The sequence below is a fragment of the Xiphophorus hellerii genome, chromosome 6 (genome assembly GCF_003331165.1).
Source record: "Xiphophorus hellerii strain 12219 chromosome 6, Xiphophorus_hellerii-4.1, whole genome shotgun sequence".
Lineage (NCBI taxonomy): Eukaryota > Metazoa > Chordata > Actinopteri > Cyprinodontiformes > Poeciliidae > Xiphophorus > Xiphophorus hellerii.
This window is the reverse complement of record NC_045677.1, coordinates 11,729,460-11,873,638: the sequence shown is the minus strand read 5'-3', so window position 1 is coordinate 11,873,638 and position 144,179 is coordinate 11,729,460. Positions and strand designations below refer to the sequence as shown.

At 38.8% G+C, this 144,179-nt stretch overlaps 2 protein-coding genes and 2 long non-coding RNA genes across 7 annotated transcripts; 1 reads left to right on the top strand and 3 right to left on the bottom strand.

Moving 5' to 3' along the window:
• Window positions 1–1,019: 1,019 nt before the first annotated feature.
• On the bottom strand, window positions 1,020–2,924 carry LOC116720914 (uncharacterized). Its single transcript, XR_004339487.1, has 3 exons — window positions 2,493–2,924; window positions 2,284–2,401; window positions 1,020–1,725 (listed from the first exon to the last, which is right to left on the bottom strand). It is a non-coding gene; the product is annotated as an uncharacterized LOC116720914 (long non-coding RNA).
• Window positions 2,925–5,246: 2,322 nt separating this feature from the next.
• Window positions 5,247–8,752, bottom strand: LOC116720908 (putative protein TPRXL). Of its 2 annotated transcripts, XM_032564351.1 has the most exons (4): window positions 7,010–8,752; window positions 6,821–6,923; window positions 6,260–6,510; window positions 5,247–6,202 (listed from the first exon to the last, which is right to left on the bottom strand). In XM_032564351.1, the coding sequence occupies exons 1-4, from the start codon at window positions 7,074–7,076 to the stop codon at window positions 5,670–5,672; spliced, it is 954 nt and encodes a 317-aa protein (XP_032420242.1). In that variant the 5' UTR covers window positions 7,077–8,752; the 3' UTR covers window positions 5,247–5,669. The 2 variants fall into 2 exon arrangements, with proteins under 2 accessions (XP_032420242.1, XP_032420241.1); XM_032564350.1 differs by having other exon boundaries at window positions 5,247–6,510; window positions 7,010–8,743.
• A 432-nt stretch (window positions 8,753–9,184) lies between these two features.
• LOC116720909 (uncharacterized) lies at window positions 9,185–12,335 on the bottom strand. Its single transcript, XR_004339486.1, has 3 exons — window positions 10,253–12,335; window positions 10,033–10,150; window positions 9,185–9,750 (listed from the first exon to the last, which is right to left on the bottom strand). It is a non-coding gene; the product is annotated as an uncharacterized LOC116720909 (long non-coding RNA).
• Window positions 12,336–30,046: 17,711 nt separating this feature from the next.
• LOC116721665 (ephrin type-A receptor 3-like) lies at window positions 30,047–134,715 on the top strand. 3 transcript variants are annotated; one of them, XM_032565530.1, is made up of 20 exons: window positions 30,047–30,252; window positions 39,739–39,813; window positions 50,000–50,064; window positions 58,517–58,717; window positions 59,772–59,879; window positions 61,581–61,932; window positions 84,407–84,562; window positions 87,557–87,892; window positions 89,495–89,607; window positions 91,647–91,809; window positions 93,804–93,912; window positions 112,288–112,355; window positions 113,004–113,129; window positions 113,731–113,916; window positions 123,005–123,066; window positions 125,718–125,924; window positions 128,667–128,816; window positions 128,932–129,125; window positions 130,084–130,224; window positions 130,519–134,715. In XM_032565530.1, the coding sequence occupies exons 1-20, from the start codon at window positions 30,135–30,137 to the stop codon at window positions 130,616–130,618; spliced, it is 3,030 nt and encodes a 1,009-aa protein (XP_032421421.1). In that variant the 5' UTR covers window positions 30,047–30,134; the 3' UTR covers window positions 130,619–134,715. The 3 variants fall into 3 exon arrangements, with proteins under 3 accessions (XP_032421421.1, XP_032421420.1, XP_032421422.1); XM_032565529.1 differs by having other exon boundaries at window positions 125,715–125,924; XM_032565531.1 differs by lacking the exon at window positions 39,739–39,813 and having other exon boundaries at window positions 30,048–30,252; window positions 125,715–125,924.
• Window positions 134,716–144,179: the final 9,464 nt, after the last annotated feature.

Below are 144,179 nucleotides of genomic sequence, written 5' to 3'. Positions count from 1 at the left end.
GACAATGCATTTGAGTTCTTACTCTAAGTGCAGAAGGCCACTATATGCCAAATTAGACATAAAACAGCCATAGTTTGTGTGTCCATAAAATATATAGATGGCTGTCCTATTCGTGACATGAATGTTTGTTGATGTGTTGTATGCAGAGTTTTTGTGCAATACTGAATTTCTCAAGAAAGATCTTGGGTTTGTGGGTTAAGCAAGTTTCCTGAGTACATCACGCAAGCTGACAATACCTGTTGTTTTCTGACTGATCCCAGCTGCTGATAGTAGCTGGTGACCCTGAAAAGTCTGCTCTGACTTAAATGTTGTGTCTTGAGCCAAGTCATGATGATGAATTGTCTATTGCCGTTTGCATAGCAAAAGGCTTGCAGGACAGAATAAATTTTACTTTCTAAGACTAACGTTTGACCAAATCTAAAATAACAAGCTACCGTTGGATCCCTGGTGGAACTAGAGGCACGGGATCTCATAATATTGAATTTTCAGGATTTTATTATTTTTCTAGGCAGCATGATAATCACTGTCATTCTTGTCTTAAAGTAGGAACCATTTCATAGTACATGAGCGACACAGTGAGCTGAGCAGGACGTGATCCATTCACGTCCTGATTTTCACAACACGAGTCGCAAGATTAATGGGGGTCTGTCGGCCGATGTTGGAACACCAAGATCCAATTAGGCATGTATGAGTCCTGTTCATGTCATCTAAGGTTTAGTTTCTGCTGTGTGTTAAATCTTGGGAAATCCTCTGTATTTTCCTAAGCTTTGGCCTCATAGCTCACTACGTATGAACATCACTGTCTATCTAATAGGATGACTTGTTTGGATTAAAATTTGGTTGTACAGTGGTTTGTTGACTACTTTTTAATTGTGTTGGTTTTTAAAACGATGTTGTGTTTTTAATATAACAAACTGTTCTAATCCCGAAAGGCTCTGTGTTGTTACCTTTTTTCCGTTATTATATCCAGATGGATTTCACTTTGCAGTGATGTCTTGTACTGACAGAATAAACACACATTTGTTCAATAAATTATTTATTTGCACACCAGATTAATAGCTAACAGTAATACATTATCAGCACTACCAAGCTTTATTAGGATATATTGCAGATTTACCATATATGGTTTTGATTATTGTGCTTCTTTCATCATTGAAGGAATGACTTGCAACCCAATCACTTGGACGCCAAGTGGGAATTGAATAAGAGGTTTTATAACATATCAAATACTGAAGAGACAAATGTTTTGTGCTCAACATTATTTGTTTATTTTCTAATTTATTTGAAGTGGCATTGTTTTCAGTGTTTTCTGATTATCAAATAATTACTATATGCATCTGTGAGTAGCAAGAGCCTGGACCAATCATCCAATTATTCAGTTAGGCTCATGATTTGAACAGGCTGAAAAGCACTGCATTAAAATATTAAATATCCAAATAAATAGAATAGAATAGACTGATAAAAGACACTTTGATTACATCATGTTTTTACTCCTTGATTACTCTTCTAGCCTTGCTTTATTTGCTATCGTTTTCAGGTTTGTGTGCTGTTGTGATGGTTCTCCACAACTTCATGGATGCCGATGGTGTAGTCCCACTGGTTTGGACATTTTGTTATTGGCTGAAGTGTTGAATTGTTGTCTTTGCCTCCAACTTCCGGATAATATACTTTGCCCACTTGCTGTTGGGGTCGGCACAAATTATCCTTCCACCCACTGTCCGAAATCTGCAAATGTTTGTAAGCATAAATGACACTGGAATTCAGTTTAACCTTATTTGATCATATATACATATCGAAATCTTCTAACTCAGAGAAATCTTGTTTCACATTGCAGGACACAATCACACAACAGGCTGGAAACAATCAGCAATGAAATGGGCTGGAAAGAGCCTCATTGTTCTTCACCAACCAATATGTTTAACTGTGCGACAATGTAAAGGGATGACAGTGATTATTTGCAACCCCGAACCTCTTCCACGGGTGTAAATTGGGTTTTCTTCTCTCTTTCTAATGACATGTCAAGGTTTTTTTGTTGTTTTTTCTATAGTTTTGTTAATATTTTTAATTTTGTTAGACCATTGCTAGGTATTTTTTGGATGACCGGGAGATCACATAAAACATTCTGTATTCACTAAAATGTGTAAAAGGTTAAAAACGAACCATTTCACAAACACTATAAATACATATCTGAACAATGATTAATTTGGACAAATGAAGAGAGATGTTACTATGACATCAGATGTACCTGATATGTTCGAGAGTGAAAAAGCATAGATTACTTACACAACTAGATTAAAGGGACAGACAGGTTCCTTCTGAATGGTGTATTCCTTAATCTTAGTACGAGGGATATTTATACTGGACACCGAAACACATGGGCAGTCATTTACAGATTCACTGTCTACAAAGATAACACACAGAGGCAAATTATTTAAGTATTAATACACTCAGAGCACTCAATCAATGACATTTTGATATTTCCTTGTACTTACTTGCTTGGACCAAGTTCATCCATGCAACGAAAAAAAAAAGAGCACTTAAAATCAATCTGAATTGCATCTTCAGAGTCAAACCTCGCCTTCAGTTGGCAAGTATCAAGCGTATCGATCACTCTGAGATCGAAGGATCACATTAATTTCATTTTTGAGCCCTTCTTCTGTGTTATTATAAGCCCCTCTCTCTTCCCTCAACCTTATCCGGTCCCCATAGAAGTCTGTCACCGTGGTTACAGAGCGGGGAGAGGAAATAGTGAGGTTTTTTTTTTACCTCTCAAAAGTCAAAGATGACAATCAGTCCATTAACCACACAACCAGTGAGAGTGAAACAAACACAAGACTAAACATTCCTACTCCTGAATACAGAGAGAGTCATCATTTTCCACCACACTTACCGAGAAGACCCCCGTCCACTTTAATAAATCATATGCAAACCATGCAATCATCTTCTTCAATCAAGACAAAAATGTAAAACCCAATAAATAAATACATACATTTGGCCATTTCCTCCTGTCAAGACTATGGAAAGTTTCTGGGGTGTTGAGTAATTTTACCCAGAAATTCTAAAAAGTTTTCTACCCATTATCACAACTGATCTATTTACAAAGCTATGGTAGATTTGTTAATTTCAAAATTGATTGGTTATGTAGGATGCAGTTCCATATTGATAACACGTAATCATCACTTTAGACAGTCATCTTCTTGTTTTTTTACACTCATCAGGAAAGTAACCTTATGAATCAGCATTTTATTCCACATTGATGTGCTACTGATTAACTTTTTTAATCTCGGAAAAATTTAGCCACTATGCACCACTTTAAAGAATCTGTTTTTCATTTTCAAATAGTTGGCATTTATCTGGCAGTTGTGGGTGGCTTAGTTGATTACACGTTAGGTGCTTTTGAAAAACCATTTGGGATCAGTTATCTGAGGAATTACACAAAGTCCTTATCTCCATTTAATAAAGTTTGCGTAGGCAGAAAGTTTTAAATCGTCATTACCTGCAGTGCTAATTTCTGCAATTAAAGTGCTTGTGAAAGTACTTTATGGTGCAATGCAAGAAAATCCCAGAAAGAGACTAAAGACGTCTTAAGGAACTCCTTGTGGAAACAGAAACCACCTCATCTCTGACATGAGGATTAGAGTAAAATGCGTTTACATAGTTTTTTTGTTTGTTTGTTTGTTTGTAAATGAGTGCTGATAAGTTTTTTATTCCTCAGATTTGTCATTATAAAACCTGATCTCTTTAAAAAAGAATAATTTATCTCTGTTTTAATCAAAGGCACAGCTGCTAAGATATAAAAACCTCCAGAAAGAAATGGAAATATGTTGAATTACTTACAATTACTAATTATTTACAATGCAAAAGTGAAAACAGGATGACAATGTGTGGAAAATAGCAACATTTTGTAAAGTTATTGAAGATAAATCATAGTAACATCAGAGTTAAAAAGCTTAGGGACAGGGATCACTGCAGATTGTCTCAGAGGCTTGATTTAGCACATATGGGCTTTCCAGGCCCTATTGTCAATAGTAGAATTTAACATTAATACTTTACTTTTGTAAAGTAATAAAAGTACTACTTTACTTTTGCTTAGCTGTTTTGTAATTACTCTATATTTGCAAGAAATTTGTTGAATTTTTATGTTTGTCTGAATGGCTGGCTGACCCATTGAGGAAATTTTGTCATGTGTAGCAACCTCACCGTCCAGGTCTACCATACATTTATTCCTTTTCATTTCCTCTCACCATCACTTCCTCTTTTTCATCAGCCCTTTCTATACAACTGATCCGTTTTGTTTCTTTTCACATTACATTTTAGTTTCATTCATCCCTTCTTATTCTCCTGTATAACCCACATTGCATTAAACTTTTTAAACATGCCTCTTTATGAGGTAAATGCATAATCAGTTGATCTTGGTTTGTCTACCACTTAAACTATGGTCCTAATCCATGCACTAGCTCATGCTCTCTCCTCTAATCAAACCAGTGAACTCACATTGTTGTCATGGTCTCTGTGAACATGACAATATAAAACAACTAACTAGAAGAAGGCAGTTACCAAAAAAAAATAATGATTGTGAGGATTAACTGTTTTAGCTTCATTATGTTTTAGTATATAATAGATCTTTTTTTTTTATGACCAGTGCTGTTTGAAGTTTTTTTCCGTCTTATTTCTTAACTGTTCATGCAATCTGCATTTCCGACGTTGGCATTTAACTACACCGGTACTGCTGTCTGTCTTATCAGCTGTATGTCTGAGCTGGTTTCCTGCCTGCTTATGCAAGGCCACTGACACAGAATCTGATGCACAAAAATCAGCAATTAAACTCATTGTGTTCCAACACATTCTTGTTTTCTCGAGTTGGGACGTTTTCTGACCATGCGTCATGTTGACAACTTGGGCAGGGTCCTTCAGCGTCACATGTTGACGATTTGGGAATGTCACATGTTTTACATGGATTTTTGACGCGAAGGGTTCTCGTAACTGCTGCCGAACCTTAAAAACCCAACGATTTGGTTAGGTTTAGGGCAAAAATTACGGTAAGGCATAGTGTAAAACACCTCGCGTCACATATTGACGCGAAAGGGTACCCTGCGCGTCAACATGTGACGAGGACGGACCGTCCCATGCGTCAATATATGACGAGTTGGGAGTGAGAATGGGTTGTGTGTTCATAAGCAATTCTAAGTAATAATGAGGAACTGAGGTCCTATTAAGATTTTAAATTTATTCACAGCAAAAACACATTTGTTGAATTATGATTTTAATTTTAAGTAAGAATACTTATAGTTTATTTGCATTACATACAAATTATAAATAGTCATTCATCTTTACATGCACACAGTAGAGAAATCAAGCATAACGTTAAAATTATTTAATTGTACTATTAAAGCTTTGATCCACAGGAGGAGTTACAAGACAATCTTTTTTGCGTTGAATAAATGAGGAATAAAAATTACAAACAAGAAACAAAGAAATAGAAATATCAAACACACATATATTGCAACCCTTCATTCTGAATTTATTTTATGTGTTCATGAGGTGCAATGCATTGAAAGCCACTGTATTTAAATATTGCATGCCACACGTCTTTGAAGTAACTTTGCTGACAGCGGCCACTTAGATTTCTATGTACATCTTCTCTGCCAGTTCTTCATTTCCTTGTTTTGTCATTTCCTTAGTGTTAAATGTCTTTGTGTTGATGCTCTTCTTGTTGTCGAGGACGTTGCTAGAATATGGTGGAGTGCTGACCTGGAACCAGAAGTGGTGTTTGGTGCTGATGTTGGATTTGGAGTGGATTTTGCAGATATCGGGTATAAAGTTGTTGATGATGGTGCTTTTGAAGAGGTTGATGTTTTGGTTGATGATGCTGATGTTAGTTCTGATGTTGGTTCTGATCCTGATAATGTTGCTGGGCCTGATGGTGTTGATGGTGGTTCTGATCCTAGTTCTGTTGATGGTGCTGATGGCACTGTTGCTGGTTCTGATGCTGGTGAAGTTGCTGGTGTTGATGGTGGTTCTGATTCTGGTGAAGCTGATGGTGTTGATTCTGATTCCAGTGCTGATGCTGGTGCTGATGTTGGATTTGATGCTGGTGACATTGATGACATTGATGGTACTAATGCTGATCTTGGTGCTGTTGCTGGTTCTGATCCTGGTGAAGTTGCTGGTGTTGATGGTGGTTCTGATTCTGGTGCTATTGATGGTGTTGATGGTGGCTCTGATTCCAGTACTAATGCTGGTGCTGATGCTGGTGCTGTTTGTTCTGATCTTGGTGACGTTGATGGTACTAATGCTGGTGCAGATGGTAGCTCTGATCCTGGTGCTAATGCTGGTGTTTCTGTTTGTTCTGATCCTTGTGCTGATGATGGGGCTGATGGTGATTCTGATCCTGATGAGGAGTCTTTTGATATTTTTTGATTCTGTCTTTTCTTCAGCTGCAGAATAACACGGTTTGCCCAGTCATCTTTGGGGTTGGAGCAAATGGTCTTTCTGCTCACTGTCTGAAACCTGAAAATGATTTTTAGTTAAAATCATTATTATTCAGTTTTATCATTGTTTCTCATTATTAATGCAAGGTTACTCTGATAATAATAGCTCTTTTAGCCTGTTTTGCAAAATTTTTGTTACTGCAATGAATGTGAGATTAAATAAAAAGTACTGTAGTGCATCAAGAACCAAAGAAAGGTAAAAATAAATCTCCTACACACCAGAAATAAAAATTTGAGAAAGGAGTGATTTGCACAAATGAACAGAGCTGTTGCAATGAGATCAGATGTAACTGACAGTGAAGAACAGTGAAAAAATATAGACTACTCACACAATTGCACTAAAGGGACAGTTGCCGTCCTCCTGAATGGTGTATTCCTTAATTTTAGAAAGATGGACTCTCATGTTGGAGACTGTGGTACAAGGACAGTCGACTAAAAAGGTAAACCACAGAGACGTATTGTAAGTATCAATATTCAAACCACTTAATCAATGACTTTTAGATATCTTTTGTACTCACTTGCTCGGACCATGCTCATCCGTGTTGTGAAACATAAAAGAGAGGTTAAAATCAAGCTGAACTGCATCCTCAGGATAAATCTTTGCCCTTAAATGTGTAGCTGTCGAGTCTTTCGACTCAGTTTATCAGTAAACAATCTCCCCGCCGAAATGTATACAAGGGCAGAGGATCCAATAAGTCTTGTTCAAACGACAGACACGTGGTGTTCGTCTTTCAAGCAGCAGCGTGCTTTCACTCTTCTGAAACTTTGAGTTTTGATGTCGGCTCTTCTTATACGACAAGCCCCTCTCCCTCCTACGTAAATGTTTCCCCCACGATCAGAAAGAATTGTTACAGCAGCCGCACGGCGGGGGAGAGGAAACAGCGAGTTCACCTTGATGTGAATCATTCCATTTACCACCGTCCTGCCCACACTGCACTAAATTTGAGCCTAAACATTTCTATATATATACACACACTATATACACAAATTATCATAATTTTCCACCACACTCACTCTGAAATTTTGATTTGCTTCATATTTTTAATTCACACACTTTTTGAATCATTCTGTTTCCCTTATGCACAAAACCATCTAGCCTTTATTTACTCCATGTCACATTTTTTTAGGTCTTTTTCTTTTACATTCTTTTACTAAAAATGTACATTCTACCTTCTCACCAGGCAAAGAGAGCTCACCTGAACTCATACAGTAGACTTTCTCAGTTAACAAAGTACATGTGTTCATATAATTTAAGTCTGTCAGTCAAAATACAATTGACCCAGATATGGGCTGTTCGATCAGTTCTTTGTCAGGGTTTTTGCGAACTATACTACATCAAAATAGAAGGTTTTCTTAGACTGTGTTTTATGATGTAAGCAGTTTACAAAATTATATCCAAATGTTATGAAATATTATTCCAACAAAAAGTTTTTTATGTTTGTTTTCCCTTTATAAAAAGTGAGAATCTCTGGAGTTTTTTTGTTTTTCTGTTGTCACCCATCATGCTTAACCATCATTTTGGCCCCTTCCACTCATCCTCCTTGACCCTTCTGTGTAGTCATTTAGCTAAATTGTTTGACTTGAACAAATTTTGGTATACTTATTGTCAACTAGAGTACACTCTACATAAAACCATGACCTACAAAACTCCCTTTCTGAAGCTAAGTCAACATGGAGATGAAAGCGCAAAATTTGCAAAACGATAAGACAAATTGTGTGTCCTGAAACACAGGATGCAGCATCGCATTTGTCGTCTCATATGTAAACACTGAAACATAAAGCTGCCGTTTTAACATTTTTCCGGGGCCCATTAAAATTTTTTTAACATCTTTGTCACAGTCTGTTCATTTGCATGTACCTTACAAAAAATATGGTTCTAATTGATGCATTAGGTCATCTTCTCTTTTTTATGATTAAACAAGTGAGCTCACATTGTTGTTGTCATGGTCCTTTTGTGAACAAGACAGGAGAGATGACATATGGATGAGCGTGGGCATTCACTTATTTAAACTGCTGTTATAATTTAGTATACTACAGACATTTTTCTAACCAAAGTTATTCAAGGTTGTGCTCCGTCTTTCTTCTTTAGTCTTCACAAAATCTGCATTCCTTACATTGGCATTTATTTACAACCTTACTGCTGTCTTTCTTATCAGCTGTATATATCTGACCTGGTTTTGTTTCTGCACATGCAAACACACCAAGACACAATCTGGAAAATCAAAACTACTATTTAAACTGATTGTGTTCATAAGAAAATAATAAAGAAATCTTATTAAATTAATTATTATTAGGATCATGTATTCACAACAACAATGTGCTTGTTCAATTATCTATTTATAAATTAGAACAATTAAAATATATATTTTATTTTTGCTTTACATATAAAATTACATTAAAAAAAAATCATCTTTACCTGCATGTAGTACAGATATAATTGTACTATATAATCACAATTATTTTGTTGTGCTACGTTAACGATTTGATATTCAAGCTGGTCAGGACACTGGAGGAGTTGAAAGACAATCTTTAGATGTTAGATAGTTGTGAAGGAAAAAAATGCTAACAAAATATGCACATAGGAAATATTAAATATGCAAATATAGCCACTGTTCATCCTCAGTTTGTTGTACACGTTCATGAGTTGCAAAGCACTGAAAGCCACAGTATTTAAGTATTGCATGTTATATTTCTTAAAAGAAACTTTGCTGACAGCAGTCACTTTGATTTCCTTGTATATTTTCTCTGCCATTTCTTCATATTTCTCCGTTTTGGTTGTTTCTTGGTTCTTTGATGTCTTCGTCTGGATGCTTTTCTTGTTTTCACGGATGTTGATGGTATACGATCGTTTGCTGAGGTGGTACCAGAGGTACCAGCAACGGTGTTTGATAATGATGTTGATGCTGATCTTGGATTTGGAGTTGACTGGGTAGATACTGAAGTTAAAGTTGTTGATGATGGTATTGAGGTTGGTGCTGTTGAGGAGGTTGATGTTTTGGTTGATGGTGCTAATGTTAGGTCTGATGTTGGTTCGGATCCTAATAATGATGCGGGGCTTGATGTTGACGTTGGTCCTGACAATGGTGGGGATGTTGAGGTTGATCCCCACCTCCCCACAGTCGACATCCTTGTCGACTGTGGTGGTGTTCCTCGTCTTGATATTTTTTCATTCCATCTTTTCTCCAGCTGCCGGATGACACTTTTTGCCCATTCATCATTGGGATTGGAGCAAATTGTCTTTCCTTTCACCGTACGAAACCTGAAATGTATTGTCAGTTGTTTAAGTTATTATTATTCTGCTTTATCATTGTTTTTCTTTTTCAGTGCAGGGCTACATATGACTATTTTCTAATATTTTTGTTACAATTGTTACTGCTAGGTTTTTTTAATAATTGGGAGATCTAATGAAATGCTGTAGTGCATTAAAACAAATTGCAAAGATAAAAAACTAAATTCTCTGAAAAACCTTATATAATAATAATAAATTGCAATGATATCAGATGTAATTGATCAAGATGCAGTAAGAATATAGACTACTTACGCAACTGCACTATAGAGACAGATGCCTGCCATCTGATTGGTGTAATTCTCAATATTAGAATGATGGATTCTTATTTTGGAGACCGCAGTACATGGACAATCATTAGGAGATCCATTGACTAAAAACATAAAAAAAGAAAGAAAGAGAGAGACAGATAATTTAACGATTACTATATTCAGACCACTTAATCAATATCTGTTTTGATATTTTTTGTACTTACTTGCTTGAACCAAGTTTATCCATGTTGTGAAACAGAAAAAAGAGGTTAAGATCAAGCTGGACTGCATCTTCAGGATAACTCTTTGCCCTTAAATGAGTCGATCTCAAGCCTTTCAGTGAGCACCGTTTCTAATAAACAATCTCCCCATATACCGAAATGTATACAAGAGCGAAGAATCCGGCAAGTCTTGGTCAGGCAGCAGACACGTGGTGTTCGGCTTTCAAGCAGCAGCGTGCTTTCACTCTTCTGAAACTTTGAGTTTTGATCTCAGCCCTTTATGTACTATACTACAAGCCCCTCTCCCTCCCACCTAAACTGTTCCCCCGCTACTAGAGAGGATTGTCACAGCAGCCACATGGTGGGGAGAGGAAACAACGCGTTGACCTTTCACACGTCAAAGATGTGAATCAGTCCATTTACCACCGTACTGCCCACACTGCACAACCCACACTTTGAAATATTTTGTTGCTCTTTTGCCTAATAAATAATCTAGTCTTTATTTGCGTAACTTCAATATTAGCCTGTTATTTTTAAAATACCTTACTATCAGTAAGATCCTGTTTTATCTTTTCACTAGACAAAGAGATGGCCTCATCTGAACTCACACAGTGGACTTCCTCATCTAGACAAAATAGATGTGTACATATTTTATTTTGTCAGAAAAGTAAAATTGGCCCAGCTATGTTTAGTTCTAGTAGTCATTTTAGCTCATCTTCTTTCTTTTTTTTTTACAGTTCTGCATATTGTACTGAAGAGCAAAGTTTTCTGAGACTGATGATTTCAGTTGTTGACAGAATTATATCGAAATATTCTGAAGTTTTATTTCAACATAAAAAGTTTTCAGTTCCTTTCAGCTCAATTCAATTTATTTACGTCATCTCAAGGGACTTTACAAAAAAGAAAGAAGTTAATTCACTCCAAGCACAAGTACATTCACACCTATCCTAGTTATCATCCAACGCAATCAAATTCAGTTTACTTGCGAAATTGCTTCAAAAAGTTTGAAAAGTCCAAGAAAACCAAATAGATTGTTTCAAGTGCCTGACTTGCAGAATTCACTCCTCCCAATATGCACTGACGGTGGACAATCACTTGCATTGTGACGTTTTATGGTTCACTTTCATAAAGAGTGAAATCATCGGATTTGTGCATGGCCTTTCAGAAATTGAAGATGTATTTTTAGGAGAGCACAAGGACAGGACAGAAAGTTGTTAAAAAGCATTTGCAGGCACAGTAGAGAGAATATTTATGTAGTATTGAAAGTGAATGTGAATGCAAGCCGGAAACGACAGACTGCAGATGTTTAGATAAAAATAAGCCAAAACACTTTAACCAAATGGGTCATTGGGTATTTGTAAAAACTGAAGTTGGACAGTATTATTTTACCCATCACAAATGGGAACAATTCTCAAAAAGGAAATTATGGGGGGTCATGGAGGAGGGTCTTTAAAGACCTTCAGCTGCTCTGTTAAAACCCACCGCAAACCTACTTTCTGTGAATCAGAAAGGAAAACTTGAGTCAACCTGAAACTATGGTTGGTCATGAATTACCTCAAAGTTCCCCCATAATAAATACTATTCACAACGAAACCGGTTTGTATAGTGAGGTTTATCATTACAAGTTCGCTTTGCAATGTTTTTTTTCTAAGATTGCACATTTATGCAGTTAATGTGTTAATTTAGGCTCCGGAGAAAGACTATTGACATTAATCATTTGGCAAACTTACTTATAACTGATACAAACTAAATTTAACTATTTTATTTTAGGACACGTCTTGAGCAATACTCTATATGCAATACTACATTTGACATCTCATTAAGTTAAGTTTGTAAATTGGACCAATAGGTTTTTTCCTGTTTTTCTTTAGATTATATTGTTCATTATATTGTTATATTGTTCTGCTTCATGTTTCAGGCTGATGACGTGCAGGTGTGTATTGTTTAAAACCAGTAAGATTTTGGACATCTTGTCATCTCACCCATTAACTTCATCAATCTTTTTGAACCCTGTTTATCCATCTTTGCTGATTTTTACAACCACTTTCATCCCACTCATCCGCCTCATTTTTCCTTGTGGCCTGCACTTTAATCCATCCTCTCCATCCTCATTGCACCTACTCATCAGATAACCCACCTCATCCCTCGTTATAATCTATGCCCCTTGATGCTCTCCATCTGTAAGAATTCTTTAATTCCCATATATCCACACCATCCCTCTTAAATCCACTTTCCAAAGACAACAAACTCCCAGTTGATGCAACCTTGACTACTTTTGGTAGGGCAAGCAAACCGTCTGTAAAACCAGAAGCACACTATAAAGTCAATGTTCTAAGTATATCCTCAATTAAAACCAAAAAAGTTCAACTATATCTTAGGTTGTCCTTTTCCTCATACGTTGTGAGTTCAGAGCACTGACCAGGGAATGTTTGGCAGAGCACATAATTCTTTGTAACAACTGTATATCTTGGGACCCCACTTGGGAATGGAGCATAATTTCTAGTTGGCATCTATCATACACTGAGGGATGCTAAATATGGGAAAATATGTATATGCTGTCTGGACGTACTCTGAAAAGAGGTTGTGTTCAAAGATCAGGAGGGATTCTTCTACATTTGACTTGGGATTGCACCAGATCAGTGCACAGGTCTGCACTTTTTGATTTTGGCCAAGTTAAGTCCATGTCAACATTGTCTTTTCCTGGCAATTTCTCACCCAAAATGCACACATAAAGATACATCCAAAGATTCAAGTCAAAAGATATTTGAACAGGTATCTACATTAAAACATGAAGAGCATCTAAAGCATGCACAGGAACTGCAATCCACCAAATGTCAGCATCCCTCCGGCAACCTATTTGTTACAGGAGGAATGCCAGGTCGAGTATTCCTTCTTCTTTTATTCATTAGCTGTTGTCAAGGATTGAAGCCAAGGCCGCTGGTTGGCTGACAGCGTAGGAGATAGGAATTAGTCTCCTTAAAAACCAAGAGAGTGGAACGCAGCATTGCAGGAAATTACAATCAATACACACTCTCATACCCTCATGCTACATCAACCACAAATGGAAATGAGACGCACATTGTCAAGCCCAGCAGACACGCAAGGGCAGACTCGACAGCATGATTCGCACACTGACTTTCACAGAAAACCATTATGTGTTAGTTTTGACACAGAACACCTCTTTATCACCTTTCATAGAGTCTCACTTTTTGCTTCAAACCACAACACCATGACGCTTTACACATTTCTACTTGAACATGAGTCACTAAGCCAAATTTAGGCTTGGTCTTCAGTGTGGCTATGTGGTTGAGCCAGTTCATTAGAATAGGAACATAGTTTCTAACCGTAGCAGAGAGGTGGCACCATATTGTAAAACGGTTTCTACCGTACTGAACAAATAACACAAACCATACAGTGGAGATGAATTGTGAGAGGCATGTTATAAAAGTCAGAAGTAATTAAAGTACTGCTGATCAGTTGAACATATTTGGCTGACTATTTCTGCACACTCTGCTCATTAAAGAATTATGTCCACCCAAATCAATGTTTAATTTTATCCTGTGTCCAACATTCTGAAAAATGATTGATTCATCCTTACTTGAAATTATTTGGATCAGACATCTGTCTTCACAAAATCTTTCCAAGAGGCCAGACAAGGTATATGTCAGGGTTTAGGTTCGGATGACGATGGCGTCTCAGCGTGACAAGGAGAATGTCTGGTTTTGCAAAGAACAGAACAAAGCGGTTCAGTGTCAGAGCTGGAGAAGTGTTGGGGGGGTGCAGTGCAGCCATGCACACCGATCAATACACCGACCTTTCCCAGAGTTATTGCATGATGTTCTGCTCTGCTCTCAGCACCAACACAAGACACTGTTGTTGTTCTCCAGTACAAATGTGTGTATGACCATGTCTCATTCTGACTTTTACAATGCCGTGAAAAGTTCTCGCACCCATAAAACATTTTCACCACAGATTTTGATGTTTTACCGAGATTTCAAGTGAAAGTTGACACAATGTACGTGGTATGTTGAAGGAAAATAATAAATAACATAGCCTTTTGTTTACCAAAGTGTGGTATGACATGTGTTAAGCCCCTTTAATTCTAATGTTACCAAACAAAACTCATTGCCACCGACTGACTTCAGAACTCATGCAGAGTTGTTTTGCAAAGGCTTGAGTGAAGACCACAGCAGACAGATCAGGGATCAAGATAGGAAGAATGTGAAACCAGGATTAGGTTCTGACAGTTTCCAACCTTTACACATATCAGAGCAATTTTCATCTGTCATCTGAAATGGAAAGATTGTTGAACAAATGTAAATCAGCCACCTAAACCGGCATATCTAGCAAGAGACAAATAATCTGGGTTGCAGCTTCGAGGTCCAAACTGACTTTGGAGGACCTGCAAAGATGCTCAACTGGGAGTTGACAGGACATGTATCAATCATATACTCCAGAAATCTGGTCTTTAAGGAAGAGTGGCAAGAAGAGTCATGAGAAATTTAATTTGCTTTCTGCCACAAGCTGTGTGGGTGGGGTAAAAATGTCCTGGTCATATGTTAGAATGGCATATTCAAAGTAAAAACGCAAATCCAATTCAAAATTAGAGGCAAGATATGAAATTTTATGCTGACAGATGCACTCCATCTAATTTGAAAAGAAGAAATTGCAGCCCCTTCATATTACAGTTAGAGTTTGTTGTTGAACAAACATGGACTGTTACACACTACTTTGTGTTGGTCTGGCACAAAAAAATCCCTGTGAAAACATTTAAGTCTGTCTGTGTAAAGCGTAAAGATACTGTCAGGTTCAAAGCAGTGTATCTTTGTGTGGAATTTACCATAAATACTGTTCTTTTAGACTATACGTCACACACATACACACCAGCTGTTAAAATGTTGAGTGGATGGTTCTCAACAGATAAAGGCCTTTGACCTTTTCTCCCAGGCCCCTGATGTGTGGCTTTTGTCTGTTGTTGTGCAATATCAATGGATAAACTCAAATCCCACATGGAGTTGAGAATTATCATTTACTTTCCAATTAATATTTCAATTAGGTAAGTAATGCCCAATTCATTACCTGAAACTGGTGGAGTTCAAATGAAGCTGACCTCATGCCCCAGTATCAATCTCATATTGACACTTTTCTATGAAGCCTGAATTGTGGATCAACCGTCCATTTAGGGAAGGCGTCAATAATCGACTTAAACCGGGGGCGGGGGGGAAACATTACCATACGCATTAGCATAGACATTGCTCTCTCGGCTCTGAGGTGATTTGAATGTCTGTGAGAGTGACCGACTCACGGTTCAGGGGACGCAGGAGCGCACAAAGTTTAATCAATAAGCACTTTAATTATAGCGGCCCACGGCATGCGGCTCTTCACGGTTGGGAGACGCACGGTAGCACAGCTGATCCAGCATGATCATTTCAGATGGAGTGACTTTTTCATCGCTTCAGTAACCTGTCTCTGGCCAACACCATTATAGACGGCAAATTGTCCACTCCTCTCTATGGATTTGGTAAAATGGGCCCATTAGTAGTAAGGTGGCAGTTGTTTTTGTGTGTGAATGTGTGTGTGTGTGGGTGTTGCTGTTGTTGCCTGCGAAATGAAATTCATACTTTCTTCTTATGGCCTCTCCTTATCATAAGAATCAGATTGGAGTTGTCAAAACTGTGACAAAATATCTGCTGAGTCACAGTTTTTGTCCTAATGGTGAATTGTTAGTACTCACTGTAGCACAATATGGGTTTCATAGATTGTTTTTATTGTTCCAGCTTATAGTTTGTTGTTCTCCAGTAACAACTGTTATCAGAGCATCTCACATGTCTAATGTGTTAGGAGTTTTGTCAGTACACTGAATTTAATATTATGCATAGGCAAATAATCAAACACTACTGTGCATGCACACTATCAATAGATAAGTCTTCATTATTTATTTGAAATTTTGAGAATGTTTAAATTTTTGTAGCTTACTGAGAAAGAATAGGTTTTTCCAACTTGGCAACAAGTCCATTCTCTTCCTGAAAATGAAGTTAAATATTACGATCTGACATGTATTGCAAAATTTTGCCTTAAAACTAATACAGATATGAAAAAATATCATCTGCTGCCACACATTTTTCAGTGCAGTTCTTTATGCGTTATGCAGTTCTTCTAAAGTTATACTGTAGCTCATATTTCCAGATATTTCCATGTTTTTCTTTTCTGTTTTGGGAAATCTGATTATCATGTGATCATGAGGCATCTGCAATTTTTTTCTTTGAAAAGACCTCCTTTTGGTACAGATTGAACTAAAGCATGTCCTCATCATGCTTTAATTCTTTCATTGTGAGGTACACAGCGAGTGGCACCTCATTCCTTCATGGAGTTTAATGTAGGAGCACTAGATGGCGCACTTCTCCTACAGTGAGTAAAGGAGGGCTGGCACTGTGACAGAGAGAAAGTCAACCAGATTTAACCCAACAGCTAAAAGGAGATAAAATGCAACGACTGGAACCCTGAGGTTACAGCTGACATTATTCTGTGCTTCATAGCAATAAAATATCAATTGGTCTTCCATTTTAGAAAGACTCTCCTAAATTGTTGACTTCTAGTTTGCAGCTGTGCTTCAAAATTTGTTGAAACGTTGATGACTTGACTGATTTGTCTGCTTGTCGGCCATTTGTCTCCTTTTGGCAGAGATGCATCAAATGAGGCTGTGTTTTAAAAACCTTATTAAAGGGAGATCAAACAGCCTCCTTAGACCACAAAAGCCCATTCATATCTTAATGCAGGTCCTCCTGTTGCTTCATGGCGTTCCTTTTTGTCTGGCTTAAATATTGCGTCCACTCAGTTCATATTTTACATAGTTGTTCTTATCTTTTTAACAAAAAGAGCTATGCAGTACATGTGGTAAGTCTATGTAGCCTCGATGTTGATCTAGATCTACATATTTCATCTAATTTTAAATGCATGTTGCATTTGAGCAAAACTGCCTGGTCTAAAAGTGGTCTCGATAAATTAGATCTGTATATCATGCTAACAGAAAAGTGAATAACTTTCACCTTTTTTCCATCGTTTAAAATGGATAATAGCATAATAAAATAATGCATATGTCTTCACTTATCAGCTAAAAATGAGGATAGTTGCAAATATGAAAAGATATTTACACACAGACCCATTTAATAAATCAGAATATTACTAAATAGTTCATTCCTGTAACTCAGTTCACAAAGTGAAACAGTTATATAGATTAAATACACATAAAGGAATGTTTTTAGGCTTTCTTACTGTTGACTATGTTGATTTTCAACCTAGTTAATGAAAACATGACATTTAAGATTAGAATACTACATCAGACCAATAAAAACAATGTAAAAGAGGAACATAGGCCTAATGAAAAGTGTATTTAACACCTGGTTAAAGGTTATTTTCAAAAGGTACTCCTGCTCCAACAAATGAGTCTCATGGAAATTCTAACTTTACTAACGTTTACTGAATGGCTGTTTGTAAGGATGTGGAGGACAGAAACAACATGCATTATAAGTTTTGTTGAATCTTCTAAGCTGTACAGGTTGTGTTTTTTCCTAAGAAAATTTGTATATATCAAAAATTATTATTCTCACTCAAAATTAATAATTGATACATTTCTTTCTCCCTCAGTGTGTGTCAGTCAACCAACCATTCACACATTGGTTTAAATGTATTTTCTACTAAAAACTGATCACCAGACTGTTTTTCATCCTCGTCCCTCCAACCACCGCCACTTTGTTGTCTTTTTGCCCACAATGACCCCGTTAGCCCTTAAAAAAAAAAAATTCTTTCAACCTTCGCTTCCCTCTGTGAGATTTTGCCATTGGCTCCTGGGTTAAGCAGGTCATATAATCCCTAAATGTGTGTCCGTGTGTGTTTGTGTGCATGAGAAAGAGTTGTCCCTCCTGCTTTGGCGAGATTATTCCAAGTTCCTGACCTCCGGGAAGTAAGAGGGGCCCATGTTTGGAAACACAGTCGACTGTCTTTGTCTTGTGAATCCGAATGGGGGGGACCTCGGCCATTGGGCCTCCGTCTCTCTGAGAGCCCACAGACACACTCGACCTGGCCCAGAGCTGCCGTGTGTCGACTAATTCTTGCCACCTCCATTCTAATGTGAATATGCCTTGATTAAGCAACCAGCTGGAGAAGCAGCCCGAACACTCCCTCGACACACACTTTAGCACACAAGAAAACAACAGGATGAGTTTGGCTTGCAAGCAAAAACATTGATCCACAGTCCCCTCACTGTGAGTCAATCTGGCCCCAATAGCCATTCAAGTGTATCTGCTTGATCTGATGTTTCCCGATAAGAGAAATTCCTCCTGGGGTCTGTGTGTGAATAAGAGATATTGATTGCCGAGTGTCATGGCGGTATAGATCTCGAGCAGCTGTAAAGGGGTTTAAATGAGGCCCGTGGCATATAATTAAAATGGTGTGATAATGTCAAAGTAGATGCAAGAGAAGAATTAGGGCTTTTTCTAGGTTTGACTACAAAAATACTAATACGCTGTTCAGGGCTGCACTCGTCCTCTCCTTGCTTTCATAGTGTGAATATCTCAGATCAAGTAAAACAGCCCCGCTGATTGCTGTCAGAATACTCTGCCAATATATTATGTCACTTCATGCTCTTAAAGATTTTCATGCACACTCACAAAGAAAAAAGCTTCATTCTGCATCTCTGAACTTATGAATTTATGTTGATTCATAGTATCTTGTCTAGGTTGATCAACATATGTTTCCTAATTTTTTCCAGGACAGAAAGGACTGAAGGCTTTTTTTATTGCCCGAATAGTCTGTCAGCAGGATTACACCATAAGTCCAATTTGAATTTCATGTACCTTGGTAGTGAGATGGAACTTGGCCAAAAGAAAAATCTATTATCGTACATATCGCTGCAGATACAGATCACTGTATCTTCAAAAGAGGGAGATAAAGCAGTGGCCTTGGCAAAGGATGCACGCTGAGTGCAATTCTTTTGTGTTTTTGTCTGTCACCAAGATTACATGAAAAAAACTACTACTCATCAACGTCAGATGTGGACAATTCTTTTATGAAGAGAGCACTGGCCTTGGTTTAAAAAAAAAAAAACTTTAAAAGAGCTTCTAGATCATCTTGTGTCTTTATTTATTAACCATTTTTTTAACACTTCTCCAACAGGTAAAAACACCATTCTACTCATTGCAGTGGCTGCTGTTCAAAGTAAACGGGTGATGTTTTTAACAGGAATATATAATATAAATATATATATAAAACATTCATCAGTGCAGCCCCAAATTCTTAAAATTTCATAAAAATATATCCTTTGTCATCTGCTTTGCAATATATATTCAGAGTTCTCACTGTCATATGAGAAGTTGTGTTGAGCTGTATTATGTAGTGCTTTGTAAATATGCAAATATATTAAGTCACACACTTTTCTATGCTTTGCTATGCTTTTATACTAATGTCAAAACACAAACTAATACATATTTATGGAATCTTTAGCAGTTTTGCATTGCCTTACTGGATGTTCAACCTCTTTGACAGCCTCTAACAAGTTTCCTTCCCTTATTATCCTGATTTTATCTCCAACCATTCTCAGCTCGTACCAAAATCCACATCCAATCCCAATAAAACCACCTCTACACCATGATGCTACCAGACCAGACATGTGGAGTGAACAACTGCTAGTTGTCAGTTTCTTCAACCTTTAAGAATCTGTGGATCCTCCAGAGTTGTCATGGGACTTCTGACTGTTTTCTTCAATCACATGATGCTGTTTTTTTCATTAATGTTCTCCAGCAAATCTATGATTCCCCTGCAGAACAGCTGGAGTTTCAGATCAATACATCATTGATGATCTTATTTTATGGATCATATATTGAATCTGTGCTGACCTTTTCGCTCCTCTGCTGGTTTTGCAGCCTCAACATCAGGTTAAAAAAAAATGCACTACGCAGAGTAATACATGTAAGTAATAGGATTCTGGGAGTTGAACAATGCACACTTGCAGAACTGTTCAATAGAAAGGTAATCAGTAAAACTAGTGCCATTCTTGCTGACAGTTCTCATCCATTACACACAGAGTTCCAGTTTCTGCCTGCCGGCCTCCAACTCAGGCTTCTCTGTATGAAAAGTAAGACATACAATCACTCTTTCATCCCTACAGCAATTTCCCTTTTTAATACAGGACAAGACAAGAGGAGTTAAATTTGATTGGTTGATTGATTAGCTGATATCTATTTTTATTTGCTTCACATATGTTACCGATGTTGGTCGTAATTATTGGCTGATGACAATATACACTGTTGGTACTCTCCCTGTCATATGGACTGCTATTGATGTTGTTTTTGTACACTGTATTTCCCCTCGGTTTTAGAACTTTGATAGTATGTCTTGTTTGGTATTGCTTGAATAAGCCTGGCCCTGAGCCCTATATTGAATATCTAATGAAAGCTATTGGTTGCGTGGGATTTCATTTAGAAGTATTGGAGTTAAGGGTCTGAACATAAGTGCACACACTGCTCCAATTTTTGTTTGTCCAAATTTTGTATGACCTGCATGGTTATTTTTTTTCCTCTTTTCCACACTAACAACAAGACAACCAAAATTATGCAGCAAAATACATTAAAATTGATGGGTGTGATTTGACAAAATGCAGAAAAAGTTCAGAAGGTATGAACACTTTTGAAATACGCTGTACATCATAACAGGAGAATTTTCAGCATTCATAACAATTCATATTGTTTCTTAACTTTATTGGACAACTGTGGACATGTTGGTCTGAATCAGTATTCTAGTCTTGTGGATGAGCCCAAATGAAAATAAATGACAAAAGTCACACTAGAAAATGTTAATGTCTTGATTCCACTGGTTGGCATTTTCTCACACACATAAATTATTTTTATGCCAAGAAAGAAAATCCCTATTTATCTGTGTTAATATTAGCCTCTGATGGCAAAATTTAAAACCAATCAAGACTAAATGGGAACAGTTTGCACTGCGGGGTTTAATTGCTATGTGGTCTGAGCTACATCTCTGCAGTTATCCAGCATGTTGTCAACAAAAAGCATCAACCTTCGCCTTCACACAACTCCATGTGACTGTAGTAATCCCTTAGAAAGCATTCAAGGCCACTACAGCGTGTATCCACGCACTTTAACCATTCAGAACACATTTTTATTTACAACCTTGCGTGTCTGAATAGAGGAGCTTACGCAAACTCACTTTCCAGATGGCAGAGGTGTAAGTCGTGTTAGCACAGGTAATGCGATCAGAATAATGTGTTTACATCATCAAGGGTGAAAGAGGATGAGCAGAAGGATGGGGCAAGCAGCAGAGTAGAAGTATTTAAAGCAGTGAATGTGCAGAGGTGAGAGGTTGTGAAGGAAGGGCTTGGGAGGAAGAAGGGATAATAAGAAAAGGATGCAATGGATGATAAACGATGAGAAAAAGGGGAAAAGACAGAGACGAGGAGGGAGTCTCCTTGTCAATCAGATTATGAACCAATCATTTGACAGAGAATTGCTTTGACCTGAAACCGTGCAGATCGCATTCGCTCCCACACGTACGTACACATCAACAGATGCACTCACAGTCATTTCCACACAGCTGTATGGAGATAAATGTGTCTCACTCGCATCCAGTCTGGTGTTAAGTGCACGTATTAGGCCGTATCAGCATTCATGTATGGTCTTCGTTTGGGTGTGTGTGAGTCTGGCTGTAAGTAAGTGAATCAGTAATGAGTGAGTGATGGATGGACGATAATGCACATTTGGCCCCTCTCACAAGCGCCGGGAGAGCTTGAATGTCTGGCCAGGCTCACACATTACTCTCGAAGAATTGTGTCAGATAAGACGGCTTTCTAACTTCTTCACCGAAAAACTGTAAGGAACACGTCTCTCTTCCCTGCTCCTCTGTCTTTCCACATTTACCTTTCACTACATTTATCTGCTTCTCTAGCTCTTCTCAAAGTCCCCCTTCTGTTTCTGACTCCATCTCACTCTAGCTGTCTGCTTCTTAGTAATGGAGCTAATTTGTTTAGCTGGCAAAGAGTGTCTGTCCATTAGGACAGAGGCTGTTCGTGCCAAGGGAAATGGTGACAAATCAAGCCAACGTGAGTATCTGATCTGTGCACATTATTGTGAATCTTTTTGTATAAAGTAAGAGAAAATAGGCTTTGAAAGGAAAAGTGTCTGCTATTAGAAAATCATTTATTTCTAACTCTCAATCAGCATACCTGTAGCTTACATCTACCTAGAGATCAACTTTAATGTTTCAAAGAGTTGAAGTGATTTTTGCAGGTTGGAACTCTCTTGTCTGTTACTCCACTTTATTGAGTTAAGTTAAAACAGCAGGAAAATTGATGGCTTGGATAATAATATTATGTAGCCCTGTACTTTTGGAGAAGGGTTACTGAAAGGAGCTCAGAAGCTGAAAGACGCCATGCAGTTCACCCTTCACTGTTAAAATTTATTTCCAAAGAGCCAATGTCAATACATTTTAAAACCAGAAACCTTAAAAGCGAGAAACATGCTTCACTCACAATGAGCCTTTTTTTCTTTTTTTTTCCCCCAAAGCAGAGATGATTTCAAAATACATATTTTGACTCAAAAAGAGTCTTTCATGCCACAACTCATTAAAATGGAAAATCTGCTACCGTATAAGAATTGTCTGTTGCAAACAGCAACAGACTGTTTTAAGAAAAACTAAAGTTAAACACAAAATTTAAAATAAGCATTATTTTACTTAAAAAAGTTTGTTTTATTAACCTTTTGGCAAAAATTTATTTTTGAAGTTACGTATACCATTAATGCAACAATCATTATTGACTTTGCAGACATCAAACTCTTTGTCAAACTTCGCATGTTTTCAGTGGTTTTTTGATGTTTACAGTATCAGTGACAATATCATGCTTTAGGAACTAGTGCTCTACAAAACATACATGTCCTCCTGAAAAACATATTCTGAATATTGAAGCAACATCTCACTGTAGGTCAAAACTTGGGCCAAAATTCTAGCAAACTATTTCGGACGCTTGATGAAATTTGCCAAAAAAACCCCCATTCGATCCAGTGCATACAGCTAAGTAGGAAAATGTATCAAATTATAAGAAAATCTATGTAGAGAGAAAAAAGAAAGTTAAAGACGTAAAACAGAAAAATGCTGACTTGAAAAATCTCAATGAGGAAAAAAAGGTAATTCCCTCTATATACAGTTTGTGTAAATATCTTTTTTACAATTGTATATTTAAAAGTAAGTCTGACCCCTGATTTATCTTCTACTTGATCTCAGCCACTGCCTCGACACAAAGGACTCACAGAGTGATAGATTTCCAAGCCGGGCATCTCTCCTAACTCTCTCTGCCAACAGACTGACAGGGCTTGGGCATGCTCCAACTCATCCTGATGACTACATTCTTTTTTTTTGTAATCCACCCTTTTCTGTCTCCTCTAACACCTTTTAAATGATGTGACACTGGCTGAAGAACGTGAGAAGATAAGAGAAGTGCCCCTACTTGCTTCTATGTCATTACTGTTGTGTTCAGAAAATATTCTTTGTGTGGAACATACAGAACAGGTAGATTCAGCAGGAAGAATGCTTTCCTCTTGACCTCATTCTACTTAGCACAAACATTTTTTGCCTCTTCCCAGCTGGTAAATCTACATGTTTTCTAGTTTTCTCATCATTGGATAATAGGTCAAGTCCAGAGGGAATGTGATACAAGAAGGCAAGGCTGGCTTTCATTGATTGCTAAATCATTTTTTCTCTTTGAGAAGGGAAGACACTGGCTGCTCCTCCACAATAGACTTACGATAAATATGCTTCCATTGCTGTATATGACGGACAATATCCACTGTGCTCTCAAGTCAGCATTTTCTGAATCTATACACGGTGCTGGTGGGTTTGCACTTAAGTATACAACCCCAGCGATTTAGCAGGTCAATGAGCAGCACTAAAAGAGAGGACGCTTGGAATGGTGTAAATGTCTTCCTCTCTCACCCTTTGTCAGTTTGTCTGTCTGCCCTGTTTGTTTGCCTCCCTGTCTACAAAGCTGGCTTCAGTCTCAAGGAGAGGCTCCTTCTCTTTCCAGTGCCCCGTATTTATGCGGGCAGAGCTGGCAGATACCAGCAGATTTTCCTCCCTGAATGGCCTTTTTTTTATCTCTTTTTCACTCCCTCTACCCAACATTCTCTTCCTCTCTTCCTGTGTGAAAGACAGTCTCTATTGAGGTTTAGGCATCTTTTTGTTTTGAGTGCTGAAAAGCTCTGATGTTAATATATTGCCACTCTCAGAATTTCTTTAAAGAATTTGGAAGTAAAACAACCACTCCATCCCGGAGTGTAAATATAGAAATATATCTAGGTTTGGGAAGATTGATTGTGTTTTTGCAGACAGGGGCCACGTCTGGCCCTGGTTGGGGGATGCTGAACGGGTTCCTGACTCGCGTATGCAATCGAGACGATGAGACAGACGGGGGCAGGCAGAGCTTTGTGCACCCGCCCTTTCCCACACTCCTTTTCACCTTTTGTTGTGAGGAAAGACCAGGGCTCTCTGACATGACGAATCGCTCTGCCTGCTTAACTGAGTCAACAGCAACTGGAAAATAAGTGGAATTTAAAGATGAATATTAGGGTGTCTTGCAAAAAAAAAAGCTGAACATCCATTTTGTCTCTTACAAACACAAACTCCAGTGTATTCTGTTGAGAGTAATAGGCCAACATAAAGTTGTGAATAATTGTGAAGTGGAAGGAAAGTGTTATGTACAGTTTTTGTTTTTTACAAATAAATACCGTATATAAAAGTATGAAATGCATTTCCATTAACTCCCTTTACAATGATGCCCATAAATAAAATCCAGCAAAAAGAAGAAACAGACAAGACCACTGACCATCCACTCAATCAGTAAATAGATTCCACCTGTAATAGACATTAGTGAAGTCCAAAGAACATAGCAAACCTGTCAGACAGTTAGCTAATAATAAAATTCAATGATGGTGTCGGGCTTCACTGCACCTCTACTTGAAACCCCATCGCCTCTTCAAAACATGGTGGTGGTAGCATCATACTGTGGGGATCATACTGTGTCTACAAATGCTAGAAGTGATAACAGACTTGAGACTAGGACAGACTTTCAACTTCCACCAGGACAAGGATCATTAATATGCAATCAAATCTATAGATAAAAGGTTAGCCATGGGTTAGAATAGCCCAGTCAAATTTCAGACCACATGAGAATTTGTGGCAAGACAAACGATTTATTGAAGTTGCTACCCAAACAATCCAACTCAGCTCAAACTATTCTGCAACTAAGAATGAGCCACACAAATATGTGTCAGGAAAAAGAGGAAGAGACAAACTGCATATTCTTTTGTAAAAAAATAATAATAATAACCAGACCATTTTTCCCATTGTACAGTCATACACTTCACTTAGTGCTGTTTTAACTCGTGAAAATGAAGAAAAAAAACACTTTTAAGTGAAAAGGTTAATGGTGTATGAATACTTTTTCAAGATCTTCCACTTATTTGAAACTGCAACTTTTCACATTTGTCTCTGCTACAAGTCTTGGTAGCACCCTGGAGCAGTAAACTAATGGTCTCAACAAGTCAAGCTCTAAATGTGCAGATTTCACAGTGGGAGAGTCAGTCGCAGGCTCAAAAACTAACACACATGCACACCCAGGCCTCTGCCTAAATGCCAGCACCAAGCTGTTGCCCATAAAGTGTTTGGGTTGTCACAATAGAGACATTACCACATGAGTGAGTGGCTCTGAATGGGGCTCGGGGTGTGTGTGTATACAGAGTGTTGTGGCTATGGGGGAGCTCATGGCAAGGCAGACGACCCTGTCATCACCTCTGCCCCATGTCAAACTACCGATCGGCATCAATGGTGCATGCATCGGGCGCACACATTTACACAAACTCCTGCCACACGGCCTGTTGCACCTAAACAAGTTTGTAACCGTCTTTTTTTTCCCCCGCCAGAGTGAGGCTCTCTACATTTACACAGTAGCATGTGATCAACTTACAAAAGATAAACTGTTTAGATGGTTAGTGAATGGTTGACCCAACCAGGCCAAGCAGGGTGAGGGGTTAGACTGAGAGGTCAATAGAAAAGAAACTGTGCATTTTCAAAATAATTGAAAGGCTGGGGACACTTCTGCAACAACTGGATATGAATTCCTTCTTGTTAGAGAAAGCTGATGGCGCAAAATAAGCATACATCCATAAGGAAACACCCACGTCTGAAATGTTTATCAGGGAGCTATCGCTCAATTCTGTCAGCACTCTGTCACTGTAGATGCATGCGTGTGTATGTCGCCTAAAAAAGTCATTATGCACAATCAGACTCTTGAACAAGCCATGCAGAAGGGGTGTGTGAGCGTGTGCGATAGAGGGAGCGACATGGGTTTTAGGGGCCGTGTCACCCACGTCTCTGGAGGAATGCATGACAGCAGTGTTTTGTCACTGCATGGACGAGCGCAGCATCACGGCAGGAGAGGAAGATGAAGAAAAAGAAGGAGAAAGGCATGAGCTTAAGGGGAGGGGAAAAAAGAAAAATATGTTGTTTTTTTTTTCTTCAACATGTGCTTGGTGAGGAAATTAGGTCATCCTAAGTGAAGCAATTGCTGGGAACAAATCATCATCATAATTGGATCCTTAAAAGTGTGTAAAGGTGGCCGTTTCACACGCACAAACACCCCGACCAAAACACACTTCAGCAGCAAAAACACAAGAGGCTGGGAGGGGTTAAGATAGGATTTTGGCATAAATCAGAAAATGTTTGACAGGTTTATTGCTCTTTCAGGAGCCCCATTTGGGACAGAAGCATGATAGAAGAACGTTACTCGTGGCAAATATAATTGTGGTCACGATCTTACCATAAATCATGGCGTGGATGCATCACATTTGCCTGGTGGCAGCATGAGGGGAAAAGATTCCAATGCATCAGCTGACCTGTGGGATGTCAGTCCACATTCTTTCATCCCACCACCTCACCACCCCCAGGACATTCACAAGCAAGAAACATGCCAAATTGAATATGAAAGTGTATTTTAAATGCATCTGTTTTTTTTGTGTTTTTTTTTACCTTACTCATGTCGGTAAATCTCACTGAGACATGAAGTCTCATTTTCAGGAGACACCTGTTTTACATATCCACACTCAAAAAAGAGCATAATAAAACATGCAAAGTCATTCAGATCCTTCTAATTATATTGATCAGCTAGAACTAGAATGAAAAATATGCAATCAATAAAACATTAAGAGTTTCTTTCACTGACCTTAAGATATGTTTAATATCCTTTACTTAAATTAATCTGCATGGTTTCAGGTAATTTATTTCAATTATGGGGAGCATTATAAGAAAATACCACTTTTCCAAATTCTGTGCAAACTGAAGGAACAGCTAAAGTAATACAATATTGTGATCAGTAGCTGTTTTATTAATGAACATATCCTATTTTTCAAAAAAAGAAAAATATTATCAATATATGACTTGAAAGATTGAAAATGCCTAGATATTTGCTACCAGACGCAAATTGCATGTGTGTACCTTTTTTTTTTTTTTTACCTATCTGTAATACCTATCAGTAATAAGTAGTAATAGTTTGGTCTGCACAGCCAATATCACAAAGTCTGTGACATAACAGGTTATGATCCACAGTGTCAAATACTTTTGACAAATCTACAAAAAGCATAGCATGGTTTTGGCATCCAAAACTTCTACTAAATCATTTAAAACTTAATTTAAAGTATTCCATAAGTAATTGTTGTAAAGTTGCATCAAAAATGAAACATACCATCATGTTTATTTTGCTACTAAACCTAAGATTTAACCATAGCTGTGGTAAAGATTGCACACCTAACCTCAGTTTTTCCTCCAACATTTCCCAAGACAACTTCCACCCATTATTTTTTTCCCTTTTTAAAAGACAGCTACATTCACTAAAGCATTGCACATGCAGACATGCAGGCTCTCCCATACATATAACATGGGTTGAATAAATCTCCATAAAGCATTTGCATTCTCTGATACTGCTGGTATCCAGTGGAACAGCATCAACAGCTGGGCAAAGGCCCGGAGAAGAACGAGGCAGGCCAAGCAGTAATTGCCATGAGCCGTGTCACTTATCAAAATAATTGACAGCGTTTTCAAAAAATGTGGGAAGGGACTGTTTATCCAGGTGATCCCAACCCAGAGGATTGGTAATGAGAGGTCTGGTTTTGTCACAGTTTGTTCTGGCAAGCAATGTTCTGGTTCTGTGGGTGCGATTTTATTTTTAGTGAACCAAACATTTTTTATAAAACAACAACAAATGCTGTAATTTTTGAAGCTCTTTTGCTAAATTATTCATTCAATAATTTCATGTAATTTGTCAAAAACGTTGCCTTTGAAAAGAAATCATACCCCTTGAGCTTTTTCACATTCCGTCACATTGCATAATCTTCAATTAATAGTTTTTCTTTATTTGTTTGCTTGTTATGGGACAGACCAACAGAGCAGGAAAAAAATGAATGGTTTTCAAAAAAAAAGTTTGTTGTATCGATTTGTACTCACGACCCTTAGCTCTGATACTAAACAATAGCTATTGCACCAGCTGATGCATAAGAATTTGGTGATTGGATAACTGTTAGTCATACATTCCTTTATTAAGAGTGATAAGACAAATCACACTATTGAAGGAAAGAAAGACAAAGTCCTATTTGCTGTGAGCCATGCACAGCAAACATGTGGAAATGTGCTCTGGTCAGGTGATGCCAAAATGTGGCTCTCTAGCAACATGCAAAACATTATGGTTCTTGGAAAACGATATGCTACACATCCCACTGAACACACAGCACCTATTGTAGACATGGTGGTGGCCGCATATGGTGGCCGTATGTAGGTCTGATCTGCTCAGGGAGCCAATTACACTTGATGGGAAAATGGATGTGACTAAATACAGGACGATTTTGGATGAAAATGCTACTAAAGACAGTAGATTGGAGCAGATATTCACCTTCAAGCAAAGCAATCCTAAACATACAATAGGGGCAACAATGGATCAAAGCATGCTTTTTGTTGCAATGACCCAGTTAAATCACATGGCTAAATACAATACAGTCTCACCAAGTCTTAAAAACTGGTGTTACAGATACCGTCCATCCAGTCTGACTGAGGCTGCGAAAAATGGGCAGATATTTATGTTGATGTAGAAAACTAAGAGATATATTACTAAAAAAGACCTGCTGCTGTAACTGCAGCAGATGTTGGTCCCACGGAAATTTAACTGAATGCGAATGCGTCCCCCATAGTTTCCAGATAATTATTTGTAGACAATTTTTCAAACCATTATTTTCCATCCTATTCACAACCAGACACCACTCCATGTTGGTCTACCACATAAAGTCGACTCTCCCGCCTCCCGGTGTTAGCAGTGCCAACTCAAATGTGAGCCAAAAGGGTAACAACATGTTTTCAAGGGACTATCTTTTGGTGAAAAAATAACTCCTTGGGAGATATGCTGACGTTTGCCATTTAAATGTCTCTTTTATAACAGTTCTTATTCCCTTTTTTTATCGTTTAATGTTCTTTTTTTTTAACTTGTTCTGCTACGAAATTGTGTAGCTTATCCCTAATTGTTGTTATTTTCATCAACTATAAAATATAACTTTATAACTTACATGATAATCAAATATCATTAGTTAGAGTGTAAAACTGTCAAGTCCCCACAGGCCTCTGGATCACACCACAGTCAGACTGATTGACAGGACTTTGCTGATTGTGGACCCTCCTTCCCAGCTTCTCCTCCTCTCTCTCCTCTCCTTTTCCTACTCAATCGCGAGGCTGCGCTCAACGACTCGACACCGCCAACAGGGATGCAGCGAGGGCGCAGCGCAGCCTGAAAATGGCACCACCACGCGTCCCGTGGATCTATCCATCCCTTCCCCTGCTGTCCTCCCTTCTCCTCGTTTTCCACGCGTCTCCGCCGAGCACGGCCTTACGGAATTACCCGGAGAATGAAGGTGGGTGTGCGAGCCTTCGGGAAGGAGTTGAGTGGGATGACTTGGGTGTTCGCGCGCCGTGTCGGCGGCGGATGGGAAGCCCCATAATCCCGGCGGTCCCTCTTCCCGGGGAAGGAGCGGAGCGGAGCGCTGCGCTGCGCGGCGGCACAAACTCCCGTTAAGTGCTCGTCTCGGTTATAAATCATGCATTGAGAGAAGCGGGGAGTGTTCGTCACGTTTCTCATTCCCGAGCATGCTGGCATTAAATTTGTATTGTATGTACACTGAGAGACAGCTAGAGATGACTGGAGACATTTCACTTTCTGACACCGAGAAAGGTTTTTTTTCTCTTTTTTTAACGTTACAAATCTTCCCCTGACTTAACTTAATCATGATTATTCCAAACAACATTGACATATCTGCCAAAACATTTCTTAATTATTGATATCTTCATTTTTAAATACAGATAAATGATGATTTTCTTTTTTCTTTTTCTTTTTTTTTGCTTCTCTTGCCTCAGTCTGCAAATGAGGAGCAGCAATTACATTAAATTTGTCACACGCTGCTGCTGAGCCTCTCCGGGTTATTGTATTAACATCGATGCTCAGCCTGAAATTAGCCAATACATTTACTCTCTAACTACTCTTGACTGCTTGTTGGAATGAAACATGGGAGCTGGGCTCCCTTCACGGGAACCGAACTAAATCCAGAAGTTATTTTCCTCCCCCCAAAAAACGTGACCAAGTCTGTCAGTGAAGCTGTTTTCTTTCTTTTTTTTTTCTGGGTGACTTGATGGAAACTGGAAGAGACAGTCTGACTGAAGATGATACAGCTGTGAGTTGTCACTCTGTGAATCTTTTCATTTGATATTCTCTGAAATCTCCAGTTACTCTTGATCTGATTGCTCAACAAAGCGCTCCATCCCTGTGATACTTTCTTTTCTCAACCACACAGAAAACATAAACTCCAGGCTCACTCACTGATAGATGTCACAGTCAAGTGACTCACATCGCACAGCGGAAGGTGTAATGGGACCTCCTGTCTCTGCCTGAGTTAACTGTATAAGATGTTTGTACATAAGTTGTGCTGAACATATGTCACAGCCCGGAGCTGCGCACACAGAACAAAGACTCAGGAGGATGTGTAGGTACGGAGGAGGAGGAGTGGTTGAGGAGGATGATACACGTGAAGGAGACTCTAAAACACTGCTGAAATATTAATTGAGACCAGCATGTATGATGAAACCAACTGGAAGCCAAAGGAAACTCCTGTTGATTTAGATAACAGCATTTAGCCATGTGTTTTGGTCTGTGTAGGCGAGCGCTTATTATAGGTGACAGAGTTTGAAAATTCAGTTTCAGAATTGCCCATTTTTTTCCTGTCCAAATGTTTAAATGGTTATAGTTTTCTCAGGTTTAATGGAGTGTAGGGTAATGGAGCATGGGTCCTCGTGGCGAAACACAGTGGTGGCAGCATCATGGAGTGAAGGAGGCTTTTCCTTTAGCAAAACTAAAAATGATACAGAAAAGTTTGTTCTTCTGGCTAGATATATCAACGATATACGGAGCATAAACGCCTATAGCATCTTAACAAAAACTGCATACAAACATTATGTGATCATGCCTTGTGAATGAGATAATTTGCACACCCTGATATTTCAGTGATGACTGGAATTCAATATATTGTGCAGGTCTAGTTGTCAAGTTATGAGAATCAAGAGACAGTAGGCAGTGGACAGTTGGCTGGCTACTAGAACAGGAAGCCCTACTAATTAACAATCTAATATAGGTTCATAGCATTTGGTGTTGCTCTGTGAAGACCAGAATGGCCAAAAGATATAAGTTTCTGCACTTCAAGCACTAAAGAACTAGGGGTAAAATTATTGGATTTTTATTTAAGGGGCAGTATTATGTATTTTCCAATCACATACGCTGCGTATATCAAATACAACTTAGAAATTTGACGTGTTAAAAGTGGCCTCTTTAAGAAATTTCTGCTTCTTCCGACATTCTGCCTTCAGCACGTCTTCACAACAATGCTTCTCATTATGCCATTTACACCCATTATTAAGAGCGTTGGACTGAGAAGTAGTTCTATGCTGAGTTCAGCAGATGCGCAGTTATAACCTGGTGTTTGCTAATTGCTGCTGCCACTTGTCTGGAGGAGGAGAGTGGGGGAGGAGCGGGTGAGGAGTGATCTGTGAGGCAGAGGCTCCAAGGAGGAGCTGCGTGGAAATAGGCGGCGCTTTGGGTGAGCAGAAGTTTAGGCACTCCTGACTGGTTGCCACAGGAGATTCAATGATTTCTCAAACATCCCTGAATTAATCAAAGCAACATTCCAGGTCTGCTTTTGATGAGAGAATAACATAATATGATATGAAGCTAAAAAAGATGATTTCCCATAATACCACACTTTGAATTATTTGTGTTTAAAGGCTATGTATCAGTATCAAAATAACGTTAAATGAATATTATACATAATAATAAATATGTTATATCAGTATAAGTCTGCACTTCAGCTTTTCTGGTTTAAATGAAAACGGTTAGTGCCATACATTTTTTGCTAAAAGTTTTATGTTGATGCAATTTGACATTAGTGTTTTTTTACCCAGGAGTATCATACAGTGTGAAACCCAGCCCCTGATTTGGTCTGTGCGCGGTTCATGTTCAGAATGATACATTTTGAGGTCGCTTACAGGTTAAAGTTGCTTCACATTTTTTAAACATTTATCAAATGATGCAAGCTGGAGTATATATTTCAGTGTTTATCTGTTTCTGGTGTATTTGGTCAGCTCACGAGCTAAATTGCACCTTAAATCCCATAGCTCGTCTTGTGTTTGCAGAAGTGCTAGTGAAGCGAGCATTCATTTGGTCCAGCGGGAGAATAATTCAATAAAGCACATTTTGGCTTCACCGTCTGGCCTCCCAGTTATTGCTGTGGCCACACCTTTATACCTTCTACATCTCTGTGTGTGTGTGTGTGTGTGTTTCACACTCATTCCTCTCAGTGTTCGTTGTATTCCAGCGAATCCTCCTTTTGAGTTCCAGTACTGGCAAAATGGGGTTGTAAGAAATGAGAAAGAAAGACATACCCCCTTTGACTGAGCTGATAGCAGGAACAGTATTAGAAAACTGTAGGGGTTTTAAAAGCTTCCTTTAGTACCAGACATTGATTTGGTCCAAACTGTTGACATTTACAAGGAAGTTTAAAGCTGAAGGTGGATTTGTTGCGACAGAATTGTTCCCGTGTAGGTACCACGGCACACGGGAATGGATTTCTTCAGACATTAAGAGAGGGAGTGATTTACAGACGGTCTTAGTTATGAATGTTAAAAAGAAGAGGACATGATGACCTGTGGCGCACCAGCAGAGGGAGCCCTAAACACCCTCCATCTGGACCCTGAGGGCTTACTGATGTAATTGGAGGGAGGATGCTCACAGGTTTTCCTTTTTTCTAGGAGTGTCCTCATCTCTGGGTCCTCTTTACCTCAGCCTATAGCGCATTATCTGGCAATATTGTTGCTTTTGTGCAGAATCATGTTCTTTTTGCTTAATTTAACTGCTAAGCCCTAGACTCTAAGAAGGAGTTTGATTTCCTCTCGTGCAACTGAGCAGTGATGACTGTACACTAATTAAAAGCAAATGAATAATTTAATTGCTTATTTTGGATGTGCAAACATGAAACTGAATTAAAGAAAAGGAGGCTGGAGAAAAACAGCGCAACACTAAAAAAAAAAAGTTACTCAGTCGCAGTTTGGAAAATACAGCTTTTCATTGAACTGGCCTCAGGGTGTGCAGGGAAATTGCTTTATTGCCTCACAGGGTCAACATGAGGGTGAGCAGTTTTAGTGCAAAGGCAAGCATGTTTTATGTTAAGCCTCCCCTCGATTTTAGTCACACACACGTATACACACTTGCTGCGATTCACACAAGTTCCTGACTTAGGTATAATGTTGGGTCAAAGGTCTCATCTGCTTTAATTGCTTCAATCTATAATGGTTGCTTGTAGTTATCGGCAGAGCCATACCTCAGTGCGCGTGTGCGCGTCTGTGTGAGTGAGGCAGAGAGATTGCTCTGCTCCCATGTAACAGCCGTGACCTTGGACCAAACAGGATATAGATCTCCCCTCTCATCAGAGAGCAGCAGACTGGAGCAGCAAGCATGAGCATCCTCTCCTTTTTTTATAACTTCTGCTCCAATTTCTCTCTAATCCCCTTTTTTTATAACTGCTCTTCTCTGTTTTCTGTTTTCAGCCCTCCCTCGTGCCCTCCATTTCTTACCTTCTAGTTGCTTTTATTCTCTTTGGTTGTCTTGCTACATTTATTGTGACTTTGCATGAGCAGTTGGGCAGAGCCGACACATAGCTTCTGTAATGAGACTGATTGGTGAACTTAGAGATACACCAATCAATATTATAGCCAGTTTCTGATTGCTCTTTTTTGTACCTGTGTGTTCTGGATAATGTAGATAAAGTTATCTTAACTCTTAGAATCTTTCTGTACCATTAGTAAGGAAAATAGCTATTGGCTATCTTTAAAGTGTCTAGAAGTTGCAAAATAATATCGCCGCTTATTTGTATAATTGGTCATCACCATTTCACACTAACGGGAAGGTGTAGAAGAGTGCACAGTCCTGTTGTTGCTAACACTGTTGCCTTTGATCAACAACATCTGAGGATAAATTCCAGCCTGAAACATTTTTGCATGAAGTTTGCATGTTCTTCCCTTGCACACATATTCTCTCTCTGGATACTCCTACATTCTCTTCAAGTTAATTCGTCTCTCTAAGCTTTCCCAAGAATAAGTGTATGCTTTCTCTCTTTGTTGCCTCGTGATGGTCCTTGTGATGGAAAAGTTCTACATTTGTGGAAGTTGCTTTCTTGAAAAATAGTTGTTGGAAGTTTAAATGCTTCCTCAAAGTTTTCCAATCCGATTCTCAATCTTTCTTGCTTCCTCTTAACCTAAACGAGCTGCAGATGCTTTGACCTGCAGTTTCCTTTTAAATAGCTGCTTGCACCTTGGTGCATTTTTCATCTCTTAATTTATTTTTAAGCATCCCACTCAAACTGAAATCTACCAGCTCCGAGTGTTCGCTACTTAGCAATAGCATCCATACTAAAGAGCGTTGTTTTGGATGACCTGGCAATAGTTTGGAATAGTGCTTTAGCTGATGAGCTATTGATGTTATTCTTCAGTTTCTCATTGTTCAACTGATCCTAGGCAACTATTGAAACCATTTTGCTTGTCTGCACAAACACATCTAAAAACACATCCAAATGGATGCCTGTTCATAGGACACACATAATGTCAGCATGGTGCGTTTGAGACCCAAGCACCACCTTGTATTCATGAGAATGGAGGATGTGCAACAAATAAATTTTATTACCTGAGATAAAACAGGATGCACCGACGTGTGTAGGTTAAGACGAGTCCAAAGCAGAACAACGCAGAAACAAAAGTGAGTCTGACATTTAAAGGACCAACACACAGACTGACAAGAATCTAAAGGACAAAGTAACCATGGGAAGTTTGCCAATACGTAAATTCAATCCTGGTGTGCAGGAAGCAGCGAGCTAGACCAACTGGAAAACACAGACTCTGGAAGTCAAGCAAGGACACAAACAAAGAACCGTAAAACCAAAACTAATGAAAAACAAAACACAGACAAGACAAGTAAATGAAAACAAGACGCGAAGAAGATAAAAATCAAAAACAAACCCCCACAAACCACAGAATCAAGGCACACATCCATAACTCCACCCACTCATCCTGTTTTAATGTATGGTTGGGGGGCAGTTAGGTGGTCAGAGAATAGTGTCACATAGTCCGGGGCCTGACTGATAGATAGGGTTATAAATATGAGCCAGTGACAGAAAATGATTCTGCCACGAGGGCTTCGCCTCATTATGGATTCATTGTGCGTTTGGGAGTGTGTGTGTGTGTGTGTGTGCTTCTGGGCGGTACAGTGTGGAGCTGAGGGGACACAAATCAAACGAGAGAAGGACAAGAAGAACAAAGACTGACAGGTAGCAAAAGATAAAATAAACAGCTCAGCTTCTATCCTGAGCCTTTGTGTTGTCTTGCTGGGCACAAGTTTTGTCACTGCAGCGGTTTGAATGTGAAGATGTGCAAGCATTCGTAGTGGCATTCTTGGTAAACATTGCCTGGTAATGCTTTATATGACATCGCTGTCAAATATTAATCCAGACAGCAAAGCACAAAACATAATCAACTCATTGAATTAACACATCAAATAGCTCCTTGTGGTTTTATGTGCAGTTTATGGTGTTCAAGCTCATTGTTGCTGTGAAATAACAGCATCGAATTTGGTTCGGCAGATAAAACAGTCCCCATAAAACTTATATTGTGAAGATGCAACAAGTCATGCTCATTAGGACCAAATGAAGTGGCAGAGTAGCAGTTGAACTTTCTTTTAATGTTAATGAAGGGGGTAGTACCAGATTTCCTTTCAGGTACCAGTATATAGCAACCAACTTTACTGGTTCATGTTTCCTTAAAAACAACAAACAAGCTGTTAAATGTCTTCTCCATGTTTGTTCAGGCATTAGCTACTATTCAGAGCCTTTTGGGTCGTTCAGAATGGAGATCAAAAGGTGAATGGCTCAGAATTTTTATTTGTCTGGTCATTCACCGTATATGAGTTGTTTTTTGCTTTGCCACTTTTCTGAGATAGATGAATTTTTCCAGATTAAGATGAAATGTGTACTAAACCTTTTTTCCTAACCTGAACAGTAAATCTCTCTTGGGTTCCTTGTTAAGTAAAATAAAAAGCATGAAATGTGATGTAGTGAGTAAGTGAACATTTAGAATTTAGCAACTATCTTACAAACATAGGAATAGAAAGTTTCCATTACTGTGGCTACAGTCATAAGAAAAGTGCACCCAGTCACTCAGTAGTCAGTAACCGCCTTCATCTTGATGTTGTTATTTTCCGTATAACTTCATCAGTTTCTTACAGTGTTGTGATGGGCATTTTACCCACATTTCATTACAGAATTGCTTTACTTCCTTGAGGTTTGTGGGTATATGTTTATGCATAGCTATCATAAGGTCCCAACCACACCATTTTAATAGGCTGAGGTCTGGGCCGACCCAGTTGGCTTTTTTTCCTTTGCTTTTCATTTCATTGTAGATTTACAGTATTTTTGTGTTTTTGTTCTTTTCCATGACTCACAATCTAGGTGCTGTAAAATAAGCAAACATCATCACTCCTTCCTCACCGTGCTTCACAGTTGGTATGAGGTGTTTGTACTGATATATCATACATGCTTTGTTTTGGCTATGTGTGGAGAGGTGCATTATGGCAAAGCAGCTCCACTTTAGTAATATGCCTAAAGGACCCTGTTCCAAAAACTTTTGGTTCATTTTGATGCAAAATGAACCATCAAAATTATGCACCTAAATGATGCCGTCATTATCTTTGTAGAGAGAAGACAGGAGAATCTCATATTTCTCCTGGCATGACCTTTGACATTTGGACCTTTACATGAATTTGCTGGGATTTCAAAAATGAACAACTATGCTCAGTATTTTCCACTTGTATATTATTTTTCTTTGTGACAAAAATAATTATTGTTTATTTACTAATTTAAATTGTTTACAAGTAACTTAAATCCTCTCCCAGATTGATGGGGATAAACTATTGCTTCTGTAAGGTAATTGCAGTATCTTTCCTCCCTGGCACTGGGGTGATATACGGTATAACTTTGTTCTCCAGACCAACAAAATGTATAGTTAATTTATTTATGGAAGAGATCACGCCTACTGGTGATCAAACACCATATGTGGCAGATATGTTTATTGTTAGATCCCAGCTGAGTCCTTTCTTTTAAATCCAAAGCAGCAATGACATATCTATTTTTTATAGTAATATCCCTTTCCCATAGCTATACCTGCAGCACAACTCTTTGATTCGCCATAGTTTTGAGTTTTCATTAGCAAATTAACAGGTAGTGACCACAGTGCCATTTGTAATGTGTTTTTCTGCCATTTTTATGTCACCAATGTTTCAGAGACTGTCTTTACTTCAGATCTGTGTTCTTAATCATTTTCTGCGTGAAATGTGTGCTGCTGGAACACACTTGGTCAGAATAACCTTTTCATGTAAAAAAAAAAAAGAAAAAGCAATTTCATTGAACTAAACGGTGAATCGTTTTAGCTTTAACTTAAAGTACCACTTGAGTTCTCACAGTAAGGGGGCTCGTGTAATTCTTGACAGTTCGTAAGGTTGAATGATTCCTGTAGGATGCAAAGTTCATTAATGTCAGAGAAACCCTTCTGTCATTTTCTGGTATCTGATGGCTGTGCTGAGGTTTGGGTGTAAGTGGGCTCCCACCTCTTCACCATCAGCACGTTTACTGACCCCTTCCCCCTCTCTGAACGAGCCCTTAACTGCTACTCCAATCACTGATCAGTGGGCCTTGACCACTGTCAAGCTTGTCCTCTTCTCTTTCTTTTTCCCTTGCTCCCTCTCCACCTAGTCCTGAACATTTTTGCTTGAATCAAATGTTGTTTACTTCCTTCTTTCCATCCTTCTGTTATTCTCATGTTTGTTCTACAGGCTTGTTTTGTGCTGCGCCTGTGAATGATAGAGTAGCGTTCAGCTTCGTTTTTAGGTTATGGGTATAGTCTGTGGGCTGGCAAATCTAGTCTTTTCTCAAGCAGTGAGAAAAGACTAGATTTCATCACTTAATTCCAAATGAAAATGGTTTTGTGATCTTAAAACGTCATTTATTTGCATTTAATTTATTAATAGTTTTTAGCAAACACCATATAATCACTCATGTTTATTATCTTGTTTCTATTTAAGTTGGTCACAATTTTAGCAATATTATATATATTTAGTATTTTATTTCTCTTTATTGTGTTACACATGCATGTTCTGCATGAGAAAATATCTCCACAAAACATTTTGATTGATGGAACAATTGACTGATTCAAAATGCGCATCCACAATTAATGTACTGAGTAAACAGAGTTTCACAATAAAACCTCTCACATGCCCTGTCTGTTAATATTATGGAGATATTTATTGTATGCTAATCTTTACTATAAAGAACAACACAGTTTAAATCATTTTGTCCCTTGTATTTCCATCACTGCTCTTTCACACACAGGCAGTGAGAAGTCGCTTCTGCTTGTAATATGTATAATATCACATTCATTAACTATTCAGAAAGAGTAGAAAACATTATTTTGTATGTTGTTTAATAAAGTGCTTTAAGCGAAATCGTAATCTGCTGAAATTATTTTCGGAAGGTCTTCCTATTTATCCACAAACCTTTGATCGGTACCTCTTAAAATTATAAATGTTACCTGTTATATTTGCATGTGCAAAACCAATACTTTTCTATAATTTCTGCTTTTGAGGTGCAAGTGCAGGTCACAAAGTCTCATCATTCTGAACTGATGTGAGCATCCACAACAGAAGCCGGCCTGAGCACACTTTTATGTGTCATGTGATTTCTTCTTTGCCTCTAACACTACAGCCAACTCCAGAGACTCCAGGCCAATTTACCCTCCTGTGACCAACCACTGTGTGACAGCTCTCTGTGCCGGTGTGGGTGAGTGTGAGTGTGTATGCTCTTTCTGTCAGATGGAATGTCTCAAGACAGAGAACAAAAAAGGTCAAGAAGAGCAGAAAAGAAATGCACATTTGAAGTAAACGATATTAGAGACATTCCTAAACCATTAGCTCTGAATTACCTACCTTACCTCTTATTCTCTGCTCTCGGCTCTCAATAGCTGTTTAATTCAGCTGAGCAGAGCGTGCCACAATATCTGCATGCGTCTCTGGTTTGTACAGCAACTTATTTCTGAATTCTCAAGGTTTCTTTGTGCTTGCTCGTGGGCTTTGTTTTGTGTGTTTGTTACTCTGCTCCCTTGATGAGTCGTGGACGTACCGAGGGAAGAAGCTTATTAAAGAAAAACAAGTGTCTGGATCTGACTGGGTGTCAGAGTTCAACATTGTAAGCATTCAACAAGCATGCACAGGCGAACCGAAGACCCAATCCCCCCCTCTCCACATACTCCGGAGCCTCTTCAAGCGACAAACTAGTGCAGTGCTCCTGTCATTGTCTGTAAGAATATCCTCCTTTCAGTCCCTGCTAGCGCTGTCAGCAGCACAGGCTAATATGCCTTCTGCTGCAGTGGAGCTCCAATGGTGCAAGCTTTTTATGTGAGAAATATTCAGAGTTTTTACTTTTGCAGATCTAAAATGAATAAATTGAAGGTTGGCAAAAATGTAGACAGCCACATCCCTGTTAATTTTACTGTACCCTTACCTCTTTCAAGCTAGCTGTCTAGAGTACTTTTACATCATTTCATGATGTTAAAACAAATGTGATTTGGGCAAAGACAGGAGCATATAAACAGGGTGGGTGGATGAGGGAGTTCTTTGTGGATGTGGTTTGGCCCAGGGCCTCCCACAGATGTTTAGTCAGATTAGGATCTGTAATGTTTAGAACTGAGTTAATGCCTGAAGATCTATTTCGTGTTCCCAAGAAGTTGTTTTGTTTTGTTTGTTTTCTTTTTGGGTGGCGGTACATTTTCCTGGTGATGTTCTTTAGCAATTTGATGAGAGGTGTCTGTCAGAGTAGCATTCTTTGAAAGTAAGGATATTTAATGTGCTCCAGATAATAACATTTTTAAAAGATTGCCATCAGTCAGTCACGTCCTTGACTAAACCTGCTTGTGATCTCTGTTGGTTTACTGTCTATCATTTAAAGTCAGTCACATTACAAAAAAGGCATGTGTCTAGACTTAGCAATTTTCAAAAATCAGGGTGTATTGTTTGAAAAACTGTTGCCATGGACGCATTACAATGCTGTAAATGCGTTTTTGGTGACCTGTCTGATTAACCCTGTGCTGAGGCACTATACTAAATCTATCCTTCAGAATCTTTTGTTTATAAAATGGATATTGGAACACAATCATAATACTTATGTTCGTTATGTTATACTGATGGAGTGTATACTGTCACTGTACTGTCCAGTCAATTATTGAGTTCATGGGCATATACATTGTGCTGATTGTATTTACTTTGAAGCGGTATTGGTTTGGTGGTTTCCATGACCTTATGACTCAGAATATTAGGGAACCTAAACTCTTGAGTGAGTAAAGCCTTGTTGAAAGTGCTGAATGCTTCTCTGTACAATATTGCAAATGGCACAGCTTGACTAGTGCTATTTTTACCTGCTAGCTGGCTCGCACTGTTTTAAGGCATATAACATGTCCCATTCATTTAACTTTATATGTAGTTGAAATATTCTCAAAGCTAATGTCTCTCTGTTTGCATCCATTTGTTTTTTTTACCCCATTAATAACAGTCAATAAGCAGTTGTCAGAGATATGAATGCATTTTTTTTTAGATTTTATTTACCTGGAAGAAATTGTTTTTTATTCAGTCTAATGATGTAATCTACCATCTGGTGTGTAGTAATTTATCTCAAAAAAGGAGCCAATTGTTGAACCAGATGTTTGCAAGTGTAATTTTGCTATTTCAGGGAAAAATTAAAGGTGATATTCTGTCTGAACAGCTTTTATCTTCTGCTCTGATGCTGTAAGTCAGCCAACTATGATTCAGAAACCATCATTTATGCATGCAAGGTAAAACCTAATTGGATTTTCCTCAGCAGAATCAGCTGCTATGTTATGTAAATAGATGTAAAATCCAGTGATATTTCCCTACACGATTCTTATTATAATTGATTTTAATTTTCCTAATTTAGTCCAGGCCAAACTGAAATGAATTTAACTTTTTTCTTTATAAAGGTTTACAAAATCATAGAGAATAGATAGTGGGGTAGCTATGAAAAATGTGGTGAATCAAAGCAGGAGCAGGATTAGACTTTAATTTTTGCCAATTAAATTATTCATACATAGAATTAGTTTGCAAAAGGCAATAAGGCTCAACTAATGTTTTTTTTCTCTGAAATCAATCTGGATTCTGTTTTCTTCCAAAAGAAACAGTTTGGAAATTAAATGAGTATCATTACTGCAAAAAAGAAAACTTCCCACACAGTTAAAAAGCCAATTAGAATTTCAATGAAAAATATTGGATATATAAAAATTCACTTAGTGAAATATGAAGAAAATAAATGTCTTGAAAACATCTTTTTTTTAAAATGGAACCTAAAATGCTTGATGAAGACTATGGAATGGTAAGGATTTTGCTGGCAAATATCTATTTGCAGCTGCTTTCTCTGCATTTTATTTTATTGTAACACATTTCCAACATGCTGAGATTTTATAAAACTTACTCAAAAATGTTCATTTCTTTGTCAAACGGTGGAAAAAGTGGTTTATGTTGACAAAAACATCACATATAGTAAAAGTCATCTTGGAGGGATATGCTGCGGTACCCGGCTTCAATAAGACTAGATGAAGAAAAGATGAGAGTGTGCACAGTGAAAGAGCTCAAGGACTGATTGAGAGCCTCTGGTGGTTTGTGGATGAGTGGAGAGCAGTCTGATGAAAAGACAGCAAGTGTAGCTGTCTTGGTAGGATGCCCATTTATTCTTAAAAGTTCAGAGCTCAAGTCCTCCCACTCCTTCATCCTGCTCTCCATCCGCTCATTTGTTGCCCTGACAACACTAGCGCCTGTTGAACTGCACTCTCACTGGAGAGGAGGAAGGGGGAAAGGTTTGCGTGTGTGTCGTGGGAATATTCAGAGATATTAAAAGTGTATCTGTCCGTCTACTGGTGCTGTTACTCAGCAGAGTTTAGATGCTGAAGAGGTTTGGTATTGTGTTTTAAGGTGGCAGAAATGGTGCAAATAAGATAAAAAATAATAATTCTGGGATTCAGAAAAATAAACAAAAACTATAAAGTGGCTAAATTCTATGAAAGCAGACAAAGACAAAGTGATTTTGAAGTGTTTTATTACCTGATATCAGATCAGGATTTCAAATCATTGAGCAACAGTTGCGTAAGGAATTTGTCCGTCGATAAAGACTTCCTGGAGATTGCTCCACAGGTTGACATTAATTGGTGTTATTATTGCCAATCATGGTGTTAGTTCCAGTGACTGGCTAATTATTAGATTTTCAGTGTGTGTGCGTGTGTGTCTGTGGATATATACACACCACAAACAATACCAGTCCATCTGGCATGTTTCAAGCTTTTAATATCACTAGCTTCCCCAATTTGACAACAAAACAATCTACTGGTTTTGTTAAGTTTAGGACATAAAGTATTATATATGGGAATCAGCATTTGTCAGAAGAAATCTAGATTCTTTAATAACATGAAAATAGCAACAGATTCTATGACATTTAGTGAATAATTAATATTATAGAAGAAGCAAAACATGGCAAAAATATTTTAGGTTAATAGCTTTGTTGTCTTGGATTGTGTTCATTTGCAGTGAACTTTAAACTTCATATATAAATTGAACAGCTGCATGTCAAATTATTACCAAAGCACAACTTTTGTGTTTCTAACATACAAATGTGAGACTCTGTGAAAGTGAAATTTTTTTTGTTATTTTTTATTTGGAAAAAAAACCCCAGCATAAATATGAATATCAGGCTCCATACTAATGGAAATAATTACACTCATGCTATTTGCAAAACACCCACTACTGTGTTGCAGTTTATCTCAAAATGAATGATCAGCAACTCGTTTACATTTCCTTTTAAATTTTTCTGTTTGCAGAAGATTTTCACTGCTGGACCTTGATTACTCGGAGCTCTGATTAGCATTTTCTTGAAGAAAAAAACAAGTTTTATTAAAGAAAGAGAAACTCAATCAAAGAAAAAAAAAACTTTGCATAATGAACATAGTGGAACTGATTTAAACTCTGGCACTTCTACATTTTTTCTTTCTGGTGTAAATGTTTTTGTTGCACCCCTTATTAATTAGTAGCTGGACAGAAAGAAGGGCAGAGAGAGAAGGGGAAGAAATGCAGTAAATGGTCCAGAGATGGGAATCGAACAGAGGTTAACTCTACCACTGAGCCACCTGGTGGCCCACATCTACCTGCTTTACGTTAACTGTCATGGATTTAAGCTGAAAAGATCTAATGAACTCATTATGTAGTCACTTATTGTCCTCACTGCCGAGGCTGTGTGGTGGTCTTATTGAGCGGTCTTTGTCTTTGTGGCCCTGGCATCATCTTAAGGTGTGTGTTTGTCTTGTTTCGTGAGCGTGCGTTTGTGTGTGCGTGTGGCTGATTGTGTGTAAGCGTCCTGGCTCTTTTGTGTGCCAGCCTGGCTGTTGGCAGCTTTGTTTGATTTCTGGCGTGTGGATTGCAGCTTCTCGCCGCCCAGCTGAAGCCATGGATGGCGTCCAACGAGAGAGAGGCGGAGAGACATTGAGCGGAGAGAAAGAGGGAACAAGAAAAATAAAACACGGGAGACACAGACACCCCAGAGAGAGGAAACGGCACTGAGGAAAAAAAAAAAATAGACGCAGAGGGAGATGAGGAGACAAAAAAAATGACACTTGGATGTTGAGGTTTCAAAATTTTAGAGTGTCGTTTGTAGAGGAATTTGTGATTCAAAGGTTCACACCGTCCACCCCCACTTTCTCCTCATCTTTCACTTCCAGAATGTAAACCTCACAGTTTGATGCTGAAAATCGATGAGACAGCTTGTCTCTCTGTAACCAAACAGCCTTCGCAGTAATCAGGTCACATGTGTATATCCACGGAGCTGAGCGTTTAGTTCCACTGGTAAGAGCCTGGGAAAGAGAAGGTAATGTTTGTCCATGACTCACATTTTTACTCTTATGCCATCTCAGAGCAGCAGCGTTTGAAAGAAGCTGCAGCGTGGGCGTAATAAGTCATATTTGGCTGTTAATCAAGCTGGGGATTTGATTTCACAAAACATGTCTTAGAGTGAGTGATTATGTTTTAGATTATTAAAAGAGAACCATGAATTAGTTTTGTTGCAGATTTATGATGTATATGCTGCTAAGTCTTTAGCTCCCTAAGCTAACTAGATATTTAGGCTCATTGTCCGCCAAAGTCTCGCCTCTCACAGCATGCAAACATTTGCCCATTTTTTTCATAAGTAGCTTCTTACATCACCGTTCTTCCTCTGATTTCATTTCTTCACACCTCCCTGTCAGAGATGACAACGCAGCTTTGTAGTTCTTGCTTAATATTTTTAAAAAGGAGAAAAAAATAGATTTTTGAGTGTCTAATTGCTGAAAATTGTTTGATTCCGATATCTGTCTTATCTCTAGTGATTTTCAATGTAGTCTTCCACTTCTGCCCAGGTTTATAGTTCCTATTAAACCAATTCCCTATAGAACACATGGAGCAAAGGTGAAGTAATCCGATTACATGGCAACAGACAGCGAGATTTATGATTATCAGACTTAAACACAATACAGGCTTTACATTTTTCTCTCATCTTTTGAACACACACATGCATGCAGGACACACACACTGGCTATTTGCGTACTGGCTGTGTCAGCAGGCTGGAAACCATAGGTTATACATTATTGATGAGTCCAGTCATTGATTGCAACTAATAAGTGCTATTGACAATAAGTGTGAAGAGTGGAGAAAAAGTGTTTATGTGTAGCTTTATGTCGGCTACAGTTTCGCAAAGGCTGCAAAATGGCTTTTGAATATGTAACGACATTAGTAGCACTTTAGATTAACTAGTGGCTCTAAGCTCTTTTTGGAACCTTTGCATTTTGGTCGAAGGTGCAGATCATCTGGATTTTATTTCCAAAAGGTTTGTTTATTATGTCCACAAACCAGTATGGTGACTAGGAGTCACATGTCTTCATATTCTAAGTCAAGGTCAACAGGTCAAGTTGACTTCAACTAGTCACTGTGACATCATTGAAGTGCAGGAGAGACGGCTTCGAAGCAACTTACAGGTTTCATCGTCTATTTACAGCAAACATTAAAGAATGACATCTTACACTCGAGTCCATTATGAAGTATAAAAAGAGCAAAAACCAGAACATTATCTTCTGCCACCATGGAACGAAAAGTTGCACAAAGTCAAGTCTGACTTTTTTTCTCAAACATCGACTGGTAATGGTCGAGTATGTGGTCGTTTTGAACAACTGCTCCAAGGATTAAAACTAGTCACATGTGATTAGTTAAATTGAGTGCATCCATCTGCTGCTGTTTGCAAATCTTGTCAGTGTTTTTATAAGAGTGTAAAGCTGCCACTTTATCGTGCAGCACAATATTTCGGTAGCATTTGTCAGGGTTTGCAGTTCCTGTCTTGTAATTTACACCACCTTGTTCCTCATTTTTCATCTGGGAAAAATCTGTTTTGTCACGTGATTGCAACTCGTCTACATGAACTGTAAAAAGTTGGTGAAGAGCAAAATATCAACTAGCCTAAAAATTGAGAAGGTGATGCTACCCCTGTTGGTGTATTAAAACAAATCTGTAATATGTTAAAGTTATACATTAACAACATGCTTTGGAAAGAGGTGAGTGTTTCTAGTATGATCACAACACGCTGCTATTCAGAAGATTTAAGCTAAAAACTAAATGGTTGTTGTAGCAAGTGTTAAACTACACTGAACTACGGTATGTATAAAATCACTTTGTGGATTTAAACCAACTCAACAACCAGTCAGGTTTTTTTAAAATCCTGCTTTAGCTTGCAGAAGTCATGTTGCCAAAGACTCATCAGATTTGTGACAGCAAGTTAGTACCAGTGAGTGGTTGTCTTTTGAAATTTTCTCATTTTGAATAATTAAATGGGTCTGTAAGTGTGAATGCATAGTTCTTTTCTAAGTGTCCATCTGTGCTGCATAATTTAGCTGGAGCACCATCTTCTAAGACAAAAAAGTTTGATTCACGGGATAGTAAAGCAGGCCAGTTCGGTTCTCTAAAGTCCAGGTAGCTGCCTTCCAGTAGTTTTTGTAAATAACTTTGTTGCCTATTAAGCATGTAAAGTATTTCATCTGATTTGCACCGTTTAACCCGACACAGTGAATGGAGACATGAGAAAATAATGCATTTGTTTATTTTAACCAGCCCAAATATCGAAGAGAACAACATATTTACCAGCAGAGCCAGACAACTGCAGAGAGTTGATGAATGAAAGATTTAAACAGGCTCCATTGCTTATCAAAACAGTTGTCAAAACAATGACTCTAGTTCATGTAAGTAGACTCGACACATTTAGTCTACAACAATTTTTTTAATGTAATGTGATACATCAGATCCTGTTTTACATTAGAACAACAAGATGCACTTTGGCTGCAATGAGGAAAACTAGAATATATTGTAAATCAGTTGAAGTAAATGTAAATTAAAAAAAAAAGTAGTGTTAAACTACCTAGTGTTAACATTCTTTGTTTCAAGAATGTTGTAATCTGTGAAAGCATTAAAACAGCATTATCACACTACACTGACAAGCCTTTATCTCTTTTCTGTCAATCCCTGACAGATGATTATACTGGGGAGTATGTAGCTCACCACTCGCTTAAAATCATATATGATTACACTATTATGTCCTGTTTCAGCATGGGACTCTAAAGCCCTGAAACCCTAGGAAAACACTCTAAAGAGTCTTTAGCTGCTCTAAATACACGCACAGGCTGGAGGTCTACTCTGACCTTTCGCCGCACAGCACCTCTCCTCTGCTCTGTCGGTCTCATCCCTCTCATTTAATCTATCAGCTCAGCTCCGCTGGGCAACGTCTCTGTCTGCTTCATTATACAATGCGTAAAATTATATTGCTTGTCTGCGATTTGCGAGCGCACACAGACACAAGCAGAAAGACCAGGTGAACTATCACACGCACAAAATTCACATACGCTTACATCTCCACAGCATGGCAGCCCACCCTGCTGTCATGGGGTGTTGGGTTGGAAAAAAAAGCTGTCTGATGAACAGCATGAAAACCAGAAGCAGAGAGGGACAGAAAGTAGTAAAAAAAAAGCAAGTTAGTTACATACATCAGCAGTACAACCCCTTTTAATTCTCTAAGAGCACTTAGTCACATTTGCAAAAGTGTAATGCATTTAGATTATTGCTTCTCATAAAAAAGCATTTTACTTTTAAATGTTTACTACTTTAAACTGCGCTAAATCTTTGCTCACGAATTTGATCAGTGTTCTGGGGACTGAAGGTATTAACCTTAAGATTTTTAATAGAGAACATATAACCTGGCAGAAAAACACGTTGTGTTTGACAGAGAAAAACTGAAGGTAGAGACGCGGCGGTCTCTGCAGATGGATGCTGATTAAATATTGATGGTCAGAGGTGCTGATTAAGACCTGAGTGAGTCAGTCCTGAATAAATCCCCTCACTTAAACAGGTAATAACTAGTTGCATGTACTGGCCTTGAACTTTCCTCGACAATTTGTCTATATTTTTATTGCGCCTCCTGCGGGTCTTTGTGGTGCTTTGTTGACTCATTTTTTTCACCTAATACACTGTGCATTCATTACCCTATTGAGCCTAGTTGCAGAGGATTTAACTGTGTTCAAAATAAATTTTAAATGAAAAAAGTTTCTACGTGAGTTAAATGATTTACTTTGCCTTGAAAAACAATTTTGTTAATATGAGTTAATAAAAAATGCAGAGTTCACAGGAATAAATCTTTATTTTAAAACTTTATTTGTTCTTGGTCTTGCTGCTTATGAGTTTCATTTTTTCTATGTCTAAAGTGAGAAATATGGAATAAAAGGAGCACAAGGTAGCTTAGGGCTTTATCAATACATAACGCAATGGAAACTTGTGGTAGGACTCCAGCTCTTTAAGAAACCTTGCTGCAAGGGTGAATAGATGCAGCAGAAAATCTCACTTTTATACACAAAATCATGTCAGATTTTACATGTGAAGGTTTCACTTCTCACTGAAATGTTATTCCAAAGCCACCATATGTAATAATCGCTAAACTAGTTAAGCTGTAACAAGATCTACTTTCGCCCCAAAAGTCACATCACGTTAATGCTACACTTGTAGAAGTTAAGAGTGAAGCCAATAGACTGATGATCAAAAAGCAGTCATCTGCTCTCTCCTTCATTTGACTCGCTGAAAAATGAAAACAGTCACTGCTGCTCCTAATTATCTTACCTGCAAGAAGAAGGAACTTTTGGAGTCAGTGTATGTTGATTTGATAGGATACTTGGCAGACATTATGTGCTGACAAAGGAAAAATAAAAAGTAATGTCTGTGGCAATTAGTGCAGTTTTTTTTTTTTTTTTTACGTACTAAACTTTATGCTCACAAATGACTGCTGGACTAATTTGGATGCTAGCTCCTGTGGAGTTGGCCTTCATAGGGTTTCTCAACCTCTTGAAGCTACTAATTTGAGTATTTTCATATCCATAGGGATCATCAATACATGGTAGTAATTTTGTAGAAATGCTTGAATCCAAAGACTCAGAAAATGCATTTTAAAATAATTAATATGCTTTGAAAATTAATTGAAAGTCAATTTGTGATTTATGTTTTACATTTTGAAGATTTGCATCTTTTCTGGCTCTAAGATATGACATTACCTTTTTATTAAGTGAAAAACTGTGTTTTGTTTTTGTGATGCTTTGTCCTAGACTATATTTGCTTCCCCTTACATCTTTATTTTGAAGTTAAAATTACAAACCAAAACTGATAGTGATTCCAGTGTTAAAACACTCAAAAGCAACACATGACACATTGCATGACTCATGAAAACATTTTGAGAGCATTTAGGTGGTTGTTTTTAGTTGAACATAATGTTTGAAAGAAACTCAAAATATCTACGGTACTTGTTTTTTTCTTGAACATTAACGGCTAATGTTTTTGCTTTTCTTCCCCTTCTTCTGTTGTTGCAGTTACTTTATTAGACTCCATGTCGGCACTGGCTGACCTCGGCTGGGAGGCTTATCCTAATGAAGGGGTGAGTATCTGCTCTACACACACACACACACCGCTGCACCCCCACATGCACGCACACACACAAACTATTTTTATGCTGGAGCTGCCACCAAAAGTATGAGTGATTAAATCAAGCAGGTTGTGCTCTCCTTGGGAAACAGGCATGACATTAACAGTTCAACTGGGGAGTATTTCAAAAAGCAAAGGGATCTTAGGCACCTGATGCTAAATTTGAGTGGTAGGGGGAATTTATGGATTATTTCTGCTGTGCTGAAAATACGTTCGCATTGAAGCATCAATTCCTGGTGGTGCTGTAACTTTTGGGGTGAGTTGAAGGGACCACTGTAAGGGTGTAAATATTCTTACGCAAGAAAAGATGGTGTGTACAGATTTCTGGTGCTCAAGTGCAACATGCAGGGGGAAGAGTGGTGGGGATTGTTGCATAACTGGCCTTTTTCAGGTACAGGAACTAGGGGAGCCTACAGCGCAGTCACCATGACTCAGAAAATGACAAGAAGAGGAGAGGGAAAAGAGTAAGAACGCAGCGGGGAAAGCATAAGGGCATATTCAATAGCCTGAGATCTGTATGTCACTGTAGCTTGCTGATTGGCTCAGAATTAATTCTATTTCCTCTCATCCTTCGCTTCCCCATTCAGCATTGGTGTGTTAAATTGCAGGATGCCACATGCGGTTTCATGGTTTTGTGCAGCTGAGAAACAACTAAAGTGAGCAAAGCCAAGCAATGTTGTTTTCCCAAGCAATCAAGTGTGTAAAGTTCTCCTAAGTGGAATGCTCCATTTGTTGGGTCATATTGTGGCTGTTGGTGTGTGCATTCGTTCAGAGTCTCTATTGAAGCTGATTGGGACTCTGCTTCGATAGGGATAAGCGGTTCAGTTCAGTTTAGAATATGTATTGGATTCAGGTGAGTGTGGACTGACAGTTTCCAAACAACTCTGAAAAATGAACTAACCGACTTAATTCTGAGTATGTTTTCAACATTAGGGTCAATTTCTTCTTTAGAAACGCAATTTTCAGTGAGGAAATGTTTTCCCTAAAACAAATTCTGAAAAGTAAAATTTATGTTTAAATTTACCACTAACAAAAATACTTCAACACAAACAATTGAAGTGGTCGAGGCTTTTTCAATGCCCTTTTGTCCAAGTTATCTTAAACAGTTTGACAAGCCGTTTTTCGTGCACTCTACCCACAACAAGGACAACATTTTTTCCCTCAGATTCTGGGTTACAGTTTTTAGTACTCACTTTCTGAAGCTGATTCACAACAGCTGATTTGTACAGTCAAATTCATATGCTGACAGCATCTACATAGCTACTTACATGACAAGCTTCACTTTGATTAGAACTGCTGTGGTGTTTGACTTTATTAAAATACCTTTGTCAAAGTATCTTCTTATTTTACCTTCTGTTTAAACATTTTTACATGATGAATTCTGATAAACTTAGTTTTTAAAGCTTACACCTGATTTCCCAAAAATAAAGCTGCCATGAAAAGCAGGACCCAACTGAAGAGAGGACACATGTTTGAAAAAAAACCCAAAAGCAACACTTTAAAAGAATCAAGTCAAGAGAAACACACACAAAGGCCATCAGAAACCATGATGGAGGCAACAAGATGAGCTGACCAGCTGAGGGATATTTAAACTGGAGAGTTGATTACTGGACAAGGAGCAGGTAGTTGATTAGAATCTGGGTGCAGCTGTGAGGGAAAGCGAGTAACTGAAGTTGAACCAAAGAAATCAGCCGAATCTAAATACCAAAATAAAGCAAAAGGCAAAATTAGATTTCCAAACATAATGACAAAACTGACAGATAACTTATTACAGCTATGTTCAGACGACTGGGAAACCTAGGATATCTTTCATTTAACCAAGACTATTATTTTCTCCCAAACATCCCCCTGAAGAATCCATCTGAGGTGTTGCATCTCTGTGCCAAACTGCAATTGAGCCATTTAGACATCAGAATACTTTGTAGAACAGACCTCAAGTGTGTCGGGGACCGTTTATGAAGATTTTAATAGTTAACCAGGTTATGGGAACATCTGCACACATTCCTGTTGTCTTGCAGTCTGGTCTGCTGTGCTAAAAGGATTCCTGTGTCTGTTATCGTTTGCTGTTTTGTGCCTTTATGGGTGCATGCACGCCTTTGTCCACTTTAATCCCATAGAGATTAGCCATTAACATCTTCCCCGAATGGGAAAAAAAACAGCGAAACAAGAACGGATATGTATTGGCTACAGGGTTTGTAATTTATGAGTCTAGTTGCAGAAATCCATCTTGTATCCTCAACATTCACCCTAAAACAATCATTTTGGCACAAATAAGGCAACTCTTTGAAGCCAAGAAGATGATGAGAGGGAACTACAGTACTTGTAGGTCTTGTAAATTTACTTTACTCCTAAATTGACAGGCCTTGGCAAAGAGAAAACCATATTTCTTGCTTAAAGTATTCTTCAAGCCATGTAGGGGATACGACAAGCATGTGGAAAAAAGATTTTCTTTTTAGATTGATTTTTACTGAATGTGTTTTTATTATGATAATGTATATTAGTACTGTCTGTAAACAGTGTGAGTTGCAGTTCAATTTTTTTATGTACAGACTTGCAAGACTTGCTAAGCCCAGCACACATTATGCAGCTTAAAAAATTGTACATTACTTGACTCACATCAACCTGTACGAGGTCAACTTTATAGTTACTCTGCATAATAGAAGAAAGACTGCATGACTTGTTGCTCACAACCAGAGAGGTTTCACAACCAGACAATTTCATGGCAGACGATTTCGAACACAGCTTTCGAGGCCGGAGTAGAGGGCATAGCTACAGTGGAATTGATTCAAATGGTAATTTGTTAGAATGGCCCAGTCAAAGTACATACTTAAATTCAATTTATATTCAATTTAAAACAGCTACTTTTGGGAAAGTTGCTGTTCTCAAAAGATACCAGTCCAGTTTGACAAAGGTTGGGCTTGCACTGTTTTCAGACTTTTCTTAGTATAACTTAAAAGCCATATAGCTTTTTCACTTTATTTTTATGCACTACTTTGCTTTGGTCTATCACATGGAGTCCCCAACAAAAAATACACACTGAAATTAGTTGTTATAGCGTGACTTAATGTGAAATAGTTCAAAAAGTTTGAAAACTTCCGCAAGGTACTGTAAGTGCAAATAAATGGCCTCCAGGTTTGCTTACGGAGAGAGCGATTCAAAATGATAGAAGAGATGCCAGGTTTGTGAGAAGCTTCTGTGTTTCATATCAGAGGATTATCTAGTTGACCTTTGAACCATAATCCTGAGGATTATTCCCAGTGAGAGCCAATTCCCACTAATATGTGACCAGTGTCTACCTGAATTAGCCCAAAAGGACACTTGACCCTCACAGGTCATCGTTAATCCAGGTCGCGTAGGGCCGGATATGGCCGAGACTAAGCAGAGCGACCCACTTCTGTCACCGTTTGGCGGGGGTTGTTCCTCTCGAGAGACATAAAACAGAGACGTCCTAATGATGTTTGAAAAGAGGAGCCCCCACAGCCTCTCAACTCCCCAAGAGCCTTTTTTTTTTCCTTCCCAGGCTCTATGTCTGTTTTTCCCAAACTCCTCATTCTGTTAAGCCAAGGCTTGTAGGCCAATTATGTCCTCGTAGGTGTAGCCATCAGATGGTTGCAGAAGAACGGATATTAGTTTAAGCTGGTGAATGATTGAACTTCAACCCCAATCTGACATCTTTGCTTCACTTCAAAGCAATCAGATGAGCTTCAGGCTGATGGACCAAGCAGACGTTTTAAAAAAAAATCATTCTCAACTTTAATTGACTTTTGAACAAAATGAACACTGAATGATCTGAAGATTGCATGTACGGTATACGTTTGTGGACATGGGACGTGAAGAACAAAAGAGAGTTAACTCCCCACACTTTTCCCAGTTGTACTTTCAGCTTTTAGGCCAGGGGTGGGCAACTTCAGGCCTCGAGGGCCGGTCTCTTGCAACTTTTAGATGTATCTCCACTTCAACACTCCTGAGTCAAATAATGAGGTTCTTAGCAGGACTCTGGAAAACTTGACTGCACTTTTGAGGTGATTCAGCTGTTGGATTCAAGTGTGTTGGACCAGGGAGACATGTAAGAGTTGCAGGACACCGGTTCTCAAGGACCAGGATTGCACACCCGTTTTAGGCTTTTGTATCAGTGGCCGATATTGGTGGCAACAAAGTTGCTTCACACACACCTGTCCTTCACACCAGAAAAAAAGTGATGATGAACAGACTCTCCAACAAGGGAAATAAGTCGCTCACCAGGAAATGGAAGTAATCCAGCCACTCCAAACTCTGCTTACAAAGAAATAAACAAAGACATTATTATAAAGCCCTCTTTATCCCTCAATGACTATTCCCATAAATGCTTTAATCACCAATCCCTTGGGGCTCAGCTCTTTGCGTTTGTGTGGGTGGATGTGTGTGACCGTCCTGTGATGTCCGACTGCTCTCAGCTCCGCACAGATGGGTCTATTTAGCTGCCAGGCGCCTGTAATTTACCAACACTTATTTCCCCCTCCCCTCCGTCAATCCCTTTTTCTTCCTCTTTTTTGTGTTGCATTCTTTTAATTGAATGGAGTGTTGCTTATCACAATGGCTATCAAAGTTGTTCGTGCAGAGTGGTTCAAGCTTTATAATTTGTGTTTTCTTTAAATATTTAAGTTGCTGCTTGACTTTGGTGTCTGTCTTTTACTACTTCTTCTTCTTTAGACTGTTGGGTTTCTGGTGGGAAGCAGTTGGATCAAGAAGGAGCCGGTTTTGTTTGAGCTCCAACTCATACGCAGTGGATTAAAAGCATCTGAATGTTTTGAGCTCGAAATGTGTGTGTGGTTGTGTTTTAGTGCTAAGGACTCAGAAGGAAAATGCATCAAATTTTTGATGTGATGGTGAGCACTCACATCAGATTAACTTCAGACATTTAATCTCAGCTCAGACTCTGGTCGTCAGATGGTTGCTTTGAAGCAGCCTTGCTGTTTTATTCACTTTAGACTGAGATTGTCTTTATTATAACAATTTTTGATTTATTTGATCTAACATTGAACTTGTCCAGTCTGACCCTCGTCTCCCATTTCCTGTTGTTACAACGAACTCCGAATTTTGATTGCGCCCCTGTTTTTTAATTTTTATTTGAAGAAATAGCAGAGATTTTCTAACAGGTTGAAAGCAGCCAATATCCTACCTGTCAGAGATTAACTTTCATTTCCATTCTCTATAAGTCCATATTAATTGGACCCAGAGGTTAAAGCTCCCTTCTTTGTCAGGTTCATCTGAAAAGGGCGAAGAACAATGTGGACTTATGCTGCCTTAAAACAAATTAATTTTCAAATGTTTTAGAAACTTTGAAACCAACACAGCATTTCCTTATGCTTCCTTTCGCTTAAAAATATATATTTTCATGGATTTCATATACTATGCGATTAGTTGGTTAACTTGCAGCGAGTATTAGTGTGCATTTTTTAAAGGTAATGACTAAATAATCCAAAACATATAAAAATTAGACAATATAACAGCTGTTGAGAAATTAAAATTTTGAACAAAGAAATTACTTTTATTCCTAAGTTTATTAGCATGGATGCTAGCCTTTTGTACAAACAAGTAGGTGTTCGTAGGTGTAGGTGTTTGAGGTCTTCCACTCAAACACCTACTTGCACAATCACAAAGTTCACCCCATTCATCCTCCTGCTACATTATAAAAAAAAACGGTTGTAAACTCCAAAATGTTCAATTTGACTGACCTAAAAACTATTTGTATTGTTATCGTGTTAGCTTTTTGTTTTTATCTCTTTAGAGTTAGTCATCAAAAGTACATTGTAGTTTTTTCATATTTTGGCTTTGTAAGTAGCCAGTTCTTCTTCTCCTTCCTCCGCCTTCGTCTCCTGATTGTGGGGACTTTTATTCAGATCCATTGGAGTACACATAGTATAAAAAAGACACAGAACAAAGGCAATAATCTAATGTCTTGGGATTCTGCTCAATTTTCCATTGGTTGGGAGAGAGATTGATTTGTGTATACTTAAGCTCCTGCAGGTGCATGCATATGTGCAAGCGCATAATAGATTTAGGAGATTTGCCAGCTGTAGGTGGAAGTGTGCCCATCGCTTTGGAGGTCAAAGCCTCAGTCTTATGACAATGACAGGAGCTCAGAACAAAGATGGTGGTCCTCTCTCTTTTCTCCACCGCAGACCAGAACTCGTCCAGATGGTGTCTGAGAGGTTCTGTGTGTGCAGAAGAAAATTCATTTATCCTGCACTTGTATGGATCGTATAGCTAAAGTCACTGAAACCACATTGGTTTATTTTCTCTTTTCTCCTTTTTTTTCTTTATGGAGCAGAAATGTTCTCTTTGTGTGTGTTCGGATAGAAATGTTTTTCTGTTCATGCAAGAAGTGTTCTCAATTACAGCCTTAGTCAGAAGTGGAAACAGATGGTAGCAGATGACAGGAGACAAAGTAGCTCTGTCCTACCTACCCCTTCTCCTCTCTCTCCCTTCTTCTCCAGGTTTCTCTCATTGTGTCTCAGTCGTTCAACTGCTTCTGCTTCTAAAGTTCTTAATCAGCGTTCTAGAAAGACGCGCCTTCTAGAAAAACTCGCTAGGTCTGAGCGAATGTGGAGCATGGTCATAACATTCCTTCAGCTATCCTGACTCAGATAATCGCACATATTCAGGCAGACATGAAAACAGAACATACGGCCTCAGTGTTGGTTTACTCTAAACCACAGTTCAAGGAGCTTGGGCCAAGTTTTCCCTGCAGCAGCGACTGAATTACATTGTCTCTGTGTATTGAGCAATGATAAACAAGATTACAGCTGAGTAGTGCTGTTGTCAGGCGAGTCGTGAGTGGCTGAATGTACGTCTGCTGGGCTTCAGCTGCATCGACTTTGATTAGAGATTTATATTTTAGTTAAAGAGATTTCACTTCAGCACATATTTTTCTCTACATCGCTCCCATTTGTGCTCTTCCTCTCTCCGTCCCCTCATCACTTGCACATTTGCTGAGTCTTCCAAACCATCTATCATCATACTTTTCCTTCTTATTTTCAATCCTCACTTTTTTGTCCCTCATTTTTTATATTTTAATTCCCCTCTCAGGAAACTGGGATGTCATCAAAAAGTAAATTTATTGATTTTAATTAAAGTGAAACTTATGTAATTACTTATTGTATGTCGTGATACTTTTAAGCATTTGTTTCTTTAATTTTTTTTATCAAAATAGCATACAGCTGATAAAAGCTCAAAATCCAATCTCTCTGAAAAGTTGTAAATTAAATGAAAATGTTTATATAGTTTTATTATAGAAATGTTAACCTGCTCTGCACTGTTTGTTCTATTTTAGTTCAGTTAATACAGTGCTAAGTCATGTTAGAAGAAGAAATTACCATCTTTATAAACCTTAAAAAATGTACAGGTTTATATTTGTTTCAATTTTAAACCAATGTGGCTAAATGGATTTTGCTTCACAAGGCTATACTTACTCCTGTTGCTAGTTTACCTTTTTTCCCCAATTTTTTTTTCACTCAACTTTCTATTCAGGTGCTTGCAGGTTTTCTGTGACTAGTCCGATTCTTTCACAGCTTCTTGACTTGATACCAGCAAATAATATGCCAAACAATATCATCATCAACTCTGGAAACATCACTCCTCAAACATCTGGGACTCTGTGCCTCTCCTGTTCCTCCGGACTCTGGAACCAAATCAAAAGTTCAAGCAAGACATTTCAGACATTGTAGTACTTTCACCAGTAGATGACTTCAAACATTGCAACAGTTGTAGCCCAGTCTGTATGGCGACTTTCAAGCACTGAGGCCAGCTGCAGTTTGGACCTGGTGAATCACCAAAACTTTTAAATGCGTTTGGCTTCACAACCCTTTCAAGGCTCTGATTACCCCTACTGCATTTTTTGTTTCTCACTTTTTCCTTCCACTTAACCTTTCATTAATATGCACTCTGTGAATAACCAGCTTTTTCAGCAATAACTTTTTATGTCTTGTGCTCCTTGTGGAAGGTGTGATTGACTGTCTGCTGGACAACTGTCAAGTCGGCAGTGTTTCTCATGATAGTCTAAGCCAAAACTAGGACATAAAATAACATTTCTGTATTAAATAAATGTTTTCATTTGTTCTTAGGTTACTTGCAAGAAACCCAGATTTCCCGAAAAACTGAATTTTGGGTTTTAATTAACTGTAAGCCTCGGTCATCAAAATTAATAATGTATCACTCAGAGAGTAATGTATCAATTGTACATATAATGTAAGTTTCACCTATTGAATATAGTTGTTAAAAGAAAATGTTTTTAATGGATATTGTGGTGTATTTAGAAACACCTGTACATAAAAAGCAATAATCTCATAGTGTCCTAAAACCTTAAGCCAGCTTTGAAATGTAATTGAAAGAGTAAGATAGCACATCCCTCTCTTTATCATTCTCAGTGGGAGGAGATCAGTGTGATGGATGAGAGGAACACCCCGATGAGGACTTACCAGGTGTGCAGTGTAATGGAGGCCAATCAAAACAACTGGCTGCGGACGCGGCACATCAGCCGGGAGGGAGCGCAGCGAGTCTACATCGAAATCAAATTCACCCTGAGAGACTGCAACAGCCTGCCCGGGGTCTCTGGCACCTGTAAAGAGGTCTGGATCATTTTGCAGACAGGCAATAAAAGGGATACTATTCGAGCTTGAGATATAAGAAACATCTGCGTCCTGATCTTCTCTTTTTGTTACTTTTTGTTCCCCCTGAACACATGGAAATTGTCCAGCAATGCTGCTGCTGTTTTGTGACTGCTCGCTGTGAAGACCATTTGAACAAACACAGCTTTTTTTGTCTTTTATAAAGGCAGAATCAATGTCACAGTCAGATTTGAAATAAAGTTATAGAACATTTGTAAATCTGCCTCTTTGGACTACTTGAATCAGAGGGGTTTTTGGGGGGGCCAGGGGGGGGGGTTCATAGTAATCTGACATATTTATGATTGAAACATTTATAAATTGGGAATAAATAATCCCTAAGCACATGCAGTGGAAGTTTCAGAGACAAAAGATTAGCTTTTTTATGATGGGAACTGAATGGAGTCCCTCAACGGTAAATAAACATTTAATTCATTATGCTGGATAATTTTACAACATTTTGCCTTCTTAATTTGTTCGTAGGCAGCACATTAACATATTTATTCATGTCAGGCTTATGGAGAGTTGACTTGAAATGTTTATAATTTAATTATCACTTGGATGAAATTAGTGCTTCTCTTGAGCGTAACACATTATGCTGCAGAGCAGCAAAAGAGCATTGTTTCATTTTGTCTGCCTTTTATCTTGAATAAGCACTACAAAACAAACACATACAAGCTGAAGTGCACTTTGACAGATATTGAATAGATGAAGAATTATGAGACAAGAAAAAAAAATAAAGGATGAAACAAGATATTCCTAAAATTCTACATGTATTTGAATGTTTTTCTACAACGTTTTTTTTTCTTTTGTCCATGTGGTTACTGAGGTGAGAATTTGAAGTAACACACCCACACAGCTACATGTGCATTACAGTGAAAACACTCCCAAACATTCAGACAACTGGCAGGAATTTTAACGAATGAACAAATACTAGTTTATCACTGGTTAAAGTTTAAAAGTCTGCCTGCTTGACATTTATCCAGCCTGAATATTGACAGATGCTTTTGTTTTGCAGACTTTCAACATGTACTACTATGAGTCCAACAATGCCAACCTGTGGTTCATCAAGGAAAGCCAATATGTCAAGATTGACACTATCGCTGCAGATGAGAGCTTTACACAGGTATGGGCACACACTGACCTACCTGGAATGAAATAGCTCATGTCCTGCATTTATAAATCAGTTCTAGTGTCATGGTCGACAAACTATAATTTTAACACTTCTGTTACAAAAGTTGGTCATCTTATTACTGATATCCCAGATAATACTCCTCAGATCCAATGTAATGCAAACAAATATACGAGAGCCTTTATGCCCAGCAACATAAACATCTACAACGATTCTTATTTTTAAATTGAACAGATTTTTAAAAATTATATTTGCAAATTTGACGATATATTTCATAAAAGGAAATGGTTGCATAATGAAACTTGATAAGATAGGCTTTTGAACAATAAACATTTCTTGAGTAATAAATAAAATTGGAATTTAAACTTGGGTATCCTGCTCTATTTAGCTGGGAAATTATCAGTACTCGGTAGAGATGAGCTGTTTTTTTGTTGAGGTGTCATCTGACAACTCCTGTTTTGGCAACTGAAGTTAGTATGTATTTCATCAATTAATTGAAAATTCACAGATCAAGACATTTTTGGGCCGTTTTCAAGTTACTAACTTTGTTGACTTCCAACTTTCTTATACTCATCCTTAAAAACTACATATCCTACATAACTTGAAACATTTCCATTTTACAAAATGTTTCAAGTAAAATAAAAGACTGCTTGCTGCTTTATTACATTATCCTCAAATTATTTGACAGAGCAATTCATCAAAATAAGAACCCAGCTAAAATGAATTACATTATATTACTCCTTTACAAGACAATGCTGAAGATCTTTTTTGCACCTCAATATGTAGAAGGGTGCAAAACTACAATTTATTACACTTTTTGATGACAAAACAATTCAACAAAAATCTGTCTCCTTCTTAACATTTGTGTGAAAAAAAAGACTCTTTTTGCTTTCATGGGTTAGTTTATTATTAATCTTTTGTCATGACTGATTACTTTTTTATTTGGGACTGAAGGTAACAGTTCACTGAATATATGCAGGAGAGAATTAAATATTACATATTTCAGAATTAAAACAAAAATGATTTAAAGTTTGATATTTTAATATATATTTTGTTTCTTACTTTAGTATTTAAAATGATTAATAGGATTAGTGGCATTAGCGTTGCTCCCTGCAAGCAGCAGCCTCACCTTAATTGTAAAATTTCCAAGACTGCTAACATTTCCGTATCGAGCATCACCCAAGGCAGAATTTGTCTCAAAAGGATAAGACAGTGCATATTTGCTGCAATATTTTCAGCTTCATTTTATTTGCTGGAGATCATTCTTGTTTAAAGTAGCTGCCTGAATGAACTGGAAATACACTTTCCCTTTAAATTCGTATATGTTTTTAAACACCTCAATAATACAGAAAAAAGCTGAACACAACTTTTCTCAGGTAAAACGCCTACACCTAGGAGTGTGGATTTTACACAGCCTGTTAGAGTCATAACTGATGGTAAAAAAAAATAATAAGATTTTTAGCTTGCAAACCTCTAGTCACTGATCGCAGCCAGGAAAGTCACCAATTTTCAGTCACCAGTTGATTTTGTGGTGCATCAGTGAAGGTAAATGTTGCAAATGCTGATCATAAACGGAAAAACAGTCAACTTTGTTAAGTAGCCAGTTGACTGTTGCTTGTTTATCTAGGTGTGGCTATGCACTAACCCCAGGTGTCTTTCAAAGAAACTAACAGAAAATGCATTGTTCATTCACAGGTGGACGTTGGTGACCGTGTCTTGAAGCTGAACACAGAAGTGCGAGACATCAGCAACTTGAGTAAAAAGGGTTTCTACCTGGCCTTCCAAGACCTGGGTGCTTGTATCGCTTTGGTCTCAGTCAGGGTCTTCTACAAGAAGTGTCCTCTGACTGTGCGCAACTTGGCCCAGTTCCCCGACACAATAACAGGAGGAGAAACGGCGCTGGTGGAGGTCCATGGAGTTTGTGTAAATGCCTCTGAGGAGTTTGAGCCGCCCAAGATGTACTGCAGCGCAGACGGAGGCTGGCTGGTCCCCATAGGGAGATGCGTGTGCAAACCAGGCTTTGAGGAGAACAAGGACATCTGCCAACGTGAGTCGGGTGGGGACGACGAGGATTGAGTGGAATGGAAATAGATGATATATATTTGTGTCTTAGAAAAAAAAGTGACATAAATTAAACAATGCAGACACAACAGATATGTTTTATTGCTGGAAAGTCACATCTTTTGTCAAAGTAAGTTTGCCGTTTATGCTCTCTGTGGTGGTATAAGCAAAGGAATCCTTATAAACATGTCAAGGTGTCACCAAGTCAGTCAAAGTTAAGGAAATATTTAAGAGTAGATCTACCAGTTAGATTTGTGGGTGAATTCTGATCTCCAGAGTTTTGACGAGCCAATAAAGTTTTTAGCTTATTGCAGTTTTTCCTTAAGAACTATAATACACAAACATATAACAATAGTATTGAACTCTTCCTATCATCCTTTACAGGAGCATTTTATGCCTTTTAAGGGAAGATAAAATGGTCACTGATTAGCGTTGCTAGCAAATCAATGATTACATGTATCAAGGATTAATAGTGTGTGTTGCATGGAGAGAATGTAGATTCTTTTCAAAAGGTTGCCAACATTTATAAATCCAACATGTTTCATAACAGACAAAAGTTAAAGTCCGAAAGGGGGAGAAAAAAAACCCTCTGCCTTCTAAGTTAAACAATTAACCCAGAATGGAGAGGATGATACTTTGTGTGTCATCACTCCTAACAAAGCACAGACAGCAAATAGAGAGGAACAGGTAGGGATTTCTTTAAAGCATAAAGTCTTTTTTGTGTGTTGTTTATCAAAGGGGAATATCTAATGCTCATGGAGAAAAGTCGTGTGTTTGCGTGTGTGTTTTGGCATTTCTCACTCTGTAAGGCCCAGTTTTTGCAATAGTTGCTTATGTTGTGACAACCCGGTGCTCCTTAGGGGGCGCACAGCCTGGGCTCCATACGATGAAGTGCTGCTATAGGGTTAGGGGTTGGGTTTAGGACTACAGTGTGAACTGAGTTTAGGGTTCGACATGTTCTGTTGATGGTTAGGTTTAGGGTAAGGGTCAGGGTTAGGTTACAGACATGAATGAAAAGTGAATGGAAATCAATGCCGAGTCCTTGTAAATACAGAAAGACACATGTGTGCGTGTGTGTGAGAGAGTGAGAGAGAGAGAATAAGGCAGTGCTCATTGATGTGTGCTGTGGAGGGAAAAGGTATGCCTTGTGGAGGAAGATTATTGAGTTGTAAAACTCTCTCAAATGGTGTGTGTGGTGTGTGTGGTGCATGAGTGCGAGCTAGCATGTGTGTGTGTGCATGCAAGCATACTGTGCATGCGTGCAATTTGAATTATGCTCATGCTGTCACCTATCCCCAAGGACTCACTTCCTTGGGAAAATTGGAGCACAGATATTCATCTCAACAAAGTAGAAATGGGTGCACACGATGCAATTTCACTTGTTTTGGAGAAGCAGCCGCCAAGACACTCAGAAACTTGGCAGTTGGTCCTTAGAGACAAGTGAATAAGAACAAAATGTGCTCTGCAGTTTGCAGACTGGTAATGCGCACAGATCGTGGCAGAATGCTGGCTGCATCTCAATCATGAGGCACAGACTGCTGAGTTGTCTTGCCTGTCCTGCCTGTCTGCCTGTCTGTCTGCTGTGGTTATATCAGGTGATCTCCCTGACAGCTTTTCAAATGATTTCACTCTCCTCACTGTGAGGGTCTATGTCACTTTCTACATTTTGGGACCAAGATACAGCTTTATGGTGTGAAACAGTTGACCTTCATGAATTCATCACTTGGGTCCTTTAGCGTTATCACTCCAAAGAGAATAGACCGAGATTTAACAAGCTTGCTTTTTAACCCAGTGGCAAATGGCTAGTTTATATTTCTGTGCTTGATTGTTTTGAAATGATACAGTCTTATTGACACTGAGATCAGAGGTCAGAAAATATATGTGGCTCTTGTCTACTCAGTTACGGAAAGACTGACACATGGGCGTGAAGGTCCTTCGAGACAAGCGAAGTGCTCTTGTCCATCGTTATGAGTAAAGAGCTAAGCTAAAAAACAAAGCTCTCAATTTACTAGAAATATTATTTTCAAACTGTCACCAATGGTTGTAAAAAGTGGAAAATCTGGATACAAGCAGCTGAAAAAGGGGGCCGAACTAAGACTTGGAGATAGGATGAGAAATTCTGCCATCATTCTGTTGCTCTATTTCATCTGAAAATAGTAATTGATCCTATTTAGATGCCTCCTGGGCAAGTATTGAAATATATATCACTTATGGCCTGCAACACTCTGGGAAACCCTGCAATGAGTTGGATAATGTTGCTTGGGAATTCCAAATTCCTTACTTTGATGACCAAATGCCTTATCCCAGTGGTTCCCAAAGATTTTCTGGGCCCCCCTATGGATTACAATAAAATCCCCCCAACAAAAAGAAAACAAAATCAACTGGGCACACACATCGTTCAACCAGCCATAAACCTATACACATATTTTGTTTTCAAACTCCACTGAAGTTTATTTCACACTTCAGGTTGCAACAAAACAAACTATAAACCATCTTTACAGTGAAACCCTTTTGTGTAACTCTTTTTTTCATCCATACTGCTTTCCGTACCCCCCCTCCTGCAATGGCAATGCACCCCTAATATGGAACCATTGCCTTATCCTAAGCTTAACACCTTACTTTGAGATCTTTGCATATAGATTATATATTGTTTGTTATTCTGTGAACCATCCTGAACTGGAAGAGTGGGCTTACCTTTCCACATGCACCGACCAAAAATAATGTTGGGTGTGAACCAGAAGGGGTTTTGTATCGTGCCACCTTAGAGTGGATTTAAGCCTGAGAAAGGTGTTGGGATTTGGCTGCTGTGTACTGTTGAAGTATTTGTTTTTATTTATTGGAGAACATTTCCATAGAACTGCAGTTTCACCACCACAAAGCAAAATAATTTTGTACCCCGCATATGTCAGCAAATCAAATCCCATGGGTTTTTGCTGCTCATAAAATAATGCCACACAATTTCTTTTATCCTGAATAACAATGGTGCTTGTGCTGGGTTTTTTTTCAAACCATACAAATGTTTCTATTTTTGTGTTTTTTTCCCCCTCTTTTCTTGTCAAAACTCACTTAGCCAGCTAATGTAACTGCATCCATAATCAGCCGTCTTTTTACAAGAGGATTCATAAAAGACATAAGAGGGTGCAGAGCAGTAAGGCAGCTTGGTGCGTTGCGCTTTAATGTGTCCCTGTGAGAACGAAGCTTGCACTTCTGAAGAGCTCCTCTCAGCGCTCTGCATTGGCTCTGAACAAAAGGTTCCTGCCCCGACACAATCTGGAGGTCTACCATGGGGACGACACGCGCCACTAATGCATTCAAATGATCCTCTCTAGTTTGCTTTCACACAAAGGGGTGAGTGTGGGAGAGAGAAACACAGAAAGGCCTGGAGTTTCATTTGTATAATCAACGTGGAGGTGAGCAAGCCACTTAATGGAGGGCCCGAGTTTTCTCCCTCTTGTTCTTTTTTGTGGGTCCAGGTTTCCTTCCTCTATCACTTCCCTACTCCGATACTCAACATTGTCTTCAAATGTTCTTAGTGAATCTTGATCTCTTATCATGCCTCTCATTCACACCCCGTCCCTTCCACTCTTTCCGTCTCTCCTTCTGTTTCTCTGTCTTGGTCTGAAGCACTAATGGAATCATTACTGGCCTTACTGTGTTAGACAAACACCAGACACCTCCTATTACGGCCCTTTTCCCCCCCAAATCTCCTGCTCTTTCCCCTTTCTGTCTGTTGCTTTCTGGCTATGCTCTGATGTCTGCTTCTATAATTAGACCATTCTCCACTTCTTGCTCTCTACCAGCCACCCATTTTGCTTCTCACTCATCTTCTCTGGCACTGTCTTCCTTTTTCACCTCACCATTCCTCTCTCTGTCCCTGTTCTCCTTCTTCAAGCATGCCTTATCTTCACTGCCTGCTCTCGTTAAACATTTATAGATCATGGGTTCATCTTTCTCCTTTTGTCTTTTCCAACCCAATGTTTCATAATCTCTTTAAGGGAAGTGTGCATAAATGAGTGTGTGTTGATGGGATGAATGGTTGCATGGACAAAGATGAAAACCCCACAAACTGGCTCTTTCTTTGTCGTGTAAACAGATGAAGAATCATCAGACTGTGAAACGGGCTGCAGCAGAATTTGTTGAAAGTGCTGTCCTAATTAAAGACTGCAGTAAAAATGGTCATTTTTATCATCATATAATAAAAAAAATAATCACTGTTTAGGGCTATAATGGTTGTAAAGTGGTGTTTTTGTCACACTTGCATGGTTTTTATCAAAAAGTTATCACTGGAAAGCAATAAATAATAAAGTAACTAGTCTGAACAGCTACAACATGCAATTTATAAATGATGATTTCAAAATTGAGGAGAAAAAGCTATCCAAATAATCTGGCACTATGCTACAAAGTAATTTCCCCTTACCCCTAATAATACTTGTGCCAACCATGTTGGCAACAATAGCTGTCAAGCATTTGCAAAAACTGTAAATGAATCTTTTACATCACTGTTGATCAATTTAGGTCCACTCCTCTTTGCAGAATTGTTTTAGTTCAGTCACAGTGATGGGTTTTTCAAGCATGAATGTCCTGCCACAATATCGCAATTGGATTAAATCCTATTGTCTTGTTAATGTTAGCCATTCAAAGATGGGCCTGTCAGTGACCTTTGAATCATTGTCTTGGTGCCTTACCCAAGTACGCTGGAGCGTGAGGTCACAAATAAATGACTTGATCTTATCTTTCAGGATTTCTGGTGGAGAGCAGTAGTCATGGTTCCACTCCAGATTGTCTATTTCCTTAAATAGAAAGACACCCCGATGCAATCACAATGCCATCACCATGCTTGACTGTTAGCACGGCGTACTATTTCTAAAAACGCTGTCTTAGTTTGGCACCAAATATAAACGTGTCTCACAAACCTCCTAGAAAGTTTCACTTTTCTCTCGGCAATGCAGATAATGTTTTCTAGAAAAACATGTTTTTTGGCTTACATTGGATGTTTTTTATGTTCTTTTATTTTAGATTCCGGAATAGATTTGCCGTTGAACTCTCCTGCGTATACAATTTTTTATCTTGTCTGTGTATTTTTGCTGAATCATCAACAATGATTCTATCTGAAGCAGTCTTCACTGCTTGATGGTGAGCCGTCATGGCCTTCAGGCCATTCAGAAAAGACTTTAACTTGTTACAGAAGCAAAAACTAATAACACACAAATACCAATAAATTTAATAATCTTTTGAAACAACTTATTTAAAATAAATCAAAATGAATAATTCTCTATAAAATAAAATGACCTCGATTACAAGTTTTCTATCTGAGATCTGCAGCTTGAAGTATTTTTGTCGAATTGTCTGGTGTTTTCTGAGGTATTTCAGAGTGGATCCATCAGTAGGCTGGCTATGTGTTTGGGTTCAGCTCAATTAAATACAAACTAAATGGTTAACTAATGAAATCTAATTACCTCAGTTGGAGCTTAACAAGTCCTATGTTAAGCTGTGTTCACCTATGGTGATATTGGAACCTCCCCATGGTTGGGGTTATGAGATTTAATGTATCGGCAGGGTATAGAACGCTTGACTATGTGAAGTACAGTTCAACACTCCAGGATGACTAATCAGTGTTGTTTAAAGGGGAGGTGGTATGTAAAAGTGACTTTTTAAATCTTTATATTATGCTATAAGACCTGATGGAACTGAGTGTTTGCAGAGTTTTTCATATGAACTGCTTCTCAGTCCAATGATCCTACCAACAGTTGTTAACGGCATCATGAAAATCATTGTTACAATGACATGCTGAAGGCAGTGTCAGAAAAGCGTCATATCACACAGTCATTTTTCTTTTAAGTCATGTTTGATATATGCAGCATTTTTATAGCAACTGAAGATGACATAGCTACTTGATTTTTCTATAAAATGGCACAATGTGTCTGGAAAATACATATTACTGCCCCTTGAAGGCCTTATTGATAGATATGGATTTACTTACAATTGCCATTTTCAGTTTCCAGGTTGCTCTTTCTGAGGCTGCTGTTTCTCGAGCGAAAAAGGGATTCTGAAAATGTTAACGTGCAGACAGTGCAAGGAGGGAACAAGGCTGCTGGAAATAAGCAGCCAGTTGGCAGGCTTAAAGCAGTGGTTGACATTTGCTGAGCCAGTGTAGCGGCATTCACACAAAAGGACATTTTGTAAAGACTAATTTAACAAGAAATGATGACATAATTGGTGCTGTAAAAAAACAAAAAAAGCAACAATTTTTAAATGGTTTTTACTGAGTTTCATTCCAAATGCACTGTTACTCAGAGGTCATAGCTTCTCTGCTCTGTTGAAATCACACTGCTCTGCTTTGTTTGCTGCCTCTGGAGCTGTTTAATTTATTTCTTCCTCTCACTCTAAATCAAAGACATCCCTTTCCTTTTCACATTCACACACTTGTCACTTCTCCTCCATCTCTCCCCGCCCCCGGTGCTGGAGTAGCCCTCTGCCTCTTTCTCTCTCTTGCTTTCTTTTCCCTCCGTGTGTGTCTCTTGTGCATTCTGTTCCTGTTTGCCCTCTCTGTGTCTGTCTGCCACTGTTTCCTCCAGCACCTCCGTTTCCACTTGGTACTCCCCTGCCCTCTCCTGCTGTCTCTGTCTCTTACAGCTGGTAGGGAATGTAGTGAATGCTTCTGTAGAACCTCTCTGTCTTTAAACCTCTAGGGACTCATGCTGAAGGGTTGGAGTGTGTGTGTCAAATATACGCCTTTATCCAGGTGTATGTTTGTGTGTTTGGTGTGTCTGACAGCCCCAATTACTTCATCAGATGCCAGAGAGATGGAGGAGAGCACTTAAAGGACAGGCACTCGTCACCTTAACACAAGTTTTCCTTCTTTCATCTCCTCTTTTTCCAAAGCAGGCAAATGCAATGTGGGTCAGCATGACACGTCTATCTGTACTTGTTCCTGCTAGCTACAGCTATCTAATGGGTTCCCTTCTCTCGTTTTGTTCTTACTCGTTTATCTGTTTGATGCTGTCAGCATGAAGCAAGAGCTTAGTTTACCTGAGGACCCGTTCAGAGTTTTCTGTCATTGATTCCACTTAGCGCTCCCACTGTTCTTTTCACTGCACAAAGTTCAAACCACTCAGGAATGAGTCCAGTGTGCATTTTGGTTTTGTGTGAATCACCTGTTCAGCCATGGACATAATTTGAATGAAGTCAGGCAGATTCAGGGAGTTGAAACTCTTTATTTTTTAGCTTTTGGGAAAATAATATTCTTGCAGTTTGGTGACAGAACCTCTAGGTTTGGTGTTTGTGACCATTTTACAATAGATTGATTTGGAGAGGATTACTATCAACAATGACAACTAAGGAATACATCAGAATTGATACCAATGCTATACAAGAACAACATGAAAGCAACAACATATTAAGACCGAGGATCGTTTCTGGATTTACACCTATAAAAGTTTGTCTCTTGGCTTTTCTCTACCAAATCTTGGGTGACCTTACTGAATAAAATCCTTTTATAGTAGACAGTCTTTTTTTTTTAATCTAATCATGAAATTAAATATTTGTTGTTGAGTCTTGGCGTCTGAAATTCTCTGACTTTGATCTTTTCTTTTAACTCCCTAAACATTTTCTCCACTGTATGTGATCAAAATATAAAATTGGGTTCTCATCTGGTGTCAGAGTTTAGTGCTCTAAATGTAGATATGAACAAGTTTAGTGTCCATTTTTATGGTATCACGACAGTAAGTACACATTTGACTTTCTTGAAGGGTGTGTTCTCTTATTTTTCCAGTTTTGAAGAATGGCTAAAAGAAACGGCAACCACATATTAAATCTTCTTAAGCACTGTGATCAACTTAAAATGTAACATAATTCAGTTGCCACCTAGCTTTACTTTATTTGAAATGTAGGGAGGGACATTGATTGTGGCATCAACGATTTTGTAATAAATGTTCTTACAATAAACATTTAAAAGAAAATTCACTGTTTTTCATGGAGTGAAATAAGTTTTTATCCTGAGACTTTTTTCCTTATTTCTGCCTTTCAATAATGACAGAAGGCACTGTACTTTTTCAAAGCTCTCCTAAACCAGTCAGTTCTTCATGTGGTTCTGCTTAACAAACCAAGGGAGTTAAATTACCTATTAACTTTAGGTTTGCGCTATATCCTTGAACTTGTGTATAAACTGTATGGTAACACATGCTATTGCATTTCAAGTGGTTATGTGTGCATTTTTTTTTATTTTCTTGGACGGTAGCAGAAATCAAAACCAAATGATGTGCTCAGTGGCTCCATTTGGAAAACTCCAGCCAAAGCTGCACAGGAGTTCTTGCATGAGGAAACAGTTGTGAGTCATAATAAAAAGCCCAGTGTTAAAATTGTGCTTTAAGGGATGGAGATGAAAAAAAAAAAAGAAAAACTGTCAAGAAGTACATAACATGAAGCAATCAAAGGCCCACTGCTCAGCTGCTCAGTCAATCAGACCAAGGTCTGACGGCAGCCCAGCAGGGAAGAAGTTAGAGTTAAAACTTTTGTTGTCTGGGAGAAAAGTTTCACTTTGTGCAGAGAAAACTCAAAGTTTTATGAGGAATATTATGGACATAAAGGAGGGTATTACGTAAAATTGACTTTTCTTTAGCTTTATATTATGATTTTACTTCCTCATCAAAAATATATCTGGAGTGTTGCTTTGGTTCTTTCATGCTTGCATGCAAACTACTTCTCAGTCCCACACTCCTAAGAACAGCTATAAACGGCAAATGGAAAGGCATTGTTGTGATAACATGAAACATCTGAGTGTTGCTGCTGAAATCCAGACTCATTGGACCAGGTAAAAGTTTCACAATCTGTAAATGTTTGAAATTTGGTGAGGATGTGTGAAGATAACCTGAGTTTCCTGACAGGAATCGTGACTGGTTAGGTTGTCTGCTGCTGTAGCTCACCTTCTTCGAGGTTCTGCAGGTTGTTCGTTTAGAAATAGAATTTCGCTTACGTTGGCTGAAGGAAGTGGTTAATTCATCTACTCCTCCTCCAAATAACCATCACAAAAGCAGTTTGGTCTACTGGATACTTTTCTCTTTCCCACCAGTCGCTCTAACCCTGAGAGATGGCTGTTCTGGAAAATCCCCACAGTTCCTAAAGTATTCGAACTAACATCAACAATTATGCCATGTTCAAATCTGTATAAATTGCCTCTCTTTTGCATTTTAATTCTTTGTATCAACTTCAGCAATTCATCTTTACCTCGTCTAGCCACAGAATGAAAGCTGAATGCAAGCAGACCTAATAAAGTGGCCGATGAATGTATTTCATTCTCTACTTTTGCAAACAACAAATGTATTTGTAGCTGTGGATGCATCGATCCACCTGTGTGCCCCTCAGTATGTAGATCAGATGCAAAAAGCTGCCCTCCAGTAGCCTCTTCTCATGCACAAAGACAGACACGCTTTTTTCTCTTTTCGACAGCTTGGAAACTTGAGAGCTCAGAGGTGTGTGTAGGAAGGTGGTGGGCAGCTAACAGAAGGATTTAAAAAGCTTGCTAGGGGATTTTTTATTTTATTTTTTATTTTTTTTTGCTGTATACAGTCTGTGGAGTGTGTGAATGTGTGTGTATGTGTGTACACCCTGCAGGCTTTGGGGCATTAAGCTGTTGAGGTGTCAGGCAGCAGGGTGTTATTACAAGCCAGATGTACTTAAAGGACAAACAGATATATGGTCCATGTAAAGGCCAGTCATCTGTCCTCCACCTGCCTGTGTGAGCCTTGCTGCTGCTCTGCTTGTCCAGGTTCATTTATTTGGTTAATCACAACCACCTTTTTCTTCCTAATTTCTCTTTTATTCCCTGTTATCTCCTCTCTTTCACATGTCCCTCCTCAACTCCATCCCTTTCCCCACTTTTCGGTCTCATCTTCTCTCTTTTGTGTTTGAATAAATGACAAAAAAAAAAGCCACAAAAAGGCTTAGGCTCTCACTGTATCCTCCCTACGCTTGTAGTCCCAGTCTACATACCCACACTGCACTGACCCAGATAATGTCAATTCACACCGACTCTCCACAAGCACAAGTCCCTCTTACTCCATGGCCGATTGCTCGCCGCGCATACAGTGAGCTGAGGTTGCCCCCTTAGCACCATGGTGGGGGGAGAGAGGGTGTCTGCTTCATTGAGATGTTAGCCTAAGCCAAACCTGAGGACAAAAAGGTTGGCTTTGGAGGAGAGTGGATACTGTGAAGCTGGGCTGGGTCTGGCGCAGTGGTTTGAGCTGTGCAAGCAACCCCCAGGAGAGAAGCAGAAAAAGCAGGCCAAGGACTGGAGAACTGTTCATGCATGTTTCAGCTCTGCACATCCTTATATAGCTCTACTCCCTATAGGGAGACACGGTACAAAAGGAGAGAGGTGTAGAGGGGAGAGCGTGTTGCCTTTGGGTACACTTCTCATTAATTGGTTGTCTTCCATATGCTACTGAGCTCCAGTTAGGGATAAATATCTACGTACTCATGGGGAAGTTAACAATTTTCACATTTCCATAGTGTTAAATCCGTGTTAATTCAGATAGCAGAGGAGACGTTCAGGCTGCCAGTGGGTTTGCTGGGCAGGAAATAGAGGGACAGGAAGGCAGCCATTGACCCTTCCCCCGACTCCCCTCCCTTACTCTCTCTCTAGTTCATGGATGGCTTCCAGATGTACGATTGGATCGGCGCTAAACAGGCTGGGGTTTTTTTGTTGTTTTTTTTTTAATACAAACAGATGTGACTGTGTTTGAAATCCAATTTGTTTCTGCGTTTGAGTATGTTACAGCTGCTCCTTTGTTCTTCCTCCAAAAGAAACCACTAATTAATTGAAACAAAGAAATTGTTGAAACAAACGTAACACAAAGACTGCTGAAAGATGGAACAAATTCATTGTCACTATTAATAACAGTCTGTTGAGTCCAGTGGCCTCTAAAATGCAAATATTTAGAGGTACATTTAACTTGGGTTTGAGTTTTGCTCTGTGTGTTTACTGCTTAGTTTTTGTCAGTGTGAAGTGTGTAAAGTGCAAAGAAAGCTACCAGGTGTCTGGGATGGCCAGCTTATTAGTTTTTTTGTAATTTCTTACTAAAATGCTCATACTTTTTTACATGAAAACCAAACTTCAATGTATGGTTTTGAGATTTAATGTGATTGACCAGCCCAAACTAGTGCATACTAAAAATAAAAGTGATGTATGATTTTCTAAAAATGCTTATACATGCAAATCTAAACAATGTGGCTTAAATTTCTGCTATGCCCAATGTACTATAATACCACAAAATAAAGTGCAGCTCAATTACTTTCCTTCATTTGTCACTTTTGCCGTAAGAAATCCTGTTTGCAATTTGATTAAAAAAAAACATGAATAGGACACAGCAGACACGTACAGATCAGATGAGAACAACATTTAATGTTTTTCCCTTCATCCAAAATGTTACATATATTGACAACTAGCAGTGCACACAACTAAGCATAACTTTAGTTACAGGATTTTACTTGTAAAATATAATTTCTTTACAATTCATAAATATGCACCATTTTTGTTTTGTTACGTAAAACACTTTTAAAGTTTGCTAGATTTTTGGTAACATCCCTCAGTAAATTTAAATTAACAGATGTGAAAACAACTAGAATTTAACGGTATAACATTTTAGTCATATTCCGGCGTAATCAGTAAGCATGCAAAAAATATATTTCTTGAACATCTCAGAATTACATGTGTCTAAGTACATTGTTGTTTATACTTAACAGTTCATGAATAAAAGGTGGTGTGAAATACTACAGTAGATTCTCAAAACCAAGAACCAAGAAAGAAACATTTTTAGACAGGAATGGGATTTACACTTTGTTGAATTCAACTTATACATGCATAGATTAGCTTGATGATTCTTCATTATTCATGAGAGTAATGTCCACCACCACCATAGTCTCTTTTTATGACTTGCTTTCACGCCGGTGCCTTGCTGTGTGAAAGGAGCTGCATCAAGCTCGATGGGTTCTTGTACCTTTCAAGGTGGCATTATCAACAGAATTATCTTGATAAGACTTACTCAGATGGAAAGCCTTTGCTGGACTTTGTTTAGCACAAAAAACTACCTGCAGTGGCAATTTTCCTCTTTTGTATGCGACACCCTTGACTGGGAGCAGGCTGAATGGATTCACAGGGGCATGCATCTCAAAGATGCGTGTAGAAAGTTTTTTTATGGGATGCTTTATTCGTTGACAGACAGCTCTGCACTAGGAGGGTTATGATAATATTTGAAGCCTATGGAGTCATTCATATTGATCTAGAGTAATATCCAGGTGGATAATTTCCCTTGATCTGTCACTAATGTAGCTGTGACAGAGTGACTTTCTTCTGCAGCCTCAGTGTTAGTTACCTCTGCCAGGGAGGTCATGTTTTCATTACCTATTTGTTTGCACTCTGTGCTGTCAGATTTTCCAATATTGGATTTTCAGCCCCACTGGATTTCATGAAAAAAAAAATCTTCTCCAGGCCTCGTTCTTTATTTTTCTTTAATCTTCACCAACATTGGCTCAAAACTTTACACCAAGCCTCCCAAGAGCAGCCACACGAAACCTTGCTTTTCAAAAGCCTTTGTCCACCACCGCTAAATTAAGCCCTGTTACTATACAGGAAGTGAGATCATTCCTAAGCGCTGCTTTGATCACAAGGTTTGGTGAGCATATGTTGGACTGCATTTTAGAGGGAGCGCAAACAAATTTACAGCACGTCATCACTTGGGAGTGCAGCAAGAAGCACGCTTTGACTAATGATGGCTGAAGTCTTTCTGCTCCGATTTACTCAGGAGGTCTCAAGGCCAAGACCTCAACATTTTAAGGTCAAGAGCTAACATTTTTTTTTTTTTACCAAATGTCTAGTTATTACTCATTATAAACTCAATCAAATTTAGTCACTGTCAATCCTGATTAGAAAGTGCCTTGGTAAAATAAGTTTTCCACCTTTTCTCTCCTCAAATTTAACTAGCAGAAACTTTTACTTGCCATTTAGTCATTAGACCAGGGGTGGAAATTAGCAACCATCACTGGCCAAATGCGGGTAAAAGTATGAAGTGATGTGTAAATTGGAGCAACACAACCGGACCTGTGGCGGGTTGACAATTTGAACAGAAAAAAAAAAAAAAAGCGTCCAGGGGAGGACTGACCGTCTAGAGTCCAGACTGATGTACATAATGTCCATATCTGGCGGCCCTACATTGTCATGATTTAACAAAAAAAATATATTAAATCAAATTTTCATCGACCGCGACAGCCCATTGGTTGATTTTATTGACGGACATTATCCAATAAAATTCCTCAGTCCTCCTTGGACTGAGGAACTGTCAAAATAAATAACCATTCCAGCTAACCGGAGTCCGAGAAAATGAGCGGATACATATGGAAGAGGATTAGGGCCACCGAAAAAAAAAAAAGAATTCTGACTTTAAAGTCAGAAAGTCAGAATTCTGCGATTAAAGTCAGAATTCTGACAATTCTGAGATTAAAGTCAGAATTCTGACAATTCTGACTTTAAAGTCAGAATTCTGAGATTAAAGTCAGAATTCTGAAATCAAATTCAGAATTCTGACAATTCTGACTTTAAACTCAGAATTCTGAGATTAAAGTCAGAATTGTCAGAATTCTGACTTTAAAGTCAAAGAATTGTCAGAATTCTGCGATTAAAGTCAGAATTCTGACAATTCTGAGATTAAAGTCAGAATTCTGACAATTCTGAGATTAAAGTCAGAATTCTGAGATTAAAGTCAGAATTCTGAAATCAAATTCAGAATTCTGACAATTCTGACTTTAAAGTCAGAATTCTGAGATTAAAGTCAGAATTCTGACTTTAAAGTCAGAATGTCAGAATTCTGACTTTAATCTCAGAATTCTTTTTTTTTTTTTTTTGGTGGCCCTAATCCTCTTCCTTAGATACAAGACGGGGCAGGTCAGGAAAAATTACAACAAAAGCTAAAAAGTGCATAAGCCCATTCAGAAAAATGTGTCAAACTAACCGATATGTTAATTAAAACACTGACTTTGACCGTTGGAGGAGATTCAGTAGCGGACAAGAAGAGGGAATTAGCAATTCAGGGGCTTTAATATTGATGGAGGAGGATGGTGAGAGAGACGTGACCAGGGACAAGATGGAGGAAGAGTTCAGGTTAGCTGCTGCTGCCTGGTAAGAAGGAGTGAAAATGTTCATAAAGAAAAAGTTTCATGTAGGCAGGAAGGCATTTGTGTGTGAGGGGGAAGCTAACACTAAGCTCCAGGTAACCAGAAAAACTCTGGAGTAATACAAGAATGATGATGATGATGGCCCGTGGAATTAATAATGATCACGTTCTGAGATATTTTAGTAATAATTGTTGATTTCAATAGAAAACGTAATAAGTAAGGGAAAACAAATAAAACAGTTAGAAAACAGCTATTGATACAATTTTAAAATATTTTAAAAAATTCTAGACACATCTTTAATAAATGCTATTAGGGAGAGTTGTTGCCAAAATTTGGAAATGTTCAACATATGATTGCAAGAATGTTAGGGTTGTGTAGTTAAAGTTTGCCGTTAGTAATTACTTCAAATTAACTTATTGCATTACAACCCTGGTAAAGTGTCCATGCTTTATGTTAAATTATTCGGTATATGTACATCTGTACGGTAAACTTATTGTCAGTAAATTGGTTTTCATAGAGTTAAGAATAAATCATACATTTTCTATAATTTGCTTGTACTTGCAGGATTTGTAATAAAAAAAATAAAAAAAAACAGTAGCTGGTGAAATGTCTGAGTGGCCGGTAAAAGATTTTCAAAAATTTTTAATTTCCACTCCTGCATTGACCAACAAAAAGTTGCACCAAATTGTGGAATGTCAGAGAAAATTGAAAGAATATAGTAATATCCTTTCAAAACTTAGCAAACAAGGTGCTCTGGTCAGATGAGACTATAATTGAACTTTATGACCAAAAAATGTCAAAAATCATGTCCAATTTCTTCCCACCTCACAGCTACACATTACTAAGTGTCGGTCTATCACATAAAATCACAATAACATCACTAAAAGATTTCAGATGGAGTGTAAAAAAAGTCAGAAAAGTTCAAGGAGCTGGAAAGCTTCTTCCAGGAACTGTAACTCTATGAAGCATTTATTGAATAAGAGGAAACAAATCATGGACTCTATTTTGCTTCAATCGGCTACAATTTTAGCTTGAGGACACAGAGAATATGGCTTTGTAGCTACCTCTGACACTGTGTGTGGGCGTGCGCGGGTGCGTGTGTGAGAGAGAGAGTGACAGAGAAAAGAACCATGGAGCTCTCCGTTCCCTCTCTACCCGAGAGGATGAATTATTGAGAGTGATGAACTGAAAATAACGTGGGTGAGGAAAAGAGGTGCACCGCTCCTCGTGCACTCCAGTGGTCACGGGGCTGGCTGATGTCGGCACGTTTACTGCAACGGTTTGCGTGAGGGAACGGTGTGACCATAGCATACATGTGCATTTGACTGGATTTGGAGATCTTGAAGCAATGAAAGTTCCTTAAAGAGACAAGTTATCCTTTCATTCTGCTGGCCCTTTAACCTGATAGCCTTACAAACAGAAGAATAAGTTATTCAGACTGTGGAGCTAACTCCCAGCAGACCACTATAGGCCTGTCATGTTTTCTCCCTCCTTTTCTTCGTCTCTCCTTCACCATCCACCTCTCGTCCATGACCCTTTTCACACAGACTCTCACAAACACATGCACCTGGTATCAATTTAATCTGTTTTTAGACTGCAAGATAATCACCCGGGCTCAAAATTAGTGTGCCATCAGCTTGGGTTACTGCTAGAAAAGTGTCTGTCTGTGTGGATGTGTGCGACACGTAATTGCAATGAAATTGAGCTTTCTCTATTTTCCTGTAATTTTTTTTTTTCCTCAGAGGGGTTTATGTATGTGTGTGTGTCTGTCAGCAAGAGAGTAAATATTTGTGCAGGAGCTCTAGAGAAGGTCAGGGTCAAAGTATGACAGACAGCCCAGTGGGAAATAAAGACACACATTCAAAGGCAGACTCACAGACACATGACTCAACTAAAGATGCAGAGAAAGTATGTAACACAGGGAAGGCACAGACAAAGACCAAACATGAATTGACAAACATTGAGGAAAGTGGAGTGATAAGGAAAAAACAGAGGCAGACAAAAGATGGAGAACAGACAGATACGCAGAGAGTTCGTAGGCAGGAATCCTGTAAGTTCCTCTTGGTCGCTCTCAGTAATTGGCTGGTATCCAGAAGACAGAGTGGATCAGAAAGCAGCCGGCGTGTACTCATGTGGTTCATGTAGTGGTCATCATAAAGCATTTCATATCTGGTCTGACCCTCTGTGCACGCATGCGTGTGCATCAGTGTGTTTGTGAAGCGGAGTGGGACTCAAAAGATTCCACAGGAAACGTTACAATCAGTTCTGAAATGTCAATCATGGAGCGCTGCAGTGTCCATCTGGTCATTGCCCGTGTCCAATTTTCACACGTGGAGCTAACCTGTCTTTCTCTAGTAGTGGCCTCTTGAGGGCAGAAGTAATTTCTGTGGTACATCTTGTGCCCGTAAGCTGCTGTCACAATGTTTTCCAATCTGCATGATATGTGCATGACATGAGGGTGCAAACGTGCGGAAAGGAAGGGGATTTCGTAAGACATCAAGTCCGCATACACACACACACACACATATATATATATATATATATATATATATATATATATATATATATATATATATACAGTATATATAGGAAGGTGGGTCATGGGTTGAGCTGCAGTTTACAGCTAGTTTCAAGCGTCCAGCATGCTGATGTTCAGGTCAATTTAGCGAATGCTTTTTGCAGCTCTAGGTCAGTGTTGCTGCTGCGTCATTGTCAGCAGTACAATATTTGTGTTGTAGTTATATATTCTTTTGCTACGTTAAGCCAAAATTATTCATAACCCATTCATAAGTAATCCTTAATTTCTTTTATCACAATGCTTCTTCTGACTGTGAGTAATGTTAATACTTTGGAGTGGTTCCATAGAGAATCTGTGGAGGGAGCTAAAGATTAGGGTGATGGCAAGGAGGCCTTTTAAACCCAAAGAACTGAACCTCATTGCTAACAAAAAACTGTCAAAATAACAGAAAAATCATCCAAAATAGCAGCAAATTTAACAGGACATTTGACAGATTTTTTTCCAGTTGATTCAGGACAATTGTACATCAATTTTCCTATCAGAAACTAAATTACATATACATGACGCAAAATCTAAAGATCCCACTTTGCTGAGCAAACACCAGCTTAGGGAGTTTGTTTATGCTGTTAATGACACGTTGAATGGTTCACCTGCATGTTTATTTTTACCCATAAGGTGCAGTACAACTTTCATTAGCATCTGTGCAAAGTTCTTTCAGTGCAATGTCAATTCGATCCGAGGCATTTTTCACGGGCATGTACACATGGGCACAAACACACATAAACACACGCGGCGACGCGACCTCGGTGGCCGCGAAGGACGTCAGACTCAATCTTGTTAGATCTCTCCACTGACGCTTGATGTATCAATTTTTAAATAGCTTGCCTCAACTAACGCCTGTATACACACACACATGCGCGCTCATGCAAGCACACAGACTGCTCTGTGCTCCAGGAGCTGTGCCACTCGAGGGGTACTCGAAGGGTTCTATCTTGAAAGCCTGTTGCCATAGTGACCATTATGGAGCTCATCCCCCGTGGGCCAGCAAGCTTTACACAACTTCACTCGCTGAACACACATACATACACATAAACAACCTAACTATACCCCCCACCTATTTACAAACACACATAGACATCCTCTTTCTGCCCTTTATGTTAAAGCTGGGACCGGGCCAATGTTTGACTTGAACCAAGTGCCACGAAAAGCAGGAAAACAGATCAATCAGAGCCTAAACTAGGAGTAACACTTGAATGAAATGGAGGATAAAGCTTTGTTGTAGACCGAAGCTGGTATTTTGATCAGGCATATGTGCAAAACACACAAAACAGATTTTTTTTTTTCAATACAGTTCAGTACAGTTGAGAATAATGACTTTGAAACACAAACCTGGTATGTATTGATAGGAGACATGATGATTATGGAAAAGCTCAGAACCTCAGTTGCAGTATATTATAAAACTTTCTGGTTTCCTATTTAATTTTAGTTTATGGTTTGTCCATAAACTAAAACTCACCATAATATTGATATTACTTTGTTATTTTAAGTCATATGGCAAATAAGAAAAAAATATCTCAAAACATTCTTTTTGTTTTATCTTAAGACAGATATTATGGATTTCTGTAGCGCTTGGTGGTTAAAATTTTCCACATATCAGAATGACTGCGGTGCAACTTGTTAAATGAAATAAAATAAAAGTTCTTAAACTGATAAATAAAGTTGCAATAAATTGTAGTTAACTATTTTGTAAAAGTCAAAAACATCCATCCATCCTGGTCTCTATCTCCAGCGAGACATTTCGGGCGAGAGGTGGGGTACACCCTGGACAGGTCGCCAGTCTGTCGCAGAGTCAAAACATTGATTGGGATGACTTTTAAACTGTTTTACACTACATTAGTGAATGCATCACAGATGGTGGATTGAGAAGAGCTCTGTGAGTTCTTCAAAACTGAGAATTTGTTTTCATACCTAACCCTGTTTCAGAGTTGTCCACAACTTTCCCCCTGACCTGCCTGCTGTTCTATAAAGACCATCGAAACCTTCAGTGAATAGTGGTATTGGTTTATCAAAATTAAAGATGCTAAGTTAAGCAAAAAAGATTATTTGAAACTACATTATTCTCTTTCCTTCCTCTTCACAATTATGGATATATGTATAAAATCTGTTTATATATTTATGTATGAAACAAATTTTATCAGTGGAACTGGTAGGATAACAGTAAATGACCCAATCTTATGGGACAGCGTTTCCATTTTCTGATGTTCCTTGAAAGGTTAATGAAACTATTTTCAGACTTATAAAGAGTAGAATAGGTTAGAAATTGAATCAACAGACTCCAATCAGTTTGTATCAGCTTGTTTTCCTGAAGGAAGAAGTTGTCCTTTTCCCATCTCAATCAGAGCGTGGCGACTGAGGGTGTCTTCAACAACAGCACTATATCATATCTAAGAGCTATCGATTGGCATGAATACACTTACTCTCTCTGGTGACCTCATGAATAATTAATTGGACCCTGCATCTGAGGCCAGTTTTTATCAGGACTGTAGGAAAATAATTTATTGAGCGCATTTCAAATATAGCCTGAATGACAGGAAATTTGATTCCAGTAATTTCCATGTCGAACAGAAAAAAAAGGGTATGGAAAAATATTTTTATTTCCAAACATTATTCTCTTATCCACTTGTTTGATTGTTGTGTAGTTCATCTGTTTGTCTATCCATCCTAACCATCTGTTATTCCATCCCTCCATTGAGAAGATGTCTGTCCATCCATTCATCCCATCAGTTCATTTTTATTTATACCTAAAAAATGGGCTAATAGAGTCAGAGAGCTCTGGAAATTTGTGCTAGAAATATAAGGAATTTTGAAATAAAATACTGCGAGAAACGGTTCACATACAGGTGTAACGGCTTGCAAACCCAGCTTTCGTGTGCAGTGGTGTAAAATTAAAAGTCTAAGATGTCCTTAGACGTTTAATAAAAACTGTAATGAGAGTCAGGCGGAACACCAGAGCAGCAAGCAGAACCGTTAAGGTGAAGCGGGCTCCACATATAGCCAGGCCGCCATTCTTGCAAAAAGTTTTAGATCAGGCGGTTGTACGGTTGCCAGGCCTGGCATGTGTTGCCATGTCTGTCCTTTAGCAGTAGGATCCTTTGTGCCTCTCTGGCTGGACAGCCAGGACTCTCCGGATGCACGGCCTCTAGAGAAAAGCTGCTTTTTCCACCGCGCTCCTGCAGCCCAACCAACAGGAACACAAACACGGTCACCAGCACAGAACAGGCACCCCTATACCTTAGAACCCGACAGGATGGAGGAAAGAGTTGAAAGCCCCTGAGAATTATCACTCCTGTCCCTTTCTTCCTACTCCTTTACTTTCTATTTCCTCCACACACACACACACACGCACACCCGCCGACACGCACACACCGACACACATATCCTTTTTTTCGGTGTTCTTTTGGGTCTCTTGGGGTTTGCACCAGTGGACTAGGCTCCTGTATGATGAATGATTTGCCTAAAAATACTGTCTGTATGCAAGAGAGTACATCATCCAGGTGGAAGAAGTTCCAGCCATAGGGACATTTCACATTACTTTTAGGCCCCTGTTTCCATTCTGCTGCCCCTCGGTTTACAGAAACATCGAGCAAATTTATGTGTGTGTGTTGGTGTGTGTGGGCGTGTAGGGGTGGGTGGGTGTTTGTACTTATGTGAGAATCTACAGCTTTCCTGCGAGAAGTGACGTGTCGCTTGATTAAATCCATGACCTTCACCAGCGGTACAAGCAATCAGCTGGTGCATTCACACACCTGCTGCATACTTAACACCTTCTTGCCACACAAACATGTAATCAGCACCTGGTGGAATGCGCCACATTATTGATCCATACACACAAGCAAACCTGCAGTATATGTAAATACATACACAATGTTTGGAGACACCATCATTTCATGCTGCAATAGTGTTTTAGCACAGCTGTAAGAAAGGCTTGCCTGGACGGGACTGCCAGGCCTGCAGATGTGTAAATAAATACATGTGTAATCTGGAGTCATGGTGCTAGAAAGGAAAGCCAGGAATTCCTTCTCCCTCCCTAGGATGCAAGAGGGAAATCATTCAAGTCCCCAGGCTGCTTCCATTGAGCTATATCAGGGTTTTCCCTCCTCACTTTTATGACTGCGCATAATGACTAATATGCAACCACGGAAACACCAAGAGCAACAGTCGTGCTACGTTATTGCGATTATTATTGTGACCGAGGCCGTGTACTGTTGTTCTCCTGGTTTTGTCAAAATCTAATTCTTACATAGGAGGAAAGGCGGCTGATCTTTCTGTTGCGTCGGGTTATTGTAGTGTAACGGCCTGCAGTTCGGCAAGTCTTTAGCCTGATGAGAAAGGATCTCTTGTGGAACTCATGTCACAATAAATTAAATCCAACATTGTTTGCTTTCTCTTTGCCATGGGTGCTGAACGGCCTGACAGATTGTTTTTTTCTTCTTCTTTTTTAACCTGTGGACATATTCTTTCTTCTTTCAGTTTAAAATGATATTTGTTTAATGCAAACAAAACTGAGCTTTTATTTGTCCGATTTAGATAATCACTGCTTTTAATCACTGCTCTGACTTTATTTTTTTAATGTATTAATTGCATTTTATATCTTTGCCAATGACTGACACAGATACAGTGCCTTTGTTACCAGCAGCATTGATAAAATTTTAGTCGTTCTTCTTAAATTGTTAGCACAGAATCTTTTTTCAATGTGGTTCTGTTGAAAGATGATGAGCATTTCTTACTTGCAGTAAAAAAACTCTCATGGCATCTTTATTTTGTCTAAATCAATTAGACAAAATAATTGTCTACAGTGAACAGTAAAACTAATTTCTAGTCCTAAAGGGGCAAATTATAAAATCACCTCGTACCATCTTGGAACAATTCAAATCTCAAGAACATCATAACCCTTCATGTGAATAATTAAGCGGTTTTAAAAAATGTTAAATTTGCCAATGTGATGATGGTCTGAATGGTCATTGCATAAACTACATCTACAGACTTTAATTGTTTAGAGATGCTAGAAGTTCAATTTCATCTTAGCCTCTCTTGGATTAGCCATTAACTTCAGTCTTTGGGTCCAAGGAATCTGGACTTGCAATAAGACTTCTTAAAGGTCACATGTTAAAGATAACATGTTAACTCATTATAACTTTTTAACAGAACCTAATTTCGAAAACCCTAACCTGTTATTTAAGGCAACACTTTTTATTTATTTTTTTATTTTTCTTGGATATCAATTTAATCATATTATAGATATAAACCTTTTATTTTTTAATGCTAGTGAACTCTAATTTATGAATCATTAAAAATGAAAAGCGCCCACTTTTAAAAGATAACTCATAACATTCAACTGAGCCAAAAAGGCTTTTTTTTATGTTTTTGATTTCTACAGAGACTGCTGTAATTGCTTCGGTGGGAGAAACATTTTAATAATGCAGAATTATTCAGGTCATTATTGAGATTAAAAAGATACAAATTATTTCAGGGCATTTTTGGCCAAGAGGGGCATCACTGCACCTGCAGCACAAACAAGGCATATAATATTTACTGAAGAAGGGATAACTTTATTCTAAAACTAATGCATTGAACCTCATATACACGGCTGGCATTATAATTAAAATAAAGTTATAAATAAATAAAGTTATTGGGCTGCTAGGCTTTTAACTCTTCAGCAGCTATTGCTTGGCTAATATTTAAAGTCCATATAATTTTATTCTTTATTTCTATTCTCCAGCATGCAGACCTGGAACGTACAAAGCTTCAGCCACAGATGCCTACTGCACCAAATGTCCTCCTCACAGCTCGTCTCCACATGAACAGGCCATGGAGTGCATTTGTGAGAAAGGGTTCTACCGTGCTGAAACCGACCCGCGCTCAATGGCTTGCACACGTGAGTAATACAAACACTGGGGAAAAAAAACCCAAAAAACTTTGCTACATTGAACATGTCATTTACACAAACAGCCCTAATGCTCTTTGTTTACTGTGCTGATTTGTATATTTTAATGTTATGGAAATATTTCATTTCACCTTCTTCAATAGGTTGATGATAAACCTTTACAAGACTTTGCAATGCATGGCTGCTTTGCCGTTTTAAATGTATGCACTTCCCAGCCGGTACACTTACAGTGCAAAACACATGCACTCAAGGAGTATAGTTTTGTGATTGCAGTCAATAAGTTTTCATTCTTTGTTTTCAACTCCAACCGTCCTAAGGGTAATATAAAGTGGTGGCAGCATCATGCTGTGTAGATACTGTTCTTTAGTAGTGACAGGGAATCTGGCCAGAGGAGATGGGAAGCTAGTTGAAGCTAATTAGAGGTCAATCCTGAAAGAAAACTGTTAGAGCCTGCAGAACACTTTAGACTGGGGCAGAGGTTCACCGACCAGCTGGACAACATCACTAAACATAGTGCAGAGGATTTTTATGGAATGGTCTGGAAAAATATGAATGTAAGATTTACAAGTCAGTATGTATTTCCAATTATAAATCTGTTCAAGACTTTTAACAACCTATTGGTTACAAATACTGTCTTGGCAACACGACTGAGCTATTTTGTAACAAAGAAAGCAAAGACTGGACAGAAATTTCTCTAGATATGGAAAGTGGATAGAGACATGTCCCAAAAATCTGCAGGTATAATTGCACCTTAGCATGGTTCTTTTCATCCTTCCACTAAATTATTATTTCCTGTACTAATTAAATACACTGACATTTGTGTCTATAGCATGACAAAATGTAAAAAGTTCAAGAAATATGAAGAATCTTGTTACGTTATGTTTTGTACATTCTCTCAAAACACACAGGGGAAGTAAACAATAAGACTTGGATTTACGACAATGGCATGTTGGACATATTGGAGAGCAAAAGGAAGTGTGGAGGAATACACACGTGCAGACATACGACACACCCGCACACACTCAAGCATGGACAGATATACCCAAACCCATTATCGGGTTATGGTAGATTACACTCATTAATCGTTGTAGCAGGTGAGATATGACTGATGTTATCAGCTGGAAATGAGTAACGGGTTTGTTCAAATATATACGGTCACACGCATACACACACACACACACCCACCCCCCCACACACACACACACACACACCCGCACACACACACGCCCCCACACACACACACACACACGTGCTCTGCTGAGTGGTTAGCAGCACCATTTTCAGGTTTGAGAGTGAAAAATTAGAAAATAAGGAGAAAAGGTGAAAGAATTATTCATAGACATGGATAATGACACTTGAGACCCAGGAAAAGAATAGAACAGTGGGGGGAAATAGGAGTCTATAAAAGTCATATAATCTAAGTGTCATAAAAGTGTCAAAAAAGGCTGATCAGTAGTAATGGTGATGACAGACTCGAGTATCACTCAATGAAGTTGGGGGATGGCGAAAAGACCATGGCAGGAGTAGCAGCTCAGTAACATTTACCCACCCGTCCTCTACCACAAAGAGGTGCTCACTATCGGGGAAACCAATCAGACAAAGTCCCAGGGCCCGCTGATCCCCCCAGCCCCCTGAGGCTCGCTGCTCAGTTGGGACCTGATGAGATGTCATGAGAAATTGGCATCTGTGTCCAGCAAAATTTTCATATGGCTGAGATCCCTGCACCACGCTGGGCTGTAAGCAGCCAAAATCAGAGGCTTCCTCTCAAGTGGTTTCCATGGAAAATGAATGGCATTGAATGAGCTCAGTGTTCATTGATGATGTGCTGGAATCTTCTCAAAACCAGACCAAGACAGCCATGGAATAGCTCTAGAACTGTCCTATAAATAAACACACAAGAAAATCTTTTTGAGTTGAATAGAAATTGACATTACCTCTACTTAGTTGTTGGTGTAAATACCATAGTGAATAACTTCCTGAAGGGTTTTTTAAAATGAGCGTCATTTAAGCAGACGCAGGGGTTCTCAACTATCAAAACCTCTATCAGAAATACAAGCTGTAAGGTATAAAGAAGATCTCTGTATCAATACATTTATATATTTTGTATAAATGTATTTAAACTGGAGGTGAAATGTTTTGAAAAAAAACCATTTAATTACCTTGAAACTTGTTCTGCAGCAGTACACAAATATGAATCACATTTTTTTGGGACAGTCTTTTTAATTTGGGAGGCACAAGTAATATACAAATATATTACAAATATATTATAATATACATTGTTTTGAATCTGAATATGCAGAATGCAGAGACTCCTCTGTCACAAAACATTAGGATAGCTACAAAGCCGTTTGTTTTAATAATTTACAAAAGGCTGATATTGGAGTCATACATTTGTAAGTAACTGCTAATAACTCAGGGGACGTGTAACTTAGTGTAAGACAAAACAATAAATTGTGACATTCTACCAAATGTAAGTGAATTCATACACTTTAGTAGTGGACACACGGTCATCTGGTTAGATGTACGACAAGAAGAGGCCGTGTTTTAGCTTCAGCAGTAAAGACCACAATTGACTTATCAGGAAGTAAACACTTATCTTCAAAATGGAAATGCAATATGTTGCTATTTAAACTGGGGTTACAACGGGAGAGCGCTTCCAGTGTCTGTGTAGCTCACCATTCATCTCTGCTTTAGGGCAGAAGCTAAAAGCTACATCAGATTTCACAGGCAGTGTTTGGTGGAGGTGATTCCATTAGAATTTCGCTGTGGGCACTTCTGCTCCTCTGATTTTAAAATTTTGTTTTCAAGCATTTTTTGGTTATTGATAGAGTTCAAAAAGGATGCCTAAGGAAATAGCTGAGGAGTAGGCATCAAGGATAATAGGGGGAAGAAAAAACAAGGTTTAACTTTCTTCTTTTGCCAATTACAAATTGAATGAAGTTTTTCCACGTGCAGAAACATACATCCTCCATTCTCTTCCATCAGGTCCTCCATCTGCTCCAGAGAACCCTATCTCCTCTGTGAATGAGACCTGCGTGACCTTGGAGTGGTCGCCGCCCCGCGACACAGGAGGCAGAGGGGACATTACCTACAGCCTCCATTGCAGAAAGTGCTCCGGCGAAGGCAAAAAGTGCGCACCGTGCGGCAGCAGCGTCCATTTTGTCCCGAGACAGTTCGGGCTCTCGTCAGCCAGCGTGCTGATCACTGACCTCCAGCCGGATTCTAACTACACTTTTACGATCGAGAGCCAGAACGGAGTTTCAGATCTGAGTCCGACCCTGAGAGGCACGGTGGTAATAAATGTTACAACATCGCAGACAGGTGAGAGCGTGCACATTTACTGGAGTAATGGTTTTAAACATGACTGTTAATAAAACACAAAAAGCAACATTTTAACCTGAAATCTGTCGGATTATATTTCCTGAGCAAAGAAAGTAAGTTTTAATGTGTAACAATAAGATTTTATTTTTCTTGTGAACAAAAGAGCCTTTCAAAAGTGTATATTACATGCTATTGATAAATAAAATGTAAATCAGAAAAGCTGCAAGGAAGTTCATGGTTTCTCTGGAGAAGCTGCAAAGAGCCAGAACTTTACAACGATTAGTTGTGCTCTCTTCTAGCTGGCCCTAATGAAACAGTGATGAGAAGAAAGCTACAAACGTCCCATTTTTAGTTTCCCACAGGCCAAACTAGGCAAACATGCTGAAAATGAAACTCTGGCACTTTTTGGTATACATGCTGAATCGGATGTATGGCTCACATCACCCTGAACACAGTGTACTCATGGTGTAGCTAAAACAAGGCATTCCTAGAGGAACACTTTTCAGAAGACCTCACTCCAAAATGACTCAACGTCCAGATCTAAAGGCAATCAAAAATCTAAAGGCCATGTGGTAACACTTAAAAGTGCATTTTCGCTGAAGCTCTACCACTAATCTAACTCAACTAGGAGATCAAATTAATCTCTATATGTGCAAAGATAGTACAGAAAAAATGCTAAGACGTGCACTTTTCAAGGCAAGGAAATGTGGTTCTGCAAAGAATTCTCTGTGAGGCCAAATACAAATCAAAATTTGTCACACTTTCCAAATTTTGATTTACAAATCTTTAAGCATCAAGGTTTATTTTTTTCTGTCCACTTCAAACTTACATTAAACTTGAGGTTGCAAAGTGAGAAAATGTTAAAACGTGTAAAATTATTTAGAATGCTTTTGCAAGGCACTGTACTGTCCAAAAAAAAAAAAGTGACAATCTTAATTTGCTGCAATGGGGAATTTCACTGATATCACAAAATGACCCTGACGTGTCTATGCTTACACGTGTAGGCATAATAGTATGTGCAGCTGTCATTTGGTGGGACTGAAATTTGTGTAAAAGATAGGTGTTCATGACAAGGTGCTGATGAGTAATAGGCCTCCTACTGTACGCGTGGATGTGTGTGTAGTGGAAAGTGAAAAGGGGTGGAGGAGGTTGTTAACCACATTACAAGCTGCACATGCTATTCACAGCTATAAGCCTGAGTTTCACACATTTACACAAATACAGGCGCAAGCGAGTAAACCCACACCGTCATCCCACCAGAGCAGGTGTCCCAGTGTGGAAACACTGCACAGGAAATCACACAGTTTTAGTGGTTTCACATTGATAATGGTTAGATCACATAATGTGCCTATGAGCAGCATAAATGTGCGCTTCATTAAATGCTGCTGACACACGTGTACTGTACATAACACGTCGTGGGCTGTGTGATTACCAAAATGTATGACTGACACACTGCAATATGGCTTTGTGCAATAAAGCGTCGTAGGCATGCTTTTTCTGATGTCTTTGTTTGGCCAAACCATCTGCTTTTTTGTTCCTCTTTTGTAATCATTTTAACTTATCTTTCTCCTTGCTGCTCATGCTTTCTTCTTGTCGTTTTAGTGAGTGTTGTGTTAAAGGAAAGGCGAAGCAAGGACAGTGTAACATTGGCCTGGCAGGGTCCGGAGAGACCTAATGGGGCGATCGTGGAGTATGAGGTCATCTACTACGAGAAGGTGAGGGAGGCACTGAAAAGCACTTTTCTCTGCTGATAGAGATAAAGTAATTCGATTTTTCTGTTATAGAAAAAAAAAGTGTTATGATATAAAAATGTCCCCTCTTTCTCTGGAAGCTCAAAACATTTGTATCAAAATATTTCTTAAAGATTCTAAAGTAGAGTTTTACGGAGACTTTAGATTGTTGTTTTATGCACGTTTCACCTGCCAATAATAATATTGGAACACCTCCAAAATTTGGCTTTAGCATCTTTCATTAACATGGTTAAAAATGACTGAAACCACAGTTTATACGTGTGTTCCCTAGAGAATGAAGAACGCTGAAAAGTCCAAAAGGTTGCCAAAATGTTCAATTCCTGCATGTTCAGTGACAGAGGTTAAGCACTCAAAGGATACAACAAATCAACTTTCCTATACTCCATTGAGGGTATATATTATGCTGAGAGTCTGCTAAAAAAGATCATTGAGGGTATATATTATGCTGAGAGTCTGCTAAAAAAGATCATGCAATATGATGCCATATATCCATCCATTCTTTATTTACACCTGCGTATCCTTGGTGACTGTCACCAGGTCAACAGTCATTTACAGACCAATACAGAGACACGAAGGACACGCACACATTCACTCCTCAGGGCAACTTAAAATAGAACAATTAACACAACATATATGTTTTTGGATTGTGGAGGAAAGCCATGACTCGGGGATCTTCTTGATGCAAGGCAGTGCTACTTTGTGTAGTCATTTTACTTTAGATCAGAACAAAAGTACAGAATATCTGCTATCAAATAAATGTTTTTATTGTTGCTGTAAAATCTGAAAATGTTTTTGCAGTTTTGCTTTTTATCGAAAAAAAAATCAAGTGCAACAAGTTAATATGAGTAGATTTTTAGTAGGAGTCTCTGGTTTGGTTAGCCTGATTTCAGCCAGCTGACCAAAAGTGTGCAGCAACAGCTCAGGGAGGAGGAGTGCTACATTGCTGTATGCTCTGAGAAATTGATGGTTGCTTCAGCACCTTTTGTGGCATCTCATTCAAATAAATTTTTCTCAAATTTTTCATATTTGCATATAAATTTATCATTTTTTTATACTGTAGTTTTTTTAAAAAGATTACATCAGAAGATTTGAATTATCTTAGCACATGTAGACATTAAATGTGGTTAGGGATGTTATTAATCCTAAAAGATGTCTTGACAATAACAGGTAGCATGCAAGTAATCTAAATTTGTTCATTGTTTCTATTTTTTTCTAAATTAACTATTTCTAAATTACTGCAGCAAGCCTTTTTTAGATTTAACACAGTGTGTTCATTCATGTTTTACTTGTGCTCCTCCTACATGTTGGCAGGATATGGGTTTAGCCTAAGGCCACGTCTCTAATGACTTTTTCATCACAAACATGCCGCTATCGCTCTGGTTCCTCTGCCTTTTTTTCTCATATCCCCTCCACTGCTCACATCAAGGTAATTAACCACACATCTGTCCAACAAACCTTGTAAAACATAGCCAAGGTGATGAAATTAGACCTGTGTGTCTGCATGTGCTGGCATGTATTAACAGTAAAATCACGTTAATCCGTATTGTAGAAGGTCTTCTCTCAGCAGGGAATCAGCTTACTGGCGGACAAACTTGTTCTCTCATCATCCCTCTGCATACACACACCCACACGCCCGCACACCCCCGTACACACACATCTAAGTAGGGGTGCACGCACCTGAAAGGTAATAGAGGAACAAAGTGAAGCAGCTTTGACCAAATATTGCCCCAGAGTTAAGAGAAGATAAGATTTTGGATTTGACAGATGCTCAAATATAAATGTGGCCAAATGGACCAGTGCTGAAAATGATGTGAAGTGCATTAGATTCCGAGAGACTGCTAAATTCAACAATTTAAGATGTTCTATTAGATTTAAACATTTCTATTTATTCTGCCTTTCTTGATACCACAGCCCAGAGCGCCAGATCAAAACCGTTTTCATTTTTATGTCTTCCTTGTTTTGAGTATTTATTTTGTTTCCTGTTGTTTAATCCTCCTCTTCAGAACCAGCGGGAACAGAACTACACGGTTTTAAAGACTCGATCCAACATGATGACAGTGGACGGCCTGAAGCCTGGGACCACCTACGTGTTCAGAGTCAGGGCTCGAACTGATGGGGGATACGGGACGTACGGTGGGGAGATTGAACTGGAAACCAGCCATGAGGGTAAAAAAAAAATTGCATCTCATTTTTATTGACTTTTTTGTTTTCCTTCCATTGTCTTTTCTGCTCAAAACTCAGTTTTTTCTAGGATTTTGGGGAAGCAACACAGAATGTCTCCTTATTAAATGTTCTAATAGCTGGATAGTCTTTATATTCAGATATAATTATTTGAACTGTCTTACATCTTATTGTATTCTGATATTTTGCAATCAGAGATTTTCTTGGTTGGCAATGTTGGAAAACATAAGTCTGATGTAATGTCAGACTTTGAGAAGATGAAGATCATAAGTTTTGTTACAGCGTGTATTTTTATAAATATTTCTTATAGCAGACAGCACCGACAGAAAATCATTCACTCCTTTCCAGACACACTCCACTTTACGGTGAAGTCTGACATGATGTTTTGATATTGCGAGATCTCATGCCACGAGATATTTACACGTGTATGCTGCCATGATGATTATCAGATGAGTCATTCCTTCCAATTCACTAAATGAATTCACTTTGTGGTTTTAAAGTTCCCTGCTTTTCACCCCAGCTCCTTCCTCGGTTTGGCTGTTAGGCAGAGACGCCCTGGCAGTCTCGCATGTTGTCGTGCACGCATTTGAGTCGGTGGCTTCAAAGTGTGCTGAAATACTTTTTCCGGTAAAAGAAAGACAAATCAATTTGACAAGAAAGAGAAATATGTGAATAGGGGATTGTTTTGGAGATCTTGATTCAAACAGACTTTTGGAGCAAAGTGAAAGGCCTGAACAGGTTTACTCCAACTAAAGTCAGGACAAATTCATAGAACAAGGATTTACGTATCTTTTTACATCCAACCTCCCCTATCACAGAGCTGGCTGTCCCAAGCCCTGTTATTTCAGACCAGATAAGCCTCATACTATGCATACTATGTGGAATCCCTATGATATAGTTGTCAAACTCCCTGTCACGTATCCATTTCGCCACCTTTAATATTGCTTCATCATGAGCTCTTTGGGTTTTTTTTTTTTACTCTCTTTAATGTGGCTTTCAAAGCGATCATTGATTCCTAGACAGGCTGGGAGAGTGGAGTGAATCAGTAAATGTGTAGCGCTTCAAAGTACATTGACTATGCAGTACAGAAAAGGCATGCATTAGCCTATAAATCATTCAGTTGTCAATAAAAGTATTTCAGAGCCGTATTTCTTCTCCGGCGCTCCAACAACTATCATTAATTTGATGCCTCAACATGCTGCACGGGTCTCTGTGGTCTACAGCCTCCTCACACAACAGGTTCACATCAAAGTAAGGCATCATAAAATGTAAATTGGCTGATCTTGTACCAATCACGTGCAGTTATCTAATTAGATCAGCTGCATTGATCATTACAGAACGATGAGTGTATGTGTGAGCCTCCGACTGTAACAGGAGATCAATACCTGGATTATTATGACTTCTCAAGATGCCCAGCCGTATTATGCATATGTGCGCCACACACACTTGCAGACGTGGATGTCTGCTCATGCTCAGCTAAGCCAGATAAATGGGGGTATTTGTTTTGAGTAATGGCTCGATTGGTGTGGCGTAAAAATCGATGCGTCTTTGCAGAAAGTTCTTGGCGTTAGCCTTGTTATGTGCAATGTTAACATATCCATTTGGACAGCGCGGCCGAATAGGAATGGCTTTCATGTCTCCTCTTGTACCCTCACAGAGAGGGAGAAAGCTTTTCATCAAGAGCCTTACTTACTATTCCATCCACCTCCCTTTCCTCTCTTGTGCCTCTGTTTGCTGCTCTCTCTCTCTCTCCCTCCCTTCTGCCTCTGTCTTTTATGTCTTTTCTAATACTATAATTTTTCATGCTCTCTCTATCCCTCGCCACGTCCGTGGTATCATTTTCTGTCTTTTCACTTCTAGCCTGCCTTAATCTTGCCTTACCTCCAACAGAAAATGCCGTGGGCTTCATTCGTTTCTCGCCAAGACCTGCTTTAGTAAACTTTTATAACGTTCACTTTCTTTTCCCCCTGGTTCTGCAGACGTCTTGGCCATTGGGGACCCAAACCAGTCCACCATTCTGGTTGTGTCCATTGCAGGAGGGATTGTTCTCCTCATCTTCTTGGTGACCTGCTTTGTTGTTAGTGGAAGGTAAGGGAAAGACATGGGCACCCAAAAACCCAAACTTTTATATGAAAGTACAATTTAACAGTACAGCAAGTAAAATGAGACACATGTAATGTTTATTCATTCTGTTTTATGGAACTAAAATCTGAAAAGTGTGGAGGTGTTTTATAGTTGACCTTGGTGAGATACATTTTAGAACCACCTTTTGCTGCGATTACATCATCAAATCTCTTGGTTTATGTCTTTAACTTTAAAATAAAATATATATTTTTTTTTACTTTAAGTAGTAGTTTTTACGCCACAGATTTGCAATTGCGATGGGATTCAGCTCTGAACTTTGACAATGCCACACAAACACATGAATATGCCTTGATCTCAGCAATTGCATTGTAGCTTTGGCTGTATATTTAGGGTCTTTGTCATGTCTCAAGTGTTTTACAGTCTCTAACTGATTTACTTCCAATATGTTCCTGTTTAGCTTCATTGCTCACACTGACACATCATGATGCTGCCAAACAATATCATGAAGACTGAGAATCACCACATAGGTCAAGGATTGAATAGTGGAGAAGTTAAAGCATGTTTTGAGAGCTGTTTGTTCCACCATTTGAAACTGGGAACATTAAGGGACAACTACAAAGACATTCTGCAGAAAGGACAATTATTAGTCATGAACTCCACAAATCTGGTCTTCAAAGTAGAGTGACAAGAAGAAAGTCATTGTAAAAAGAAAGCCATAAAAACTCCTGTTTGTAGTTTGCTAAAGCCCTTGAAGAAAAGGCATCAAACATGAAATGGGGTTTTATGGTGGTAGGAGATCAAAATTGTGTTTTATTTTTACTTGCATGCAAATTCCTGTGTGGGAGAAAACTCACACTGCATATAACCCTGAACAAACCATCCCCACAGTAAAACAAAATAAAAAAAATGGTGACATCAGCACCGACTTCTTTTCACTAAATATACTGCAGCTTTAATTTAACTGTAAAGTATTGAGTATTGCTTCAGCTTTGTAATAATGGACTATTATTGTTTGTTGACCTGGCAAATAAAATCCAAATTAATTGTGTAACTCAATGTAGAAATGTTCAAGAGGAGTGAACACTTTTGTGACACATTTTCACAGGAAGCTTTTTGAGGATCACTCCATTTTACTGCTAAGAGCAATCAGATGCCATGCTTGGCAATCTAAAGCTGCATTTACCTATTTATAATCTGATTTTCCCTCATATCCCTCTCAACATCAGTCTGTGGAGAGATTACACATAGGTGTGAAAAAGGAGGGCGTCCATCACTGACATTTACCAAAAAGTCTGATTAAAGGTTGGGCTCCGCTGAATGTGACAAGCGTGGACTTCTTTGGTCACTCACTTTGAAGGTTAGACGGTTTGTTAATGCTCAGCCTCAATGGAGGCCAGAGAGGAGAAATAGATGAGATGGAAAGAATGGAGAAGGGAAGGGGGGGGATAAAAAGAGCTCCGATCTCTAAGAGGTGACATGATGAAAGCATCAGGTGTTAGGTGAAAAAGCTCTTTGGAGAGGAAGTAACGGACCAGAGGGGACCTGTAACCACAACACCTGTAACCAAATGTTTATCCACCTTGCGCTCCGACTAGATTACCCGCATTTCAGGAATGACACACGGGCAAACACGCGCATGCTTATGTACACACACTAAAAACATTAGTATTGATTCATGTGATTGCTTATCAGGCTGAGTGCTCTATTCACTATTGACTCGAAGGGATGTAATCAGCAGAGACTGTTGAGGGTGCTGTGGAACACACACCCCTACACACACAGCACTTAGGGCACGCAAACGGGAACCCATCAACATGTTTTTAATCAGACAGGGATTACAGGCTTGTTCACCCCCCAGCCCCCCCAAAAAACCAAAAAAAAAAAAAATAATCAACCTGTGAAACATTTTGTGTTATGAACACATGTGATGACACAAACACAGACTCACACTCATCTAATCAGATTTCACAGGCTGGGGAGGTGTTAACTAGGTTTTACGGACAGGTCGATGCCGTACCATCAATTTCAGGCCTTTCTCCTCCTCCTTCTTCTCCTCCCCTCTGTCTCTATCTTCCGTCCGATGAGAGGTTTGGACGCTCAGGAGGAAGATGCGGTGATGGCTGCTTTCTATTAAAGCACATCTGTCGAAATGTGTGCGCTCACAGGTGGGAGCGTGTGCCTTGTTTGTGACTTGAGTATAAAGATCAAAGCCGAATCGCGAGAGAGCCGACGAGTGCGTGCGCGTGTGCGAGAGTGTGTGCGCTTAGAGAAATTTGGTCAGGATGGACAGAAGGAAGAGAAAGGAAGAGACACAAGTGGAGAATAAACATATTAGAAAGCTGCTAGGATTGACGGATTGCAGCCGAGGGGGAAGGAGAGGTACATCTGAAGCATAATGGTGCCGCTGGAGAGCCACATTTTCAGATGATGTGAAAGATAGAGAGAAGGAGGTGGAGGCCTGGAGGAAATTGATGGAGGAAAGCGAAGAGCCAGGGGAAAGAAAGCGGAGGTGCAAGGAGCAGAAGATGAAAAGGCAGATTGCAAGTGTGTTTGAAACAGGGAGAGAAAAGGGTAAGAGGAGATGATGGGTGGGCGATTGCGCTGTTAGGTGCAATAGGACTGTCATCCTTGAAGCTGGTAGGAATTGGGGGTGGAGGGGAAAATATCTAAAACTAATCTCCTCTTGTGTCGTCTATTCCTCCCCGTTTTTTATCACTTCCCTCTTATCTGTCATTCAAATTCTCTCCACCCTCTCTGACATGCTTCCCCTTCTTCTCTTATTCCGACTCTCCAGCTTTCATTTCCTGTTTTGTTCTTGGAATTTGCATTTGGATGAATCTATCGACAATCACATGTACTCGCTGTGACCTGCTCAATATGAACAATGATTGGGCTGAAATTGACATTGAGAGGCAGCCAGGTTTTAATTGATTTTTCTACTAGGCGTTCGAAAGACTCCCGTCTCTTCCAAAATGCCAGCTGTTTCAATAATCATTAAACTGAATAAAAGTGCTGAGGGTTTTTTCTTTGTTCTTCTGGAGCAATAATTATGTATTTGATGGATACACTTTATTACAAGAAATTCAAAATGCATTCAAATGTGAATTCATTCCAATAATGTTTCAAACAAGGGACAAAGATTACACTGGGAGTGATATATTTCAAATGTGTATTTCTCAGAATTTTAATTATTAGAAAATCTAACTAATACAGATCAAAATTAAAGTTTGTTTGGAAAAGTGAATGTCATGAACAAAGACAAATTTAAAAGGGTTTAGCAAAGAAATGTTAGGGTATGATGTGTTATACACAACCATGTAGAAGACCTCTACCTCCACAGTTGTCCATCAAACACCATTGACAAGGAAGATACGTTTTCTAAATGTGCAGTGTCCAAGCATTTTAATGGAAAGTTAAGTAGAAAAAACAAGTGGAGTAAACGTTAAATAGTAAAATAGTGCCACAACACTCACTCCTTACCTGTGCTAAGGAGAAAAATGTGTTTTACTGTTGCTCAGTGGTCCCAAATCCTTTTTTAGATTAAAGTAAATTTGCATTTTATTTGAAATGTTAGCCCTAAGATCTGAAGGAAAAGTGGAAAAGAATCCCAACAAATCCATGTTGTTTGAGGAACAGTGTGAGAAATCTCAGGGACACCATATCCAATGCAGACACATTGAAGACTGTCATTAAAGCAATCTGGGTTTCCTCAGCATTGACAAAAGCTGATCAGCTCCATGCCACACCGCATTGATGCAGTAATTTGTGCAGGAGTCCTTATCAAGTAAAAAATCTTCATAGTGTGGGTATGGACATGCTTTCAGTGAGCCGACACTTCTGTATTAAACATCTTTTTTTAATTGATCTTTCATTAGCTGCAAAACAAAATACTCAAAATTTACACCAAAAATATGTCACTCTTTTTGGAAAAAAATTTGTTTAACTTTTCGAATTGTTACTGTCATTTCCTGTCCCATGTTCACCTTCAAACACTTTCACCATCGCTGCGGCGATGGTGCTGCAGCCTTCGCCGGCAGCGTACTGAACAACTCTGCCACATAAACAAGCTGATTTGCAGGCGATTCTGTTCTCTCCTGTTCTCATTTAATAAAGTGCTGTTATGCTATTGTTACAGCGGGAGGGAAAACATGAAAAAACACCCAAAGCTACTCAGACGCAGCACGCTGCTGACAAATCACACCAGTTATTGCTGTGTGCATGCCATTATTGCTCAGCTCGGCGAGTCTGCGTTTGCAAGCATGTGTGGCTTGCATGTGAAGTTTTCTCTTTTGTCCTCCTGAGGTTGGCTTGGCAGGCTGGCAGGTGCAAACGATGGGGAGCGACTAGGAAACTGGCACTGCCATGGATTAGCAGATGGCCTTTCACTCAAGAAGCATTCTCCCCCTTTGGTCTTCACTTTCTCCCACTCCTTGTTGAACATCTTACAGCTTCTGCCTCTGAGCGTCTTTGTCTGTGTGTCTCAGCTTGTACAGGTTTGGGGCGTAGTTTTGTTTGGAATCTAATGATCCTACGGCCGATCAGACATCTCCTTTTCTGATTTGCTGCGGGCTTCGGTTACGCGCCAGATTCCTGTGTGTTTTTCTGTCTGTATCTTTTTAATGTGGGAGTTTTGGAGAAAAGTCAGCATAAATTTGTTCCGCCTTGACCGACGCACATTTTTTAAATGTTTTATCTACTTTGTTCCCTAAATTCTTTAGCTGAGGGATAGCTTTTGATTGAGCTGCAGATTATTCGGCAGGGTCAAGAACTGAAAAACACTGCAAAAGAAAAATTGCCCCAAATCTGATTCATGTTATTAGTTTTTTCAGACAAACTGATTTACATGTTGTACTATTTTTAAAAGAATAACATCCTTGAACTTTTCCAAAGGTTTTGTTTAATAACAAACTGCAAAAGTATTTCATTGGGATTTTATGTGATACATCCAAACAGTGTAACACAAAATTGTGAAGTAGAAGCAAAAGCACAGAGGATTTTTCTTGCAAAAATAAAAATTTTGACATTTAATTCAAGGGACACATCCAGAAGTTGCAGGACTGGAGAAATGCAATTTGAGACCAGCGTTCTAGCCACCTAGGGCTCTGGGGTTAGGTTGGGGGAAGCCCTGCTTTCAGCAGGCAGTAGAGTCTTGCATACCCCAGCCACAGTCATAAAGCACTTTAGACAAACACTTCTGAATCTTTTCTAATTCTTCACATTGCCACAATTGCACAAGCAAACACTGTGGGATGGAGGGAGGGGGTTGGAGGGGCTTGTCGTGGTCCTCTTTTGCTCGTGTCCCAAGAGGTGTGGGGACGACCTGGGGGCCTCTGACGGCAGCATTAGAGTGTCTGGGGTCTGTTGTAGGACGCTGCTTGTGTAAAGTAATCATTTCTGCCATACACTCTGACCACCCACACACACACACAGATCCACATGCACTGACACGCATATAATCCAAGTGGCTGAAGGTCAGACAAACACAGGTTACTGTTTCATCAATGTGGCCTGCCCACTTTGATGCAGGATGCAGTCTTGGTTTAGTAAAGTAAATTATGCAATTAGAATACCGTCTTCATGTCTTTGTAGAACAAGTCTGCCCTGGAACACGTAGGCAACCATCTTCTCTATATGGTATGCCTGAAATACCAAAGAGAGGATGCATAAAAAAAAAGCTTCAGTGGAGAGTCTAAACATGACATCTGACTTCAGAGGTTTTCCCCTGCTGTACTACATAAAAATACAATAAAATACATCAAAGTTGTGGTTACAGGCCACTGTATCTATTATATAAAAACTTACTGAGACGTCCTTTCATTGGAGAACATGAAAACGGCTGAGGGAAAAACATACAAAGCAAAGTAAGTCATTCAAAGGCTGATTATAATAATGTCAGACTTCTCAGTCTCTCTAATAGAGAGTGTCAACTGCTCTAGTTTCTTTACACATTAACAAGTCTTGTTCACGAACTTGTATGTTTGAGTGTCTAAGCTCTTTTACCTCAGCAGCAGCAGCTGCCATACAGCCCAGGGTTATTATTAAAAACTTCATGACACAAACAAGGAAAGGCAGACTGAAAAGGGGGAAGCTTGCTAATGAAAATATGCCTTTAAGAAGAGAGAGAGAGACATAGAGAGAGAGATATTCATTAGGAGGTGAAGGTAAAAATTTACCAATATATTTTGTTCCCTCTAGGTGGTGTTTGCTTGATAATAGCACTAATAATGACTTGGCAGCTAAAAAGATCCCATGTTTACAAATTCAGAAACAAAACAGGCCAGTGTTTAGAGTTGTGTGTGTGTGTGTGCACATTTACTTAATGATGGCAAGGTGCGTGTAATGTCATTAGCCAGATTTTGTGTGTGCTTGCTTGAACGATGGTGTTTTCAATTAATGCGGCTAAGCTGCAGGGTGTAGCTAAATACAGCTTTGTCTGCAGAATGCCTTGAAAGTAGCTAAGGAACAGCGCAATAATAGCAGGTGCAGAACTTTTTCTCCACACATGCTCTATGCAAATGAGCAGCTGCTGCAGAAAAATGGATCAAAAGTCCGGCAAACGTCACAGAAAAAATGAAAGTAATTTGTCTGCTTCTTGTAAACGCATTCAGAGAGACACACCAACGAGCGCAGATGGACTTGTTACTTGACCTAATCAAGATGCGTGGGTGTAGTAGCTTTAGAATCATTAGGTAAATTAGTTTCACACTGACTCCCATGCACAGATCAAATATAAAGATACACTTCAATTAATGATACAGATCACATGCTCCTCCTTGCTTCCTTCTGTCTTCTGCCATTTGACCTTTCAACCAGGTTGTTAAAACTTCTACTACGCTACACCAATTACCGCAACGTAGCTCCTTTCCCTGGCCCCAGTCCTCTTCCTCCTTTCTTAGCTCTACCACTCTCTTTAATGAGCGGTTTCCAAATGAAATGTTTCCAAACAGGGTGTTAATGAAACATGGACAGATTTATTAGTCATAAGTCTCCAGCTAATCATTTCCCCTTCCTGATAATTAGGCTGAGCTGAGTAAATCTTTTTACACTGTGGTCAGAGAGTGCTGAACCGGAGCCAGGATGGAGCTGGAGAAGGCCGGGAAAAGAAAGCTCACTCACTTCTGATCGGCTCACTTACATCACCCTGACTTTTTGTCACTTTTCCATTTTTTTTTTCTTATGTGTAATTCTCCTCGGCTTCCACGTTCTGCCTTTTAGCACCCGAGCAGCAAACGCGTTTAGTTTTTTCAGGTGATGAAGGAGGCTTAATTTTTCCGTGGAATAATGAGAATGTATTAAAGCCATTGATTTCATTCCTTGTAATTATTTTTGATTCAATGGCTTGATATTAAATGGAATAACCATTTTCATGAGTAATGATGAGCGCAGATACCCCCAGCAGGGCGCAGGCTTGTTTGTGTGAGAAAGAGCGAGGCGAGAGCGATGGAGAAAGTAGGGTAGATGTGTCAGTTTATTGTGTCGTACTGGAGGGGTGACTAATGATTAACTGATTTCATTTTTTTCCAGTTATTTTGATTAGCAGCAAGAAAATAACGTAGACAGACAGGAAATGAAAGAGGGGGGCAGATTTTTAGAGGTGGGGAGAAAAGAGGGGAGAAAAGGAGGAGGTGAGGGCAGAAGGTGGAAAAGAGGACAACAAAGGAATTCTGATTTTAATAATCACAGGATTTGCCAGCCAACACAAGTCAGAGCTGGGGCGTGTTGTGTCTATCAGGTTAGACAAGAGACAAGTTGAGAGGGAAGCAAAACCAGCCTCAGAGCCCGAGGTCAACTGATGTTGAAATGAAAAATACAAGCAAAAGAGAAAAACAGCCAGCGTTATCTCTTGTGCTTCTTTAGCCATGCAGACTGAAGAATGAAATATATTAAATATTTTTTAAAATCAAATTCAATTTTGTATTTTAAATTGGCAGCACCGCAATATTTTTACTGTTCTCTTTAGTAAAAATATTTAATACAAATACCATAGAGTTCCTGCCAAAGGTATTCAGATACAATATACTGTTTCATACTACAACCACAAACCTCAGTGTGTTTTATTGTGGTTTTATGGAACCAACAGAAACTATTCTCAATTAGTTTAAGGTTGGGATTTTAACTACGCCATTCCAGCACACAAATATGCTCAAGCAGTCTATTGTAGCTCTGGCAAACCAGATTCACTTGCCGTGTTTTTTTGTTGTTTTTTTTTCCCAAATAGCTTGCCACCATCAGTGTTTGAATGTACTGTATGTGTGAATGTGTGAAAAACTGAATGTAGTGCGAAGCGCATCTGGGTCCTCTGGACTTGATAAAGCGCTATGTAAGTACAGACCATGATAGGGTGGTGAGTTCTGGGCAATTTGCAGTGTTAGCTTTCCGTCACACAAAAAGGCAGAAGGTTAATTTATGCAGATCTGATGAAACAATAATGCCAGATGACAGATTAGATGTGTTTCTACTGAAATAGCATCATGCACAGATTGAATGATCACTAGCTGCCTTGTCAAGATGACTGGTTGTACAAAGTTTTATTGAAGAGTATCAAAGTCAAGGGAGTTTAATACAAATGTGCACCACACTTTTCACTTTTTATGCATAAGCTGTCTATCATTTTCATTCACTTCACCTCAAACTCTATACTGTCTTAATTTTCACATATGCAAGAGCTAACAATATTGCTGGACCTTCATGGAGCTATCACTTGACTCTATCACTTGACAACGGAAACGGAAGTTTATTATCTACCCCGTGTTCACGAGGTTGACCTCACTGGGTCGAGATTTCTTCCCAGTGTCAAGTTAACTGAATAATCTCAATTGTGCTGTTGAGTAAATCTGGTGCTCGTCTTATGATGGACTGGCAAACTGCCCGGCATGTTTTCATGATTTCTGGGTAGTGCTCACTGGGACGAGATCCAGCAGCTTCCTGTTATCTTAAGCTGGAGTAAGTGGGAAGGAACATGGACTGAGAGGTGCAGTTTTATGAGGTGGAGTTAATGAAGGTGTAATTTTAAATGCTTGTTCAGTGGCTTGTTTCATCCTCCACAGTTTCTTGCAACAGTGACTGTAAAGGCACTGTACCTTCAATGCTCTAGAAATGTAATAGTGTCCTTCAGTTTTTGTCCCTAAACATTGAAATATTTTTACTTGAAAGCCACTCAGAAAGTAGAGCAGACTTGTAAAGAGAGAGGAAAAGCCTATGTCTTTTTTGTAATTTTACAAAGTCAAATAAAAAATGTATGGTGTTCATTTGTATTAATCCCTTTTACTCTGATACCCCTAAATAAAATCCACCGCAACAACTTGCCATCAGACATCACCTGTTTATATGAAAGCCCAAGAGGTTTGTTAGGAAATATTAGAGAATAAACAGCATAATGAAAACCAAGGATCATGGATAAAGTTATGAAACAGTATCAAAAGCTTTAAACATAAAGCAACAGAGTAACTGACAATTTGTAGTATTGAATGTTTATTAAATATCAGAACGAGGAGACTTACAAAAATACCAGGAGGGGAAACAAGCACAGAGCAGTCACGGGGAAGAAATAAGGTAGGCGACAGTAGGATCCAACAGAGAATGACTGAGAGAGAGGGGGGCTTAGTACAGGCAAACCTGTTTACTGGATGAGAAACAGATGACTAATTGGAACTGGTTGCAGGTGTGAAGTAAGAGCAGGGAGCAAACAGGCAGGCTGGGGGTCGTTCTCTGCTAATGAACTTTAATGGAAGCTGAGGAGAAAGTATACATTGAATGGAAAGGGCTTCACACTAATATACTCAAAAGTACACCCAGAATACAAGAAACGAAACTAAGTATGAATGAACAAACTACTGAGGCAAGAGCTAAGCTGAAATAAATCAACAAGGAAATATTCAAAGTACAGACAGACAAAAACCAAAGCAAATCATGACAAGGATGGTACAACTGCAAAGCAAACAAGACCTGGGGTGACTAAAGTGTGGCCTGGGAGTCATTTCTGCGAAATTGATAATGAATGTTCTTTTATTCTTTCCCTCCAGTCTAACTGAGCTTAACAAAAATAGCAAATAGCTGCAACAAAAGATTGTATCAGGAAACTCAATTTAAGTGCTCCCACTTTACAGTCAATCATTCAGTACCCCAAGTTGGTGCATCACATGAACACATAATAAAATTTAGAGAGGCTTGTTATATTGAGACAAAATGTTAAACAGTTTCAAGAACATAAATAGCTTTTAAAAAAACATAGTAGATGCAGGAAAAGTGTTTCTTAGAGAGGCGATTCTTTACCATACTTTTCCTTCCTTCATTTATTCTTTCTCTTTTCGCTTTCCCTTTCCATGTCTGAGTTATGTACTGATTATGTTGTACTTGCCCTCTGTCCTTGTTAATACTCGATTTACACAGCTCGTATTTGACTTCTACATCCTTCTTTGTCTCACCCGTCCCTATTATTAAGATTTAACATCCCTGGTTTGTTTCTCTTCCTATTGTGCTATATTCCCTCTTGCACTTTTCCCCCCCTCTTCCTTTAAACTTGCAGCTCTTGTTGTCGCAGCACAAACACCGCCTTGCCTCACTTTCTGCCTGCATCTCTTATGGTACCCTTGGAGTTTCTATTCCTATAGCTGCCTCTCCACCTCTCCTTGCTCCTCCCTCCATCTGATTGCTTGTTAGTTGGTATGCAGCCTCGAACCCCCATTGCGCGTTCTTTGCCTGTCATCACTCTCTTCCTCCATCTCCCTCTCTCTCCTCATCCCTTTTCCCAGCCACTCATGTCCACTCTTTATAACAAATAGGAGGAAAAACAGTCGCACAGCTGCAAAAGGGCAGCAGATACAGCCTCTTTAAAGAGGATAAACAAATTGCAGCAAACATAAAAGGAGAATAGACTTGTTTTTGGGTGAGGGAATACTTTGCTTAAAGGGGAAACTTAAGAGAGATAAAGAGCAGTGAGACAGGATGGAAAAGAAAAGGAAAATGGAGGAGGGGCAACAGTAACGATAATATATGGATGGGGCTTGCTAGTGGAATGACAAATGGGTCTCAAGTGACAGAGTATTATATTAAAAAGTAAATTGATATGCAAATGTGCAGTGTGTGGCTTTTGGAGGACAGGGATAGCCTGTTGTCCTCGCTGAAGTAGAACAGAGGCAGAGAGAAAGGTGAGAGCTGGGGTTCTGATAGCGATACAGCACTCCATTAATGTGTGTGTTTTTGTCTCATTGGTGCAAGAGTGTGTACTTTATATCAGGGCTGGATGTATAGCAAGTGTGGTAGGGGTGGGAGTTGTGAGTGTACTTGCAGTGCAAAGCATGCTAAGTTTAGTGAAGCTGGGTGATGACTAAGTGGACAATAATTTTTCCCCCTATTGTTGGTGGTGTTCATACCACACAACAGGAGAAAGATGGGTAGAAATAGAGGAAATTTAAGACTGTATGTATGCCGACACTGAAATAACTTTTCTGAATGGTGGTTTTGGTCTGTTTTGGAAACAGTTGTGGATTCCTTCACCAATCAATACCCACAATTAACAATTAATTGTGAGTATTACAACAAATGCTTAATGTTTATTAAGATTTCTATTAAGTAAAAGTTAAAATTCTCAAGACAAAATGAATCTTCAATGTGTAATGCTTTATGACCAGTTATATGGTCAAAGCTTGAATGGTAAGCATAGCTAAATATTTAGCAGCTTAAAGGGTAACGTTATAGCAGCAGTGAAAAAAAACACACAGTGACACACAATCAGTACAACTTTTTCATATGATTTTACCAACTTTGTTTTATATTTAATTCTGTGGAAGAGGTTCAGTGAAGTTTGATCATGTTTTTATAGCATAAAGTTCAAACTGGTAGTTGATAACGTTTGAGTCCTTCTCTAATCTAACTAACTGCTTGTTCTGTTTTCTACATTTCATAAACATACTGCACATGTTTCTGACAAAACAGGACTATGTAATTGAAATAAAAATTTTACTTCAGGCACATTTCAATCAGTGACGTGCGGTTAGGTGAAGCAAGTGAGGCACAGCCTCACCTGTCATAATGGAACATATAATGATAAAATAATTTATATTGCTATTTTCACTCCGTGGTTTAAACTGCAAAATTTTTATTTTTTATTCAGCTTAACCAATTTTTATTATTTTTCTTCAAAATCGCTGTGTTTTCGCATTTTTCCATTGAAATGCTCGGAAGTGCAGCAGGTGAGGCAGCAGTGAGCCGAGCCTCACCTGGGATTGATCAACCTCTCAATAACTGCACTGGCTGCCATTCTATGAGAGCATGCTCCTCCTGTCTGTACGCTGCCAATAAAATGGCTAAAAAACATTTAATATATGAACTGATTTTCCATAATTTAGCCTATGTATATAATGTACAGTGTTTTTTGCAGTGTTGTATAAAGTACTGAAATCTCAGAGTCAAGTAAAAGTACAAGTACCTCTCCAAAATATGACTTTGGTAAAAGTCGAAGTCACTGACTGAAATGTTACTTGAGTAAAAGTCTTAAAGTATTTGAAACTTCTTGTACTTAAGTATGGAAATTACTGTAAAAATGGATGTACTCAAGTAATGTAATGAAAAGTACAAGTAAAAAGTAAAACAAAGCAAATGCAGTTTGAATGACATTTTTTATATTTTGGTAAACTTGTCAAATACACTTAAAATAATGTACACAACCAAGTGCAGGCAAAATTAAACCTGCTAATAGATATACCTGCAGGCATCATTTAGTTAAGAAAATTAGGTGCTTTACCTATAGCACAAGGTTAACTTAACCTGCTTTACAACTGAACCAGCTTCTTAGTATACCCTCCAGGACAGAAAATACAAAGTTTTTGTAAACCTTAAGTTTTCCCTTCAAGTAAGGTCAGTGCTGAAAATGAGAAAAATAAATAGTACAGAAAATGCGGCCAACATGAAGAAAAAGAGCTGTTACGATTACTCTACTTCACAAATCAGTGAATCAGTCAATGCTACAGTCAGTAGGTGGTGCACACAACTGGTCATTATGCAAAAGAAAAAAAGAATTGGGAGGGAAATGCAGCTTATTGGCATCTGTAAACCTGGTTTTGAACTTGCATGCCTTTCCTATATTCGTTAAATTTAGTCTAAATTGCTATTGCTATGGCTTCTGTCCCCCCTTGAACAGAGGAGTCTAGGTAGCCTGCTACAGTCAACATTAGGCCTAAGCTAAATACACCACGTGTGGAACTGAAACAATGCCAAACAAAGTTCATTTATGGTCAAGATTTCACAATACAGTAGTGCCTAGTGACCAAGCTATAGTTACTGAAACAGGAGGATTATAACCATTTCATAAGAAGTTACCTCGATGTGTTTCTTCAAGTTGGACGGGGAGTTTTTGTAAGATAGAATTTCCATGTGACTGCTACTGATTGCGAGACTTGTTTTGTGTTTAATGGGAGAAGCGAAACAGGTGTATCCTAATTAAAAGTAAAGAAATCAAGAAATGGCAAAAAATGTGGAATGAAGATAAGAAAGAAAGAAGATTATATGAAGTACAAAAGTCAGTTTGAATTCGAAGCATTAATGAACGAAACAGAAGAAAAGAAATAATAATTAGTAGATTAAGAGTAGGTCATACCTACTTAAATGACATGCTTTATAAAATAGGGAGGAAAAATAATGATAAATGTGAGAGATGTGGAGAGAAAGAAAATGTAGAACACATATTGATGAACTGTAAGTCAAATGAACTCGAAAGGGAAGAATTAAAGAGAATAGTTAGAAATATGGGGCATGAATGGAATCTTAAAGGTATATTAGGAAATGAAGGAAACATAACAGATATTCACAAATTAAGGAAAGCATTGTTTATTTATCTTAAGAATACAAAATTAAAAAGTAGAATTTAATAGATATGAAGTAATGCTTCTACACACTCATGTACAGTAGGTGGCGGTATGCACCTTAAAGTTGCTTGTGATCCGCCATAATAGAAAAGAAGAAGAAGAAGAAGTATCCTATTGGTGGTGATGAACAAGCCCAGGCAAGCAGGCTACGGACTTTGTTCGGTAGCCTACTTGCTACTTGCTAATCAGTAGGTGGGGTCAAAACACTTGCGTTTCTCTCTCTCGCTTTTTTGTAACGAGTAACTAAACCACACATTGAAAATGTATCGGAGTAAAAGTACGCAATTAAGTTCGGAAATATAGTGAAGTAAAAGTGAAAGTCATCAAAAATTTTCATACTCCAGGAAAGTATGAAGTACTCCAAAATATACTTAAGTAAAGTAGTGAAGTATTTTTACTTCGTTACTATACAACACTGGTTTTTTGTCACCAACTGTGTGTGTAACCAGTTTCGTGTGCTGATGAGCGATCATAAACGGCAGAGAACAGATTTGAGGTGAGGCAGGCAGTTCTCTTGCCTCATGGCAGGGGGCGCTCATGATCCCAGACATTGTGACTCCACAGAGTAAGAGACAGTAACAGCGAGCTAGCCACGGAGCTAGCCATACAGTCAAGTGCAGCGATATATTTAAAGTTTTCTCCTCTTACCACAGCAATCACTTATTAATAATCGCAAAGTAAACATTAAGCCTAAAACCATACCACTGCAACAGACTGAATGTTCTGCTCTTTGTGTGGGAAATATTTCAGTGTTTTGTAGGGGCGTTGTTGTCAGTTGCTATGGCAACAAGTCTGTGTGTAGCCTGGCCAATGCACAGAGCGAGAAAGACGTGGTTTTGAGTTGTACTTCAACGGTTTTTCCTAGCACGAAATTAATAATACCTACATTTCCAAGTTTGATTGAGTTAACGTAATTATTCTACCGAGACAGCGCGACTGTGCATGGGATGTAAAAGAATTGTCTTTTTGCCCTCCAGCGTTGTCCGCATGCACGAAATTTCCTAATGTAAACAATAACAAGCAGGTGGTCTACATTTGTATGTCTGATTATGATTAAGTCAGTGCCTCGCCAGCATTGCACCTCACCGCATGTCACTGATTTCAATAGCTGGGTAAAATCATCATGAGGCTGTATGTATACTGTAAGACGACACTGAATTAAAGACTGGTATGCCAAAGTCAAAAACATCAACGTAAGTTAACAAAGTGATTTTTAACTAGCTTAAGGTACTAAATAAGCTAAATACATCTAATAAGGCTAATAGTTAAACTTATTGGACTGATTTTTAGTAAGTCACAAAACTCTTAAATGTAAATTGGAATGGGCTTAAGAGAGTAGGACACGGTTTTAATTTTGATGTTCTGAAATTTGCTGAAACCTTGTGCGCAAGTAAGGAATAGAAATAGGAAAATAAGTACGTATATTGGCAGAAAATGATCGCCATATTGTCCTCCTGAGTCCAATTCTAGTGTGTTTAACAGATGAACCAAAGGTCAGTTAAAAGTATTAAATAGCTATTTGGAACGTATACACCCAGACGCAGCTGTCGAGGGAAACAAAAAAGCATGTCCGTGTCAGATTTTGCGCCATGTTTAAGACTGCTGCGTTAATGAGTCATGACACTTCTAACTGGAGAGGAGGAATGAGCTGCTCTCTAATTACTATGGAAATGTGTTCATTTCCCATCAGACACACATATACATATGCAGCCATGCACTCAGTGAGTCACGCACACACATTAACACACCCAGCAGTGGCGGAGGTAGAGGTGGGGGCTGTTTCCGACAGGTTTTGCAGAACATGTGCATGCATACGAGTGTGTGTGTCTTTGTGTATGACTTTGCCTCCCTTGGGGGTTCTCACAATCGGAGCAGAGGTGTCACCCATGTCCCCATTCCCCATATGTTTTAACACACATGGCCCAGAGCACTGAGTATATGAGAGTGGAAGTCAAGGGGGTAATGATAGTCCCTTAGTGTTCGGCTAGCTTGATCTCAGCTGATAACCAGGTGGGACCAAATGAGCCCTTCTTAAGAACATTATCCCCCCCGCCTCTTTATCCTCAGACACCAACCAGCAGTCTCCACCATTATGCACATGTGCCTGCGTGCATGTGTGGGTGTGTGTATTCCCAATGCAGCTTATTGATGTTAGGGCTACAGCAGGCCTTCAGCTGTGTAAAGTAAACAGAAGAACTAAACATTAAATGAGTGAGTGCTGCTGAGCGTAGTAAGATCCCGGATTTTCCCTGTTTCTGCTCCACTATCTCATTCTCAGTCAGAGCAGACTCCTCTGTCTCCTCCGTTTTCTTCTGTCCATCTTCATCTCATTTCTCCGCTCCTTTTCCTTATCAAATCTTTGTTCTCTGTCTCGTTCAGTCTCAGTTTTTGCTTCTGTCGTTTTCTCTGCTGATTTCTTAAATCACATACTGTGTGTGCCATAGATCCCCAGTCACCCCTGAGCCCAATTCACTTTATCTTCTTGATGGACAGGTATACTGACTAGATGCTTTTCTCCCTGTACCAGGAGACCTGCAACTTTAAACCATCTGTCTGCTGATACGTAAAACAAAATGACCTTTAAGAAATAAAGAATAAACCACCAAGTAAGCACTAATGGCAAACAAGCATCTTTCACGTCTACTCAGTTTATTTAAATAGTAACAATTCACAATACACTTCATCACAAAATAAGTCAATTCAATCCAATCATGCAGACAGATTCAAAATCCAGTAAATACTTTTCAAATGGATTCTACTTATCAAACAATACTAAGTTTAGCTTATCATTCACATTAGTTAAAGAGTTTTCTATCCAAGGAAAATCAACAGATTTCATTGAATCTCTGACTTGCAGCATTAACTCCGCCTGGATCATATAGCGATAGACAATTGTTTGTCTTGTGTCATTGACTTAAGTGCAATTTGAGTCCAAACTTGAGTCATTATTCTTCTAATCTTGTTGCTCTTTTGTCATATTGTTAGTTTAAACAGTTTTCTGTTCCCTAAATAAAAAGAAGACAAGCAGCAGTAAACTAGTGCATGTTTTACACTCATGCTTTCTTCAGAATTAAAGCAGATCCCTAAATCTTAGAGATTTCTTTTTATTATTTTGCTAGCTGATTATGCCTCTTAGCAGTGTTTGACAAAGAAGCTGCAAAAAAGCCTAGAAAAAACACATATACAAACACACATCCTGGCAATGGATCCCCACTGCGAGGTCTGCAGAACAGTCTAAGTTAAACACATCCTCACAGATGCACTGCAGGATTTAGTTGATCAATTTGTCAGTATTTCTGTATTGATCTTTTGATTGACCCATGCCCAAAGGCGTGCACAAGTGTGCTGAAGCAGGTGTGTAACACACATTAGTGGGTGTATCTGATGATCGTGGTTAGACTGGTAAAACAAAAGATGTTTTTTCAATACACAAATTTGTGGCACAAACATTCCTTCTTTTTAACCAAACATCACGAGTGCTAGGTCAGGGAAAGGTTTAACCAATGATTCGAGGAATGTATTACTTTATTTTTGTACTTTAAATCATTAAAAGTCATAAAAAGTCCCTTTTTTCATTTTTAACCAAAACAGCTAAAAACAAATAGTTTGAAGCCTTCCCTGCACTAACTCACACTGAAAGTGTCACATAAGAAAAGAAAACCAGCAAAAATTTTAATCTTCATCCAGAATCCGTCAGTCAGCTTGCACTTTAATCATTACTTTACCATCCTTTGTAAAAATGTTTTTATTAGCTTTTAACTCATTGAAGAGTATTCTTTGATTTAGCTGCAATATGACCTCAACTGAAACCCAACTCAAATTGGCATCAATCATAAATTACCTTCCTGTCTTGAAGTCTCATTTCAGTTTTAAAACCTGAATAGAACAAGGATGTATAGTACAGACCAAAAGTTTGGACACACCTTTTAATTCAATGCGTTTCCTTTATTTTCATGACTATTGACATTGTAGATTCACACTGAAGGCATCAAAACTATGAATAACACATGTGGAAATATGCACTAAATAAAAAAGTGTAAAACAACTGAAAATACCCCTTATATTCTAGTTTCTTCAAAGTAGCAACCTTTTGCTGTGATTACTGCTTTGCACACACTCTGCATTTTCTTGATGAGCTTCAAGAGGTCGTCACCTGAAATGGTTTTCACTTCATAGGTGTGCCCTGTCAGGTTAATAAGTGGGATTTCTTGCCTTATAAATAGTCATGAAAACAAAGAAAGCCCATTGAATTAGAAAGGTGTGTCCAAACTTTTGGTCTGTACTGTATGTACAACATGAAAATACTGATGTATGAAAAATATTTGTAGATTCTTGTTGGAAGCTTTATTTGTTAGTCTTTTGATCTATAGTTTGGGAAAATTATACATAAAACATGATGTAGTATTGCATCATCTGCAAACATTTAAGTGGGTTTTCAGTCTTATCAAACTGCTTTTGGCTGGAGAACTGTCATTACTTTCTAGGTTGAAAATGCAACCATGCATTTCTGTTTCAGACACTGTGGATACATAAAGGCAAAGCAGGACCCCGATGAAGAAAAGATGCAATTCCAACATGGGCGAGGTAAAGACACAAATGCGTTCACACTCTCATGAATAAATGAAGGATTTGTTCCTTGGTGACATTCATCTTAAAACCAGACTTTACACCCACTTGAGATGAATCAGTTCCATGCTGCATGTGGAGCTGGAAGTATCTGACCGAGGGAGGAAAAGCTTAATGTGAAAACGCTGGGTAACACAACTTGACTCTGTTTGTTTATTTGCGTACAAGAGCACTACTTTCTTTGCTTGTCTTGTAGCTGATCATCATTGAGTTACAGAACGAGCCCCGGATCTCTGAGTGCGCAGACTTTGCAGCTCAATCAAAGTCATTGTTTTTCACAGAATCTTATATAAATGTCTTCTGGCAGAGTGCTGCTCCATATGGGCTCCTATTAAAATTATGACTCATTTTAGCACCATTGCTGATGAATTGTCTAATTGTGTTATTATGTGTTACATCATATGGAGAGCACCCACAATAAAGCTCCAGTTTCAACAAAATGGGATGACCTTGTTTGAAAAACACAGAATTCATGATTTGCAGTAGCAAAAAGCTTTTTCCTACGTGTGTAACATCAATCAGAAGTTTTATAAACCATGCTTTGGATGATTTTTATCTGGGAAGTAAGTAATGTCTATGTTTTTCTCTCGTTTTCCTCCAATGCAGTGAAGCTTCCAGGCAGCAGAACGTACATTCATCCTCACACCTACGAAGACCCAAACCAAGCTGTCCGAGACTTTGCCAAAGAGATAGATGCTTCCAACATTCGCATAGAAAGAGTCATTGGAGCTGGTGAGTTGGCACGGAAGAATTACTCAGAAATCTGTTCAACATTACAATCAATATGTACATGCTTTTTTACTTTGAGAGCACATACAGTCCCTTTCAGAACTGTTCACTGCCCAGACCTAAATTCAACTGAGAATTTGCTGCAGGACTTTAGAGTTGCTGTATACAGACACTTTCTATCCAATCTGACTGAATTTGAGTTGCTTTGCAAAGAAAAATAGTCAAAAATTTCACCCTTTACATGCGTAAAACAAGTTGGGGCAAACCCTAATAGATTTTGATATCTTTCACTGTTATTGCAGTATTGTATTAGGGGGGCTGAATACCAGTTCACCTAGCAGTTTAAGCATTGTGTCTTATGAAATATTTTTAAAACCATGGGCTATTTTACCTCTACAATTAGGCTTTACTATGTGTAATTTTTTTTTTATTTATTTATTTTTTTTGCCTGAAATGTCAATAAACAAATATTAGATTGTGGTTGTTATACGACAACCACAAACTAAAATGTCCTTTCATACGCAATAATTTAAGAACTTTGTGCATATGTATAATATTAAACAATTCATTTGAGATTTGATCTTTCTTTTGTGTGTTTGTGCAGGGGAGTTTGGGGAGGTGTGCAGCGGTCGCCTGCGTGTTCAGGGGAAGAGGGAGATCTACGTGGCCATCAAGAGCCTGAAGGCCGGATACTCTGACAAACAGAGGAGGGACTTTCTTTCTGAGGCATCCATCATGGGACAGTTCGACCATCCGAACATCATCAGACTGGAGGGTGTCGTCACAAAATGTGAGTGGACACGTTAAAAAAAAAAATCCCTTTGTCTTCAATATGCTTTCCTTTTTAATCAGAGTTTGGTCGAATCATGCAAAGCTCTTAATTAATTCTTCTCCATATGAGCGGGTGTGGAAGTCTGTCTGTCACATACCTGTTTGAAACACAGCAGATGTGGCATTGATGTGAATAGGAGCTGACCCTGGATCAGATAAAAGCCCCATTACCATGGCAACACAGCGGTGACGCATGGCATGGCAGCGTACACGTGATGTAACTGTCCACCACTCAAATGGCCACTTGTTTACTTCACATGATTGTGTTTGAGCAATTAGAGTGAGCGTGTGTGTTGCTGATGCAGGTGAGACAGACGCAGGCCTGGTTCAACAAGATAGCTGATTTGTTATCGCTGCTCTCTCCAGCCATCCTGCTTTCATGCCGCTATCTCGTGCTCCTGCTTTCTCTCCCAGTCAGTGTCCATCTAATCGTCTCATTCAGTCTCTCATTTTCTCTCTGTGTCTCTTTCCGTCTAATTTTTCCGTTCTCACTTTATCGTTCTGTTTCTTCTGCAATTTCAAATCTAGACATGCTAACATATGAATGTCTTTGTCCTGTTTTGCATAATACTCAATATTGGCTCTACATCTAGCCCAGTTACAAGAAAACACTAAAAATATGGATTTATAAATTGGTATTCCTGCCAACTGAAATCAGAAACAGCAAAAATTAAAGTTTCGTGTGATTCTTAGCAAGAAAAAGCAGCAAGTAATGAGAGATCTGAAATTATAGCCGTCATTTTGTGGCCCCCATTACACCCACCCCACATGATAGTCTTTGCAAAAAGCAAGCATGGGAGTTAAAATGAGAAATGTATTGGGTAGTAAATCTAAAAAGACAGCACCACTTTGTGTTCAGGCTTGGAATGCAACGAAGAACATTTCCTGAAGTACAACTTTAAAGGACCAGAGTTTAAAAAATCCTGCTATATAATTTTATTTTTCTTCCTCACTTCAAACCACAGAGTCATTCTTTCCATTCCAAGGCCTTTGAACACACAGCTACAATTACTACTTACAGTATTTTTTTTATGACAAATGCTTCTGGAGAGCTTTGTAAAAAAGTCAAAGAAAGTTTCCACATTTTGACTGACATCACTAGCTAATGCTAATTTTAGCCATACGCGTGTTCCAATGATGAAACATGCAGCACCCTCCACACTTTCCTGTGCCAACCGACAACGGCCTATAATGCAAAAATAGACAATATTTTAATCTGATTTTTCCATCATTAAATAATATGTTAACAATGAAAAAAAACATGTTATATTATTATTACATTTGTGTAATATTTGTGTAATATTTAAAAATAAAACATTAAAATAACTTCCAAAAGAAATTCCATTTTGCTAATAAACATGGGTGTATTTAATCGCATAAGGTCATATAAGATTGCTAAAGGAATGCACTTTGCTGCTGAATGTGAATAACATTTAACTTTAAATAACTTTATTTTTGAAGAAGGATTGTTTTGTAACTACAGTACAACAAGTGCACTATGAAAAGTCTGCCAACAAATGTACCTATCTGCCTCCAGTGCTTAAACAAGATATTAAGGGGTGTTATACATCTTTACTTTATTATGATGCAATTCTCCTTTAAAACATCCCCAAACTACGCAGAAATAAGTACCACTTGTGTGAGCACATTCGGTCTCTTTAGATTAATGATCTAAAGTACAGTACATTCTCTGTATCCCTGTGCTCTTCCTGTTACTCAGTATGCACCGCTCCATCACTCTTCTGATCTGACATCTTGTTATGCAGATGTTTGCGAGAGGATCTAGACGCAAACAAAGAAAGCGGGATGGAGAGAGGCGGTACAAAGAAGCAGGATTTTTGAACACGCAGGCAGACAAACGAAGCTCCGCTTTTGCCCCCCCGTCAGCCAACCCCGCTGCCACACACGCTCAGATCTTCAGTCCTTCATGCAGAAGTGCTCTACAGCACCCGGGCCAAACAACAAAAGAGCAAACGGATATATGCCTGCATCGACCATGAATATTTATATTCAGGGAAAGTTAATTGGCTGTGTTTTTAGCCTCATGAATATTCAGCAGCATGTGTATTATGAATGACACCATACTGAGCTTCTTATTAATTCCTTCCTATTGTTTCACTCCCTTTCTTCCTCTTCGTGGAGATATTAGAGAGGCACGCAACACGTAGACATGTAATTATGGCAAAGTCGCTTGAATAACTCACAAGTCTAATTTGAAACACCAAAATAAATCCAATAATTACTGCGAAGTGCTTGAAGATTTTTGACAGCAATGACATGGTTGACAGCAGAAACAGCTAAATAACTGAAAAATGACTTGACAAGCAATTTATTTCAGCATAATAAAGTTCTCTGTAGTGTTCTCTGAATGCGATTATTTTTGTTTGTGCGTCTCCGCTGCTTCTCCATACGTAATGAGTGCTTGTCTCCTCTCCACATGCGTTTCTTTGTGTCCCTTCTCACCTGCCTTCACGGCACATTGACGAGCTGATAAAGCCCTGCAGAAACAAATCTCACTAGCAGTGCAGTAATTTCACAGGTCACAGCTCAGGGTGTGCATGTGCGAGCAAAAGGGGGTGAGAGTTGAGATGGGTCAATAATTCCTTCAGGCCCCCTTTTCTCTGGCCCCAGCTGGTCCTCTCACACTGCCCTCACTCTAATCAGACAGGCCGACCTGATTGCTCTGGACTCAGGTGTGCTGGATTGGTTTGTGTAGGTGTGAGTAGAAGTAGACGCCGTAGTAGTATTGGTTTAAGTTGGACTGGGAGTAATTGCTTTTCTGCTGTGGTGGGAGTAGGAGCTACGTTGAAGCTAGTTCAGCAAAAGCTGTAAAAAAAAAACAAAAAAAAAAACGCTGAAGTAGCCCTGATATGATATCAAGCAGGAGGAGCTAGTAGACTTTTGATCTCACTAGCAGAGATTGAAGTTAAGTAAAAAGAAAAAAAAAACTAAAAAGCTTTGTTGTTAATACAATAAAACTGTAAGTAGGGCGTAGTCTGATATGATTATTATGAAGCATCATACCTCGTAAGGCTAATTAAAGTATGAAACATACTTATAAATATTTACAGTTTAATAAAAATGGCATGTCAAAAAATTTATCTTTCTTGGTAATTAGTGGAAAATACTCTATTAGCATGAGAACAGTCAGATCTTTCTTATAACTGCTGACTAGCATTTTACATGTTGCCACTTTAATTTTGACAATTTATCTTTGGTGAGCTAAAAGTGTTTGAGTTTGGAAAGCTTTCTTACTCACCAGCTCACTACAATGATTCCCTTTAGTATTTAAAAGCTTCCAGTTAGACGAAACATTTTGGTAAATTTAAAAGTTTACTTTAAATCTAAAAATGCCAGGGGTATAATTCAGGGCGTAACCATAAGCGGACTAATCCAACCTGGACAAAAATATTCCACTTTGATTAAATGCAGTTTGCAACCTGTGTAGCCTTAACTATGTTTATGAAAACATAAAAAACCTTCCCTAGTTTTTTCCAAAAGTATTGTTCTCATAAAACCTCTTGAGCTGGATGTATGGCCACTTACCTAATCAGTATACTAAATAAGAAATTTTGTTAATGGTAGTGCAGAATTAATCTTTTTTTTATTATTTAGATTTTATTGTATTAATAGCAGCTTTAAAATTACATGCAGCCCTTTCAATCTTTTTTGCCTGTGTTAAAAGGATTGGAGCAGTAGTTTTGGTGATTGTGCTAGGATTGTGTATATGCATGAGTCTCTTTCTTAACTGAATTTTCCACTTCCAGCTGCTCTGCTTGTCTGCGTGCATGTGGGTGGGTGAATGTTTTCTGCTTAAAACCTCATAAGCCCCCAGCCGCTGCCATGTGCAGCTCTAATAACCTACTCCGCTGTCTGTCACCTGATTGTTGCCATTCTTATGCTAATTAGACCACTGCATGCAGAAAAAGTCCCTCTTTTCTTTATCGGGCTTTTTACACATAACGAAAGTGCAGCAATCTGCCCTCATCCGCTCATCCCTGCCCCCCAAATCCCCTCCCCTCACTCTTCTTATCTTCCCTTTATCTCCCCAGTACCTCATTTCATCCATCCATCCTTTATGTGTCGCACAATCACTGCAACAATCGGCTCATTTGGAAAACCCTCAATTACAGGACTCAATCTCATCTGACACACACACACACGCACGCCTGCACGCAGTCATTACAGGGCTGGTCTACAAAGGTGCTATTAAAACTGGCAAAGTCGTGTTTTCCAGGCGTCTTCTGTTTGAAGAAACTAGTGATTGGATTTAACTGCGTGTCTTTGTCCGCCGAACAATAAGAGTCTCAGTGTTTCCTGTCAGAGTGTTTTAAAGTATTCATGCTTTGAATACACATGGATATTTGAAGATTGCAAAGCACAGGCAGGAAACGGGATGGAGGAAAAGGTGACGACGGGTGCGGGACGGCGGGAAGAACGGGGGCATGGATGGATGAGATAACGTACGAGAGTGAGGAATTGAGAGAAGATGAGGCTTGAGTTTAAATGACGGTGGCATGGAAAGAGGGGAGATGCAGAGGAGACAAACATGAGGAAATGAGCAGAGAAGAGAAGTAGGAGGAGAGGTGAAGAGAGGAGAGAAGATAAGGTTATTGAGTTTCTGTCTGTCCATGTTCTCCACAGCCCCCACAGCCTTACATGGCGTTTCCCAGAACAGAGATCTGCCCTGTGTTAAAAGCTTTGTATCATTTAGTCCAGGCCCTTAACATTAATCAATGCAGAAGTTATTTCATTTTCTCATTTGTACCTTGGGCCGCCTCATTCAATAAAGCAGTAATGTGGCCTCGTGGCACACACAGAGATATCTACTCGTAATGTAATTGTCCGGATGTATACAGACTCTATCGCTTTCATTTACACTCACACCAACGCAAAGTAAAACTGCCTCTCATAATGTAATTTACTGGACTGCATGCTTAGTCTGCAGGCTGATAAACGCATTCACACATAGGTGCCACTCCTAAATAATTAGACCATTATCAAAGGACGGCAGCCTTCTTCTCGACCACCATCATAAAGGACTGCGACATACTGAAAGCTTCTTTCATGACTACTGCATATCAAGCTAATAGGTAAAACATCAAAACTAGAAATCCACTAAACAGAAATTTGGGGCCCATTCCAAATCTATTTTTTTTTGTAGAGCATTGATCTACCTTTTATTAAAGTTTTTTTTTTAAAATCACATTTACTCTACAAGAAAACAGCATTCAAAATACTGCTTGACTTACTGCTATGAAAAGTTTGAGATATTTAGATTAGAAGCAGAGAGCATTGTTTTAAGAATGCTTTATTTCCAAAGCAGATGAAAGGTAATAGCTATACGATGAATATCAGTGTGATCAGTTAATTATGTTGTAGCTCCATGACATCCTTAAGTGGGAAAAGTTCTGTTTGTGTGTGTGACTTTGGGGAATAAAGCCTTTTCTTTGAAGGTACCAGATGTAAAAGGGATTGACTATGTTCTCAAAACATCTGCATTAGTGTGATTTTGCAGTCACCACACAGAAAAGACAAAACAAGCTAATGTAAGCCCTCAGATATCTGCTGCTCCTTCTACCTTTTAAGGGTGTTGTGCCAAGTCCAGATGCCAGATTATTGTTACAGACAGCGTGTGTGTGAGAACACACCCAAATCATGTAGCTGTCTAACCCTGGACAGCAGGATGAATGTGTTTCATTGTCCTTCTCTCTTGACCATATCTAACACCTTGGACCCGAAGGCAATATCCAACGTCACCTGCATGTGTGGTCCCCAATGCACACTCACACACATAATTGGTTTTTAAGGTATGTTTTATCGTCCCTTTTCCCATTTCATGGGTGTTAACTTTGTACGGTGTAACATGTGTATGCAGTACAAAACACATGTATCCACATTTACTGAACGCCAACAAGCACTGATACACACCTGCACATACCAACAGGAAAGCAGTGAGGAGTCGGCTGTCCTTTCAGTCGGCATTAGACCCATCTACTGCTCCATTTGCATACTGAACACACAAATGTTCTCCCTCTCTAAACAGAGCTCAAATCAGCCTGTCATTATAGCACCATCCGTTTCATGCCATGGCCTGAAACCAGCTCTCTTTCTCCTATACACACACCCACACCCGCCTACGCACACACACAGAGGCTCTGTGTGGAGATAAATGTGACCAGCAGTCCTCACCCCCAGCAGAAGAAAATCCAATTCTCTTTCACTTTTATCCCTGAGACTAATGTTACTGTCAAAGAAGACACCACCACTAGAGACCAGGCGACTCTGTTTGTGTGTGTGGTGTGTGTGTGCGTGCGTGTGTGTGTGTATGTCTTTTTTCTGCAGTAAGATAGTGAATTCATTTAAAGTGATGTATTGCTGTCTTTACCTACAATCTTACTGTAGGCCTTGGTGGTGTTGTTGCTGCCCGTCTATGACAGGCGTGTGACCAGCCTCCTCCCTCAAAGTCCATCTGCTCTCCTCTCTCCCTTCTTGCCACTTCTTGTTTTGTTTTGTTTTTGTCATTGTTCTCTTTTTTCATGTTACTTCATATGTCTTTACTGCCACCTTCTTTCACGTATTTAATTTCTCATTTGTTTTATGTGTTTTATTACATTTTCACTTATATAGTAGTCATAACTTTCTTTCACTTTTGATTCAAACAAAAACATACAGCGTGTGCATAAATGAGTGTGTGATTCGTAGATACAGTAAAGCATTTGTCAGATTCCATCCTGTGTCTTGCAACTTTTAGAAGTGTGACTGTTTTTAACATACCATTGGTTAATTGGTCACTTTCATTAAATGGTCATTACGACAAGAAAAACCCCATACAAATTCAGTCAATTTACCCGTTACTGTGTGGACATTAGAAGCCCAGTTGAATTTTGAAATATCCATGTTGGTAAAACAGTATGAATTCACTCAAAATGGGTGACGTTTATACTTACTAGTGCAGAAAGCACTAATGGTATGGAAAAATATGGCATTTGCTTTGACCATTCCCTGTGTCAGAATTACAATGAAAAAAATCACGAGTATGGAAAATGTTTGATTTTCCTCACTTGTCTTTCACAAGTATTTTTTGTTCATTAAATTAGATCACCCCAATCTTGATTTAAAACCATTTATAAGTCCAAGAGTTGTAGATTTTGAAATGGAGCAGATTCATTTTAGTCCCGAAGTCACCAAAGTGTAAATATCCCAGTACCTCACTTTGAAAATCAGAGCATTCCTTTTTGGAGAGTCAAGTCAAGTTATGTTTATTAGTATGGCACATTTCACCAACAAGGAAGTTGAAAGTGCTTTAAATTATATATAAAAATCATAACACAATAACCAGTTGTGAAACAAGCGACAAACATTACATTTTGTCAAATGCCATCATCAAAATCATCAGGAATAAACATCATCAAATACACATCGACTGTATTAATCAATGCTTCAGATCTTTTAATCAAAGGCTAACAAAGGTAGATTTTTAGCCGTGTTTTAAAGGAACTCAGTGTTTCAACTGTTTTGCAATTTTCTGGACATTTTCTCCAGAAAATTGGAACAAGCTTCTAAGGTGAATGCATAGTTCTGATGCTGGGAATGCTGGGTCAACTAGACCTAGAGGACCTGAGAGTTGTAGAAGGTTGACATAACAATAACAAGTCTGTAATGTATTTAGGTGCTCAGCTATTCAGTGATTTATAAACTACAGAAATATTTTAAATTCTGTTTTCTTTGTTACAGAGAGATTTCTTTCACATTGGGAAAAATCTAATAAGATCCATTTACTATAAAACCATTTCAAGGCTCATCTTATGTAAATATCCAGGAGATTCTAAAACTTCAAGAACCCTGGAGGAACCTTGACTGTAACAATCTCATCTACATGAGTACAACCCTAATTTTCAATAACTACTCTCCCAGACACACAGTGTGATACTCCCTCTACTTCTAATCTAAATAATCATAAAGACCACTCACAGCTGGAATGCTGGAAAAGAATAATGTTGCTGTTTCACACAGTATCTAAAGAAATTTACTGAAAAGTATACCAGCATGTAAGAGCTGTACAAAAACCAGAGTCCAAAAGTGTCCAAAAATGTTAAAAAATGGCATTTGGAGGTTCCATTGCAAAATTGTAATACAGCTTTTATTTTTTTTAGGTCCATTTATTGTCAAATTATTTTTAGCTCTGCTCATCCTTTGTCTTAGTTTAGACCCATTTACAACAACACTCCCTGTCTAGACATCTCTTTCCTTTCTTCCTCCTTATGTTAGGTTTTCTCCCCCAGGATTTTTTTTCCCCTCACATCATAGAGGTCTGATTTGGGAAATGCGAACTATTCATTATCAGTGACATAGCCTGTGTGTTTACAAGCCATGCTCTGTCATTTGTAGCTGCATGCCGAGTGTTTGTTTGGTGATTGGCAATGCCTGACTGCAGGGGAGGTCTGGGTGGAGGTACGGTGGTGGAGTGCGGGGGGAGGGTGGTAGCTGTAAACCAGGGACAACTGCTGTTTTGGGTGCGCTTGCGTGTGTGTGTGTGCATACTTGTGATTGCAGGTACTTTGTTAATCATTTGTAAGCCTCACCAGATGCCAAGCTGAGGATCATAGGGTGCCTGGTCTGTCACTCAGGCTCCCCTTCATCACCCGCAAAGTTGCACACAAACACACACTCGTGCAGGTGCATAGCGATCAAACCGCAATCCCCCCCCACTACCCCCTCCCTTCCCTCGAGGCTGATTAGTATTCATGAGATCTCAGGAGGCTCCCATGCACACACACACACTCACGCATGCACATATATATTGTGGTGGATTGGTCTATTCTAATTATCTCCTGGCGTTTATGGAGAGGGCTGATTAGAAGCTGTCAGTGTGACTGATGACGACATACCCTGTTATCCCCCTGAGAGAGGCACAGAGACGAAAAGAGAGGATGGTCACAGCTGTGGACTCTGATTCTTTTCCGTCCTCGTCTTTTTATAGTTTGTGCGTTTCTCCCTTGTAACTGTGGCTTATTAACGACTGCCCTATATTGTGCCTCTTTTAGGTAAGCCCGTGATGATCATAACAGAGTTCATGGAAAATGGGTCTCTGGACACTTTTCTGAAGGTGAGTCTTGTATCAGCAGGACAGAGCGCCGCACTTTCATTTTCTCTTATGGCAGCATCACAACATTTTACTCTGAGATCGTTTTTCAGGCTATTATTGAATGTAACTTGAAGTGTTAAAATGAAAAAGGAAAAAAAAGCCTAAATGAAAGCAACATAAAACAACACAAACAAAATAAATGATTGTTTTCCTTATTTTAGTTTTGTTTTTCTGTGAACTTGAACAAATGATTTATTTCCGTGGAGGAATAAATTCATGTTTATTCCCACTTAAAATGTATATGCAATTATTTCACATGTGGGCTCATATGACTGAAACAATGTTACTGTGCATTTTGAACACGGTTTCCTCTGTTTAAACCTCAGATATTTAATTATGTGTGCTCCTGAATGTGTAAGAGTAGACACCATGTTGAGATCCTAGCCTTCAGAAAGAAGATTGTTGACGCTTACAAATCTTATAAGAGATTTGCAGAAGTTTTAAAATCAGCCATTCCACTTTATAAAAAATGCTTTATAATGGAGGGACGTTAAAAACAACTACCAACATGCTTAGATTAGGCTTTCCAAGATAATTCACCCTTAAAGTAGACTTTATTATGCTAAAAGAAGTCTCCAAAAACTCTAAAACATCAGACAAAACTTACTGAAGACTCTCTGAGAACATACATGATCGTAATATGAGAAAGACACTACACAAACTTCCATGAGAAGTGTTTAAGGAGGAAACTTTGCTCTCTGAATTTCAACATAGAGAATGTAGGAATAGACCAGGAACTTTGAAATATTGAATATGTCACAACTGCTTCCTACTCAAATGAAATAAGAAGTTTACTACTAATTAGAAGTGTTTAGAAACACTTATTAACTTAAAAAACAAAGGATAAATAAAAAAGCAAGAATTGGTCACTTTTAATACAGGGATGCCATGTATTATGCTTTAATAACTTTAATTTCTTCCCACTCAGTGAATAAATGTACTCAAATTAAAGGTTGGACTCTTCAAATGTATTTAGTATGAGAATATGCAGCTGTAATAAAAAAATCTATTTACTTTCAGGCTTTTTATGCATTGTTATTAGGAGTGCTAATAAATATGTTCAGCTCTCTGCAGTGTTTGAACATTCAAAATATGTTTTCAGCTATGATCATCAAAGATGCTGCATTGATTTAACTGGGGAAAGTTGAAACACATTTTTGCATCAGCCCAGATAAATGGCACACAGATCTTGGTGCGCCTCATGTTCAACATTCCCCTGATTCATATTCAGCCTTGTTTGTCAGCCAGTAAAATCACTGCACTGCTGCTAAGTCATTAAAGTTGTGATGATGGGCCTGTTTCTAAGTAGGTGCAGATCCCATTTGTAGCACTGAAGCACAATGAAGTGACAAGATACAAAACGACTCAAGGATATTGTTCCCAACCGTCCTTACTCGCTCACACACAATCAAAAGATGCCACATGCATGTTTTGGGGGGGGGGTTTCTGTTGGTTTTTTTTGTACAATACTATGTGCTGAAAGGAAGGTCATAAAGTGTCTGCAGAGCCTGGCTTTTTATGGTTTTAACAGCTCAGCTGTGGTATCTTTACAGTTGTCTTTAATTATGAGCATTTATTAAGCAGAAATCCCTCTGAAGTAACAAAACCAGCTTCCCTCTTCTTAGTCCAACACAATCTATCATCTCATGAAGTGTTTTTTGTTTTTTTAGATATGCATTTTATTAATTTTTTTTTTTTTTGAAAGATGCTTTTTGCCATCTAATCTATCTTTCTCCTTTCTTTCCTGCCATGCCTCCTCCTTTCTGGCAGTACAGTGTGGTGGGCAGATTGATAGAGGAAGTCTGTAGGTTTGTTAGACAGTCCAATCAATCAGCATCTCACAAAACCACCGGCTAATTAACTTACTCCGCAGCTGCCGAGGGACAAGAGAAAGAAAAAGACAGAAGACAGGCGGGGAGGGGAGGGATGCATGGACACAGAAAGATGAACATAGACAGATAGACAGAGGCTGAATCAAAGTGCAACTGAGTTCTTCGCCCTCTCTGCGACAGAGAGCGGGATGAGAAGGAGATGGATGGAGATTACAAAGGGACAGAAGAAGGAGAAATGATATGAAGGAGAGAGGATGACTGATAACATAAATGGCTCTTTAACAGAGATCGTTGGCCCAGGGCAGGAATAATTGGCAGAGGAAGGTGAGCTGGACCATCATCGATCAACAGGCTGCAAAGTCTTTGCCAACCACAGCTCAAAATCTGAAATCCAAGCAGAGCTGGGCCGACACAAGCTTAGTGCTAAAGAGGAAAGTCTTGTCTGCTGTGTCAGGTTCACTCCTCTGTAAGTGGGACTTTTTTGTTCTCATGATCCCCCCCTTTGATCCTTAGAAGCAGAAATTCATCTTTTTTTTCCGCCCCCCTAGCCTCTCAGTTTGAGGTCAGAGCGCAGGGTTAGCAGGAGCTGAAAGCGATACGATGTCATGCTCTGGAACCTCTGGGGACTCTGGAATACTGCCAGTGCAACTCAAATCCTGGCATAAACCTTCAATTACAGCTGGAGCTGTTGTTGGTGCGCCGCCATGTTACTGGTCGATGTCAGCAGAAATACTGACTTCCGCAAATCATTTCATGTTTATTTCTGCTTTGCTTCAGAAGCACGATGGCCAGTTCACAGTGATCCAGCTGGTTGGTATGCTGCGCGGCATCGCCTCGGGTATGAAGTACCTGTCAGACATGAGCTACGTTCACAGAGATCTGGCGGCTCGAAACATCCTGGTCAACAGCAACCTGGTGTGTAAGGTGTCCGACTTCGGCCTGAGCCGAGTTCTGGAGGACGACCCCGAGGCCGCCTACACTACGAGGGTAAGACCTACTCGCTGTTTACTACTGACCAAAACACGTTTTCTAAATTACAGTTCAGTCACAAACTAAATCAGACACAAAACATGATTAGCTTTCGTTGTGGCACTTTTACAATATGGTTGTTCCTAAAAGATGTCCATCAAAACCTTGTGACAAAATTTCTGTTGTCACTGTAGTAGTGGTTCTACAGAGTATTAACTTAAATAATATCGATGTTGAAGATATATTGTTCACAAAACTAATTAATATACACAGTGCAGACAGAGGCAAAAAACAACCCCCTAACACTTTTGTATTTATGTAGTCAAATCAGTCTTTGGTGACTGCGGCATGGTCTCCCAGCCCTCAGTAAAACTATAGAAACTCAAACATCAATGAGCTAAACCACTGTGGAGTAACTCATCAAAAATGTCCACAAGGAGATGGCATTATTCATATTCATAAGAAAAGTTAGGGAAGTTATTCTTAATGTGGCATTAGCATTGCCCTAGGAGGAGTGGATGAGCCGCTGACAGCTCTATAGCAATCACAGACAAACTCCCACTGATGTCAATAGACCTAGATAGTGAGCTGCAGGCACTGATGGAGGAGGGTAGCAAAGGCGGAGATGGGGAAGAGACAGACAGAGGAGCCAGAGACCCAGGGAGGAAAAAAGGGAGAGAGATGATGCGGGAGGGGAAGAATAGTGATCCAATGAGAGCAGTTAAGAGAAAAAAAAGATGATGTTGGGTAGGGGTGAACAAGGGGGGTGGGGGAAACTAAAGTACAGTGCTGAGCAACTTGGCAGCTTTGTCTTTCATTTGACTTTCACCGAGCAGAGGTGGGGAATGCTAGGTGGTGCAGAGGCATCTTCCGCATGTTAAAAAGCTGAGACGAGCCTATAGAGGTACGATGCCTGCGTGCGTCAGTGAGCCAGGGAGGGTGGGGGTGCCTATACATACAGGGGGCTGTATGGAATCCTTTTGATCTGTGTGTCAACAACAAAGGCAGGGGGAGCTCAGGGAATTTATCCCAAAAACCTGATACACACACTCTTTATCCCGCCACCGCTCTCATTAAATGAGAACAGACTGTAAGAACTGAGGGTTAGCGTTTTCCACACTTAGAACAGCCAGAAGACTACCAATAGTGGAGCGTTGTTTTATTTTTACAATTCTAAACATGGAAGAAGCTTTATATTTTAAAACATTGCCACTTCCCCAGGAAACTGTTGTGTTGCTATTATATAAATTTGTGGGTTTTTCACTTTCTGTGTTACCCCTCGTGTAATCATGCACAATTTTCTTTGTAACACTGACAATCTTTGGTAATAAAACAAGCATAAACTGTTTTTAACACTGCTGGGGATATTGCACTCACTTGTTATTTGGACTCTTAGACAAATTTAGAAATAGGTGCACGACAAGACTTCACAAGAAATGCCCTTTAAAGTTTGCATTGAGCCTCAAATGAGACATCATACAAGTACAATGTAGTCTGGTCAGATGTAAATAAAGTTAGGATTTGGGGTGTAAAGTCATTTCCATTGTAAAACTTGGTGGTGGCAGCATTATGCAGCACCTAAGCAGAGACGGGGAAAATGGTCAAAGCTGGTGAGATGATGGAGCTAAAAAAATGATAGACAGATATTTGGTTAACACCACTTATTACGACATTTCAAACATTTTCCTATTATGTGTTTCCCTCTAAATCACCTCTGCATTTATATTGCCTTGATCCTTTTCCAATTTGTCACCTTCCAAACACAAACAATAATGGATTTTATGGGGTTTTATCTGAACATTATTCAGATTAATAATTATACATTATTTGTGAAGTGGAAGGAAAATTATGCATTCCTTTAAAAATTGTCTACAAATAAAAATCTGAAAAGTTTGTGCCCAGTCCCCTTCACTTTCATACACCTAAATAAAACAGTGAAAGACTGTAAAGGATTACAAAATGGCGTGGATGTCCACCATCCTACTGGACATGGTCACAAACATAAAGCCAGAGTTACAGTGAAAAGGTGTAAATTAAAAATATCCAGATTTTACAGTGGCTCGGGGAAAGACCGAAATCCAGTTTAGACTCTCTGACAAGACTGTAAAGTTTCTGTTTATAGACACTCTCCATTCAGGAAGAAAGAATGATGGAAGCTGAAAAGGAAGTGAAAATGTGAACGGTATAAAGTTTTGACATAGTGGGTTTAATTTCAAAGACAAGCCACACTTTTCAAATTTGACAAAAAAATGTAAGCTATTTATTAGTGTCCTTTCTGTTCCTTCTGCATCACCTTAAAATCTCAAAATAAATTAAAGTTTGTGGTTAACCCCCGCCCCCCCAAAAAAAGGGCTATGAATGCTTTGTATAATGTGTTGTACTTGTGAATACAAAAAAAAAGCATTCTTACAAACTAAGTTCCCAGGATAGAAAGTTGGATCTTTTTAGGTGATGTGAGAACTAGTCAGTATTTCAAAACATTATAATTTTAGCAGTGGTAGACTGCTTATTAGAGGATATTGCTTCTTAAGATTCAACTGCACTTCACTACAGCACAGGACTGAACTGTTTCATGAATCTGTGTACTGACAGTACCTCCACTCTCAGAGGGCAAGAACATGTCATCCATTTAATGCTGACATGTTCGCAGCTTCATGTTGAATTTTGACTAGTCAGAACAAACAGGAAAAAGCATTTAGACTCTCCTCTTTCGTCTGACAATTTCAGTGAAAGTATATTGTCTATGCGGTGTGTTTACAGGGAGGAAAAATCCCCATCAGATGGACGGCACCAGAGGCCATCGCCTACAGGAAGTTCACCTCAGCCAGTGATGTGTGGAGCTACGGCATTGTCATGTGGGAGGTGATTTCATATGGAGAGAGACCGTACTGGGAGATGTCCAACCAGGATGTGAGTCCCAAACACAAGCAGACATTTTGCACTTTTTCAGACATTTCTAAATGAAAATGATTACTAATCTCAATCAATACAAGATCAATAGATTTGCATTTCTCTCCCTGTGAAGGTGATCAAAGCAATAGATGAGGGTTATCGTCTTCCTGCTCCTATGGACTGTCCGGTGGTGTTGCACCAGCTCATGTTGGACTGCTGGGAGAAGGGGCGGAGTGACCGGCCAAAGTTTGGACAGATTGTCACAATCCTGGACAAGCTCATCAGAAACCCGGCCAGTCTCAGAGAGCTGGCCAACAGCTCAGCGTGGTCAGTGAAAACAAAGGATTTCACCAATGTGCAGTCGGATGAGAGTAGTGACAGTCTGAAGGTTTAACGTGTGAAAAAAAATATGAGACTGCTTTTGAAATCCATAAGCCGGAAATGTTATTTTTCAAATATATTCTATTCTTTAAAGCTGTTTTCCAACATAATAACTAGTTCTGAAAGTAGAAAATGAAAGAATATAAGTTTGGGGGCTGGTGTATCTTCCCTCTCCTTGTTCAATTTAGAGTTTCCGAATCCCCAGCTGAATTGCCCGCACCCAGAGAATATCATTATTTTTACATTTACATTTTACACCTCAGGCGCTTAGTTGATGTTCAGAATCAGTGCAGCATACAATGATTTTTTTTTTTTCAGAGACAAACGCTCTAAACAGAAAGTGGGGAGAAAAAAAACAAGGCTCAACACAAACCAACAGACAGCAGAAGCTCAAAATTACTTCAGTTATACCCCCAGAGAGTTTAGAAGAGACTGAATAAACCACAGGACCAGAAACACGTCTTACATTATCATCGATGGAAGGAATTCAGGGCAGATATGATAAAAAAAAAAATGCTAACTGTAATTTAAAAACTTTACTGTTTATGATCCAGTCTATGCCGGGTTTTAAAATCATATAAATCGAACCTCATGCTTAAAACTTTTGCAAACCACAGATGTCTGCATGGCGTTGTGGAGAGCGTCAGTGACTCTGCTACACAGCTTTCAAGTCAGAAGTGACATGGTTGTACAGACCATAACGTACCATTCCTATCCTAAAAGTTTGCTTTTATTTATTATGATTCAAATTGTATTTATTATAATTCTTATTATGATTTTTTCTGAGAAATTGAAATGTGGGTGTTTATTAAGTTTGTTTTCTCTAACTTGACTTGCATATTTTTTGGCATGAATTCTGAGCAGCTACAACTACCATTGGATTGAAATGTGCTTTCCATTTCAGCAGGGAGGACCCACCCACCCCAGAGTTCAGTGTGAGCACTGTGGATGATTGGTTGGACACCATCAAGATGGGCCAGTACAAGGAGAACTTTTCCAGTGCCGGATATGTCAGCTTGGACTCCATCCTCTATATCAGTGTCAGGTACAGACACAAGGAGCCTTATCCTGCTCAAATAAGCACCTCTCGTTCTGGGCCTCAATGTTTCCAGTGTTTTTGTGTAGGATGTACAACGTAGCGATCATAACAGTGTATTTATTGACCTCAACTTTAGCTCTACGTAAAAACCCCTCAAATTAAAACTAATTGAGCTCAAACAAAACTCCAACTCAATCAGAAAAGAAAAAAAGCAAACAAAAACAATGCACGCCAATATGCATCCTTTACAATTTACAGCATTATAATATCTTTGTTTGTTTCCCTAAATCTTTCATCTAGTGAACTGGCTAAGATGGGAGTGACGCTGGCCGGCCACCAGAAGAAGATTTTGTCCAGCGTGCAGAGCCTACAAACCCAGGGGACACACGTCCAAGTATAACAGTTTCCACAGAAACGCACAGAGAGACATAGTTGAATTGGACGCTCCTGTGGACAGTCTCCCCCCCACTCAAATGGAGCTGTAATGGATACTTTGTGCTTGGGTCTCCAATGATTTTTATTTTTATTTTTTTTGAGGCACACTAAGATGGAGACAACGTTGACTCTTGACTCCTTCACCCTCCCATAATCCCCATCCTGGACATGCCCTTGGGCACTCGGAATCTGTCCAACACCGTTCACCATGTCAGGGCAGCACAGAGACATCAAATCCGCACGCAGAGACCATTTCACATCATGTAAACATAAATGAAGAAAAAGAAAAAAAAAGAAAAAAATTAACATAATGACTAAAAAACTGAATATAATGCTTGTCACTGTTTGTCAGGTGTACAGTTGGCTTTACCGTCATTTTGTTTGTTTTCTGTTTTCATAATGAAGGTTTTCAAAAAGGGTCATAAGACGTGTATATGTGTAGATATATGTTTATATGGGCGGTGTATGCCACGAGCATAGAGATGGACCTAACGTTTGTATCTGTGGTTGCACAGCGCTAACAGCAATTGTTGTAAATGTATGAACTCTTCCACTGGTATCTGCTCAAAGAAAGCTAAGAGATTATGGATGACATGAATGTGAGGGGAGTGAGGAGATAAATAAATGGACCTGTAGACATATAAGGGGGATGTAGATTTTGCTAGCTTGTGTAGGATGGAAGTATGTTTTAATAAGTTTATTTGGCCAGGAAAAGGGCTTCCTTAGAGACTGCTCTCAGACACACTTCCATAGAAAGTAGATCCAATACACGTATGCCTGTTTACGTGCACTTACTGTATGATGTTACAGATTGCAAAGAAATAACAGAACGTGATGAAATGTTACTCTTCCAATATCTTTGACAAAATAAGCATAGTTTACAGAGCCTTGCAAAAGGATTCGTACCTCAAGTTTTTTCACATTAAGCACAGCGTAGTGTCTTGCATTGAGATTTTTGCAAAGTTAGGCATAATAGTGAAGTGTAAGGAAAACAATACAAGGTTTTCACTTTTTTCAAAACAAAAAATGAAAAGTTTTGTTTAGATTTGTGTTCAACCCAACTGAGTATGTACTCAGTGGAATCAGCTCTTGCTAAAATTATATCTGCAACTCATCTTCAGTAGGTCTCTTTCAGTCTTACACTATAAGGTATTCCCCATTTGGTTTCAGAATAAATTGGACAAAAAATGGAAAATGCGGTGTTCAGCTTGATTAGCGGCGTTGAGATTTCCACCACACAAAGCGTTTTGCATGTAGGCTAAAAAGCAAAAATTTGGTCTCATCTTTCGTGAACACCTTGTTCCACGTCTGCTGTTTCCTGTACATGCCTTGTGGCAAACTAAAAACTTCTTTCAGCTTTCTTCTTCCACTCTTTCATAAATGCCAGATTTGTGGAGTGAATGATTTGTAGTTGTCCTGTAGAAAGATTCTTGTGGATCTCTCCGAGTCCTCCAGAGATATTATAAGCCTATTCTGCTTTCTCAGCAACTTTTTTCCAAATATCTCTTATGTATTTGTTTTCTTTAGGCTTTTTGTTCTCGGCTTAATTCATACTGAGAATACAGTGCAGAGACATGAACTGGATTTTACTTTGAGCTGCCAGAATACAAAGCAGGCTATATACAATTGTCCACAATACTTTTCATATTCTATTTGTGAAAATGAAAATTGAAAACCATAATTCTTTTTCTTTACACTTTGTGCTGATCCCAATGAAAATAATTACAGTTTGTGGTTGTAATGTGGCAAAATGTGAAAAAATTCAAAGGGTGTGAGTCCTTTTGAAAGGCGTGCAAAGAATATTTGTTTTACAACATACTTTAAGGAATAACTCATCTTAAGATGAAGCCTTCCAGTGTTTCAGGCAAGTTTAGACAGTCAAAGTGTTTGTGCGGAGCAAAGGCGATGCAAGCCAGTGACACTGCTGAGGACGTCTAACTTGATTTTACGGGTTTGTGCCATGTACAGAAATATGAAAAAGTTAATCTCGACGACATACCTTAATTCTAGCTGTGCACTTTCATTTCCTCTGTCCTTATGCCTGGATGGCTACACAGTACTCTCACCATGATTACAGAGTTGTGTTTTCCAACGTCATTTCTTGATAGAATTGTCCCTTTATTGACAAGGTGAAGTGTTGAATTTCAGATGTGCCACCACAAGAGGGTAAATCTTGCATAAAAAAACTTTTTTTTTTTTTGTCTGCTGTGTATTTTTTTATTTGCTGGTTACAGAGCTGTTTATATCATCCTTATTTTCAGTCACCACCCATTGCTTACAAATTTACAATACAATGTTTACAAGAATAAGCCAATACGTCTGTCGATATTTTTGCTCATGACGATAATTACACAATTAGATTCAAAGGGACCCTTTTCATGTTAATTGTGTTAATAGCACTGAGCCTGGACATAATGTTTTCCAAAGCTCAGTTTTAATACATGTGGTAATCCATAGGACCAAGAGTGACATGAAGTATAGTATTTGATTGTACCATAGTGTAAAATATGTACAGTGCTAATTTCCAATATTAGAATGTTTGTAATGACAACAATAACAATGACTTTGATGTGCTTTTAATATGAAAGAGAGATTTTGAGGTTTACGTTCAGGGGCGGCTCGTACAGGTGAAAAGTGAAGGCGAATCATTAGATTGAACACAGAATGTAGCAAGGAGAAAAGCGTCAGCTTTGAAAGACAGGAGACAGTGACTGCAGTTTTTATGACGGCGTTAGGAAGAGTAGAATGGACTTTCAAGCTTGTTTTATTTGCATATCCACTTTAAGCATTTCCTGTTTATCATTAAATTACTGCACAAAACATCACTTTTGAAAATGGATGGGGATTAAAAAGGAAAAAGAACACTTCAAATTAAATGTATTGCTGAAGCACCACAACGGGTAATAAACTACATTTAAAACATAGAAAAAATATATAGAGTAGAAAATGTAATCTTAATTTTGAGAAAATAGCATAGAAGAACATGTTTGTTTTCTACAATTTGACTAGTCCTGCTAACTGCACAACAGTATCCTAAAAACTAAGCGTGTAATGTGATGGAGGATTCAAGGGCAGTGAAGTGACCATTTTTTCTGCTCATAAAAATGTTCCACCATAAAAGAAAATAATTTTAAATTTATTTTTCAGTCCTTTCAAACAATTTTCACATTTCTTTTACAACATAAGTTAAAGTCCTAGAAAATGGGATTAAGTAAAACTGTTCATTCTACTCTTCCTAACTCTATAGTTACACTCTAGCAGCCTATCTGGGACTGCTGGCCTTTTAGATGCCTTATTTACTGAGTTATATACTTTCCATGGTCATATAGAGGTGATATTAAGAGTAAAGTGTATATAAAGGTTGTATTTATTTGCATTACTTAAGGTGACCTCACATTAGCACCCTTCTTGTGTAACATTGCAGAAACCTCCACATAGCCACCCCTTGGATTCCTTTAAGCAGAGAACAGCAGTTGTTTTCTAAAATAATGTTAGAGTATCTTCAAGCTCCCAACCTGAAAAGCAAATGAAAGAAGTAGGAAGTGGTTTTTCTTTTCATATCTCAAATAAACAAAAAAAAACATTTTTATTTTTTAAAAAAAGTCTTCATTACATAATTGTTTTAAAATGAAAAATTCCACAAGAAACGTCTCTTCAATTAATCCCTCAAAAAATGAAGGAAATCATTGGCGTGCTTTTTGTATTCTTATTCAGCACTTCCAATCCATACCCACGTCCTTTTCTTAAATCCCACATCACTGTCAATCTGTACTTTGCCAATTAAAGCTACGTGGGCTGGTTCTCTTGATCTGAAATGCTGTGTTTGTTTCTGTTTCTCACCAGGTACGTATGTTAAGTGTTCATCAGATTCTTAGTTGATGTTTTCAGTCAAATCTCTCTCTCTCTCCTCCCTTGGTCATCTCTCTTCTCTCTTTTGTTGCCCACCAATAAAGGTTATTTGTTCCTATGCCAGTTTGCTCTGCATTGCTTGTTGTAAAGAGTGTAGGCATTCTTGTGTCTTCATGTTGCTGTAATAAATATGCTAATATTTCTAATTTCTCACCTGCAGCCTGCACTGTCTTTTTCTTTTACACATTCTTTGCTCATCTATTTTTTTTTTCTGTCTCTCTTAGAAACTCAGAACAGCTATCGGAACAGTAATTTAAATGTCAAAGTGATATAAAACTCAAATGTCTCTTCAAATGAGAGGGACATAAGAGCTCTTGGAGAACTTTTTTTTTTTTCATTGAGCATCTGCAAACTCCTGCACAAAAATTTGAGTTTATACATCATTATGACTGCGGTTTGAATAGGTGTCCGTCCTACTTTATCTGCTGTAACAGTCGGGACTCGTCTGGATATAAACTACATTGGGCCATAAAGCTCTGAAATGGATTCTGGCACCAAGATGTTAGCAGCAGATCCTTTCAGACCTATAAGATGAAAGTATGGGGCCTCCATTTATCTGACTTGTTTGTTCAGCACATCTCACAAATCCTTGGCGGGATTGATATCAGAGAAGATATCTGAGGTTTAGCATCAATCAGTAGAGAAAAACAGTGCTGAGTTGACTAAAGTGTTTCGTTTTTTAAAAACACAGATATAAACATACTTACTTACAACTTCATTTGATAACTCTGAACCAGCACAGCACACTTACATACACCATTAGCTTCACAAGCTTGGTCAAACATGTAAAAACAAGAAACTGCAACAAACCTTTCAAATGGATCAGAAGGTGCAATTAGGAATTCTAAATATGATGTAAAATAAAGCATGATGTCGCTCAGCCCACAGAGTTAGAGTGGATAGATCTGCCCTTAAAGATTGGGCACATTGTCACCGATAATCAATCTCGAATTTTTTTCAACATTGGACCAATATTAATATCGAATCATTGCATCTCTGGTAAACACCTCAAGCTTGTTGTGCTTCTCAAAGGACAACAAGCTTGCCTTATTTACTGAGTTATATATTTTCCATAGTCATATAGAGGTGATATTAAGAGTAAAGTGTATATATACAGGCATACGTGTATATATATATATTTTTTCTGGCTTTAGTGACCTTTATTTGAAAGTGCTAAGACAGGAAAGTAGGGTAATGAGAGAGAGAGAAAACATGCAGCAAAGATCACCAGGCCGGGAATCGAACCTGCGACAGCCACGTCGAGGACTAAGGCTTCCTTATTGTGGGTTGTGCTTCACCCCTGCACCACCACAGCACCTGACAGGGAGCAATGTCCTGTTAAAAGAGAAATTACTGTTTCCATGAAATGGCATGCATAATTTGCAACACTGTTGCTCAGGTGAGATATGTCAAAGTAACAGTCACACGAGTGGCACTAGACATTGTTCAAAATGTGGTTCATAACACCAGGCCACCTTTTTCCACTGCTTTGTGGTCCAGTTCTGAGGATTAGCCATCTATGTTGAGCTTGCCTGATTTGTTTAATGCAAACATCTGGAAGTTAACCAGCAAAACTTATTTTAAGTTTGAATAATTTTAAGTTCAACTGTTCATTAAAACAATGACTACTTCATAATTGTTCAGTCCTTCCCTCTATTGTCACAGGTTTTCTTGATCAATAGCTTTAGCAAGGATGAAAATAGCATAGTAGTCTTGATTGATAAAATATAGTGGTCTGGCAACCACATCTTCATTATCAGTGTGTGTATGGCGTGTGTGCCTGCGTGTGTCATACTGAAAGATAATTCGGTCTCAGGGGAGGAGGGAGGTCATTGACTCCTGGCCTTGGTTAACCCATTAATGCACTGGCTCAGTTGCTGTCACTCTATGTTACCGCCATCCCACCTCATTTAGCCCATCATATTAGGCTTCATATTCCCCTATTGCTCACTCCTAGGCTCCTCGACAAACACACACGCACGCACACACACAGCTTGACGTGCAAAAAAATCCAGGCCCTGTTCTCCATTTCCACAGTATCTATCTCATCCCCTTGCCCTCCTCTTTATCTTTCCCCTGGCTGCGTTCTGTTCCATTTTTCCTCCCCTTTCCTATCCATCCTGTGCAGACAGACAGTAAGGTTGCAGAGTCTTCTCTGACCTTGACTACCTCATTAGCTCATTTACCTCTCTTTATACTCAATATACAGTTGTAGAGCTTTACATTGAGTTATACATCCAAAGGTTTTCCTCTACGAGGATTACTATGTGGTTCAGTCTCCTCGCCGCCACCACTTCAGTCCTTTTCTCCATTAAAAGCCGATCCATTACCTCCGGCTTTTGTCTGCCGGTGTCGCAACAGGCAGAATGTCATCTCACATGTTTACTTTGGATAAGAGGGGCTTCCAGGAGCCACAGGCTTAGGCGATTGATTCATCATGCAGCTGCTATTGACATCAAGTGAAAAGGTCAGATGTCCCCACAGAAAACACTTTAAAAGGCCATTGGTGACTGATGAGCCTGTCGTGTTTCTGCCGCATACATGCACAAGCAGTGTGCCTCTCATTTTCTACCTTCACTTTTCTATCTGTTCCTCCGCTCTGCTCTTTCTCCATGTGTGACACACACTCTCTCTGGGGAAAGGTAATTGGGCCCCTCTGTCATGCTGTCAGGTGTATTTTTGAGTGTCCCCCTCATGTGAAGTCATTATAATAACACAAGAGACCAAACAGCCATAGATCAAGCAGAACTTCTGTCATAGAGTCGGGCATATATGTGCACATCTGCGAGACGCGTGATAGTTACATCGGTGTGCTTGTGATGCTTGGGTTTCTGAAACTATTGCATGTGTTAGAGCGGGTATGATTCAGATCCTGAATCATCATCACCAGTTCACCAGTTCCAATTTACTGGGCCAGAACGTATCGTGTGCGAGCCAGTTAAATTACAGATATGTTTTCAACAGAACATTTTATTTCCTAAACTGAAGTGTGTAAGGATGCACTTTAAAAAAAAAAGTACAAGAAAGTGCAAAGCTAAAAATGTAAGTGTAAAGAATGGCTTGTTTTTGCAGAAGATTTGGCAATCAGGAGCCAGTTTGAGTAAAAAACAATAATCACTGAATAGGATTTCTCTTTTACGAAAGATAAAATTTGTTTCTTTTACTATGTGTTCATCCCTGCTACTATTTTCTTTCTTGTGCACTCATGTTTTATGTTTGGACCCCACAGCACCATTTGACACTTTTCACAGTGAAATCAACTAAACAAAGCAGTATCAGGCTACCAACTGTCTGCTTTTAGCTTTACAGGAGTTAATGCACGCAAAAGCCGTTTCGACGTCCATCATGACAGAGTGGGACACTTTCTGAAGATAGGTGTCATCACATATAAACCATTAATAACTGCCTTTAAATAAGACATTAACTTTCCGACGTTCACATAATCAATTAACAGTCTCACTGTTAAATAAATATCAGCCATGACAGCAATGAATCTTAACAGTGGCTAGAAATGTTTTTTTTTTAAGTAAAATAATAATAATAAAGATAGAGAACCTTAGTACACTTCAGAATACAACATGTAAAACTGTCCCTTTGTCCATCTAACTCAAATGTTACATAATGGGTTCATCTTTATTAACTAAATTGCTGTGGACTGATGAGTCTCAAATGTTTCGCTATTTATTTTCACTCTCACTCATTGCAGTTATCTGCTTCACGCAGTAGCAATAGTGTACAAACAGCCCTACAGCAGTTCATTCACAAACATGGCATCTTTTATTTACATTTTACCAACGCAGAAATTTGAAAACCATAGATTTTATCTGAAAACTGCTTTACTGGTGCACGGGCATCAGTAGAACAGCATCAGTGAATCAGCTTGAATCATTTTTCTCGCATTTTTTCATTTCCTCTGATACTTGCCGAGGGTTTGTGTTGGGGAGAAAGACGCATGGGTCGGCTCGGTGTTGCTGAAAACTCTTAGATGGAAGAAAAACTGTACAAAGGAAGCTTTCTTGCTCTCAATGAGTGCAAGCTGAACAAAAGATTAAAACAGGAAAAGATGTTTCACATGTGAAAAACTACAAGATGCTGTGTGTGGCAGAACAGTTCACATCAACTACCCCATACCAGCTGGTAGTGGCAGTGTCATGGTGTGGGGATGTTTTTCCTCAACAGGGACAGAAAAGTTCATCAGAACTGATGGAGGCATCATTTATGTATCTATATACAAAAATAGAAACATCAGTTTGTATTGGATTTATATTCAGATATCTTGTCTCAGTTTGGCTTTGTGTCTACCAACACCCTGATCTGAAGCAGAGGAGAGATTTCATCAGTTATTGGCTAGATTTTCAGGATTTCCTGCTTTGTCAATTATGATTACATTGCGTGTGTTCCCCCTAATCAAATTTGGTCAGGTTCTGATGGGCTCAGTGTTTGTTTGGCTGTGCACACTTGCACACATCGGTACTCTTGTGTCTCGTGAGGTTTTCGTTTGCTATCAAAGCGATTTCCTGTCTCAAATTTTCATCAGTAATCAAAGTTCCTGATTGAATTTGAAAAGTGAGCCGAGCTCCATAAATCACATTATATGCCTCACTCCCATCATGCCGGCTCTCATCAGCCGCAGGAATGAGACGCCACCCTGGGTGCATGTCTGAAGCGCGGTCGCTGTGTGTCCTCTTGAGGATGCGGAGGATCGGGAAAATGGATGCTGACAGGGTTGAGATTTGATTCATGCGAGTTTTTTTTCCCTCTTTGTTGGGGCAGAAAAGTCAGACAGTGGTGAAGAATGTTCAAATAGCATCAGAGATAATACACCTGGGTCCGACCGTGTGTGGAATCAATTTCTGGCATTTGTTTTAATGTCAAATCGATAGCAGATTGGTTGAGTTTAGTGGAGTCGTGTATAGTTAAAAAGCCAAAAAACACAGAAATCTTGAGAGAGCAGATTGTGAAACTTGATGGAACAATGGCCGAGAAGAGGTTTTCTGTGTCTAACAGAATTCAACATATTGCAGAAGGTTGCATAAAATGAAATACAGAGGGAAAATTTTAATTATTGGAAATTAAAACCATTTTTTCTTGATTTGCATAATTGAAAAAGAGGTTTAATATAAAGATTTTTTTAACACAGCTTTAATTACAAAGTATCATTCAGGACCACTAACAGAAAAAATATGACTGAACAAATTTTAATTCAACCAACAGCTTGAATATTCTCTCAATCCCGGCCAAGATCAATTAGGTTTGAGAAAGCAATTAACTGATGTTATGGAGATGAATAAATCCTATTTATAGGGAACCACTGAGTCAATCAAGAACGAATCACAATGCATTTTGATTGTTATTTATTCAATGGCCAATCAAAGAAAATGAGACTCCCTGGCTAGTCGTAGAGTATTAAGAAATGATAAAGTGCATCACTTTTAATATTCGTACGTAAACATGGGACTTCCCATCAGCTTATCAAAGGAAGCACAGTTTCCTCACAACTCAGGCTGCAGCTGTGTCCTTGGACAAAGCAGTACAAAGAAGAGCAATAATAATTTCTTGGAAAACTTCTGTTAATCAAGTTCCATTTCCCCAGTGAATAAGCTAAAGTTTTATATCGTCATAACACTGAATAAGCAAAGGACTGGAAGGAATCTGGCAGAGACTCAATGATAGATAAAATGAACGTGTGGAATTAAACAGTTTTTGCAACATAATTTTAAAAAAAAAAAAGTACAAAAAGTAATGAAGTAAGAGAAGTGGTCAGAATGTTAGTTATGATCCTCACAACCTGCTGACTTAATATTATAAAGTGTTTCAAAAGTCTAAAATTGCTAAGGTAGTTTTTCTGGGTTTCAAGTTCTAATCCCTGTTCTGGGTTGCTAAGTGTAAGTAAGTAAGTATCCTCTGGACTTCTGAGATGCTAGATAAGTAATAACCCACATGAGTTCACCATGAAAACAGGCTGCAGAAAATGTCTCCAAAAACCCTCAAATTTCATCACAGTATCCTGAGTGAGCTCCTAAAAGTGCAGGCCTCTGATAAGTAGACAATGGATGGTCTGGATGTTTCAAATATTGTGTTTTTAGTTATTTGTGCAAAGGAGAGAACAGAACAGGATATCATCAGCATTTCACATAACGGTAAACAACTGTCTTGTGAAAGCCTCAGAGGCCAGTTAGAGAAAATGACTGGACAGCATCAATAGAAGCAAAGAAAAGAAGAACACTGCTATGTGGTGTAAAGCTAATATGGTACCTCACCACATCCACGGTGAAAGATTTGGTGGTAGCAGTATCATGCTTTGGATAGCACAATAGGATAATCACTAAATATAAGCCTCTCATAAAGAAAACCCATTGCAGCAGAAGCATGAGATTAACATGCAGCCACAAGTACAATGGTCAGGTTTAGAACTGCAACATCTATAACATTACTTTGCAATGTTTTGTTTGTTTGGCTTATCTTTTTTCAATTGTATATGCAATAAAAACAATAAGTGTTTTTTTAAAGTGTAGCTTGACTGTTTCATATTTTTGTTCCTGTTTCAGTCATCTTAACTTCTTTTGTTTGTCATTTGCAGAGAATGAGAAGTAAAGACGCCATATTCATGCACTCTCCAGCAGTAGAACGCTGTTGAACTGCTGATGGCTTCCCAATGTTCCCGCCACGTATTACACCCGTACATTTCTGAAAATATTAAAAACAAATAGGAAAAACACAGAAATTGTGTTTGTAGCAGAAGTCAATATCCAAACTCTCTGTGTATTCTGTGTGTTAAAAATGCTAACTAAATAAAGGCAGAAAGAGGAGATTCCAGTTATCTTTGAGGAATCCAATTCCCACTGGAATGATGACTTTAAGAAGCTTGGGTGCTACTTGTTTTATATTCCTCTAATATATAGACTGCAGTGGTGTCTGGCTCTTCCATTTCTCCCCTTGCAATTGTGAGTGCAAGTAGAACCTTCACAGAGTTAGAAAAACAGCCACTTTTGGTTAGGATTAGAAATGCCTCAACATAAAGACATCAGTGGTATTATTCAGAATGTGTCTGTAGCCTAAATCAACGAAAAGCTAAGAAGATATTTATGACAACTGTTCTGATTCCCACTGGAGGATAAGCATATAATAATTTAATTTCCTTCTATATATAATGTAAATTCCTCAAAACCACAGTGCTGTTTTTTGCCCAGTGCAAATCCGTCCACGTTTGAAGATCTCTGCCCTCATTTACAAATTTAGCTGTTCACAGTGCTACGCAAAAGAAAACAAATTTTATCTAATCTGGAATTTGTTCAATTACAAGCACAAACTTCCCCGAGTTAAAAATAATTGTGAATCTAAAAGAAGGTACTTAGTTTTTGACAATTTGCTAAATAAAAACCTGAAAAGTGTGGCATGCGTTTTACTCACATTTAGTCTGACAGCCCTAAAGTGAAATCACAGTTTTCAGGAGTCATCTAGTTGTCAATTAGTCTGCCTGAGTGTTATTTAATCTCTGTATATTCACAGCTGTTTTGTGAAGACTTTAGAGTTGCGTCAGTACATTTCAGTCCTGGACCTCACAATCCACTGTTCTGCATGCTTTACGAGTTTCCCTGCCTTCACAAACCTGACCTAAATAAATGGCTGATTACCAGGCTTTTGAAGCACTTAATGGCATGCTGAGGAGGTAATGTATTCATTTGATTCAGGTGTACTGCAGCAGTTAAACATCTAGAACATGAAGGTCAATGGGTCTGGAGATTGAAAACCACTGGGTTAGAGAACAATTACAAAGACCAAGAAAAACAATAGTCAGCGGTGCAGTTCTGGAGAAGTTTAAATCACGGTTATTGTGGTAATCAAGGCCAGTCTTAGTTTTATGACCAATCTTGTGAGCACTTTTTAAAAATTTTGGTTTTGACTACAGTTTTACTTGATTTTGTCTCAGGATATTTTTTTCAAAGGCTAGTAGAAATAATTGTTTATTTTGTTTTTTTGTTTTTTTTTTACTGCAAATTAGTGTGAAACTTCTGGCTACATTTAAATATTTTATCATTTCCAGTATTAACTATAATATTATGAAAAAGGTTATTGTTCTTACAATGATTCTGCTTCTCTCAACAGAAATGGCTGTCTCAGCTGTCTTATTTACTAACTGTACTTGGCTTACACCTAGGCACTCGCTACCATCTACTTACAACAAATATTAAATGTCAGTAAAAGAATTTTAAGAATGTAAGATAGACAAGTTTTCCTTGAACAGAGTTGCTTCCAAAAATAAGTTATCTTAACATTGTGCTATTTATTGTAAGGCCCAGCACTTTAATGGCCAGAAAGGAACACGACAAGTGAAGACAAATACTGTAAAGAAAAAGTATCCGAAAGTACCTAACGACAAATGAATTCATCAAAAGCACATCATATTGTTATTGGAGGAGATATCTGAAGAGCCTCTGTAAAAGCACAGATTGCTCTTGAAAGGAATTTCAGCAAAATTGTTGGTCAACCATCATCAGATCATCCTCCAAACCCACCTACCCAATGTTAAAGGAGGAATGTGAAATTCCCACCAACCACTGTGATGCCACTTCCTCCTCCAGCTTTAACTACCACCCGCATAATGACTGCCACTGATCAGTGGGTGTTGCTTGACATTGGCTGGCTGAAGCCTAAGAAAATTTTGCAGTTTCTTTGTTATTTTGTATGGCAAAAAAACAAGAGTTCATGAGTGGGTCATGCTACCTGTACATTTTCGTAAGTATGTGCAACTTCTTATATTCTATTTCCTCTGACGTTCCTAAATTTTTATAACCAAATGACTCAGTTCTTCACTGAGTAAGAACTCAGATCAGACTAATCTGACCTTGGTCCTCGTAACTAGTAAATGTATATTCTGTACACTAATTGAACTCGGTTGAGAAAAATAAAGGCTAATCATGAGAGGTATGGAAAGAAAGCGCAGCTGATCTGTTTGCTTGCAAGCTAGAGGCAAAAAAAGGTTCCCACGTTTTCCATTCTTACTTGGTTTTAAAATGTCGCTGCAAACTGACTTTAGCTCCGGTGGTTTAGCAACATATGTCCTTGCTGACATGCACAGAAGAACCATGTCCAATGAGCGTAGCTGATGTCTGACCACACAAGATGCATTTTAAAAGGACTGTGCAACCCCTCTTGTGGTCTATCTGCAAATAATAAAACCCATTTAAGCCTTTCTGCTTGACTGCATCTATATGCTGCACTCAGTGGGATGTGAATAAATGTTTATTGTTTATTTTACCACAAACCGGGCATCGGCTGGCGCATGTGTGTGGTGTGCAGGTCATACACATGTACAGCACAAATTCAAAAATAAGGGTGGAAGCCGAGCCTCTAAATCAAGCCCGTGCTTACTAACAGAGGTTTGACCCAAATAACAGTGTAATTTATGAGGGCTTTTAGGCTTCCAGGCAGCCATGGAAATAGAACAGAGAATAATGTGAGTCTGACCGGAGCTGCATCACTTCAGTTTATGTCCCAGTCTTTTACTAGGACACTTGTCTGTGCTTCTTAATGATACAGAGGCAGTAAACACAATGTTAATGGACAGTGGGTTAACACAGATATGCCCAACCGCGAATACAAAGTAGCAAGCGCGA

What these genes read in the sequence shown, in the direction of transcription:
- LOC116720908 (XM_032564350.1), bottom strand. Translation starts at nt 7,076, where the DNA reads ATGCAGTTCAGCTTGATTTTAACCTCTCTTTTATGTTTCACAACACGG. An exon ending in GATGAGCATGGTCCGAGCAA is followed by an intron (nt 6,924 to 7,009) that starts GTGAGTACAAAA and finishes TTACCTTTTTAG; the next exon opens with TCGACTGTCCTTGTACCACA. An exon ending in TGTCCCTTTAGTGCAATTGT is followed by an intron (nt 6,511 to 6,820) that starts GTGAGTAGTCTA and finishes AATCATTTTCAG; the next exon opens with GTTTCAGACAGTGAGCAGAA.
- LOC116721665 (XM_032565529.1), top strand. Translation starts at nt 30,135, where the DNA reads ATGGCACCACCACGCGTCCCGTGGATCTATCCATCCCTTCCCCTGCTG. An exon ending in TCTCTGGCACCTGTAAAGAG is followed by an intron (nt 58,718 to 59,771) that starts GTCTGGATCATT and finishes TTTGTTTTGCAG; the next exon opens with ACTTTCAACATGTACTACTA. An exon ending in ACTGGAAACCAGCCATGAGG is followed by an intron (nt 91,810 to 93,803) that starts GTAAAAAAAAAA and finishes CTGGTTCTGCAG; the next exon opens with ACGTCTTGGCCATTGGGGAC.